Source organism: Hippichthys cyanospilos, chromosome 3, assembly GCF_059441005.1.
Source record: "Hippichthys cyanospilos isolate Australia breed blue-spotted pipefish chromosome 3, RoL_Hcya_1.0, whole genome shotgun sequence".
Classification (NCBI taxonomy): Eukaryota; Metazoa; Chordata; class Actinopteri; order Syngnathiformes; family Syngnathidae; genus Hippichthys; species Hippichthys cyanospilos.
This window is the reverse complement of record NC_142371.1, coordinates 28,057,371-28,177,085: the sequence shown is the minus strand read 5'-3', so window position 1 is coordinate 28,177,085 and position 119,715 is coordinate 28,057,371. Positions and strand designations below refer to the sequence as shown.

The 119,715-nt window shown below is 39.6% G+C and overlaps 4 protein-coding genes across 14 annotated transcripts; all 4 read left to right on the top strand.

Annotated features, from left to right (window-relative positions):
• The first annotated feature begins 4,043 nt into the window (after window positions 1-4,043).
• LOC148426679 (transcription factor HIVEP3-like) lies at window positions 4,044-63,952 on the top strand. 2 transcript variants are annotated; one of them, XM_088410382.1, is made up of 10 exons: window positions 4,044-4,291; window positions 40,558-40,603; window positions 45,834-48,177; window positions 48,484-48,773; window positions 48,852-50,765; window positions 51,512-51,654; window positions 58,670-58,845; window positions 59,036-59,137; window positions 61,110-61,768; window positions 62,374-63,952. In XM_088410382.1, the coding sequence occupies exons 3-10, from the start codon at window positions 46,182-46,184 to the stop codon at window positions 63,004-63,006; spliced, it is 5,913 nt and encodes a 1,970-aa protein (XP_088266508.1). In that variant the 5' UTR covers window positions 4,044-4,291; window positions 40,558-40,603; window positions 45,834-46,181; the 3' UTR covers window positions 63,007-63,952. The 2 variants fall into 2 exon arrangements, with proteins under 2 accessions (XP_088266508.1, XP_088266509.1); XM_088410383.1 differs by having other exon boundaries at window positions 4,045-4,291; window positions 61,110-61,750.
• A 3,189-nt stretch (window positions 63,953-67,141) lies between these two features.
• LOC148426678 (endothelin-1-like) lies at window positions 67,142-71,066 on the top strand. Its single transcript, XM_088411007.1, has 4 exons — window positions 67,142-67,219; window positions 68,467-68,623; window positions 68,742-68,855; window positions 69,783-71,066. Exons 1-4 carry the CDS (start codon window positions 67,162-67,164, stop codon window positions 69,793-69,795), a joined length of 342 nt encoding a protein of 113 aa, XP_088267133.1. The 5' UTR covers window positions 67,142-67,161; the 3' UTR covers window positions 69,796-71,066.
• A 3,108-nt stretch (window positions 71,067-74,174) lies between these two features.
• LOC148426677 (phosphatase and actin regulator 4B-like) lies at window positions 74,175-100,807 on the top strand. Of its 10 annotated transcripts, none has more exons than XM_088411276.1 (16): window positions 74,175-74,278; window positions 79,395-79,504; window positions 79,712-79,756; window positions 89,163-89,333; window positions 89,556-89,636; window positions 90,896-91,387; window positions 92,450-92,794; window positions 94,603-94,734; window positions 95,719-96,241; window positions 97,099-97,385; window positions 97,814-98,012; window positions 98,190-98,245; window positions 98,621-98,682; window positions 98,773-98,910; window positions 99,031-99,107; window positions 99,315-100,807. In XM_088411276.1, the coding sequence occupies exons 3-16, from the start codon at window positions 79,744-79,746 to the stop codon at window positions 99,328-99,330; spliced, it is 2,592 nt and encodes an 863-aa protein (XP_088267402.1). In that variant the 5' UTR covers window positions 74,175-74,278; window positions 79,395-79,504; window positions 79,712-79,743; the 3' UTR covers window positions 99,331-100,807. The 10 variants fall into 10 exon arrangements, with proteins under 10 accessions (XP_088267402.1, XP_088267406.1, XP_088267403.1 ...); XM_088411277.1 differs by lacking the exon at window positions 74,175-74,278 and adding an exon at window positions 75,094-75,234; XM_088411280.1 differs by lacking the exon at window positions 94,603-94,734.
• Window positions 100,808-102,217: 1,410 nt separating this feature from the next.
• LOC148426676 (regulator of chromosome condensation-like) lies at window positions 102,218-110,100 on the top strand. The gene is made up of 10 exons (XM_088409388.1): window positions 102,218-102,298; window positions 103,618-103,709; window positions 104,797-104,984; window positions 105,089-105,268; window positions 107,423-107,519; window positions 107,597-107,719; window positions 107,802-107,942; window positions 109,018-109,134; window positions 109,208-109,360; window positions 109,441-110,100. The coding sequence occupies exons 2-10, from the start codon at window positions 103,649-103,651 to the stop codon at window positions 109,614-109,616; spliced, it is 1,236 nt and encodes a 411-aa protein (XP_088265514.1). The 5' UTR covers window positions 102,218-102,298; window positions 103,618-103,648; the 3' UTR covers window positions 109,617-110,100.
• Window positions 110,101-119,715: the final 9,615 nt, after the last annotated feature.

The following is a 119,715-nucleotide window of genomic DNA, read 5'->3' as shown; positions in this document are numbered from 1 at the left end:
CTCACCGAGGCAAGTCAAACACGTGTGCAGTCTTCTACATTAAGTCATTTTGAGTTAGTAGTGCTACCATAGTTTAAACAAGAACATGTGGCGAATTTATTTTGTAACTCAATATCAACACATTTTCACTACCAGACATTTTTTCAATACTAATAATTAAAGGGGAGGTAAATCCCCAAATATTTGTTAAAACATGTTCCTTATACCCCCTCCAGCCCAAACATTTGGATTAAGGGAAGATAAACATTCATTTTGATAGTTATAGTCATAGTTAAAGCGTTATTATTATTTTTTTGTCTAATTAATCTAATTTTTAATCTCCTAGTTTTATGCTTTTTTGTATGCTGATTAGATCAGATGCATCAGGCTTTGTGTGCTTTAGTTGTTGGCTTTGGGAAAAAAAAGGTCAGTCACACCATAAAGTGGACACTGATTGGCTGTCATCTATGTTTGGCATAACAAGTTAGGCTCCTGGTGTGGGTGGGAGGACAAGTTCAGGGGCAGAAGAAAGACAGTGGAAGACTGCTTATTATGGTCATCTCACAGTTCAAGGTCCAGAGTTCAATTCCAGCTCGCTCTGGCCTCCTTGTGTGGAGTTTGCATGTTCTGCCCGTGCCCACGTGGGTTCACTCCGGCTTCCTCCCACATTCCAAAAAAATGCATGGTAGGTATATTGGACACACTAAATTGTCCTTATGTGTGACTGGGTGTGTGAACGGTTGTTCGTTCTTGTGTGCCTTGCATTTGGCTGGCAACCAGTTGAGGGTTTTCACCACCTACTGCCTGAAGTCAGCTGGGATAGACTCCAAAAAGACCGTAGGATAAGTGGCTATAGAAAATGGATTGATGTATTGTGATATGCAAGAACTTGCTTACCACAGAAACTGCTGTGACCTATTGCATAAATGTGAAGCACCCATTCGCAATTGCACGCACAGCTAATGATAGCAACAAAGTATGCTTGTGATATTTTGATGTTTCACAATAACAAAATGTATCTAATTGAAAAAAAAATATATATTTTTTTTATTTTTTTTTAGGTGACATTAAAAAGGTTAATTACATTCATAATTACATCTTTTAATTGTTTAATCTCTCTATCTTTTATCTCTGTTGGCCAAGTCATTATAATATGGACAAAATCATGTTGGAGTGTATGGGCGGCATTTGCATTGGAAGCTTTTGTCAACAATAATTTTGACTCTAACAAATGTTGATAGAAGTTGAACCCCCACTGATGGGTTTCCCTTGGTTGAGTGAGCAGTGAATAACCTAAAGAACTTCCTCTCAACTTTGAGTGGCGTTTTCCTTCTACTTGGCGTTCCCTGACTGGTGGAAGCACTCTGTGTGCGCTTGTAGAATTCTCCAGTATGCATGCTAACCCTCTCTCTGTGAAGACCCCCCCCCTCCACAGTTCAGAGGCGCAGCTGATGCAGTTATATAAGTCAGTGCAGTCGGCGTCTGCTGTGAGCCAAATGCCAGGCCAGTCTGGTTACATAAGCCTGTCAGAGTCATATTGTAGCATGCAGTAGGGAACGCTCATAACGCTGCGTCTTCCTGCACGCCTCCCATCGCCTCCTCTTGTCTCTCACTTCCTCCCACACATCTTTCCTTTCTGCTCTCCTATTTTTCAAAAAAAAAAAAAAAAAAAACAATCCTCCCCAGCCCTCCCACTTTTCCTTTCCTTCTCGCCATGGTTCTTAACACTGGGGAAGAAAGAGACTGCAGATGCACAGGAATTACTGACAATATGAGATCTTTGTCAAGTTTAATATTTACATTGAGTAAACTATAAGCTCATGGCATTGTGGTGAACAATCTTTGGTACATTTGGACATTTAAGTGGTCATGAAGACAAAACGGACCTTCAGCGTGAGGCAGTGGAACTGTGAGGCTTGCAATCTAATGAAACCAATTATTAGCATGAACGTTGGGGAGTGCAATCACATGCTATTTTGGAAAGAAACATAAACAACGCCGTATACTCAAGTCATGCAGGTTTGAATTTCTAAGCATTTCAAGGGTCGCCTGAGGTAAACTAAAACTAGATGCAGTTCTCTGAAATCGGAAAGGGAGCTCAGCACAGATAAAAGCGGTGTTTGAAAAACACATAATGCACAACAGCTTTATCTCACCCTCAATATATCAGGAAACAATACACAGTATAAATTAGGGATCTTGTGAGACACTCAGTGGATGTCATACATAGGGTATTTGTTTTGCGTGATTTTTGAGATAGGGAGGCAATTGTATGGGGCGACAGACACACCTAATTTTGTGTTTTCCACTAAATAGTCTCACAATGTACAGTGTGCCTGCATTCACGCAAATAAAATTATCCCGAGCTTATTTTGAGTAGTGTAAGAACAATGCAGGGAATGTTTTTTGGTTTCAGTTTTTCGTCACATGCAGGGCTCCTGACAGAATGGAACATGAGCATCCTACTTTAGATGAAGCAGCCACTGGTCATGATTATGATTCTTATACTTTCTAATGATATCACAAGGGAGAAAAAAAAAAGCAAAATTGCAATGTGATTTGCGATTTCTTTCAACTTCCATCACAGATTTCCAGGCCTGACCTTATGTGTCTTTCCTCAAGGAATGTTTGCATACTTTTTGCTTTATGGCAAGCTGCATTGTCATCCTGAAAATTGATGTCATCATCCCCAGCAGCGTTTTCAATTGATGGGATGAGAAAACGTAAGCTTGTGCATTTATTGAAGATGTGATGACAGCCATCTGCCCAGTGCTATTACCTGATATGCATCCCTCAACGACTGTGGAAATGTGCATGTTTTCTTCAGGCGATCTTCATAAATCTCATTGAAACAGCACCAAACTGAAGTTTCATAATCATCACCTTGGCCAGTGCAGGTTTGCGATTCATCACTGAATATGACTTTCATCCAGTCATTCACAGTCCATGATTGCTTTCCCTTAACCCATTGCAACCTTTTTTTGCAACCTTAATGATGGCTTTTGTTTAGCTTTCCTGTAAGTAAAACCCATTTCCTCTGGGCGGTTTCTTAAAGTTTCGATCACAGACGTTGACTCCAGTTTCATTTCATGCGCATTTTCTGTTTTTAAGACATTGCTTTGATTTTTATGTCTTGACACTTTGAAGTTTTCTTTGGACCACCAGTATACTTGCCCTTAAAGGGACAGTGTGTAGGAGTGAGACCGTTTTTCATTAAAAAGGAATAAATTAAATGATTGTACATTTCGAGAACTTGCAAATGAATGTGTTCTTAATGACCAACAGTATGTTTTAATATAATCATAGGTCTAGTCATCATTAAATTATATTACATGGGGGGTGGCACTTCTCCGGAGGCGGCCATGTTTGTTATAGCTATGGACAACGGTCAATACAGCACCTGCAGCACCTCCTGCTGTTTGTAATGAAGAACGGTATAATCCTTTTAATAACCTTTCTATGTTGTTTGTACTTGGTCCAGAATTTCACAACTCTACGTGAAGATTTACCTTCTTTAAGCGGATTATCTGGGAAATTTGTCATACATGTGGATGGGTGGTATAAAAGTGGGGAAACAGACAGACGAGTTTTCATCTTTGTGCCTCGTTAGTGGCATACCATAGAAATTTCATTGGTGAGGGATATAAATGCCCCTCCAACGTCACTGACTAGGGGGATTCTCCCATTGTCAACCCTCCACCTGCATACCCCTGGATGCTATAGCTAGCTAAGATATAGATAGACAGACAGACAGACAGACAGACAGGCAGACAGATAGATAGATAGATAGATAGATAGATAGATAGATAGATAGATAGATAGATAGATAGATAGATAGATAGATAGATAGATGGTCATTTATGTGACGTGATTCACGCTTCACATACACCTCCCAGGAATTTACAGTACGTACAGTTAAGTGGCGTCTTACCGGGAAGTGCTCCTCCCGCCAGTGGTTGCTCAGTCCCGATGATGAATATTCATGAGGTAGGCGGGAGCGGGCAAGCCCACTGGAGGAGACCGAGAGGGGGGCGGTGCCCACCGGACCTGCCGTGCGGGGTGGTGCGGAGCCGCGGAGTGTGCTCTTCGTGATGTTGTTTTGTTGTGGCCGTCAGCTGAATGTGGACCCGCTGTCCGCTCTGACACCGCGGCGGGAAGCCCCCTGACCCCCCTCGACCCTCCCTCCCTCCCTCACCAGGACCCGCGGGCTCGGAGAGCGGCTTCATCCGGCGCATCTCAATCCAGGAAATGCGGACCGCCGGCCCGTTCGCCACCGGACAAATGGCTGCAGCCCTCGTACAGTAGCAAACTGGTAAATATAAACCCCGCTAACACGGCGCGTGTGTGGCTTTTGTTGTGATTATGGCAGCTGCCTGTCACGGTGGGTGCGAAGTTAGTGGCAGAATGAAGCTGACGCTTCCAAATGCGGCCAGTGACATAAAGTTGGCTTGCGAGACGCGATGTAAAAAAAAAAAAAAAAAAAGAAAATATTGTTTCTGTTTCTAACGAGATCACGCAAGGTGGGCACTGCAGAGCAGTCATTTGAGGATTTTGATGAAACGATTCAAATTGCTTCCACCCTTATATTTGCACGATTCTGCAATTGAATTATCCCAAATTGACCGGGGAGCAACAGTGCATGCAAGATAGATCTAAAATGTAAACCGGCGAACTTATTTTTTGTGGACTACACCTACACATGGCACATTTTTACTGGATGACATCATACTTTTGCTTCCCAAACGATTGTGTGCCAGGCTTTACTCAATGCTACAGGCTTATTCTCGCTGGATTATGTTAATAGACCTGAATGAGATGTGTAGCATGTGAGGAACATCTGCCCAGATAACAGGTGGATTACTGATGGGGTCTCCTCATTGCAGGTCAACTTTTACTGTTTGATACAACTACTAACTCCAGTACAACATTTGTACTGTTACTGGTTAATTAGAAAACATTTTTTGTGGTAAACAAATCATTTTCAGATCAAATGAAGTCAAGTTTGATCATTTTCCTGTACCTTACCTTGAAAACCTCACAACAGTGTTCACTCAAAATATTCTCCATTAAATGGGGGGTTTGCTGAAACCACCGCTCCAGAGATAGAACTACTATCAGAGACAGAAAGCGTGAGCCGAAACATTGCCTAAACATTTATAGCAGGTCTCTAGCAGCCCCTCGTAGCATCACGAAAGCCTCTTAGCTCCAATTTATATAGCATTGTTGAAGTTGTTTTTGGAGTATCCATTTCTGAATAATCAAATAAATAATGCTTATCCACATGTCTGCAAACTACTAGGCTTAAGAGCAGCAAACAGAAACAGTGTGAAGGGATCTCAGGCAACTGATTTTTCAGAAGCGACACAAAATTGGCAACATTTCTGTATAACATTGATGTTTATAACATCTGAGTTTCAATATACTCTACATCACAGTTAATAAAACTTCATACCAAATCCACTTAGTGGTATAGTACTACAAATCATGCTTAGCACCGTATTTGCCGTGACTTACATTTGTCAGTGTACAATGTTACTGCTGGCTTTGTATTGCTGTTGCTGCTGTTTTGTTGAAGCTGGACAGCGTTCCTTATGATTAACTCATTTTTAGACCAACCTTTATAGTTAAAAAATAAATAAATAAATAACGATTCTGTACATATGTACCTAAGGTCTGGACTCTTAAAAGACATTTAATTATGTCCTTTGAATTGAATGAGGTAATTATCACAGCAAGGCAGTTTTATATGTAATTGCATGCTATTGAGGTCCATAGATGGAGGTGGGGGACAATTAATAAAGTCAGGCATAATTCCAATCTTTGCTAACGGTTTTATATTGCAAACTCTTTTATTTATTTAGTTATGTATTTATTTTGAAACCAGGTCCACTAAAAGGTATAGAAGCCTCCAATCGACCACTTAAAAATAGGACCCCCCTTTAAAATGACATCAATTGTACATTCCATACCTATTGCAAAAAATACTCATTGCCCATCAGCAGAAACCAAAAGTCATTTGGGTGTTTGGCTTGTGATAAAGATCTTGCTCTTATTTGCCATAGTAACCATCTTTAGTGATGAACAATATTGGTGGACTAACCTAGACAGCTCGTCTTCAACATGTTGTTAAATTTGGCAGCACACTAAAATTGTGAATTCATGATGAAAGAGCTGCTAACTCACTGCAATGGGTATGGCCGGTGGGGAGGTTGTGAGAGTTGTGTGTGTGTGTGTGTGCGTGTGTGTGTTGGTGGGGGCATATGACCTAACTGGTCATATGCTATCTGTACACATGCATCCATGTGCTTGTAGCTTCATAATAAACTATGCTGACAAATGTATAGTATTTCTCCCTCATAATTTTTTGAGTAGTCTAAGCACAGTTTAAAAAGGAGCCGCTTATCCTCACAAGGGTCGCAGGCTTGCTGGTGCCTATCCCAGCTGACTTCGGACAGTAGGCGGGGGACACCCTGAACTGGTTGCCAGCCAATTGCAGGGCACACAGAAACAAACAATCATACATGCACCCAATCACACAATTTAGTGTGTCCAATTCACCTGCCACGTAGCGAGGTGGATTTGAACTGGGGTCCCTGAACTATGAGGCTGAACTATGTGCTAACCACTGCCCCACTGAGCCACCCTTACTGTCATTTTAATTGTTTTAATTGTGTTGTTTCTTTTGTTTTTGCTAACATTTCAGACATTAGACATTTCATATTAGCTTCCAAATCTAATGTTAGATGTTCACGTTGTCCAAAACCTATAGTTTAATGCCCAACGAGAAGGGGAACAAATCAAGCAAAAACTTTGGAGGATGAATTATCCAATTATCTTTATGTTATTTTAAATAGTTCATAATTAACTGAGTAATCAATTGCAGCGTTACACAATATATATATTCGCCAATATGTGCCCAGGTTTTTTTTTTTTTATGGAAAAATGAAAAATGAAAAAAAGGCCTCTAAAAACCATGACCAAAAGTCTCGATTTGCCAAATTTTCTGGATCATCATTTGCATGTAGCAATGATAAACTGAAGTTTAGTCATTGCTCTATTCTACTTCCCACTATAGATCCCAATGCTGGTGCTGTTATGAGACAGAAGTTCTTTCTGATTGGAAAGAATTTGGCTAAACTACTGCCACCTAGCCACTCAGCATGCTTGTAAATGAATAAACTCGCACTATGCGAATTTGTGTTGCAGAAATCATTTTTAAATAAACAAAGCTATATGGATGGAATTTTTTTTAGAGGGGAGAATTATCCGTGTTTAAATAGCCCTGGTTGCCTGTAAACAAGGCCTTAGTGACTGTAACCAGACAAATTTAGTGCATTTGAGGTGGCTTCCAATCTCTGACTGATATTGATCTGATATAAGTGACGTAAATGCTTACCAATGTCTCGTCAATAATTATTGCTAAAGGCCCAAAGCAAACTGCTCCCAACAGCCACCAATGTCAAAGAACAAAATGGTCTATTAAAGAAAAGTCCTCATCTGAATCCTATTGATCAGCTATGGAAGGAACTGAAAGATGCATTCAGCAGAGGGCACCCATCAAACCTTCGACCATCATAACTGTTCATAGGCACATTAGTTTCATTGAGCATATTTGGGGTCGCCCAAAAGGTTGTGCAACTAAATATTAGGTTAAGGACATAGACATTGTTACCCTTCATAGTTTGCTTTAAATCCTTCTGGCCTGATTTTCATGAGTTAATTTTCATTACATATTTATTCATGAATACATCTCGGTCACTTTCAGGTTATTTCAGTGACCAGTGCAAGGTGTTTTCTTTATTGGAAGGACAACATAAAATTTAGTCCGTGTGTGTCTAAGCACCTACATATGCAGTCTCAAGCATTTTTGTGTAAAACCTGGTCCTCAGGGCACTGCTGCGGCATACCTCCTCAGCTCTGTTCTGAAAATGACTGCACAGAAATACCGTACAGTATCAGGCCACAGCGGTGAAGGGGGATGAGTGGAGAAAGGCCAATATGCAATTATTTCTTATTGAATCAGCACAAAGAGGCAGGCTCACGGTGCGTCGCTCTTGTCTAGATGGAGACCACTTGTGGTGCCGGCTGAAGAAAGGCGCTAACTCAGCAGGCGCCCAAGGAGCGCGCTGCTCTGTGTGTCCCTTTTTTTCACAGAAAAATTGACATCATAATGCAGTAGATCCTTAAAATATCCAGGAGCCATTATTGCCATTTATGGCTTCAACATTGTCCACAAGAACATGGGTATTTTTGAAAACAGATTTTTATGACAAGCGTTGGCCTTTTGCTCATGCACAAATTGGTGTACTACAGTTGTTAAGTAAGGACAAAAGGACTGAAAAGCACAACACAGTCCCTTCAAGGGATGTTGGTTGACTTCTTTTGTTCATACACTATTTGGAAACACAAATTAGTTTACTGGAAAAAATGACAAAAGAAATAGTTTTGTATGACCTATTTGTGGGCAACAATCCAAGTAACACATTTTTTTCTACAATACATTATTGAAAAGCATTCCTTCCTCCATTTATTTATTTCAAGGCTCAAATAAGTGCTTTGACATCGCTGTTTACTGTATATATTTAGGACCTTTTGCCTTGTGTAAACACATGGACTCGCTAAACTAAGAATCAAGTTACTAAAAAAAAAAATATATATATATATATATATATATATATATATATATATATATATATATATATATATATATATATATATATATATATATATATATATATATATACACACACACACATATATATCTTGTCAATATTCAATAAGTAAGAGACCAAATTGCGGACTAATACGCACCATGGGATACATTGTCTGTAAAAAAAATGTTCATATTGGGCACCATATGTCCTGATTACTGTTTTGCACATCTTGGTATCAGTTTTGCGATGAGCATGATGTTCACGACCTAGAATAACTTTCACTTTACAGTTGTGTATTTTCAAGAGTTCATAATTTCAATTTATTGTCCTTCTAATGTGTTTGAATTTGCAGGGCTTGAAGAATCTGAATTTTTCATGGCATCTAGATGTGTTTACACAGGACAGAGAATCTGTTTTTTCAAGCCACCCACTTATCTATTATAAAAAGTGTTGGAGTATGTGACTGGCTGGTGTTTGTTGTTTGCAGGTGCTTTTTAGATTGATTGCCGAAACTTGAGATAATTTCTGATATGGCGTATATTGTTTTTATCTGTGAAATACATTTACTCTTGAGCAAAATGAAGATCAAAGAACCGTCTATGGGAGAAAAGTCCACCATTTTTAAGCTAAGAGAAGAGGAAAAACAATCTATCTGAGCTATTGTGTAAATATTGGGCATAGCCAATGCAACATTTTGGAATGTCCCGAAAGAGAAAAACTACTGGTGTACTAAGCAACAGACATTAAGCAGGTCGGCCAAGGGTATCGACAGCAGTTGATGACAGAAACATTGTGCAAACCACTCACCAGCAAAAAGAATCGGAAGGCCAGATTGGATTTTGCAATAAAGACCAGAGATGAGCCACAAATATTTTTGCACCGAGTTTTATGGACCGACGAGACCAGGATTAACCTCTAGTAAAGTGATGGAAAGGCCAAAATATGAAGAAAGATAAATGTCTTTCTCTTGTTTAAACACAAAAGCTCTTTTGTTAAGCGTGCTAAAGGTAATATCATGGCTTGGGCTTGCATGGCTGCTGTCCCATTTCAACTTGCCATTGGCAATGTGGCAAACGGGAAGCGTGTACCTGGCAATTATGCTGTTAGGTAAACAATATCTGTCTATGCTTTTTATTGTCTTCTCTTAGCGCTCTTTATTGAAGAAGGCTGTGTCTTCTTTTGGAATACTGCTTCGAGTAGAGTAGATCCTGTGATTCTTGCAGCAACGAGTTCACGTGAGGTAACCTGAGGTGTTGCGCAATATGCTGACATCTCAGAGGAGTTTGACTTGTGGAGACTGCAAATGGTTGCTATTTTCTAGTCTCTTTACTAAGCACTGTGTGGCATCAAATCCCCCAAATCACTTAATGGGCTGGACGAGCTTGAGCTAAATTAACTAATGTTTGCAACTGAAAAATACACTTCTTGTGTGTGCGTGTATTCGGACCAGATGTATAATTTGTGTATTCAGACCAGATGTATAATTTTGAAATTGGTACAAGAATAAACAGCATCACCAAAGGTTGTCCTTGGAGCCGACCACATCAAACAATTGAGCAAAATCAGGGGTGCTCAATGCGGTCGACTGCCGAGGTAGTGTCGGTCGGCTGCATGGATGTCAACATGGTGAGGGAGTCAGACGTAAAAAAGAAATGCAAATTTGAAAAAAACGGAGCTTACGTCTATTCTATCCTGAGGACGCCCTGTTTTTGGAAGCTTAACCGGGTCAGGCCTGCTGGATGGGAGACAACCTGGGAATACCAGGTGCTGTAAGCTTCTAAGTGGCACCCACCTCAGGTCTCTCTAGACTTCGGTCTGTGGGGATCAAGCCTTGGATGCATTGGGCCAACCACCCAATCGCCTTGAACCCCAAATGGTTACGGAAACAGAGATAGAGGCAACGGCAAATATCTCTGTCTTATGCCTCACCCAAGGCGAAGAGGAAGTAACTAATCGGAATAACAAACCACCCTATTGTTTACATTCGTTAGCTTCTCACACTCTGAGAAGCAAAGGTCATCAAGTTGACCATTGTCATGACCATGCATCCAGGAGGAACTTCAAAATAAAAGCATTCTAAGGTCGCTTGTGTCATACATTTACTTTTAGCAGTACAAATTATTTTGAACTAATTACTGGCCTCACAACGTTTGGCTATTTTACTATAATGGAGGATATTGACATACAGCGCTTCCTCCTTGTGTATTTCACTGTACTTCTGGCCCAAAAGACAAAAAAAAAAACCAATGTTAAACAATGGCTCTAAATGATTTCTCAATTATGAAAACAGTTGTACATTAATCAATGAATTTTGACAGCCCTAATCAAAATATCGTATGTAGACTTGTTGGAGCTGCAGAGAACATATTATTGTACAGAACCTTTTTGGATTGTTTTCCTCTTTAAGTACAATAACAGTGTTTAACTTTGTTACGTTCCTCCACTGACAATTCATCACACTGCATTTAGCCTGCTGAAAATGTCCTTTAATGGAAACGTAGTGTCCCGTTACACCCCCCCCGTCCCCTTTTTTATTTCTTTTTACTCCAGAAACACAGAAACACTTCGGGTAATATGTCCATGGCATTGATGGTAGCAGTTTTCAGCAGTTTGAGTGTTTTTAGCATATTGTGTATGCACAGCATACATGCGCCTCCTACCGCATTGAAGAAGCAGCCTGCGATAGTCCAAAATAGCACTTCAACCTATAAGTGTGTTTACATGCGGTCCAGACGTTTGTTTAAATTGCCATTGGTGTGGAAAGATTTTATCTAACCCTGGAGTGGACAAAATATATGTTCTTTAAAATACCCAAATGCATGTGAACTTATAAATAAAAGCTGTGGGTCAGACATGCCTAGCAGAAATATCTTTTAAGGAAGGAGGACTAGATCTTAAAGCTGGATCAGATTGTTGTGGAACCTGTTAACCACTTAAAAGAGAACTTGCCAGCCAATGTAGAGCCATTTGACTGAAGATAATTGATGTTGTTTTTAAAAAAAAATATTTTCCGAGTTACATGATTAAACCAATTGTAGCCAAAAAAAAAAACATAAACAACAACACCCTATTGGAGGCAATCGATGTCATTCGTAAGGTTCCTGTTGACGTCTTTTCACGTCAACGACTCTCAATGATTTAAGTATCTAGTAAACTTGCCCAATGAGTTTATTCTGACGCAATTAAGTTGAGATGCACCTCGCTCTGAACACAGGACTTGAGTCAATGTGTGCGGCCAGCCTGCGTGTGTTCTTGCATGCCTCCCACTGGCGCAACACTTAAGATGGAAAAGGGCACTTTTCTGCCAATTAACACAGCAACACTCTGTGCACTCAATTCCTTCTTTCACCTGGCACCCGCTCACTAATCCAGCACGCTGACTCAGCCTCGCAGGTGGCAACGTGTTGATATAAGCACACCCGGTGCCAGCGGTAGAGAGGTCATGCGGAGTTGCTGCCACCTCATACCTAACCTTCTCGGCCAGATCTCATGCTGTGATAACCACTGATGGAAAGATCGTGGGCTAATGTGCTGCTTTTTTTTCCCTTTTAGACATGTAGACGGTTTTGATGACATTTTTTTTTCCAGGGGTGTTAAACAGATGGCGTCTTGTCTGTGATACTGAATAAAAATTGAGCATGAGTGTTCAGTAATGGTCTGGCCTGCTTGACTGATTACTCAAAGCACTGAATGTGCTTGCGTGTGTGAGCATGCTAGACGTTGTTGTTTTCTTTTTGTCAGCATGCGACAACTATGTCACCGGTCTGCTGCAAGAAAAATAGAAGTCGGGTCATGAAGTGATAATCAACTGACCAATCGATGTTTTATTTTAATTTACAGCGTGTATGTGGTGTGTTACTTCTTAATTATAGAGATTTTTTTTTTTTTTCAAAACCGCTAAAGTCAGACTGGGCAAAATTTAATCCTGTTTAGAATTTGGATTTTGAAAATCATTCAAAATAATTAACGTTCCAAACATTGTGCTGTGTGTATTCAAGTTCCCATGCTGTGAAAGCACCCCAAATGCACCATAAATGTTGCTTAGAGCAAGTGTGTCATATTACTTTGGGCCAATAGAGTCAGTTGGGAACACTTGGTGAAAATTTAGATTTTCGTTTTTCGCCCTTCTTTTTTGTTTTTTATTTTGTACAATCTACAAACTATCTGCCGAAAACCTGAGGTCGGAATCATCAGTGTAGTGTAGTGTTTAGTTGTTTTTCTGTATTTCATAGTTCAAAACACTGAATTTTGTACAAAATCATGAAAAATTAACCAACACTGCTTCTCTGTCTTTGACATCGCTTTTTGGTTTTCTTGCTTAAAATTAATGTTTTTTGTTTGTTTGTTTGTTTGTTTTTGTTTCATCAAGTGGTCCCTTCCTTTTGGATGGTTCCATATGTTCTACTGTCTTTTCTTAGTGTGCGCCAAGATATTTTTTGACACACTAGTTAGAGGTTGTTTTAATACTAAACACACACAGGCACACAAAGAAACAAATTACACACATAATATTTTTATATAGGCTACATGTTTTTTTTCCCCCTGGCACATTTCCAGCTTAATGCTAGCACTCAATTGAAAATCAAATTGACTGCAGCATTAGCATTGTGCAGTACATCATGGAAGAGATTTATATTCAAATAGCAAAATTTGACACACAAACGCTGTAGGAAAACATACCAACAAGTAATGCAACAATACTCATTGGCATATATTCTTCCTAATCTGTGATTTCAAAAAAAATGTACACAAAAGTTTACATATACATTTATTTTTATATGTGCACCACAGAGCTCATAAGAGCCTGAAATGTGCACAGCAGGAACGTATTTTTATTAGGAGTGTCAAAATTAAAGCATTACCTGCAGATAAATTCAAATTTTTATAAAGCATTAAAATGATGATAACAATAATAACTCAGTTCTATTTACTTCCTGTGGCAAGTGAACTCTGTTAACTTTGTAGCCAAACATAAAAAGTAACATTTAAAATCAATAATCATGTTTATTAATCATGATTTGAATATCAATCAAAATAGTTACAATTTTCCAGCCCTAAGGTAAAATATTTGCGTATAAATAAATTATGTGTGATGCCATATTTTACTTTCATCCTGAAACAACAGCCGTGTATCCTCAATTTTGCCTCAAACCTCCTACACAAAAGTTGACTTAAAAAGTTTAGGTCAACCTGTTCCATGTTCAATTTTGAGCAACAAAATAGATTTATGTAATCAAGGTGATGTGTATTTCTAGGTTTCTTTCAAAAAGTACAATAATGATTTAGTTGGAAGCATTTGTCACGTATGCTAACAATTTAAAATCATTCTGTTAATTTAACCCACATATATACAATATTAGGCCTACATTTGCACAATTTGGGTTAGTATGTACTTCTCCTGACCTCATGACAACCTCTCACAATTGAAACGGGGACAAGAATATTCAGTGCAGTATGTGTCCTAGTGTGGCTGCCGGGCCCTTCCTCATATGCGCCAACCACAATTATGTAATGTTGCGTGGATAAGCAGACAGGCAGTGCGGGTTCTGCTGAGAGCGGGACGGCAGCAGTGACTCATTGAAAACGTCCCCGCCTGAGGGTTAATCATTACCTGCATCTGTGCTGTTGCAAACTTCAAAGTTTACTTTTGTCCAATGCTCCCAATAAGTTGATCAGACGGTGAAATGTTGTTATGGCTCAGAGTCTTCTGGTATTTTCACCAGCGCACAATGTGTTTGGTTTCTCCTCTTTTATACACTTTACTGTATGTTATGATCTCCCCTGTGTATCAACGCTGGGCTTATTTTGTGCATGTGTTGACTTTCCACAGTGGTGAGTGTTGTGTAATAGTGTGATTGTAAGCTTTTGTGCTTGTACACCGCAGGTATGTAAGAGAAGGGCTTGGTCAGAATGTCATTGTTGTCAGTCGGGACGGAGGCCGTGATCATGTACGACACCGCACATTATGTGGACAAAAAATATTTGGACACATGGCCAGTATACATAACCAAAGAAAGTGAAAAACTGAAAAAAAAAATGTTTGTTTCATATTAGAGGTGCAAGAACTCACCGATTTCCAAACCTGAATTTGTCCAAATGCTCAGAAACTCTGCCTCTGGACTGTGAATGCTTCTTTTGTCCTGTATAAAAGCAGGCTCATTGTGTTGAATCAAAATAAGACATTTGCATACGTCCTTTACTCTGGAAAGTGATGATTAACATTCTTGCAGATTTTCTGACCCGTTCCATATCAAACCAGCAACTAAATCATAAAGAAAACCTATACAAACCTGTTTTTCATACGGCCGGAAATGAAATATGTATATATACATACATACATATATATACATATATATATACATATATATATATATATATATATATATATATATATATATATATATATATATATATATATATATATATATATATATATATATAGATATATATATATATATATATATATATGTATATATATATATATATATATATATATATATATATATGTATATATATATATATATATATATATATATATATGTATACACACACACACACACACATTTGAGCCATATGGCCAAGCCCTTTATATTAAGTTTTGTAGATTCTATTTTATTTTATTCATCCTTTTTTATTCATTCATTTATTTATTTTACATTTTTCTTAACAAGACATGGATATTAAAGCATTTAAATCCGTTTCATTGATTATTTCACAAAATAACTGGCAGATTAATCAATTTTTAAAATATTCACTATTTATAGTCCTTTTTCATATCACTATCATAAAATACTGCATAAGTTCATTCAGTAAGTCAGTTTTATTTTGCTTTTGTGTCATCCCTCAATCTAACAATTAAAAGAATCAATAACAGAATAATTAACCTATTACTCCTAGTTTAACGTAACTGAAGTGAACGACTGAAGTTATTTTTCTCAAGCTGCTGTATCTCTCACAAAGTTCTCATCTTCAAGTTCGCATCTAGAAACACAGGTCCAGGCTAGCCGTTGATTAATTGTGCTCAACAGTGATGAAATTCCGAAGTGAAAAGAGGAAAACATTCTGGAGATTGTCTCCCATGAAGAGTCTGTGATGAAAAATGATTATGCGCGCAAGGGTATGTGTGTTTATTTGTGTGTGTATTGATCAGTGATGCAGCGGCGGGATTGCATTTCGCCACTAGCTTGATGGATCGCTTCCAGATACTCACTCTTTTCTCTGCTTTGTTACATCAGTTTTGCAGGCACAATTTTACCAATTTCTGCTGCTCACAGGCGTGTAGACGCATGCAATCATATGGCAACCTAGGACTATACATATGGATGAGTGAGCGTGGGAGACCTGGCACCTGCTCTCACCTCTTTCTTTGTCTCAGCGTATGCTTTAAGGCGTCCCCGCAGGAACAAAACCTGAGGATTGCGGGGGGATTTCTTCTTTGCGGGAGTCTAAGAGGAGGCTTTTGGGAAAGTCCTTCCAGGCCTGCTGTGCTCCTGATGAGCACATCTCGCTCATGTCGCCCAAAAATCCCCTCTCGGTTTGTGACTGAAGCATGCTGTTTGAACATTTGGTCTTTAGCTCGGGGATATCAGAACAGGATTCAATAGTAGTTATTTTGTCTTTCCTGAATCCATCTGGGATGGGAATTTTCTTGTTCAACTATGGTAAAAATGATTTTTGCTTTTAAATATTACTTACACCATGTGATACTGAATATCTTTCTCCATGCTAGTACTTTATCATGTAGGAATAATAGCTAATTTTGTGTTTTGTGTTTTGTGTTAATGGAGCTCACCTTCCCATAGGTGATGTAATGCTTATCTGTTTGAGTCTACAGATCTCTTCTGACAGTTGCATCTTAGTTTCTTCAAGACACAATTCTTCAAGACTAAGTGGATATGCAAAAGACATTTTAATTTCTGTTCCTTCATTTTAAAATTTTTTTCATATTTGACAGTGCAGAACATGCCCTCGCATATTTTCCATTAGTATTTAGTTGCTGGTTTCGTCAATAATATTTCAGAATGTTGATCATGGTTTACGAAGGCAAAAGTACATGTTTGAAAAAGTTGTTTTTCTTAATGAGCAAAAGTATGTTTTAAATATAATCATAGGTCTAGTTATTATTAAATTACACAGGGGGTTGGCACTTCTCCGGAGGCGGCCATGTTTGTTATTGCTACAGGCAATGGTAAATACAGCACCTGCAGCACCTCCTTCTGTCCGTAATGAAAAACGGTCTAAAACTTACACACCATCCCTTTAAAATTCAACAATTTAAAAATGAGTAAAGTTGTGCAATCAAGGTTTTGCACAAGTAGCAGAATTCTGGAAGGGTCGCTCACAAGACGTCTTTACAATAGTTGTAAATTACTTCATTATGACATATAAGCAAGTTATATACTATATGTTATATGTATGTGTGAGGGGGTGTATGTGTATAAAATACTGTATTTTAATTTTGTGCCATATCAGTCTATCCTTATCTAACTATAAATTCTACAAAAAAAAATCTTAACCATTTCCTTTCTTGGTCTCTCCCTTTTTTCTGTCAATGGGACTGCTATAAAAGAAAAGAACATAGCTCAGATTGATTTATGTAATCCAATAGAAAAAGATAGATATACAGTAACTTTTACAAGGCATTATGAAATCCATAAGGAGGCCAGCACGGGAGGTGCGAGTGTTGGTGGCACGCATGTATTTGTTACGTACCGCGGTGTCTTCTGTTGGCAGGCTGCACTTTGCTTACTTTGTCAGGTAAGGTCATTTAAAGAACGCCTCACTTCAGAAGTTGTTAATTATGCACAAGCGTGGTTGACCGTCACTTGGGGAGGTTGTCTAATATTCATCCTATTAAAGGTCAAAGCACAGCAGATTTCTGTCAGTTTTTTTTTTTTTCTTGTGGTCTTGTGATTCTTGTGACACCGATCTGATTTTCGTGGCTATACAGTAAAATCGCTTAAAGAGACATAATGTTCTGTTCCATTTGATGCAACTTCACACCATGAGGTCTATTTACTGTACTACGTGTGTTTATGTACACTGCACAGGTATGCCCCAACATGTTTATATACATTAAATGCATATGTTTTTGCTGATGCATCCATATTGCCGCCCCAAGGCGAGGGCGGCTGTTTCAAGTAATTGAAGGTCAATATTTGCCCGAGTGTTCCCTCAGACAGCTTTCCTGGCTTGGTCTAGACAGAACACAGACTCCCTCTGTGCTTCGGTTAAATCAGAGGGTCTGTCATATTCTTAGTCCCGCTTTGACAGACTGATCTGACTTCCCTAAGTTTACACCATGAAAAAGCAGTGGTTATTCCGGGAGATATGGAAATTCCCTTTATTTGTCAGCTTCACCAAAGGGATTATAATTTGCAACACCCATCAGATCCCTCGCTTAACCTGTGCTTTTGGATAATTAAATTCAAATGGCGTAGCGATTTTTACTTTACCTTGAGGATATTCTTTATTACTTACCCCTTGACGAAAAGGCGTATTTTGTGTCATTTTGTGTCATCAGTCGAACTTTGCAAATCTGAGCATGTGCTTGTGCTAAATCAAATTGAAATAATGACCAGAATCAGGCCAGTCAGTTTCAATTATGATTATGATTTTCTTTTATTTTTTCCACAAACTGATAGTTTAGGTTGTAAGGAGCCATTTTTTTTTTTTAATGCGAAATCTTGCAATACTTTTTGCGAGATCCCACAAGAGTTTTGCGAGATATCACAAAACTTTTTGCGGGATCTCGCAATCTTATTTCTTACGTCAGTGAACCGGAAGTTAAACAAACACAGCGATGGAGCAGCCTCAGCCTACACATCATCCTTGGAAGAAGTTTATTGATTTTTATTTTAGTATTGGCTTAACATATAAAGAAATCAAATCTGTCACATAAATAGGGCTTTGACATAAATGAGAGACATTTGAAAATAGGGTGAGGGAGTTTTCTCATCATAATGGGTATTTAAGTGAAGTTGGCAAGACTGGCAGATTTGGACTTCAAAACTTCTTACATTGTCTGAACACCAATTATGGCTTCATCCCTCGTGATCAACACAGCCTACTGTACTTACTATAATAATGTAACGTCACTTCCGGTACCTCTAGCAGTGGACAAAGTAGCTATACATGCAGTGCCACATGCTTTGTTGGATTCGGAAACACTTGGATTGCATAATCATAATTGCTTTTAACTGAACTATGGTTGACAACATCCTAAACATGTGGCCAACTTTCAAACATGTTCTGTTTTGCTCAACATTTTTCATTTACCAAATAATTCCATAAATACAGTATTTCTTAATTATGTCTGTCAGGTTAAGAGGATAGAAAGATGGATGAATGGATGGGTCAAAAACATGAGATGGGTGAATTAATTAAAAACACTGAAGTAGATCTAATCTCTGTAAAATATTTTTTTCAGCCAAAAAAAACCACTAAATTATATTTGCTTATAATTCAGAAACTCTGTTAAAATTGCAAGTACCCTTTGACATGCCTTTCTGTACCCCCATTTGAGAACCACTGCTCTCGTTATATCAAAGGTTACCTTACACTTCCTTTAATTGTAAGCTTGAAACCAAATATAATCAATAAATATGTGACACTTAAAGATTTGTCAAGAATTAGTGTGAAAAAATATTCTGATATGTTAAAGGCGTGTAGTCGTCATTTTTGGGGGTCTTGGCGCTGTTTCATATAGGATTTGCGAGATTTCATACCTGTTGTCTTGCAAAGCCTGCTAATTGCTAGGTCAACAGTGGGACAAAAGATCCTTCCTATGCTAAAATCACAAGTTTGTACTCGTTGTCAGAGTTCAACAACAGCACGCAGCAGTGAATCACTGCAACATCACTGAGTAATCCTCTGTCACACTGGTCACACTCTTCTCGTGGAATAACCGCTGAAGATGAATCAGGTGCAGGCCCCGAGCATGCGAGTCAGCTAGTCGGCCATACAGTACCCCATCTACCACGATGATTACAGAAGTGTTTTTCAGTGTCATGGAGACACAATTTTGTCCCTCCTATCTTCCGCCTCTTTTTTTTACCAGCGCAAACCCCAGGGTAGCTGACGTACAGTAGACTCAGCCATTGTTTAATTGAAAAAATAAACAGATGCGGACCGTGTGTTTATCCTTGGCTTTGGGACATCTAAGTCAGTTTTTATCACCATTTGAAGAGCGAGGATAAATGAGGTTGGAGAGATTATATGTGAGTGTCTGGCTGGAATATCCAAATGAACAAATAATTGAAGCCAACTTTTTCATATCTATTACTGTGTGTATATTTTTGAAACGGACTTTGTTTAGGCTAGATGTTTTAAATCGGGGGGCTTAAAATGTGCAAAGATGTATGCAAATTACATTAAGTCAATCATAAAACTGAATTACAAAAGCTATTAATTTCAAGGGAAATACCTGGCACAACGAATTAGCGAACAAGCTAGTATTAGCTAGCAAGTTATCCAGTCACAAGTTGTTGGATCAACAAACAAACTTATTTTTGGCATGTTATCATACGTCAACATTCTTACAAAAAAGTACAATTAAGGACAGCCGTGGGGCAGATTTCACAGAGACAAAACAATGTGTGCATCACCAACTGACTGCTCTCAAAACCACACCATCTTTCTCACTACAAAATGTAAACCAACAATCAACAGCTGCCAGAGGCGGCGCCAAAAAACAAAGATCAAGCCAAACAAAGCACAAATTAATGAACTGTTATGCCAAATCAGTTCTAAAACATTATTTTGGGTGCGGCCCACGCAGCCCGGTACCAGTTGATTCAAGGACTGGTACCGGGCCGCAAACCGGTGGTTGAGGACCACCACTTTAAATTACATATTATGATGTGGCATTTGATCAAACGTTCGTTTTAAGTCGTCGTTTAATTGCTATCTCCTAAAGCAATTGGTACGAGTTAACTTGGTTTTAACTACGCATTCTAAGTGTTTCCGAACCTACCGACGCTTGAGGCATTGCAGGTATACCACAAGGACTACCGGAAATGTCTTTATAATAGCTAGAAGCCAGTTTGGAGCATGAAGATATTGCTCAATTTCCCATGCGCTTCAAATAATACTCAATGACAAGCAATGTTTTTTTTAATTTAAGAAGGAGAGAAGCCAGAAACATTCAATTACATTGTGCATGTGGGGTTTTTGCCTTTTACATTTCTGGTAAAAAGACAATGAAGGAAAGGAAACTGTACTTCGATCTTAGGTGTTTTTCAATTATGTAAGCCGCTGTCCTCAACAACCAGTAGTCAGCAGTCCTGCTGTTTGCATCCAGGTAGTCCCAGAGTTTTGTAGTGTCAGCAAGGAGAAGGAACAACCCCAGCTAGGTCACCGCAGAGTTTGAATATTCATCAGTTGTGCCTGTGCCATGTTTGTGCTCTTGAGAAAATGGTTTCCCTGGCCGTTTGCCATAGATGAGAATTAAAGGTGTTTTGGTTTTATCTTTAGATAAATTTGACACGGGCAAAAGTATACTCAGTGAAATTAAGATCTGCTTGACTGTTAACTTTGGACCAGCAGTGAAGGGTTCAACTTCCATGACCGTTCTTTTCGGTGTGCCTCTCTGAGTCTGTTTCTACCTAACAGCCTCTTAACTGTGTTCTATCTGTGTAGGTAAAAGGCATTCTTGGAAAATATACCAGCTGAAGCAGCAGGGCTTGTTTCCCACTCACTGCCACTGAGTTGGTGTCCATTACTGTGGGAGTGCCTGAATTACACAGAAGAGGGATATGAAGAGGAATAGGCCTACAAGCAAAAGCTATTTGGATGAGGGGTGTTGGGAGGTTTCCGGGTTTCCAAATCAATTTTCTTTGTGAGCGTGTGAGAGTGTTACCCAGTTTGCTTAGAATTTGAAAGTGATTCTTCAGGGGTCAGTAGAGAGTGAAAAGAAACCAAGGGGAGCTGTTGGTCCAGTGTTTAGATCTGTTGCCTCACAACAAGGAGATCTCGAGTTTGAGTCTTTGTCACCTCAAGCCTTTTTATGTTGTCTTTGCTTGTTTTTCCTCTGCTTGCGTGTTAGGCTTTTACTGCTTTCCTGGTGCAAAAACATGTATGGTAGCTTCACTGAATGAAATAGTTGTCTGTTTCAGCTCTACTCATCTTGGTTTGGGGAGGTTGGTGTTTCACTTCCTCTGTAGCCGCGGGATAGGTAGTGCAGAAAGCATGCAACATTGAATGTATCAGTTGAAAAGTTGAAACAAGGCACACTAACAAACAACAACACAAGATTCTCCTCTATTTTCTTCTTGGCATGTGACTGCTGGAAAAGAGAAAAACTTTATCAAGAGAAGGCAGACAGCAAGAAAAAGGATATATATATATATATATATATATATATATATATATATATATATATATATATATATATATATATATATATATATATATATATATATATATATATATAGAGAGAGAGAGAGAGAGAGAGAGAGAGAGAGAGAGAGAAAGAGAGAGAGAGAGAGAGAGAGAGGTTTAAAACCGGTTCAATTTCAGCTCACTCCTGCCTTCCTGTGTGGGGTTTGCATGTTCTCCCCAAGCCCCGGTGGGTTCTTTCCGGGCTGTAATTACCTAAAATTACCTAAAATGCCTGCAGAAGGAGACGAAACAACACAAATACAGTCAAGCCCCTAGGATCATAAGTTGTTTTGGGCGCAACATGAAAATAATGCAAGTCAGGGATGCTGTAACGCGGGGGCCCACTGTCGTTCGAAAATTGATCTATATCGATCATGAATCATCTTTTGCACCTGTAAAAATGGCTAGTTGAAGATGCGGTATAAGTAGCCACATGTGAGATACACCCGCATTTGACTTCTTGGCCAGTGTTCATGATAAAGGGGTTCTGTTTGATTCCATAGGTGCTGTTACCTTGTTGCCTTTTGTTCCCTAGTTGTAGACGTTGCTGCCATTCTGGGTTGGAATTTATGAGACAAGTATGAGGGCAAGTTTTTCCTGAACATTGTGTTCTGTTTGTTTCACAAGTGCAGACACATTTTTTTGAAGCTGTACTTTTCAATGCCAAAAATATCTCGCGCTAATGTTCCCTCCCGCCAACCTTTCTAATTCACACTTTATTGCTTTTCTGTGCAACAACACTGTGATCAGATTATATTCCGAGTGTGTTTGTTTTTCACTGCCTGCATTGTGTTGCATTGCTTTCCACGCTGAATCTCAAGTGGAGATGGTGTTTTCAAACATGCCTTTATGACTATTCACAAATGTGCCTTTCCTCAGAAGCAACGTTGCAAATCAAGTAGGAGGACAGTTATTTATGTATCCAAAACCAGTGATCTTTTAAGTAGTCCCACTTCGACTGTCAGTCAGTTTTGGCTTTGGCTGCCTCCAAATTACTTCAGTGTGTTTTGTTAGGCTTCTGGTGACGTACTCTAGGAAATATTTAGCAATTATTCAATGAGGTTTTCCTTGAAGAGCGAAAGAGATTTAGTTTGACGGTTGTCACACATTAGTATATCATGAAGTATATTAAGGCAGAACTTTGCATTCAAGCATTCAGTGACACAATCCCCTCTTCTCAAAATGTCATTTCTAATTCAAACCCCAATTTCATGATTATGTAGGATGATGTAGGGCTCCACAAATATAATAATCACATCGTGTTTGGTCAAATATGTCTATTTCTTGCCCCTTTTGTATATAAGCAGTGTAAAAGCAAGTCTTTAAGGTTTGATACTTAAAAATAGTAATAAATAAAGTAAATAATAATCAAGACAAATTCACTCTGGACATGGCAAAAAAATTTGACACACAGGGCAACACAGCTAATTTTCTTGAGCGCAAACCAATGAAAAAAAATTAAGTCTATGGAAATGTCTTAAATGCAACTTGTGTGATGTGCACATTGCGAATTTCGTCTGGCGGAAAGTGTGGACCTGCAATTAACACATATAATTAATGTGCCACCTGAAAAATTGTTGCCCACCCCAATGCCCCCCTCAAAATGAATTAAATGTTTTACTTCCTTTAAACCATTTCTCCTAAAGCCATATAAACGCTCTCATGCTGGGAATTTTTTGTTTAAAAAAAGAAGACAATATGGATGTACCTTTTTTTTTTCTTAACTTCATTAAACTTCTTTTTGCTCAGCAAAAGCAAAGTCAAACACCTGAGTTATTTTGACCTCTGCATGATTGAAGTGAATGCATTTATTATGCCCATCTCAAGTGGAGACTACCTAGGTTTTCTCTTTTTTTTTTCTAAAATGATTTTTGTCTTGACACATACCAAAAATGCTACTAACATATCATTTTTCCAACTGAAAACAAGCTGCCTTAATTCCACAACACAGGGGTCTCAGATTGGAATGGTTTTTTTTTTAAAGCTTTTTTTTCCATACAAGTACTGAAATTGCATTTGCAGTATGCAAAGTGTTTTGTTTTGGCACGCATGATTGAGGAACCCAAAACAACAATGGTGGACCACAATGCTTTCCCAGTTTGAAAAACATTGAAAAAACAAATCAAAACAAGCCCCAAAACTCCAGCAAAGTATATGTTTATGATACCATTACTATGTATAGCGTAAACACATTTTTAACATCATAGGATTCTCCAGTGGTACAGTACTGTTAAAACTTTGTTTTAAACATAATGTTTCAAGCAGATGATTTACAGTAAATGTTTTGTTTGAAATGCATGATATAAGTAGGTTGAAACTCAGCAGCTAAAATGATTTTTTTTTCTTTATTTTAAGGTCAAATAGCAATGCAAAACTCCCTTTTACATCATGCGCTTTGTGGAAGCATGTTTTACGATACTGCCTGTTATTACAAAATGATACAATTACAAAACAGCTTGTTGTATGTTGAGATAAAAAAAAAATGTCTTGGTTAGACAAAGACATTCCAAACAAGATCACTTCAACATTTAAAGACATTAAACATTAAACAACATGCAATTATGGTTTTGTTGAGTTTATTTTTATGAAATATTTGGCTGTATAGCAGTTTTTTTTTATTGTTCTTAAAAAAAAACCCCAACTAAATATGTAATCAGACAAAATCAAAATGGTGTACCCAAGAGGACAAGTGGTAGGTGCCCGCCAACCTCTGGCCTGGCATGCATAGCGTCAGTCCATAAGAAGGGATATCTTTTCGACTGTATAGTTTCTGTACATTCAATTTTTCCATTTTTACTAGGGCATCTGAACATACTCATAGGTCTTCCTCAGGAAATATATTTGCTTGCACTGTTCGTTCTAGATTTAGTGCTTTATTGACACATCTCTTTCCATAAACAACAAAAAGCTTGATGTGATTTAATGGCAACCTGTTGACATTTGCCACCCCACAACGAGCCAAGTTAAAACTGCTGGCAGGAAAAAGTGGGTTTATTTGCTTGTACTGTATATTGAATTGTTTGTGTTTCTGCTTGGTATCAGGAAAAAGTGTTCCTTTAATAATATATAAGACCTAGAGTAAATGTAATATCCAGATAGTGTGTGTGTGTCTTGGCAAACTTCTGGTCTGCATGTATTTGCAAGCTTGCGCTTTACTGTAGCTTGGTCACGTTGCTGGGGTTATTTCTACTTGTCTGCATTTTCCCCTCTTATAGAATACATAAAGACTCAAAGTAAGCCGTTTCATGTAGAAGTTTGAAGGTCAAAATGAGCACATTTTGTCTCAAAACATGTTGAGTGACAAATGGTTTTAAGTGGCGTATAAAGATAGTACATGTTTTTGCATTAACAAAAAGTAAACTTCATGAAAATGAGGAAGTTACAACTTAATTGTAACGCATTGCCATTGAAAGGAATTTTCATCACGGCAACACGGCCGCCGCTTGGGCACGGCCGTTAGCCGGGCTGATAGTTCACGCTGCGTATATCTCCGCATAACCTGAAAGAGAAGCAATAAACCAATCACAGGTTAGTATTTTGGGTCTGTTGCAATGATAGAGTAAAGGAGATTGTGTATGGTAAAATTCTGTGCTTGCTACATTAGTATTTATGTTACTATCAGTTGTGGCTGCAGTCACAGCTGCCTTCTTTCCATTTATGTGATAGGCTAAACTTGAACTGCTCTCACATCCTCTTTCATTTTCATATCTGCCTTCTGCCCGGAACTTGCCCACCCACCCAAAACAGCAGGCTATGGCAAACGCAATGACAGTCCACTTCAGGGTGCGACTGATCCTTCTTTTCAAACTCCCAACAACTCAAACACATGAAGCCTGATGCATGAAAAGAGATTGGATCACCATAAAGCATAAAGTTACAAGTTAAAAATTAGATTAATGTGATTAAAAAAAAACACTTTAACTATGACTGTGATAAACTGATCGCGATTAATCTGTTAATGTGACTCCCTTAACACAAAAATAATCATTCATTTTTATGGTGGACAACAGAAATCATTTACTATCAAAAATAAAAATTGATTGGATAATTGATTTTTTTTTTTTTTTGCAACGCATAATCTAATGACTATACAGTATTTCATATTGTTGCTTTAGTTTTCGAGAGCAATGTCTTGAGTGGGCGGGCACAAGCATCTTGGTGGGCAGGCATAATCAAGTGCGACCCGCCCCTGGTAACAATTTGGCTGTTTACCTGAAAGAGATGTGGTCATATTACCTCATTGGAAATGACCAGGTAGTGTTAAATAAGACGATGCGTTTGTTTGCTGTTGATTATTTGGGCTCTCTGCTATAAGAAGGTCAATTTGCCTCCTCTTAGAGTGCGTGTGGGAGCAAATTGCTTCCCAGGGTGAACAATGCAACTGCTGGAATATCAAATAACCGATTGCTCAGATGCAATGATCGTGTGTGTGCGCGCGCACGTGTGTGTTGTCTGTCCTTACAGTAATGCCAGTGATGGTGCAAAAAGGCATGCATAGCCGCACAAGGTGTATCAGGAAATCAATGACCCTTGCTACTTCAGCTACATCAATGCACCGTCTCGCATTCTCTATTGTCCTCACCCTCACTTGTCTTCTCACCGCATTCCTGCACTTTCCTTCTATGGGCGCAAACCCTATTTTAAGGAGATCTTTGCCTAGAAATAATTCAGTGGCGTTGAGACGCTGATGCTGCTGTTCAGAGGAGGTGTACCCGCAGGGAGGAGCGGTAGCGGGTCGGGAGAAGAGTCGGGTTTCTCCTCACTGTGGTTTTATGTTGTGACGACAGCTGCAGGAATGCAACGTTAATTCCCTTACCCGGGGTCATGTGGCCCTCGAGGCCTTCTGGCTCGATAATCATCCCGGGAGGTTCCGACAATGTCTGATTATTGTGTCATTCATGTTTATGCACAATAGGATTGTGGCAGTGCCTGTTTCCAAGACGGCGCCGTCTTCCCAAGCGGCGAGGCTGAACGCTGTATTTCTGCTTATCTGTATAATAACCCAAAAGTGGATCCGTTTTTTTTGTTTTTTTTGTTTTTGAAGCAGTGATGGTCCGTTTCAAACGAAATCAAAAGTCATGAATCTGTATTGTTTTTTTATGTAAGAGTGGGAAAAAAGTGACGCCTACTCAACTTGTTTGTTTTGTTTACCCATGTTACCAGGCAGCAGATACCGATCACGATCGTAATCTAGCCTCACCTTGTTTTTACGGTATAATTTGTTTGGTATTCTGTGGTTACTGTTGATTTTTGTTGGATGCTTGTACATGTTGGTTCCCATCCAGCTTCCAGTGGATTTATCATTAATCTGAGTGCATGATGCATTTTGGAATGCAATCTTAGACGTCAAACTCATCTTTGTCACAGGCATGTTATAGTTACAGTTTGAGAGCTGCTGTAAACACTATAAAGGCATAATCATGTGGGCATATTGTTACATGGACACAATAAATTGATAAATACATTTGAAACTGCAGCAAGTAGAGTAGATTACTTTATATTTATTTAAGTTTTAGAAGTGCAACAATTGATTCATGGCTAATCGATTGCAAGTCATTTTAATGATTAATTATGTGGACATGCTGCTATTTTTGTAAAAAAAAAAAAAAAAAATGTTTGTCTTGTGCTTGTAAATGTCTGTTGCTCCCAAAAAAGTAATTCTTCAGGTAATTCATATATATATATATATATATATATATATATATATATATATATATATATATATATATATATATATATATATATATATATATATATATATATATATATATATATATATATATATATATATAATTTGAACAGAAAATTTATTTTATTTTATTTTTTTGCGATACGCTTTCAAGCCACAATACTACTGTGCAATGCCCTGTGAGTGTCTGGTGCTTCGTGGCATGGAGCAAAAAGGCCTGTGGGGGCCCACGTGGGCGGCGTGAGAGTAAACTGTAAACTGCCATTTAGGCTGAATGGAGCGGTTTGTCACATAGGGTGTGCCATCACTCGGGTCGACTCGGCCTTGAGGAACTCAGGGGGGCAACCCCTCCTCCTCCGGCCATGTTGAGGGAGGTGCGGAGAGGAGTGGGTCGTGTTGATACATTCTGCGGCCTGGCCCGCCGTTTGAACGTAGCTCGGCCAAGCATCCACCTGTTGACTCTTTTCTGTGTCTGTTTGTGTGGCCGCACCTAAAAGCACAAGGAGCCCTGACTTGACAGGTCTAATTAATGTGGTCACGGGTTACTAAGATGTGTAGAATAAGGTAAGGAACCGGGTCATGCAAAGTGCTGCCGTGCACGTGTTTCCTCCTGTAACTTGGCACAGCTGCGCAAAAGAGGAAGCTCTGAGCTCTGAGGAAAAAGTCATTTATTTCAAATCAGTTGTTTTCATTGTTGAACTACAATGGTAATTAGTAGAACACATACCTCTGCCAAGACTAAGCAATAATGTCTGATAGTGGTACATTCCTCCCTCTAATAAGCAGCTAGTCTAATATTGGGACAAGTTTCTGACGAAATGTAATAGTGCGGCAAACTGAAGATGTCACTGATTTTCAACGTTTTTTGTATCCCTGTGAATTCATTTTTCAATCAAGCAGCCCCTAACCAGCACAAATAATGTTTTTATTAATGAGAAATAAAAAAAAGACCTAAAGGTACACTGTGTAAGATGAGACAGTTTTTCATTACATGGCAGCCTCCGGAGAAGTGCCACCCCCCCCACGTAATATTATTTAATGATGACCAGACTTATAATTATATTTAAAGCATACTGTTGGTTGATAAGAACACATGTATTTGTAAATTTTTGAAATTTATATCATTTAATTTTATCCTTTAAATAAAAAATGGTCTAAATCTGACACTGTGGCCCTTTAAAGGGGTAGTTCTCACATGGGAGTACCTAAAGGCACTTATGTGAGATTTTAACTGAGATTCTGCCAGTATTGACTAATCTAACAGGTCACTTATTTATTTATTTATTTATTTTAACTCTTTCAGTGCCAAGCGTTTTTGGAAAAGAAAACCTCTCGAGTGCATTAGCATTTTCACTCTCTTTCAAGGCCGACAGAATATTGTGTGCTATGTCTATGTACATCTGGGTAGTATTATATGAAAGATGAATTTCCATTGCTTACTTTGAATTGCATGTACAGTAGTTAATATTTATGTTGTATGTGTGGAAACAATGCCATCCAATTGTCAGTTATCACTACAGCGCTCATTTGTCTTATATTAGGTAAGCATTAGTCAAGGGCAGGGGTGGGCAACTCCAGCCTTCGAGGGCCGGTGTCCTGCATGTTTTCCAGTTTTCTCTCCCTAACACACCTGATTTAAACCATGAGCTCATCAACAAGCTCTGCTGGAGCTTGAGAATAATCTTAATCATTTGATTCAGGTGTGTTTGAGAGAGAAAACAGGAAAACATGCAGCACACCGGCCCCCGAGGCCTGGAGTTGCCCACCCTTGACTCAAGGGTGTCTGCTACCCTCCGTACAAAAAATATTTGACAAGAACTGTGTTATTTATTCTCATCCATGGCACTGAAAGAGTTAATGCTCTGACAGAAACAGGAAGTGTTTCTTTTAAAATTAAAAGCAAATTGATTGGAACATGAAGTAGCTTATTGCTAAATTGTGTTCTCGTGGCTCCTTTGCTAACATTGTGTGCCTTCATTTTGTGTATTGTAGCTAGAGACATGAATGTCCAAAAATGTTGTATGTAGGGTACACTTTGCTGAAAAAATATTCTATACATTGTTGAAAAAAAGTTGAAACCCAAAGTTGAAACCCACTGACTTAAAGTACTGTGCCACCCATGTCTGATTTTTTAAATTTTCTGAACTACATTTGTGGTGGTATTTTGAGATTTTTTTATTCAGCTATTCCAGACGATAGATAGTACAACATGAGCTGCGTTATTTCTGTCTTATGTCCTGTGAAGTTGCAGCTCTGATGATAATGCTCAGCCTTATAAAACTTTGTTGGTTTACAGAAGAATCACTATAGCATAATCTTGCAATAAGTCGCTTCCTGTTCCATTTAATTTGCTCTTAACTTGAAAAGATTTGCTGATACCTGTAGAAACCCTATTCAATTCTCTCATTCCTATTTAAGTGAACCGATGGTGTACTGTAGTGGTTAATTTGCTTGACTGCTATGCTAGCAATCTTGGTTCAGTCCCCACATATGGACAGTGTGAATTGTTCTCCGTCTTTAGTTTTGCCTTCTGACTGACTAGCGATCACTTCAGGGTGTAGTCTTTTACATCTTGACTAGTTGTATAGAAATGCAAGAATTGATGAAAATCCTCATGATCAGTTAATTAATTACCTAATGTCCCCAATATTAAGTTCCGCTTGTTGCTTTCACTTGTATTGCTTGCGCATAATGATTTAGCAAGTTAAGGCCTCGCACATTCAGTCACAGCCACAAATAGAACATGAGGGTAGTGGCCCTAAGTGGATAAAAATAATACTTGCACCTCACATGCCTATATTACCAGTATTATGCATAAAGTTTTAAAATCAATAAAATGAGTTAGTTGAATATGTAGGTCACTTATTGCAGTGTTTTATGTATCGTGGGGGTAGTCTGGCATTGCAGTAATGACATAAAAGTTTAGTTTTGCCTTTTTTGACTTGGGGTCAACCCCAAACCTCAGCTATTATGAGTATTCCATTTAGGAGAACATTTAAAATGGTTCCTGCCAAGACAAATATGGGCTTGAACATATTAATTATAGTTTCCAGATATAGATTTTTGTATTTACCATTTTTATTTGGTGAGGTTATCCCCCCCCCAGCCGTAAGAGGGTAGCTATATATTATTTCTATTGGGGAAGGGAGAATCTCTTATTGCGACCATTCCATGTTTTTTGTTGCGCACAATAATGCTGCCCAGAGGAGTTGCTATCGGAATCGTAAGCCTGCAGTGCTGTAACTCAACATTTAATGGCTGAAGTCATTTTCCTCCTTTGCATTAGACAGAAAGGTTAGCTGAGATCGAATCAACGGCACCTGTGTTGGTAGCAGCTAAATATTGCATTCCATTTTGCCTACATTTTGCACAGACTTGACCATATGCTTAAAAAAAATCTACCATTGATGACTACAGATGTCAAAGATCATTTTTTACTGGACAGGAAATGAATTATTTATTTTTAAAAAAAATCAAAGTGAAAGAAAGCAAGAATAAACTGCTCTTGAAGATAGTGTTGTTCTTAAGTTAATAGTGTTGTTCTGATACAGACACTGGTGTCCGGTAGGGTCCCATAGATACCAATGTACTAAAACTCTCAGGTCTTAGAAGAGGTTGATTACTTTTATTGTCACCCACACCAGGAGGCAATAAAAAGGTTCTACTGGACTCACTGTGTATTATTTTAATCACGTACAGTGTTTATTATTGCAGTGCCTGACCATATCTGAGTGAGTGTGCATAGTTTTAGTTTTAAAGAAGAAAAAATACAAAAACAAATGGGGTGGCATCCGTACAGTATCGTCATCGGCCTATAATCCACAGCCAGGCATCCGAGTCGGAATCAGGGGGCCAAAAAATGATATTCAAAGAACACTATCAACTGGTAAAACTTGGTGGCACAGAGTACAAACTGTTTGCCCGCTGACAAACAAAACAGGAGAAAGTATCTTAGTTTTCTTCCGCGGAATTGCAGTTTCCTTATTTGTAATGGAAGCAATGATACGATTCCTGTCAGTCAAATTAAGTTTCATGTTTTCACAATCCTGACAACCAAACCAATCAACAACTTCCATCAGAGGTAATGTGCAAGACCCCAACCTTTCACCTAATAGGTGTTAGAGGATTTGATCTCTTGCGTTATATGAAGGCACACCATCATTATCGCCGCCACCGTGCCCGGGAGAATGATTTTGAAACTGTCGACTGTCGGCCACAGCTAACTGTGTGGGTGACGCTGCTCTATAAAGCTTCACATTCACATCCATCTGTGAGACTTGTGGGCGCAGGCAGGATGGACACTTTGTGAAAATATCTCTGTTTAAAAGGTCTCATTTAGGTTTTTGCTCATCACTGCGTGATTTGTCTTGATATCCTTATGAAACACTTTAATAAAGTCTTCTTTGTATTAGGTCTGAAAAAAGGGCTGGGCGATAAAAAATCTCAATCGTCTTCCATCATTCAGGATGATTATGATTAAAATCGAAGAAAAAAAACCAACAAACATCCAGCCATCCATTTTCCAAAAAATGGTTACCAAAAAATTGCTAACCAATAGACTAGTGCTCTCTGCGGTGGACACCCTGGCCTTTCCGATGATTCTTGTGTTCGAGTGTGAAGCAATTAACTTAGCCGCAACTACGCCAACTTCACGCTTACGAAGGATCGCTCAAAGCTGTTTTTGTGCAACCGCAAGGTGTCGTGTTTGACAAAATGAGGGGTTAGTGCATTTTTAGGCGGTCCCAATGATGGTATATTTTGGGACATTTGTGCCCTGAATTGCGGACACAGGCAGTAAAATGTGCAAATAAGGGAGGACTCATAGAGGGGTCCCTCTGTTAGGCTCTGCGGCGAGATTATTTCAGATGTGCGGTATTCTCGTAAATTGATGTGCTGTGTCCATATGAGTGTGGTGTTGTGACAGAAACACGATCTATTTAAAGAGGGAGCCCACCTAGTGTACAAAAGCCACTGTGGCCAGCTATTACTCAAACTCTGCATGCATTTGGAAAATAACAGGAAGAAGAAGCCATTTGTATATCAAGCAAGCTGAGTGCTCGCCTGACGTCAACGTTCTTCTTTTAATATATTGACTTCATTCTGGCACCACTGGGACTTTATTCATGTACAAATACTTTAGGGCTTATTTTCATTTTGGTTTTGCAGCAACTGTGCCATTTTTTCAGGGAATAAGAACAAGCTCATGTGGACACATTGTTAGATTTAGAACTAAAATCGTTTACTACTCTTGGTAATTAATTACTGAAGGTTTTAGTTTGGTACCTAACCGATTTGTGATCCATTATAATTGTGTGCCAAAGTAACTGATGAGTTTGGGTAACACACTGCCAAAATTCAGTGCTAATCAGCTATGGCGTTATATTTGTGCCACAATTACGCACGCGCGGGAAAAAAAATTGAGCGGAGAAAATCAAACTGAGCGAGCGAAAACAGATTTTGAGAGCAAGAAAAAAACTATTGAGCGCGTAATGATAAGCGTTTGAGCGCGCGCCGATGGAGTTTGAACACGGAAAAAGAAATTGCTCGCTCAAAATTCCTCTTTGCTCGCTCGGGATAGCCCTCCCTCGCTCAACATCGCGTTTGCTCAACATTGAGCTCTCGCTCGCTCGAGTCGTCCTCTGCGCTCGCTCAGTTCTGCTCACGCGTTACGTTTGTGCCACAAAACCAGCCAATCAGAGCTTGTAAAAGCACATTGATTGACAGCTTGATATCCAATGAGATTGCTTGTTGTGTTCACCCGGAAGGAGCAAACGAGAGTGCGTCACATCGACATGGGCGGGAGTTGTTGGCTTATATTATTAAAGTACAAAAACTAACAAGGTATTTCTGTCAAATGATACAATACAGTAATAATAATGATATAAAAGTAATTCTCCAGCCCAAGTCCGTGTTGACGCACTCTCGTTTGCCCTTTTCTGGTGAACACAGGGCAAACGAGAGTGCGTCAACGGATAGCGTACAAGCAATCTCATTGGATACTGAGCTGTGTCAATCAAAGTGCTTTTACAAGCTCTGATTGGCTGGTTTTGTGGCACAAACGTAACGCGTGAGCAGAACTGAGCGAGCGCAGAGGACGACTCGAGCGAGCGAGAGCTCAATGTTGATGTTGAGCGAGGGAGAGAGGAGTATCGCGAGCGAGAGCGAGATGTTGAGCGAGAGAGGGCTATCCCGAGCGAGCAAAAAGGAATTTTGAGCGAGCAATTTCTTTTTCTGTGGTCAAACTCCATCGGCGCGCGCTCAAACTCTTATCATTACGCGCTCAATAGTTTTTTTCTTGCTCTCAAAATCTGTTTTCGCTCGCTCAGTTTGATTTTCTCCGCTCAATTTTTTTTTCCGCGCGTGCGTAATTGTGGCACAAATATAACGCCATAATCAGCTACTTTAGTTTCTTATGTACTAAAGTAATTACTTTTTACTTTAGTTTTCAAGTACAAAATTCATGTTTTGCATCAGATACTAAAGTACTAAAGTAAGTAATTACTTTTTAGTCATGAATTCATTACTGATAACTGATTACTACAAAATTTATTTGGTATAAGCCATTTTTAGACCCTCCTTTTGCCAGGCACTTATAAAAAAAATAAAAATAAAACTACTGTATATAAGACCATGGGATAGAACGTGTGGACCTTTGAAAAAAAAGAAAAAAAAAACTATGTCTTTTGAAATGAAATATGTCTTTGGAATTAAAGGACTAAATACTAAAGTAATCAATAACTACACACAGTCAATTTGTAGCAAGTCAGTGGATTACTTTAGATTCGAATTGATTACTTCAAATGATCAATTACGTTAATAAAAAAAAAAATCGTAAGGAGTTCAAATCAATTCAATATTGAAATACAATATGTCAAAATCCATTGTGCAGTAGAGTTTTGTTTGGTTCACCATTGAGCAGTTTAAATTCGAACAATCCAAATCTGAATAAAGCAGATTGGTATCGATTGGCACGCCAGAACAAAGTGTGTTCTGAGAACATCAACCCTAAAATGACATACTGTACGAGAATATAGTGCTTGGTGGGATTTGAGAGCAACAAGGTCTTACACAATGCAACCAAGCTGCCAGCTAATGGAGTGGAGCCGGCTCCTCTTTTGTTAATGCGGATCGATTTGTGTCCTCAGCAGATGTGTTATCTGATATAGCGAAACACTGAGAGAGCAACCACCCTCTGGCTAGGTTCACACAGCGGGGCTTAACGCTCAGTTCCAATTTTTTGGGTGAAATACGATTTTTTGGGGTGATCCCATTTACATTTCCAAACAAAGATGACCTTTATGTGACCTCTGTGTGAACGCGAAACAGCCCAATAGCATCACCGTGACATCACGACAGCGGGGTGTGCTTCACGTTACGTTCAGATGGCTCTGAACGAAAGCGAGAGAAAGAGAAACAAAGAGACCAAATACACCTTTCTCTTCCTCAATCGAGTTGTCTCGGCCTCGTCGGCTATTGTTGTTTTGTGTTTTTCCAACCTGCTTTAGCCTTTTTGAGCGCAGAATTGTGATGTTTGTCGTTTATATGTTACATGCGAATCGGATGAATGCGACCTGCATACCCAAGTGGCCTGGGTCACATTTGAAAAAACCTGTCTCGTTCACACTGCCATTAAAAGATCAGACACAGTTTACAGGGGAGCAAAAAAATCGATAATGGGTTACTTCAGACTCGCCTTTGTTTCGCCTGCCATCTTTTTATTTAACCCAACTCCCTTTTACTACTCAGCCTGTTCTACTAAGATTACAGCTCATAACTATTTTAGACTCGGTCACATGGCATTGTCAGAAATGATGCGCTACAAGAAAAGCAGTTTTTCATTTACATGCAAATAAGGCCAATTCAATTTATTTAGGTTGCTGATTTAGATTAATTTAGATACCGTAATTCCACAAATACAAGAGGAAATTTTTTCCCAAAAATGAAGGCCAAAAATATAGGTGCGTCCAATAAACAGTGATTTATTATTATTTTAATTTGACATAATTTGGAGAAGATTGAGCTGTAGATCTCGGCCATATTCTTACTTAAAATAATTACCGTAATGGGACAAGCTAGTGGAGGGGGACGTCAGCTAGCATCAAGTGCCTGTTAGCAGCTAACAACAGGCTCACTATAGTCTTAGTATAGTTGTGATTCTCAAATGGTGGAAAGTATTTTAATGTTTTGTTTGTTGTTTTTTTTCTTTCATAAATTCACTTCATTTCTTTACATTGTTTCTTTTATTATGCTTTTACAGTGTACAGTGCTGCTTTTCATACCACAAATCTCCCCAAAGTTTTTTTGTGGAGGTTTGGAACAGGTTAATGGCATGTTGATGAACTACTGCATTTTGTAGTCTATTTTTCTTTTCTGCATGAGAACTAAACCCTAAATTTAAAATCTTTTAGGCGCCAGAGGTTTTTTTTTTTTAATATTCAATTTTTGTATCAGTATTTGAAATGGTTATAGCTTGAAAATGGCTTGCAATAAAGGGGTACTGTAAAAGTTGCTTGGTGCAATTTTGCTACTTAAAGGGTTAACACAAAAGTACATGCCGAGCTGGTTTATTAAACGTTTATGCGGTTCCCCTATTATTACGGGCATTCCTGAGGGTAACCATAACTCTGATGTAGCCCGCAATGAAGTCGAGTTTGATACCCCTGGTCTAACACAAAAGGACAATGTGAGGACAGATGGGTGAAGGTCCCTCACTGGGAGGTACCGTATTGAAGGTGTGGTGCTGCAAAGGATGACAATGAGCACATTCACTCCAATACAATACGAAGCCTCGTCCGGCAAAGTATCGCATCAGGGCGGCATGACGGCTGAAACAACGCTCCCATTCAGTCGACCCGGAACAAATGAGAGAAACAAAAAGGGTCAAATTTTAACGTTTCACAATTAGAAGCGATATTAGCATAGGAGTTAGGGCGGAATGATTTTTTCCATCAAGGTCCTCTTCTCTTGTGCAATACTAATCAAAAGTTTGGGAACACCTTCAAATCCGAATGTTCTCGAATACTGGACAACAAATTCAAGTTATAAACTCTTGCTAATGCTCATCTGTGAACTGAAAGTCATTCCAAGCATCATGATGGAGCGGCGGTGTGTGTGCGCGTGTGTGTCTGTGTGTGTGTGAACACTTGACATTACAAATTACATGAGTAATTTCTTATCTGTATATAATCACTGCCATGTTGATTGCCGTTATGTTTGTTTTTAAAGTTTTTGTTGATTCCCAAGGAATAATATTTGCTAGATAAATGTAAGCATATTTATTATAAGAAAACAACTGTGTGGGGGGGTGTAAACATAAGTTTGGTGTAAACATAAGTCAATACATCAGATTACAATAATAATGCAAACAAATATGTGGCAGTAACTCATTCAATCCCAAAGACATATTTTTCCTTTTTTGAAGAGTCAATCAATCAGTCCAACACAGGAACTTATTCATGTTTTTTTTCCTAATTGTTTGGCTAAACGAGTGTGTAAAATGGCCGGCAAGTAATAAATTTATGGATTACTTCATGTTATTAAGGACGAAAGTAATCAATTTTTTTAGTACTTCGAGTAATTGATTACTTTACTTACTTTACTTTTCATAACTGCCTCAAGAAATCACATCTTCGCCCTCTGGTTATTTTAAGTCATTAAGTACTAATTACTTCATTACCTAACTACCTAAAGTAATCATTTACCCGTATTCTTAATTACATCAAGAAATTGATTACTTTAGTACTTAACTTATTTCATACCAGCCTTTTTCAATTCTTCCTTTAGCCGAACGCTTGAAATTTTTTTAAATCAATGTAGATAAATACCTGGGATTGAATGTCTGGACTAGTCAAAAACATAAAAACATGTCCTTCAGATTAAATCAGTTAATATTCATATTTCATGAAACAATCAACTGTAACCATGGAGAACACACTCGAGCATTGAACTTATCTCGAAATAAAGCCTGCCAACTGACTGCAGTGAGGCATTCTTTTCCCCAAATTGCAGCCATCGCAAATTGAAAACCATCCTAATAAATTGCCGTTTGGAGTTGAATTTGATGAATTGTTCACGTATTTTAATGAAGAAAGCGGGCAAAAGAACTGTCGTTAAACATCTCCTCCCCGTGACTCATCCCGTCATCCCACCAGGCGGCCATGTGTTGCTGGCCTGTGCATTGCGCCTCTGTGTTCCCTCCCGCCTCCTTTCTGATAAGCCTGTTCGATGTGGCGGCTCGTCGCTCCGCGAGCGTGTTTATTTTAGAGCCTGTGAGTCACACTTCCTGTACTCTGCCAGTGAGGCAACGCTCTATGGAACAGCAGGGGCTGCGTTCATTCTCAATTCTCGCTTTCTTTATCCGCGTCTCTCCCTCTCGCTCTCTCTCGTGTTGCACAGTCGATAGGCCGGGCCTCGCTGCTGCGTAATGCGGGGGCTCGCTTGAATGGATGACACTGGAATTCATTTACAGATGCACTGCACCGGCAGGAACTGGAAGATATACGTAAATGACATATGTAGGCACGGGGTTCATCACTCACGCGGACGTTTTTTTTTTTCCTCCGACCTCTACGATGAGAGAGTTGCCACGGTTCCAGCGCCGTTCAGAATCGGAAACCCAAAACGGACTTTTGTGTAGGTGGGAAAGTAGATGGATGTAACGGCTACGTAAATAGTGTGACATCAGTATATACGTACACAAGTGCGTCTAACTCCCTGCTTACTAAATAAAGATCTTTCCACTTTAATCCGTTTATAGATTTCCCACACTACATTTTTCGTGGGGATCGTAGAAACACGATCCCCGATGCGTACGATAAAACACAAAAGCACACTCGCGGAGGAGCTGTTGCCGGCTGTATGTAATACCCAGAAACTCACATGCAGGCTTGGCATTGATTAAACCACAGGTGTCAAACTCAAGGCCGGGGGACCAGATCCGGCCCGCCACATCATTTTATGTGGCCCGCACCACATACTGATCTGACTTCATGTTTCTTGCTAAAATACTAAACTTGCAAATTTTAGAAATTTGGGAGAAACAAAAAGCAACCGTTTTTTTTGTTCCCAATCTCTCTTTTGAACAGTTTTTTACCAGCCTCTGATCTCACAACTTAGTCAGTGTGTGATAAACACACTTAAATTTTATTTGAGTTTATTCATTCAGGCTCTCTGACAGAAACCATTTCTTCTACGATGTGGCCCACGAAAAAAATTAGTTTGACACCCCTGGATTAAACCAACTGGTCGACCTTTGACTTCACACTCCATTCCATCCTAATTCTTTAACACACAAATACTAAAATAGCAATGAGATATTTGAGTTTTATGCATTATTTTTTTGACCCAGTATGTTTCGGTGTTTTCATTAGGCAAATTTCCTGTGTTCACTACTACTACGGTGCAAACGCATCACTTTGACAGCATGCGTCCCCGAAAACACCAAATTTAATCCAGCCAACCCATTTGGATATTTAAAACACACAGTATGCCAGACGTGTGTAATAAATATGCTGTAGCGCCTCGTATTGATTAACTTTTCACCATTTCAGTTGGACTTTGGATGTGTGGCTAACTCTCTAACTAATTGACTAATTGGGATCCATCATGGTTTGTCCAAAATCACAATTGTTTTTAAAACCTTCTCAAGATTCTGAAAGTTTGTTTGGTTTTTTTTTGTGTCCCAAGGAAATTTTGAGCAATTTCCCTGCAACAACAAAAAAACAAAAACAAAACACCAGCATTTCAAGGGCTTGAGCGCTGATTATTGGCCACTCAATGCCCCTTCCCCACTGAGATGGAAACATTTGCCAATGTTGACGAAGTTAGCGACCTCGCCTTCGTCAGGGTTAATTTGTTGTTTTTCTTAAGATGTTGTAAAGACAATCTGACACCATCTTAATTGTTTTTCATGTTGCATTTTGAACATGTTGGAAAAAAAGTTTCATTACAATTACCACTGTTTCAGAAAATCTCAAGAGTGTCTTAGGAATAATTGCAACATTGAACAAAATCCGACTAAATCAAAAGAGCGCCACCTTCGCTGAGACACGCCAACGTTTGCCTTTCAGTGTGATGGGGCTTAACTTAATTACATAACTAATATTTAATCCTCAATAAATTACAACTGAAACATTGTTATGAGAAATCATTGATTGAGCAAGAAAAGTTCTTGCAAAAACTGATGAAAAAGTTTTTGGTTCCATTTTTTGTAGTGCACCTTTCTTTTTCTTCTTTTGTTGCAATAAATGTTATGGTCAAGCACAGAGACAGCAGCACACCAAGAAAATCGTCAAAAGTAGCCAACTTTTAAGACGTTAAACAATGTCAGATAAATGTTGCATTAAAGTTTATATTTCTTATTCCAAATTTTGTACTGATTGAGTCTTGGTATATTTTCCACAGTGAACGCTAGTATTTGTCAACGGGCCAAATTGCGTATTTTGGAACCATTTACAATGGATATACGAACAGACGTGTCCTGTGCAGTTTGTGTTTGTTTGTGTTTGTGCAAGTTAAAGAAAGAACGACGGACATTCATCTTGTTGCCGCGTGTGCTTTTTGTTTCACTTTCCTGGTATGCCACCCAAAAATCTGTTTTGAAGCGATAATGTCGATTAGGAGGATTTTTACCCATCCGACTGTAGGAATATCAATTGCTCTCGATTTCCTACCGCGCCTTTCCCCCTCCTCTCCTAACGTTTATACAGTACAGTGGAAACATTCATTTGGTGTCTCCCCCCCTCTCTCCATCACTCTGTTTTTACCTCACCCCCACCCTCTCTGCCTCTCTCGGCAACACACCCACTCAAGCAGTCATATCCGCTCTCACTCTGACTCGCCATGCTTGTCTCACAGAGCCTGTGAAGCGTCTCTGAGGGGGAAGACCAGACTGCTCTGTCAGGTAATCTCAACTCTTGTCTGTCTGTCTGTCTCAGGGACACCCTCCCCTTTCGCCCCGTCTCATTTAACTCCATCTTTGTCTCCCTCAGAGAGCGTGGACCTGCGGCACTTTTGTTTTCTTTTTGCTTGGTCACTACCTGTCAGATAAGTTAAATGACTAATTTCGTAAGCGCGTTGCAACTGTTGGTGACTGTGTCAACATTTCATGGGATTTTTTTGTAATCCTTAGATAAAGAATGGTTTTGCGCATGCGTGTTTCTATTTAGATGAGCGCATGTGTGTGTGAATGTTTGAGCACACAAAAACTAAACTAGATTTCATCAAACTTTGCGGAGGGGTGTGATATTGACCGAGGGAGAACCAATAAAATTTTGATGCACATGCAACATTTTTCATTACGATTCATTTATCAAAGTTGGCATTCCCATCTTTTTCCATCTTTATTTATTTGTCAGTTAGCAAACCCATGTGGAATGTATATTTCTGCCACCGACAGGACCGGAGGGGAAGAACCTTAACGAAAAATGAACACTTGCCGTTTTTTGCTCACTTTCTCTAACTTACAATATTACAGTATAACACTAGGCCAGTGATTCGCAACAAGTGTCCTGTGGCACCTTAGAGTTCTGTGAAAGGTCATCGGAAATGCAGCAGGGAATTACTAACTTGTACTGACAATTATTATATATTTACAAACAATGTATCTTTGTTCATCTAACTATTCCATTGCTGTATAGTGACAGACAGAAAATTAAAGGCTCTTCCTTTATATGACAAAATGCACATGCACTATCTATGCATTTTGGGTGACTTTTGTTTTGGAGTGTAGATTTTTCAATGCCAAATATGTGAGTTGGCTAGAGGTAAGGAAACATATCACTAAGTTATTAGAATGAGCTTGCACTCATTTGGTGTTTTCGGCATGCATCAAAGTGAATTAAACCTTTTCCCCTTCCTGTCATACGTTTTTGTCGCGACAGATAATGAGTCATAATCATTGTGTAGGTTGAGGTTGATATTTCATTGATTGAAGATGTTTTACTCAAAATACAAAAATTCTTGTCATCCTTCTGTCTCTTGTCTCCAGTCTACCATTGACAGGAAAAAAAAAATATGTAGAAAAAAAAATTGGAACATTAATAATATTTGTCTAATAATAGTATTTATTTATTTAATCTCCATCCATCCATTTCCCTCAGTCACTTATCCTTCTTGGGCAGTAGGCAGGGGACTTTATTTATAAATGTTTTAAATTTTATTATTATTATTGTTTAACTTTTTTATGATGTCACCAAAGTAGCATTTTTGTCTTCTTGTCTTGAGGAATATCGCAAAATCTCAAACACGGTGACCAGTGTTCTAAAGGTGAACTTCCTCCCTTATCAAAGCCGAGGGAAATCCTTCTTTTAAGCTTCTGTGATACCAAAGCGTCTTGCGCTGAGCACGTAGAGACTGACTGAGGACTCCGGTATGTTGTGATTCCTCAGCTGGTATCCGCCGAGACCTGCTGACTTACGTGGCATCCTCGAGCGAGCTGAAGTTTCTACGCTCACGTCTGACATCTGCTTTAGCTTTTTAAGATTCTCTCTTCAACCCAACCATGTTTTTTTTTTTCTTAAGATACTGTAAAACATGTGAGGCTTGCCTTTGATTGAAAGCTTCACTCACATCTTATGTATGTGTCCGGACAGTACTGTACTACTTGTATACATATTCTCCTTCATTGATATCATCTAGCTGTCTCTTAAAGAAGTGGTTGATGTCAAAGGTCATGCCAGCTTGTCAGTCCAAGCAGAGGGCAAGCACCCCCCCTCCTTCACTTCCTGCTGCCAGTGTGTGTTTGTAGTCAGAGAGGATGCTGGGAGATAAATTTAGACCTCCAGCTCCCTCTCCATCTGCCGTTGCTCAGAGTAGGTTTGTTTCCATGGGAACCAGCACCAGGCTACCACCAGTAAGAGAGAACAGGGAGAACGATGCATGTGTGTATGTGTGTGCGTGAACATGCGTGTGTTTGGGGAGGTGAAGGGGGTGACAACAGCTTTTTAAAAAGCACTTAAGAGAGTTTATCTGTCCTCTGGGTGCAGCGCAATTTATTGTTTAGCCCATATTGGTATCCATCATTACCAGCTGTGTGAATACATGTGGGTATTGATGAGGATATGAACATGCACTGAGCTAAGTGTTTTATTTTATTGAATGCGCAGCTCTGGAAGTTGAAAGCCTGGACTTGACGTCAAGTCATTTTAGTGTGTTTATGTGTGTGCCAGGACTCCCTGAAATACATGAATCCCACATAAAGTAAATTGCCCGCTTTTTGGCTCTCCTCCTCCCACTGGGACCAAGTATTATTCACAAGAGGTGGGCATTTGACTATATTTCCTTGATCAAGTAGTGATTAATGTTATTATTAATTGAGAGTAACTGAGTGCCGTGAATTCTTACTTTCATGCCGCTATCACTGAGATGAGTAATAATCCTCAAAAGAGGTTTTTTTTTTTTTTTTCTTTTTTTTTTTCCATGGCAGAGTCTCACATGGCTGAAGAGCAATTCATGGCGCTGACGTCATGAGTCATCAGCACTCACTTATACGCCAACTACCAAATACTTAACAATGAATTGATAGAACAATTAGTTCAGAATTGAAAAATTATTCTATGAGTTTTAAACAGTCATTCTAAAAGTGAGATTGAAAAAAAAATATAGGCCATAACATTTGTCCTCTGCAAATCATTTAGGGCAAAGGCTACAATGTGTCTATAGACTTAATAGCTAAAAGGGGTAATATTTAATCTTAGGAGCAAACTGTAAGAGGATTTCTTCTAGCACAGCGTGATCTGAGATACATTACAGACATGTCATCAATGTCTGAAAATGTGTAAATGTGATTTTCTTAGTCAGTGTTTTCTTATATGTAGACTGATTCAAATCAGATAGCCCATAGGGGAAATGCAGTAAAGTTGTTTGAATGAATTGAAAGGATGTACTGTATGAATGAAATGCATTTTGATGTAATATTGATTCGATTTAGAGGTTTGTGATTTCGTTTTCTGAACATAAACACATATTTACAGTATAATTGAATTGGCAGAAAATATGATTATATATTAAAAAGCTATTGGGTGTGTCATTACATCATTTTTGTGATGTAATATTATTATTATTGTTAGTTGGATTCATTCTCGCCAAGATTGAACAGGAGCATCCTTAAAAGAATGCCCAATCATATTAAGAGATCATCAAATATTTCATCAAAACAAACAGTCACGCCAGTAAAAATGTACCATCTGAACATGACTTCCCACATAGCATTACAATATTGAACATAACGCACACTGAAAGATATCCACACCTCGAGCTCTAACAGTAAGACAAACTAACATATGCAATAATAAAATAAGTAATAATTTTCCTACTGTAACAAGTGGTATTTGTGCCCATACACGCATTAAAAAAAGTTTCAATTTGCCACACAAGCCTGCCAGATAATTCAACAACTGGACAACAGCACTGATGAGGCAAGTTTATGTATCTGCCTTTACAGTAATAGCTAGTGTGAGTTGTCAAAGTCATCCTGACTGCAATGGCAGAGCTAGCTGCTAGCCCGCTCTGTCACAAATCACTCGCAGATTTACCATTTAAACTTTGTTTATTAATCTAAACTATATGATTGCAAGGGTGTCTGATTTTTTAAGTCCTCATAAGCAAATTTGGTCTTGTGGGAATCCAAAAGTAACTCAAAGTAATGATGTATTTATATTAGGATTTTTGGGTTACAGCGCTAACTGCATTAACAGGAACCTAGTAACTGTATCGGAATGCATTTTTAAACCAACCCTCCCAGTCCTGCCCAAAGTTAAATTCGTCACTCACTGTACCTTTTTTTACCCTTGTTGCCACAGTGTAAACCATCCTTTAGGGAGAATAAACATGCAATTTAATGTGTGCTGTTTGGGACGTTAGTAAATGATCGCAGTACTAGTAGATAATGTGCACATATCTACCGACTGTATGAAGACTTAGTATAACTCAAGACATGTGCAATATAGGAACCATCGATAAAGGGTGATTTATGTTTTATAAATATGATGACAAAGTACACCTCCCTATATTAAACAGCGATCAGGGGTCAGCTAAGGACACTGCAACTGATTGGTTGTCACAGTCAATTTAGGGGCTGCAGTCTGGGCATAGGAACTGGTCTTGTGGGGCTTTTACAGACAGGCTGTGGCATATGTGTGTGCATGCAAGTGTATGTTTTGGCATCATGTGGAAGCTCCACTCAGGCATTCTTTCCCCTCATCTCTCTGGCAAAGCCGTCACTGTGTTTCCCCCCTGCTCGGAGCCGGCAGACCAGACTTTCATGAATAATAGAAGCAACCCGCTCCCTAACCTTTAAAACCTTTACCAAGCATTCTTTTTAAACTTCTGCATTAACAGATTGATCATTACATTTAAACTATGCTCCCCTCCTCTCTGGACAAATATTCTCATTACAGGAGATGTGCTACTATTTTTGTGCTCGCCCTCTTTTTCTCTTCCGTTCAATATGTTCATTATTAACAATATGTTCATGTCATAACATTATATTCGCCTACTATCTTTCGACTTCTTTTTTGTATTGTTTTAATGGAATGACAACTCAAATTGTGGTGTGCCAAAGAGTTGAGAATCAATTTGTATTGGCTGAAATATCTAATAACTCTTTCTAAAACCGATAACAACATACAGCTTTTCTTTCAAAAACACCCTTGTACACTGATCACTCCAGCAAGTCATCAGCCCAATTTATTCCACATTTTTTAAACTTTAGCTGCTAAGCCTCATGTTGTGTTTGTGTTATACATTACCTGCTACGTTCACTAGTCCAAATGAAAACACCCACGTCCATAATATATTTCAATGGTAGGGCCAAATCAGATAAGTGTAATCTGCAATTCCAACATTTGTTTTGACTATGTGCCCTAAAGCTGTGGTCTCAACTATTTGGTACCTTTGTTGTGGATGTTTCCTGTGTGGACTCGAGCTGCTCTGCTATGCCACTCATTGGTCAGGTAATTGTGAAATACATAAAGATACAGTGCACATACATAGTGACAGATTCAAGTGTTGACACACATAAACGTCTAGAAAAATGTTCCAACTCATTGTCAAGAGTTGACTGTAACTGAGTTAATAGTGTATTTTACAAAATCATTCATGTTTTGTTTTGTTTTTTTTTTGTTTCTGCCTAGAGCTGTTCAGAGCTTTACCCATCAATGCGGGAACCAGCAAAGGAGATGCAGAAAAGATATCGAATGGGCTGTTAGAATGGCTACATCTGAACAAAACAGTTGTACCAGAATACCAAGAGATGGTCTATGTTTACCTACTACATCAGTGCTGCTCCAGGGCACATTTTAACAATGCCTCACTTGTCACTTTTGAATAACTTCAGGCCCACGCTGACAGAGGCGCTTTGGTGTGATTTACAATCACCGTCCACAACCCCTTGCCTCTGACCTCCCCTGCTGCCATGTGGTTAGCCCCATGAGGCTCGAAGAGCCCCTGCACGTGTGTCTTTGAGGCTCCCTCCTCACTCTATGGAGGCTGAGCCCAACCATCCGGGTGATGGGGATCGCTCTGGAAGACAAGAGCAGCAGCATGTGACATCTGAATCCTCTTTTGAGTCTTGTCCGCAGCCCCAGCAGCCATCTAATCCTCGTCCAGTACACAGAGCTTTGGGTCGACTGCAAAACCGCCAACCCAAACGTGCTGATCTTCTTCGGTTGCAACAGCAAGCAGTAGCATGGCAGCATACGGAAAACCCAGGTCCTTCAGGAGGCAGCTTTTTCTCTCCAGGTTCGGCATCAGTGTCATCTCATCACACTTCAACTTCCACCCAGGTTGAACATGGCCAAAAGGTCTCATATCAGTCAAGCCAAGAGACTAAAGAAGGGGTTAGCTCTCCCAGGAAAGGAGAGAAGAAACCCCCAAAACCAGGGAAATATGTGTGCACTTACTGCGGTCGTCCATGTGCCAAGCCGAGTGTTCTTCAAAAACACATTCGCTCTCATACCGGTGAAAGACCTTATCCTTGTGCCCCCTGTGGTTTTTCTTTCAAGACTAAGAGTAACTTGTACAAGCACCGAAAGTCCCATACCCACCGCATTAAAGCAGGCCTTGCAACCAGTCGGGATGAGCCCAGTTTAAGTGGGCCCGACTGCAGTGGTATTGGTGAAGATGTTGAGGAACATTCAGAGGGCGAAAGCACAGAATCTGAAGACGAGACGGGCCAGCACAAAAAAGCCCCTAAGGAAATTTTGGCCAGACAGAAGAAAGTTGGTAAGGAGCTACAAGCAGGTTCAGAGGACAGCCAGAGATCTGAAGATACTCAGGCTGTCAAGCAAAGGCTTGCACTGAGGCTCAGTGAAAGAAAACGTGGCCCAGTGGCTTCACCTGATGATCCTCCTTCATCCCTCTCAGCATCCTCATCTTCTCTTGGCCCTGGCAGTAAAGGCAGCACCGAGTCTGGTTACTTTTCTGGATCAGGCAGTACTGACCTCTCCCATGTTAGCCCTCCAAGTGCAAGTGCCAAATCCTACGCAGAAATCATTCTTGGGAAATATGGAAGGTTGGGAGGACAACAGCGTAGTCCGCATCAACAACATTCTCAATCTCCCCTTACCTCACTGTCTGGAACAGAAGAAAAGAGTATTCCCTTTGCTGTACCCAAAACCCAAGTGATAGAACACATTACAAAGCTTATAACCATCAATGAAGCCGTCGTGGACACAAGTGAGATTGACAGCGTAAAGCCCAGGCGCTCTTCTCTCTCAAGGAAAAGTAGCCTGGAGTCACCCAAATTGACTACTCCCAAAGATCCTTACGTGTTTGATCCCAAAGGAGAAGCCCCTGGTCCCAGCGGCTTGAGGCACCTCCAGAATCCAGAGACAGAGCCACCAGTCACTCTTGCAATGTCAACGGCGCCCCTTCTCAGAAGCCGCTCAATGCCCTCATCAAGCAGCCAATTCGAGTCGTCAGCATCTGGAATTAGGTCCAAAAGAGGCTACCGTCTCTGCCAGTCATTTGATGAGCAGCAGGCCATGACAACAGAGATTAATATTGGACATGCTCACCGTATGTTGAGGCGACAGCCTGCTATAGAGGTTCCCTTGGGAGCTGAACTTATGCTGGAGGGGATTCCCCCCGACGCCTCTTCAGCCACTGGCACTGACACAGCCAGTCATCCGGAGCAACAAGCACCGCATATTACTTCGAACCCATTTGAATGCAAGATATGTGGAACATGCTTCCAGAATGCTGACATTTATAGGGCCCACAAAAGTGTGTGCACAGGGCAGCAAACACTGGAACAGGACAGCGGGGATTCAAGTAAAACCTGCAGAGAGGATCGCCCTCAAATGATGCACTATAAGTTCAGAGCACTGGCTATGGCTGTGAGGAAGAGGAGGAAAGAGGAGAGTATAGAAGAGGATCTTCCAAGTTCTGGCTCTGGAACCGTGTCAGGGACTTCTGCAGGCATCATTCCATTGGCAGGTCCACCAGGACACAGCCAAACACTCTCTACACTCTCAGGTTTGCTTGCATGTTGTTGTGCTCATAAAAACCTTTTTTTTTTTTGTGGAAGTAACTACTGACATCCTTGTAACCAGTTTTCTCTATCGAAAAGCATATTGATACAAAGTTAAAAAAAAATACATATAATGTATATAATATACTTAAAAGTTTTTTTTTCAAATCCTTGTCTCCTAATTTATGTTGATGTACACTACACTACTTAGAATTGAGCGAAATGCATAAAGACCTTACCCTTCAAATGCAATATATCAATCATGTCATTTAAAGATGTCTTTCTCATGTCTCTTTTCATGTTACATGTAGGTAGTACTGTACAGACAGAAGTGGGACAACAACAACATCGAGAAAGGAAGGGTGTGTCTGTGATCCAGCACACAAGCTCCTTTGAAAAGCAGGAGACTCTCTCCATGGAAAGTGAGGGCTCAGATGTGAAAGAGGTTCACCAAGCACAACAAGCTCATCCAAAACCATCACCTTCTGCATCTCGCCTCATCCGCCAGCCCAACATTCAAGTGCCAGAGATTCTTGTTACAGTGGAGCCTGATGCTGACATGTCATCCATGTCACCACCAGTAACTGCGTCTTCATCTAAGGTATAATAATAATGATATCTAATGTGATTGAAATTGTATATATTTTGTGTAATGGTCTCATTTGTTTGTCTGTCCTAGGAGGCAGACAGAGTGGAGGAATTTCAATGGCCGCAACGTAGCCAGACTCTTGCCCAACTCCCTGCAGAGAAATTGCCCCCCAAGAAGAAAAGACTCCGCTTAGCTGAAGCAGCGCAATCCTCCGGGGAGTCGAGCTTTGAGTCGGTGTCCCTTCCTCGCAGTCCCAGTCAAGAAAGCAGCATGTCCCACACTTCGAGTCTTTCTGCTTCATTTGAGGATCCAACAAGGTCGGAACCTGCAGCCTGGGGTACCAGTAGCCAAAGCACCCAAATGTTGACTGTGCCATCAACTTCCCAACAACACAAACAAAGCCACAAAGAAATGAGGCGCTCAGCTTCAGAACAAGCGCCTCAGAAAGCAGAGCAGGTCTCAGATACCAGAAGCAAATCTTTTGACTTGGGATCCTTGTCCTCTCAGCAGTCAGCATCCTCCTGGAAAGAACGGCGAAAGTGTCTCCTTGTGAAGCACGCGACCTTAGGGGAACCTGAGCAAGATGAGGGGGCCGGCATGGGTCAGTTATCCAGAGCAGAGAGTCCAAAGCCCGGGCCTTCCCACTCAAGCCACCCTCTTAACTATTTAAGTTCCCACTTCAGTCGGGAGGAAGCAGGGAATGTCTTACAGTTGTTACAGCCACAGAGCCTCCCTCGAGATATTCTTCCTTCGCATGAAAGCGTCCAACAGATATTACCTCCAGGACCTTTATCCCAGCTCCTACCAGTCACCACGGTCTCCCAGTTCATGAACAGAACCTTTTTACGCTCACAAACTGTTCAACCTCTACAGGTACACCCAATGCAGATCCACACGGCTGAACAGATGGGTATACCTCTACACCAACTTCCGGCTTTAGTTCCTGTCCGGTTTCCCTTCAGTGTGAGTCAGTCTTTGTACTTGCCTGCCGCACCATTACACTCCACACAGATTATTTCGACTCATTCCACAGATGGGAGCACTTCTTACCCCTACCCATGTCCCCTTATTGCCACATGCGTGGCACAGCTTACACCATCTGTGTCTCTAGTGGTGCCAGTCCGCCTCCAGACTCACATACCTACCTATACACGTGCCATGTACACCACCCTGTCCCAGATCCTGACCTCCGCTTGTCCACAAGATCCCATTTTTTGTACAACCATGACAATCATGGGCAAAGTGGAAAGGCGCAAGTTACAGAGATCTTATTTGAAGGTCCCCACACCAGACATCAAGATTCACCTTCCTGTGGAACTGCAGTCTCCCTGTGTCGAAGAATATAGTCCTCTTGGAGCTGGTGGGAGTAAACGTATGCTCTCACCTGCAGCCAGTCTTGAACTCAGTACCGAGGCGCAACGTCACCAGAAAAGGGTAAAAGAGGAAGCAGAAGGGGAGCAACAGAAGCCTGAGGTAGAGGAGGAAGTCGTAGACAACAAGGAACAGAAGGAGGGAGAAATTAAAACTGGTGGGGAGCAACTGGAAGAGGTTGAGAAAAAAAAAGAGATGCTAGCGGTGACACCTGTAAAAGAAGAGGTGGAATTGAATCCAAGGCAAAAGGAACTCAACAAGGAAAAACAGGTGGAAGAGACAATTGTGAGAAGTCAAAAGGAGGAGGAGCCTCAAGTTAAGGAGCTGGGGATCGAGAGTGTAAATGCCCCTTCATACCCAAGCCTCCACACGTCAACCTCTGTCAACTGGTGCTACCTGAACTATGTCAAACCCAACCCAAGTGCACAGAGGGACCCTCACAACTCCGTTTATTCTACCTGGAGTGTCAGTGGACACAACCCAAACTTGCCAGGTGTTAGTACTAAGGTGGCCTTGTCTCTGCTGTGCTCCAAACAGAAGTATAGCTCAGAGACATACACCGTCGCCACGGCTCCCAACCCAGCCAAAATTGAAAATCCCCATGCAAGCAGCAGCACCCCACGAATGTCAGAGGTAAACCTTAAAAAATATACGTATGTTATGAAATATTGTTTTTCATCCTGTCTATGTCTTGTCACTGTCTAGGGAAACCCCATTTAAAATTATGAAATTAGGGCATGGGCTATGCATAACTCATGCATATTTGTGATCGTGGCTTGGCATGGCAAAATGTCATTCACCAGTTTTTTACTGTTTCGCTTGTGTGCGCTTGTGTGTTTATGTACGTGTGATGTGTTTTCACAAATTCAGGCGTAAGTCACGGAGATTAGTTTGGAGTTATTGATACAAATATATATCTATATACATATATATATATATATATATATATATATATATATATGTCCATTTTGGGATTTCTACAAAAACAACCTAAAGGTCTCGACTTTTATTTCCCAGTAGCCAAAAGGTTGAAATTGTAAAATAAATTTATGAAAATAAGGGTTTAGGAGATGTAGTTGAATGAAATTCCTGCATGGTGGCACTTTTATGCGATAGGGCCGCACTTGGCTTTTTCTTATCTCATAACAGATCATGTCATCTGAACATCTGCGAATAATTCAAATGTAATTGTCAGTTCCGTTTTATGTTTATCAACATGTTGTCAGTGCTTTTTAGCTGTTTAAAGACTAGAGATCATAGTTAATCTAATAGATGTATGCCGTGACCTTCTGGAAATGAGGCTATGACATCAATATAGCTTGACATCAATATAGCTATCAATGTACTTTGTCTTTCTCTTTACTGTTTCTTGAATGAAGGTACATCCGATCGCAGCCCGTTCCTCCACTGATGTAACAGATCACCAGCATGAAAAGGAGGAGAAAAAAGAGACGAGCGGAGAGGAGGGACCTTCCACCTCAAAACAGTGTGTAACATCTCGGGTTCGCATCTTTGAAGGCGGGTAAGAGCTAGTGCTTCTCATTCAACGGTCGCAGTGATACATTCAGTGTCACAGACCATAATAAAAAAAGTCTACTGAAAAATTAGCGCACAGGGAAGGATATGGACTGGGAATAGATGTCATTGTAGCTGCGGCCAAGTTTTCCTCCTCGCTTTCTGCTTGCACGAGCTGCCGAGGTTTAGAGGGGGTTTCATTTGGCGAGAAGATGGCATGCTATATAATATGCACAATTGTCATGTTGGGGTTACGTATGTGTGTGTGTGTGTGTGTGTGTGTGTGTGTGTGTGTGTGCGTGTATTTTCCTTTAAACCTGTAAATGTTTGCTCAGCTCACTGTACTATGTTCACATACTGTGTGTCCACTTTCTATAAATGTCCAAGTGATCTTTTTCCAGTTGAGCTTGTCTTCTTTCCCAGCATTTGCTCTGGTTTAGGCTCAAAGGTGTGCTCATGGGGTGTAGCTCTATTAACAACAAAGCAGCTCTCGAAATAGACAAAATGCAAAAGGAAGAAGAACAGATGGAAAGGGTCAAGTCATAAGAGTAGATTTTTTTTTTTTCTTTACCAGAACTTACGTTAGTTAACTGTTTAAATAAGACAACATGACATCAGCTAGCTAGGATGTTAAAATGTAGCCGGCTCTGGGCACCAATAACTTCAGTACATTGAAAGGAACTTTGCATCACTTCATAAATAATATGAAAAATCCAATTTATAGATTAATGTAGTTTTGCATTATAGTTCATTCGTGAAATGTATTAAATTTCCCATTATTATCCAATTTTCTGTTATGTTATTCCAAAAATATTTGTTAGATAAATAGTTAACTCTTGTTACATTCTGTTCTGTTTTATTTTTTCAGTTTTATTAGAAAAACTCTACAACCTTCATAAGATTGAAATTAAAGATCCGCTGTTTGATGGTTTTATGTGATTACTATTTTATGGCTAAGTTTAGCGTGACTGTTTTTAGCATTGTGATTAGTGTCAAAATTTACATTTACATATTTACATTGAATACATTTTATTATTTTGGCAGATCAAAAGACTGATTTACAGTAACAAAAAGTGGCTTCAGTCATTTATTTTTTTTAACTTATTTTTTTTTATTTTTTTTTTCACAGATTCAGTTGTAACCACTTAGCTTCTCCTATATTTGAGACTAATTCCAAGTGCTGACTGCAACCTTTAGTTTCAATAATCACTGGAGACATGGCTTTATTTAACAAAATAAATGCAATAAAGTTTGAGATTAAACATTAATGCAATTGAAAAAAAAAAAAAAACCTCTTTAAACCTGACTGTAATTATTGGAGGACGGCATAAATGGAAGAGTGATTAGCAAGTCAGCCTCACAGTTGTGTGGTCTGCGGTTCCCTTACAGCTCTGGCCTTCCTGTGTGGAGTTTGTATGTTCTCCCCATACCTGCTGGGGTTTTCTCCAGTTGCTCCGGTTTCCTCCCACATTCCCCCAAAATCATGTACAGAAGGTATATTGGGCACTCCAAATTGACCTTTGGTGCGTTCGTGAGTGTGAAAGGTTGAGTGTCTCTGTGTGGCCTGCATTTGGCTTGCAACCATTTCAGGGTGTACCCCGCCAACTGCCCAAGGACAGCTGGGTTCCAGCATGGCCATGACCCCAGTGAGAATGAGTGGCTAAGAAAACGGATGCATGGATTGATGTAAGGCGGCTCGATGACGCAGCGGTGGACACATCCACCTTTCAAATCCACCTCGCTCCGGCCTTCCTGTGTGGAGTTTGCATGTTCTTCCCGAGCCTGCGTGGGTTCTCTCCACGCACTCCAGCTTCCTCCCACATTCCATAAACATGCTTTAGCAGGTATTTTGGACATTGGACGTATGTACTAAATTGTCCTTAGGTGTGATTGGGTGTCTGAATGGTTGTTCATTTTTGTGTGCCCTGCATTTGGCTGGCAACCAGTTCAGGGTGTCTCTTGTCTACTGCCTGAAATCAAATGGGATAGGCACCAGCAAACCTGTGACCCTTGTGAGGATAAGCAGCTCTAGAAAATTAATGGATGGATGTTTGCTTCCTGTTTGCCGTGGTATGATTCTCTCCTCACAAAATGATTCTGGTGGTCGTGCAGCTTCTGTCGTGTTTTTCTGGAGATATAGGTGGATATTTTTAGCTGTGGTTAGAAAATACATGCCAGTGAACAGTAACCAGCCCCTGAATCACAAAAACACAATGGCACTGTTGAGACTACCCCGCTGCTTTTTTTTTATATAATTTGCTGTTGCTGCTTCTGGTAGACAACAGAGCACATTGACAGCCTGGCTTCTTGCATATGTGGTTCATGGACCTTTAATTAAACACAGTCAGCACACATTGACTATTTACAAAATCAGAATGGATTTTAAGCGTCTGAGCGTTTTTAATAGAGGACAATTTATTCACATGACCGCAAATAACCTTTTGGTAAACATCTGGATTCTGTATACATACTTAATATAGAGTAGACCCTAATGTGTTGCTTGATTTGTGCTTAGTGTCTATTTTAGGTTGAGGGCCGTAAGTAGGCTTCCCTTCCCTCTCTTTAGTGGTCGGCAGGGCCACCCGAGCAGACGAACAGCTAATAATGTGCCTGTGTGTATGTGTGTGTATGTGTGTGTTCTTGTTTGTATGTGTGGTTGTGCGTGTGTGTGCGCTAAGGGAGTAGAGGAGGGAGCAGCATGAGACTGAGTGCTGCGAGGGATATGGTGGGCATCCCCAATCCACCTCTACAAAGACGGGCTTGTTTCCCGACAACTCTCATGCGTGCGTGTACGTGCCATTTTCCTGAAAGTTTGTGCAATATGTCACATCCGCTTTCACACACAGCGTAGCCACGAGCACGTTTTTGTTGTCCCTCATTAGCATAAAGTGTTTGGGGTGGTAAGAAACAGCACTGTGATCAGCTCTAGCAGCTGTTCCCGCAGCTGTTCCATATACCGGTCTTATTTACTCTTTTAACCCTCAACCTGAGGTCTTGTTAATTGCTTTTTAAATGTGTGTGTTTTTACCTTCACATAGTTTTTTTTGTTTTTTCTAAACAGTGTATTGTGCAATAAAGCTCCGCAAGCCACAGCATTAAGTACACCTGCACCATTCAATGTCTTCCCAAACACTAGATAATTAGCTGTGTCTAATATCTTCCCTCTTTAATTTTATGCAATATGGTATTTAAAATATTAGAAACACTTCCAAAATAATTGCTAATCTAACAGGGTATCATTTCCAGTCAAGTAATCAGGTTAAAGTTACTTTTTGGAGATTACAATTTATTACTTTGATATGTGTATAAGCTTGAAAAAACAGGTACCAGTAACTTGACAATTCAGGAAGACAGTAACACTTATCACTTACCAGAGGCAGCAGTGACAAATACAACGATCCCAATGAAGTTGAGACGTTGTGTAAAATGGAAATAAAAACAAAGTACAATGATTTGCAAATTATCTTTAACCTATATTCAACAAAGGTGAATACAAATGTAAGCTATTTTAATGTTTAAAATGATCATCTTTTGTTGTTTTTGTGCAAATATTTGTAAATTTGAAATGATGACATGTTTCGAAAAAGCTGGGACAAGGGCAATAATAGACAAGGAAAGTTGATGGATGCTGAATGATCACCTCTTAAGAACATTCCAATGGTGAAGAGGTGAATGTCATGATAGTAGTGTATAATAGGAGTAGTATCCATGAAAGGCTCCGTCTTTCGCAAGCAAAGATAGGGTGAGGATTATCGCTTTGTGACCAAACGACGTATAAAATATGTCAAACAGTTTAAGAACAATGTTTCTCAACGTTGCTGCAAGCTTCACAGTAAAAGAGTGCGGGTACTAGATTGGCCTGCCCACAGTCCAGACCTGTCTCCCATTGAGAATGCGTGGCACATTATGAAACGTAAAATCCGCCAGGAAAGACCCCAGACTGTTGAACAGCTGAAATTGTACAGTACAGAATCAATCAGGAATGGGAAAGGATTCCACCTGCAAAGCTTCAACAATTGCTCCTCAGTTCCCTAACGCTTATTGAGTGTTGTCAGAAGGAAAAGTGATGTGAAGTTTATCAGTTTAAACATTATCTTGCATTTGTGAAAATTTGCAAATCATTGCACAGGCAGTCCTTGGGTCAAGCGTTACTCGAGCTACGCTATTTCGACTTTACGACGCCAGGGTCTTGTTCGCCTTTTTGTCTCCACAAGCCTACCAGTGTAGTTTGTCTGTGCGCCGTAATGTTCTCCATATCACTGCCGTTTTTTTACATCATGGCCACAAAAAAGAAAGTAGAATCTTCTAGCAATGCATGAAGAGCAATAGGAAACCCATTATGATGGAAATAAAGCTGAATACTGTATCATCAAAAGGTGTCAGAAAGGTGAGGTGCTGACGTGTATTCGGATAGGTATTTAGATATTTAGGGTGCATTTAAGGGGTTTAAAGGGTTAATGCCGACTGCACAGAAATGGAATGCATTTGCAACCTGAGGACTACCTGTACTGTTTTTTTTTCCATTTTACACAATGGCCCAACTTCATTGGAGTTGGGGTTGTATTTGACAAGAGTTAAATGAAAGGCTCACGCTCACTCGCTCACGGGGAAAATTTAGTCAAGAATAATACCCCCCCCCCCCCCCCAAAAAAAAAAAAAAAAAATCCCAATTCCTAATGTTATAATACTTTATAAAATCTTTAGAGAAATTACTACACATTAAAACACAGAATAAGGATATTTCTGGGATTGAACAGTAAAATACAATATGGGAGTACAGTATTCAAATTAAAATTCACATTTGAGTGCCATAATGTAACTAAATTTGGTAACCAAAATATTGGAAAACCCTTCTTTTGATGGAGTGCGCTACTAAGACACCGCCATTACATTATTATACAGCCACAGTGTGTGTGTGTCTTCTGCCAGCACCGTGACCCTAGGTCGATTTCATTTACATGGCAATAGAAATTTCACAGAAATTGAAATCTGAATGGCCAATAAGGGTGCCAAAAAATAATACATTTAAATATTTAAAACTTATTCTAATTTGATTATATTAGATTCCATTGATTATATCATCATTCAATGAAATAATCACCCTTCATTTTTACTTATCTAAAAAGGAGGAACGTGGGTGGATTTATTCATCCAGTTATCCATTTTCCGTAGCCGCTTATCCTCACTAGGGTTGCCGGCTTGCTGGTGCCTATCCCAACCGTCTTCAGGCAGTAGGCAGGGGACACCCTGGACTTGAATGCTAGCCAATTGCATGGCACATGAGACAAACGACCATTCACACTTACAATCATATTTATTTAGTTATTATAATCTACTGAGGTTTAACGTGAATTGAAGTGAGCGCATCTAACTACTCATTAAGTATTATCTTCTATGAATTTTTAGACACAAACAAAAGTTGCCCGTGCTAACCAGTTAGCAATTGCGGTTAGCATTAGCATGTTAGCAATTATCATTAGAGATCAACAAATACTAATTGGTAGTAAGTTCACGCGTACCTATCATTATACGATACACATGTAAGAGTGTCCTTAAAGTCACCGATAATGCTTCAACAATGTTACATGAGTAACCTCATAGTAAAGCGGCCCATTAGCTACTATAAGGTCAATAAGTTACTGTTCTTTGTCTTCTTCTTGATGAGCTGACTGGGCATGTTTCGTGCTTGACTGGCCCCCTACTGGTTAATATTCAACACCCAAAACCAAGCTCTAATACATAGGTGTCGGAACTCCAGTCCTCCCGCATATTTTGCGGATTTCTCTCCCCAGCACACCTGATTCAAATGATTAGCTTATTTGCAAGCTCCACGTGAGCTTAAAAATGATCCTAATCATTTGAATCAAGTGTGTTTGAGAGAGAAAAACGGAAAGCATGCAGAACACCGGCCCTCGGGGACTGGAGTTTGACACCTGTGCTCTAAAAGATACGTTTGTAGTTACATTTTTATATTATTTCAAATACAAGCCTAGTGCTTGATGTGAAGTTCTTTCCTTTTCTTTTTTCTTTAAAAAGAGCCCACTACTAATTCATTAAGTGTTTTTGAGCACACAAATAGCGTCAGCTATTTGGCCACTAAATGGTGGTCTCTGCTTAAGTGTTTTATTTCTCTTAAGTTCTGCTGTGGTTTGCCTTTTCCACTTTGCAATAATTGAACTTTACTTTATTTCGGTTAGCCTTTTTTTCAATTGGAAATGATACGAAACTTCTGATACCTCTTGTTTTTGGGGGGAATCTTTTCCCCCCCGGTGCCATTGCAACATTTTGTACGTCTGCAAGAAAACTCCATATAGAAAACGTAGGCGCAAACGTGGTTTCAGTGGCATTTTGAAGCGGATGTTTTTTTATTTTGTTGACCTATTTTTAAAGTCGACTTCGCCGACTTGGTTGACTTTTTCACAGTCCTGTTGTTCATTTAAAAAAATAAATAAATAGTGGAGGTCATGCAGCCATGACACAAGATAATTTAAAATCTAATTGAAGTTGTTGGTCAGTGCTTCTGATATCATTTGGATTGGCAGATGGCCTTGAAGGTCATGACTTAAAATAACTGAAATTCTAATTGTAATTTGTTTGATAGTTATTGTAATGTGCAGGTGAACCTAATGTTGTCTGGTGAAGTTTACATCTTATGTTGATTTTGTTTTGTTTTTTTTGGTCTTGATTTATGCTTCTTGATTTCCTGCATTGATGAACACTACCGATGCGCTCTGTCTGCTTGGCGTCTAGTAAAATGTGCCAATTAGTGTCAAACTTGACTAGTGCAATAGGTTAAAATGTTTTCTAACCTGTTAAATCGCCACTCATAATGTTGTGGTTGAAATAACAATGAGCAAGTGGTGGTCATTGAATCTATTTTCAATCCAGTGATGAAAAATGACCAGGCAGCAAGATGAGTGATTTGCATAAAAGTCAAAGTGACATTAATTTGTGATTTTGTGACTTTATGTTGTTTCTTTTTTCTGTACCAATAACGCATGCCCATCCCGTCTGTCTGTCAGGTATAAGTCTAACGAAGAGTATATTTACGTTCGAGGGCGTGGCAGAGGAAAGTACATATGCGGGGAGTGCGGCATCCGCTGTAAGAAGCCCAGCATGCTGAAGAAGCACATCCGAACACACACTGATGTCCGTCCGTACATTTGCAAACACTGCAACTTTGCCTTCAAAACCAAAGGTTAGGGGACGGATAAAGAGATATTTAAGTTCTGTTATGTTTGTCCATTTATTCTGTGTGTTTAATGAAACCCATCAACTCTAAGTCTGCTGTTTGCATTTCTATCTCTGTTGTCGAAATATGTCCTAGTTTTCCTTGCCCGCTGGAAATTGGCGGAGGTTTTAATGTGCTTTTCGTGTTCCCTTCGCAGGGAACCTTACCAAACACATGAAGTCAAAAGCTCATGGGAAAAAGTGCCAGGCAATGGGAGTGTCTGAACCATCAGCGGATGAGCCTGAGAGTGAGGAAACAGGTATAGTGTGTGTGTGTGTGTGTCTGTGTGCGTGTGTGTGTGTGTGTGCGTGTGTGTGTGTGTGTGTGGGGGGGGGTAATAGCTGTTCACTACTGACAGCTTACGCAACCACAATGTACTATTCCCCAACCTTTCGCCCTTGCATAAGGAAAGAGCACAAGATAAATAATGAAGAATGAGGAGCCTTCTGTTTTTTTTGTTTTTTTTGCACAGTGGCATCTACTTTACCAGCAAAGCCTCATTATCTTCCTTTGCGCTCCCTCTCGCCGTCACCGTCTTCGTTGCTGTCAGTCTGCAACGCATCACATACAAGGACACAGCGTTTTTACTGTGATTTCATTCATTCTCTCCTGACATAGTTTGTGAATAGATGTGTGATACTTTTCAACCGTAGTCTATTTATAGCATGGCTGTTGTGGATCGTCAGCAAGATGAAGCTCGCTTTTGTGTTCCTTCCGTTCTTTCTCACAAATTATACGGCGCTTTGCATGTGTTGTCAAAAGCCAAAGGTAAAAGTCTTTTCTTACATTTGGTAATTATCAAAGAACATTTTAAATAAAAAAATTTTAAATAAAAAAAGCTCAGTGACGCAGTGGTCAGCAGTCCAGAGACCCGGGTTCAAATCCACCTTGCTCAGTCCATTCTGTGTGGAGTTTAGGATGTCCCCCGCCCCGAGACAGCTGGGATAGGCACCAGCAAGCCAGTGACCCTAGTGAGAATAATCAGCTATAGATAAGTGATGGACGAAATGAATTAAAATGAATCAAGGCATTTTTCTCAGTGTTGACAAGATGACAGTCCTCATCTGCTAGCTAGAACCAGACCAAGGTTAGAAGGTGCTCTCTGTATAGTGTACTGTTTGTGCTTTTTGCATAATCTTCCCATCCCGAAGCAATAAAATTTGAACTGAGTTTACTTCAATAAAAACATGGTTATGGGGGAAAACAAAATAATAATGGGCCCTATTTTTGTTGTCTGTGAAGTGTTTTGTTTTTGTAAGTTAATGGTGACGATATAATGCAGAAGTAAATGTCTGAAATACAAATGGATATCATTTGCTACATTTCCATTAAAAAATACAAGTTTCCATCTACACATTTATGTTGAGATTGACACAATTATTTTGTTAGGTTATTAAAAAAACACCTGCTCATTTACTAACAGGCCACTAACGCGCAAACAAGTGTACATTTTTGCTGTTACTTAGTCATGCTATTGAGGTTAAAAGCAACTTTCCTAATACACTTGGTAGACAGTATATTAGTTACTAATATTTCAAACAATATTTCTTCAGAATGTAAATGACTTATGCACCTTTCTTTTGGGACTTTCTATAGTAAAATTACATACAGTATTTTCAACCCCACTGGTGCTCAACAATGGCTTGATATGTACAAAGAGGCCTGACAGTCACAGCAACACAGCAATTCGGCACCAATAGTCCAAACTTGAGGTTGCAGACTCAAATGTTATGTTTGAGTGAGGTGGGATGTCGGATTTAACCCATTGGGAACTCGTATTGTCCCAATTCTGCCTTTCAAGTGTTCGAGACTAATGTAAATAACAATGGTGAGTTTCTTTTTTTTAAGTCTGGTCCTTTTTTTTTCCAACTTAGCAACTTGGACCTCCCAGTTGCCTGAGGATGTCATTGTTTAGCAATAAACTTCTGTATTGCACCTTTAAGTAGTATTTTACGAATCAAGAAAAAAAAAAACACTAAATTAGAGGGTGTTTACAAATGTTTGACCCTGGTGCTGCATTGACGTCTTAAGCTTGATATTGAGGATATGGGATAAATGCTCAAATGGCTTTGCATACAGTACCTCTCACCATAATAGTTTCATGCTTGGCGGAGGTAATAAATAAGCCCATGGCAAAAACGATCTCACTGAGCTTTTATGTTTGGCATAGATAATGAAACCGGATGGATACGAAAAGAAGTGATGTAACTAAGTTTGTTTTTTGCTTTCAGCCGAAAGCGATGAACGCGCGTGCTACTCCGAGGAACAGGAAGAGCACCAGTTTTCCAACGCGGAGGAGTCAGAGGACAACGACGACGACGACGATGACGACGACGACGATGAGGAAGAGTCTCACGATGACCCTCCTTCCTCCTGTTCGTCGGACACCCTCCCATCAACTGGGGGTCATTCCAAATGCAGCACTCGCTCTCGGCAGTGCACTCCGGAGCCCGAGCCCGCTGGCCTCAGTCCTAGTCGGGGTCTGGACGCCGCCCAAAGAGGGGCTTGGCACAGTCGACGAGCCGCCTCGCCGGGCAGCAGGAGAGCTCTGTTCTCCCGACGGAGCTGGAAGGCATCACCGAGAGCCTTCTCCCCCAGCAGTGAGAGCTGCTCCCCCAGTCACAGCCTCTCCCCCCGCCTGGAGCTTTCCTCACCCATGCGCAGTCTGTCCCCGAAAACAGAGCTTCCCTCACCCAGCCGGCAAGTGTCAACCTCCCCCGAAAGAAGACCGTCTCCCATCAGGTCCCTCTCGCCGATTTGCCCCAGCTTGCCGGGCTGCTACAGGTTATCACAAGCCAGGACTCTGCCCTTGCCGATCGGAGTGCAGCAAAGGACCCTGGGACGCCTTCCTTGGGAGCACCGTGGCACAAAGGCTAGTCATATGAAAGCAGTATGTGATAAAGTCATATGTCTACTTTGCACCTACACAGAAGCAGTCACAAGTTTGATACCACTTTCAATCTGTCCCAAACACATTAAGAGCTCTTGTCAAGAAAAATCAATTCTATTGGACAGCTGTGAACTGAAAGTCTTTTCAGGTCATAAAGCACCATCCACATCATAAAGCTGACTGCAAAAGTACTAAGATGTGCAAAGCTAGTCAAAAGATGACCTCTTTGAAGAATCTCACTTAATGGAGTATTTTTTTCAATGGAACACAATACATCATATTAATATGGAACAGTTCCATATATAATAATAATAGTATGTATTTGTGTAAAGTAGTGATTTATTTAAGATATGTATGTATGTATGTGATGCATTTTTTTTTAAATCAGGCTTATATCTCAACAAGTTACCCATTGCTATGTTTCCAGTTTTTAGAAAAATCCATTTAAAGTTCTGTAACAGTCCTCTTTCAGTGGAGCCCTTCATCTACCAAGCCCTTATTTTATTACACTGTGATTACAATTGGAATCTTTTCAAGACCTTAAGGGGGATGTTTTCTGTAGGAATCCCAAAATGGACATCTTATTTGTGTGCTTCTCCCTGCAGGACAAAGGTGGTACTGCAGCAGATGGGCACTCATTGGCAGACGCATTCTTGTTCCCACCCGCTTTTCGTCCATCCACGTGCGAGGGTTATCCCGGCCACCGGGCAGCGGACAACATCTTCAGCCATCTCCCCTTGCACTCCCAACAAGCCAAGGTCCCCTATCTCATGATTCCCATCGGGGGGATTCAAATGGTACAAGCCAGACCAAGGTCCAATCCTTCCACCCCCTTGTCCCCGATGTCTCCCTCCACGGAGGGGCCGTCGCCGGGCAGGTTTGACGCATTCTGGGGCGGGACCCCAGGACCGCAAGGGAGTAGGACTCCTGGAAGTGACTGGTCGGGAGACTTCCAGGCAGCAGGAGGCAGCCAATCAGGACAGTGCAGTGTCAGTGCACAAGTCATGTGTTCCAAACTGGAGTTGGAGACCACGGACTCAAAGCAATATGGCAGCTTACAAAGCTCCGCCCACACATGCAGGCGTGCTACTGAGTCGAGCCACCGTCCCATCGAAGACGGGCGCTCGGAGGCTTCCTTCAGTCTAGCGAGCCCTGTATCCTTGCGCCTGATTGGACAGCAGCCGGAGAGTGAGGGCAGAGCTACAGCGGACGCAGCTAGACAAGACCAGAGCACCTAATTTGATGCATCTCCAACTTGCTTTTTCACTCGCTACATTCGTCTTGTTTTTTCCAATTGTGTTCTTTTTTATACACTTTTCAATACAATTGATAACTTCAATGTCTGTTCTTTGGCAATATTCAGGTTTGTCATAAAAAATGCACTTTTTGTTTCTTTGTGAATATAATGGTTCTGTAAATGTATATACAAGAATTATATATGATTATACCCTTCCTGTATCTCCATTGATACTGGTAATGCTACTGTCTGTTTGAATATGTCGTTAGAGTAATACAAAACATGTGTAAATGACCAAAATCTTTAATCAAAATGGATTACTTTTTTCCCCCAGTATTACTCCAATTATAGTTACTTGTGCCTTTTCTGTCCAGGTTTGTGTTTTGAGGTGTGTAGAGCAGATAGAAATTGAGAAGGCTGTGAAATTTTATATTGGACTTTTGTGTCATTAAGGAAGATTTATATTCGGTGTTCTGTTTTGTTCTTAATACTGTTGCTTTAATTCCAGGGTAACCAAGAGTCACATCGATGATATATTGAAGGAGCAGCAGAAACCCGTCAAAAGAAATGCACTGAAGTTCTATTTTTTATTGTGAGTGACATTGGATGAGATATCTCTTTACAGGGAAGAGCGCTCCGTATTTATTGCTATATGATGACAATGATCATTGTTTCAGAGTTGTTGTTGTTTTATTTTATACTCTTTGTTGAACTGAAAAAAAATATTCTTTTTCTTACTTTTTTTTTCATGCAATTTGAATGGGGGACAAAGATGAGGGATAGAGTTTGACTGGTACCGGCAGATTAAGTGCCCTGCAAATTTCACACAACAAAATTTGCAGTCATTGAAAACAAAATTAAAAAAAAAAAAAGATATTGCACCAAAGATCCTGTAGATTTTGCCTTCTTTTTTTTTTTAACCACTTGGCATTGAGAGATGAAGTGTGTTCACCCTAACACACACACACATATATATATATATATATATATATATATATATATATATATATATATATATATATATATATATATATATATATATATATATATATATATATATATATATATATGTGTGTATATGAATTCACTATTTGTAGTTTTTATGATACGCACGGACCCAAGTAACGTTATAAAGCATTATGCTGTTACCATGAGGCACAGATGCCAAACTCCAGTCCTCAAGAGCCGGTATCCTGCATGTTTTTGAACCTTGTCTCTCAAACACACCTGATTCAAATGATTAAGATAAATTCAAGCTCATGCATAGCTTACTATTAAGCTAATCATTCAGGACACTGACACAGGAGTTCGACACCTATGCCATAAGGAATGCTTTAAATTTGCAGCCGTCGAACACTTTATTACCCAAAAGTGATTTTACCAAACTGAAACACGTTTCCTCATCTCTTTTGGGTAATAATAATGTTTTGCAACTACCAATTGTCTGTTTATCGTTTTCTTCAGTAGCCTATTCACTGAAAGAATATTTTGGATCTTTGGCAAAGTAACGCCTTCCCTAGGCTCCCGAGTTGTTATCCTTCCACATTTTATGTGACCAAACAAATTTCACCACCAGAGGTCATTGTTTAATCATGAACCTTTATGCCATACATTTTTAAAGCGATTTTCAGGGAAACAATTTTCGGGAAAAAACAAACAAAACAAAAAAACCCACATGTGAACCGATAAATGGTTTAATATATTCGCAATTCTGAATATTTATTACACCATCCGTGTCACTTTAAAATTCGGAGTGAAAATATACTCCTTTAAACTTCCTAGTGATGTAAAACTATTTACAATTCTCCCGCAAGCACCCCTAAAATTACTTTTCTTTTTGGTTCTTAATGCCCAATTTACACTTTTTTTGTTTGATCACAGGGGTATTTTAAATAGTAGCAATTATGCATGAAGTTATGTCTCATTTAACATGTATGAAAACCTGTTACTAAGTAAATTTCGTTAGACCATCTCAACAAAGAGAAAATGTGACCCAGGACTGAATGGAAAGGGCATTATCAAGTCCATACCCATATCATAGGCAGGAATAATGTAACTTCTCTCCAAGCTCTAATTTTCATATAGTTCAATGTTTCTGCCAAAGGGAAGCATACGTCTAAATAGCATAGATGCTAACAGCTAGCAATAATAGCTCTTGCACACTCCCCCAAAATGGCTTCTATTTCCTTTTCGAACCCTCTTGATGCCCAACTCACTTTTTCCTTTTTACTTGTTTTCACACCTTGTTTTATCACAGGCTTATTTTAAATTATTGCAATTATGCCACACATGCCAGGCATTTTTACTTGCGTCTCACTGACCATATGTGCAACCATGTTCCTAAAATCTTTCTATTCATGTCGACGAAGAGAAAATGTGACCTTCAGGACTCAGATGACAGAACGTTAATGCCCATGTGCTTGCATAAGTTAAGCAAGGAGGATTCTAGCTAAGTTCTATTTTTCAATGTTTTCTGCAAAAGAAAGGCTATCACCCATGTAACCCTTTTACTTATATTGTAAGCAAAGGACACATTCTCAATGATTTTCTTTGATTTTGTAGCTAGGTTTGTTCTTGACTAATTAGCATGAAAGCTAACAGGTAGCCGCTAGCCTTTACCCGTGAGCAAAACATAAACATTTGCAAACCTATTACTATGTATGATACAGAGTATGTCCACTCATAAAACATCTCATATTGATGTTTCTCGTTTCAGTGTTATGTAAAACGAATCACCAGCATGTGCTTGGCCCAATTGTGGGGCTCGTGCTGTGACATAACATTCCATGAAGAAGTTTATAGACAACATGCTTAAGCAAGAACAGTAACACTGAGCACCTGTTTCTTTTTTTCTTTCTTTCTTTTTTTGGTATCTATACTGTTGCTTGCTATCCGGAGGGTGGCCTTAATGTGATGGGATGCCCGTGGAGAGCAGCACATCTGCGCTCCTGAGGGAACTGAACTTGTAACCTCCAGAGCAAGAATGTGTTGCCAAACCTGTGCAGTCATGATGCTGTGTGGCCTTGTCACACATTCCACACATCCTTATGTGAAGGACAATGTGTGCTCTATTTACATCAGGGATTCTATATACAGTAAAGATGAAGAGTAGATGTAGGAAGTCGCCTTAGACGGTGCATTTAACTGAAGATCATGTATTATTTTAAAGTATATCTTATTGAAAAACAAAGCAGGGAAATGACTCAATTGCCAGGTAAAGTTCACGGTAAGTCTAGACTAATAAAAAGGTGAATCACAGTGTTACAGACAGTTCAGCATTGATCTTTTTTCTTTTTTTATTTAAACCATAAGTGCATAGTGTCTGACTGATGACACTAGTCAATTGTGTACACTCCATTTATTTATGATAAAGTACAAGAAAGACTTCTGTCGCAAGGTCAAATAAAGCTGTTAAGCATCTTTTGAACGGTAATCTATGACCATGCCACAACTTTATATTGGGGAAAAAAAGACTCTTTAAAGAGGTAGTGTGTAAGATTTAGACCGTTTTTCATTACGGACAGCAGGAGCAGCTGCAGGTGCTGCATTTACCATTGTCCGTAGCTATAAACAGCATGGCCACCTCCGGAGAAGTGCCACCCCTCATGTAATATAATTTAATGATACCTAGACCTATAATTATACTTAAAACATACAGTTGGTCATTAAGAACACATTCATTTGCAAGTTTAAAAAGAAATTTACAATCATTTAATGTATTCCTTTTGAATGAAAAATGGTCTAAATCTTACACGAAGTGCTTTTAACATACAAATGCAAAATAGTTGAAGATCTAAATATTTGCAATTGACTATAGATCCAATTGTAACTTGGTTAAACAAAGCTTGCTTTTGCTAGAAAGTAAAAAGGAGAGAAGTTTCTAAAATTATACCCATCTTTATTTAGTCAGATGAGAAAATAAAAATATGTAACACTTTTTGGTAACATGATACAACTTCAAAAACTAAGTTCTATATCAGTGTCAGAAATAAAAAAAAATGTAAACATACTTTTAAATTAATACAAGGCACACGTAGGTGGAGCTGCTGTCATGACATCATTAAAGAGGGAGAGGAGTGTTATAAGAGTGCCACAAATGCAACAGCAGCACAGTGACAACACAATGACTACACAGCTGAGTGCACCTGCGACCAACATGTCCTCTCACGTCAGCATTTTACTTCTCGTCACACTTTGGGTCTCTCTGCAGCATGGTGAGTGCACTTTTATCATCTTTACATTTTTTCCAATAACTATCCTGCAATATATGTCATTCTCGCCATGGATTGAAAGGTATCACCTACCCCGCATCAACTTTGCAAGTGTCTTAGCTATGATGGCCAAAGTTCAGAAATGAACTTAGATTATGAGTTTTAGACAGAAGAGAGATCGTGCACTGCAGACTCACTTGGTCTGCCTGTTTGTATTGGTCCACAAAGAAATAATCAACCTTTGGATGATGGAAGAAATCGGTTATCAGAAAGAAACAACTTAGTTATTAATAAATATTTGTCCACAAAAAAAATTAATATAAGGTGTCAGGCCTGGTCTCAAATGGGCTAACAGCCATGTTGACGGATGCAAAGATTTTAACTTTTAATTTAAAATCACAAACCTCGAGGACCTCCTTAAAGGGGCAATGTGTAAGATTTAAACAATTTTTCATTATGGACAGCAGGAGGTGCTGCAGGTGCTGCATTAACATTGTCCATCGCTATAATAAACATAGAACAACCGCTTCCAGAGAAATGCCTCCCCCCATGTAATATAATTTAATATGAAATAGACTTACCATTATATTTAAAACATACTGTTGGTAGTTAAGAACATACTCATTTGCAAGTTTTTGAAATGTACAATCATTTAATTTATTCCTTTTTAATGAAAAACAGTCTAAATTTTACACACTGTCCCTTTAACGCACACCTACAGTAGAGTTTTTCACTTTTAGTAAATTTAAATTGGCTAATCTAAAAAAAAGACGGTTTCTCCACTCCAGCATCCAGCTTTATAAACGTTTTTCATGCTAGCACAAAAAAGAGACCCACACCAAAGTTTGGATTAAGGCATTGATTCACTGCCTGGATGAACTTCATTTACCGATTCATCCATCCATCCATCTATCCATTTTCTAGATCCACTTATCCTCACAATGGTCGTTGGGTTGCTGGTGCCTATCCCAGCCGTCTAGGGGCAGTAGGCGGGGGGGACACCCTAAACTGGTTGCCAGCCAATTACAGGACACACAGGGACAAACAATCACGCACCCAATCACACCTAAGGACTATTTAGTATGTCCAATACACCTCTTTACTGATTGTTCACCAGTTTAATACAATGTTAATTACAGCAATTTTTTGCCCTTATCTGCCTTATCTGCCACTCATGGCTATGCAAACTGTCATTTTTGCTAAACTGATACTATAGTGCAGATAATCACATGTGTTTTTGTCACTAACAGGCTCTGGTCGCCCACTGATGAAGACCCAAGATGCAAATACCCATGACGATGAGAGAGCAGCGAAGCTAAGGAGCAAACGTTGCGCATGTAGCAGTGCACATGACTCCGAGTGCTATTATTTCTGTCACCTGGACATTATATGGGTTAATACGCCCAGGTGTGTATGAGGAAGTCAATGAGTGACCCAAGTGATTTCAAACTAAATCTACATTATTCATTTATGATTCAGGAGGTTGGGTGTGCAAAGTTTTATCAATATGACTTTGTTTGTGCAGTAAGACAACACTTTATGGCCTCGGTGGCGCTCGAGCACGACAACGAAGGTCTGCCGGCAGGTGCACTTGCACTTACCTCAACGACCCAATCTGCACTAGTTTCTGCTATCAAAGGTAAGTGCAGCACATTTTAATAAAGGCCTTTATCAGACTTGGAAGCCTTATTGTGCGGATTTTCTCCCAAGGTGTAATTATTTTCCTATAGGAATGACACAGGGTGGTGCAATGTATCATCATTCTTTGTTTGTATATTCATAGCCATTTTCCTTACATTACTCTTTGTTCACATGCACATACGGTCATGATCTTCAAAATAAAGGCCACACAGGGAAGAAATGTTTTATAAGGTTTACTCAGCAATTTTGCAATGTTGGAAGCAAATAAAACAGCCTATTTCATATGTACTGCACAGAGAAATTCTGCTGAGTTGTGGGCTTTTAGGGGGTTAATTTTAAACATTTTACTGAGCCTGTAAAGATAAGGTGTTAAAGGTTATTGTAAAACAAGTACATAAAGTAAGAATACAATGTGTGCTGTTTAAAAATCTGGATTATATCCAGGGCGCTGCATGATTGGTTAAAATATATCCATTTTTTTCCCTCCTTCGCAAATAATGGAAACTGAATTATTGGTTGAAATGTATCCATTTTTTTTACCTCCTTCGCAAATAATGGAAATTGAATTATTTGGTTCCAAAGTAAAAAATTATCATCACAAATCATGTTTTAAATTTGTGGTTCTCAACATTTTACCCATGTACCCGCTACAAAATATTTTTCCAGTTATTTTATCTCTGTCTAAACTGCTGGACTAATGACAAGGCACATCTGTATAGGACTTAAAAAATAAAGGTGTGGAACATAACAATGGAGTCGCTGGAACACAATTTAGCAAAAACTTGCTTCATGTTTCTATTAATATGCTCTTAGTTTGAAAAGAAAACAACACTGTACCTGGTCCGACATTCAAAAGCATTGAATCAGATTTGCTTATATCTGCTGAAACCCTGCTAACCACCATCCCCCCCCTTGTTGTTGGTAGCAACTTTTTTTGACAGAATCATTTTGTATTCCCACGGAGGTGTGACTAGCAGCTCCGAGAAAGTCCACAGTGCATCAGACTGAGAAGGAAAAAAATCGTCTCTGAGGCAAAACATCCTTCAGGCAGCATCTCAACAAATGCTGCTTTTATATGGCAATGTGGGAAATCAGCTGACAGATGGGTGCGATGAGAAAAGGGGGAAACACCCCGAGGATGTCCGTCCAAGGAATGTGCGGAAGGTGTAAAAGTGACAGATGTCTGCAAACACACCACCCAAAGCCGATACGGAAGATTAAAACTGTCAGATCCAGAGCGCTTTGCCTCCAGGTGTCAAAAAGTCGACTCAACAGCCTGAGATGACCAGCACACCGAGAGAGAATGCAATAGTCCGTGAGAAGGCTATCGTGCACACACGCTATGTGCTGTGTGCTAGTTGGTGTTTCACAAGTGAAAAACAAATTCAACGGAAACATGAACAGGGATTGATCTCGATCGAGATTGTAGAAATATCCCTTTTATTCTGCAAACAACCCTAATGGAAACGCAGCTCATCTCAGGGGGCGGCCATTTTGCCACTTACTGTACACTGAAAATCAAAGTTGCTCATGACCCATTTAACAACCAATCACAGCTGAGTTTGCAAATATCTGATGTGAATGTCACATTACCAAGCTCAGAAAACAGCTGAGCAGTGATTGATTGTTCCCGAGCCTTGAAAAATGGCAATGCCATTTTTAGTTGACAGTGAGTGGCAAAATAGCCACCTCCTGAAATAGATGAAAACAGGTGGATTTTGCTCCTTGGTTCATTTTCCACAAACACCATATTCTTTCAATCCCAATAAAGTGACTACTACTACTTAATAAGTGCTTAATTCATTTATTACCAGCAGTTTTCAGCCTTTTTTTAGCCAAACACTTTTTTTAAGTACTGTACACCTGGGACTGAATGTCTGGACACCCTTAACAAAACATAAAAATATGTCTTTGGGATTGAATTAGTTAATATGTTTTTGTTAGGACAGTTTTTGACTTCCCCTTTAATAATCTTCAACTCAGGAGCTCTCCCCAAAACATACGTGTCAAACTCCAGTCCTCGAGAGCCGGTAACCTGCATATTTTCGAACCTTCGCTCTCAAACACACCTGATTCAAATGATTAGGTTCATTTTCAATATCTTGTAGATTAGCTACTCGTTAGAATCAGTTGTTTTGGGGAAAGAAACCTGTAAAACGTGCAGGAAACTGACCCTCAATGACCTGAGATTGGCACCTGTGCCCTAAAATCTCTGTACTCCATCCTACTAAGCAATTAGAGTAAAATTGTACAAGGTCAAACATATTGTCATCAAGCTATGGTATTTTTTCATTAAGAATAAACTGACACCCTGATTAAGCGCTTGCTTTGGTTTGCTTTTGAACTTTAACCTTTTATTTACGCTTAAACAAATGTACTGCATCAAAGAGAAATATCACTCAAAAATGTTTCTGCCATGGATGAAAAGCATTTTGGGAAGCATACGGGACTGGCAAAGACATCTGTGACTTCAAAAGGAGGCCCGTGACGGATGAATGATCTCGGAATTTTCCACTAAATCAATAATAAACGCACTTGCTATTCAGATTCGGTGCAGGCGTTGTTATGACAAGGATCCAAGCAAAGAATGCAGTGTTATGTACCTTTGCTCAAGGGGATGATGAACGGTAGGTACATAATGGCCAGTCGCCCTGTGTTTCTCTGCGATTGCTTGTATTGCGCATACCATGCGTGCACACGTGAACACGCTAGGCCGCAGGTGCGAGAAAAACAATCACAACAGATAATTCATCCACCACCATGAGTAAGAAAGACGAGCGCTAACCTGCTTTTGCTGATTGACCAACTGACTTCAAATAACGAAGCAAGCATTCGACGTTGACTCATATAGTTGTTTATCCTGCTTTTTGACATTCCTTCGACTGACCTGCCTTTAACTTTTATTTTAAATGGCCAGCCTGTTGGAACATGATCAAATGAATAGTAAGGGATACAGTAGTTGTGAAACGGCGCAAAACAATATTTAAAAAAAATACACAGCTATTATACTTTCAGTTGTTGTTTTTGTTGTCATGGTCTTGTTATTAATGAATATTAGTATCCCAATCATGTTTTTAGGACACAATGATGTACAGTGCTGTGAAAAAATGTTTGCCCCCTTCCTTCTTCTGATGATACAAGAGACTGCATCATTTATATATCATTGGGTTGAACTGTTTGATGAAATGCAACCCACTGTAGTAATAAATATTAAAAAAATAGTAATAAATATTTTTTAAAAATCACAGAAATCAGGGTGGCAAATATATATATATATATATATATATATATATATATATATATATATATATATATATATATATATATATATATATATATATATATATATATATATATATATATATATATATATATATATATATGTTATACCTAGGACACAGAAGGACAATTTAGTATGCCTTAGGTATATACACAAACATATACATACACACACACACACACACACACACACACACACACACACACACACGCACAGACTGGTTAGCACATCTGCCTCACAGTTCAGAGGTCCCGGGTTCAATTCCAGCTTGCCCTGGCCTTCCTGTGTGGAGTTTGCATGTTCTCCCCATGCTTTGCATGGGTCTTCCAAGCACGCCGGTCTCCTTCCACATTCCAAAAACATGTATGGTAAGTACGTGTATTAGACACTCCAAATTGCCTTGCGATTGGCTGGAAATCAGTCCAGGGTGTCCCCCTGCCTCCGTGCCCGACGACAGCTAGGCACCAGCTAGCCAGCAACCCGAGCGAGGATAAGCGGCTCAGGAAAATGGATGGATGCATATGTGTGTGCATGTGTGTATAACACCATCACACACAGTTTGTGTCAAAAATTGGAACATTCTAACAAGGCGACAAGTAAACAATGACAAACCTTATTCAGAACTCTGTCCATGGTGCTGGCAGAGAAAAACCTGTATGGAGGTTAAATACTGCACAAGTCGATGACATTCAATTATATGCCTAATGTGTGGATGTAACACATCCACTTACATTTCTGAAATTGTGGTTATTGTATATTGTTGAATGAAATAAGCATTTCTTGTCATTTGGGTGCAATCTAGTCGTTTATGTAACTATGACTAACCATCTGGAAGCACTCAAACTTAGAATGTTATATCCATGAGACTTAAGGAATTACTTTTTTGGTAGGTAAAGGACATTTATGAGACAACATTGCTCACTACTTTGTGTCACTTGATACTAAATCTAGGCAAAACTGTATAGATTAACGTTTTTAACCATTTGGTGTTCTACTACTATAAAGAAAAACATTAAATATCACAATGAGCTCAGTTACTGTATAAACTTGTGATTTGTGACTACTGGCTGTGACAAGGTGTATGAACCATTATTGTCCTCACATGCTCACATGTACAATTATTTTAAAACGTCCATTGACAAACATTTCCCAAATACATTATAGGGCCTGAAACTGTCTGCCAGTGAATGAGTTAAATTGATCACATTTAATTTTACTTTACTGATTATAATCCCCAAATGGAAATTCAAACTCCTTCTAATAGTGTCATTGGAAAAACCCCATTAAACTCTTATTTACATTTGTTTAAAAAAATAAAATAAAAGTGACAATGGCCTTTCTGAATGTACTGTACACGCTAATGTTTAATCGTAATTGACGTGTGTGGACACCCGTCCGCGTGGAAGGGCTGTTTCGTTCGCAAACCACACAGTCCCATGACGGCATTTGTCCAGTAGAGGGCAACCTTGTGCCAAAAGAGCTTTGACATTTACATAGGCGCTTTAACCTCGATTAAATAACTGTAATTTTACTACACTTGGCAAATTATCCATTGAAAAACATTGGCGTGCCAATATACATAAATGTAGATTTAACCGATCTTCGCCATGCGTTTAAATATATACATATATATTAAAAAAAAAAAAAGGTAATTAATGTCCTCACGATAACACAATGTCTTAGCTGCTGTTTGTAGGCCTGAAAGATTTCCAAATAGACTTAAATCAAGTTAAGATATGTTGGATGACATTGGCGCTACAGCATTCCTTCAATTGAGAAAGGTGCAGACGAAGAAAAGATCTCGACAGTCGGGTGAATACCCAAGCTAGGAAGTTGGCTAACAACCTCCACCCTCTTCCCAGCTTGGATCGCTGGCATCCCGCAACGCACTGTGGGAAATGTAGTGATTACGCCATCGAGCGCAAGCATTTCACAGCACCCGTTGAACTGCAGCCTCCTTCGAGGACTACTGGTACCAAAATGCCCAGCTCGGGATGGCTTCCGGTAAGTGCAAAGTGTTTGGACTTTGGGGTTTGGGAGAATTTGAAGTGGGTGAAAGTGTCGGCTGGTGAAATACTCCGCTTGATATTTTAACTTTGGCTGGAAATTTGGGGGGAAAGAACAGGAGGCGGAGAAAGAAGGTGAGTCACCAGCGAGGAATGCAAGTGCTTTGTGTACACGGTGGTTTTGGAGGCAATAACCTAAGTTGGCCGATCGTTTACGAAACAACCCCGTTTCATGATTAAACATTCACAGGGCGACGTTGCCTGTGTGTGTTTACTTATGCTTTTTTTTTTCTTTTAGGAACCGTTGTAAAACGAACGCAGTTCTTGTTTTTATGGGTTGATTGTTGCTACTCGCCTTTAAATAGGATGCATTTCGCACCTATTGCCTGCACAGGGCGTCCACACACAACAAAGGGTACACGGTTATCTGGGTATGTAGATGACATAGGGTGCTTCATTTGTCCGAATAATAGTTACGACGAGATTCGTTTGAATGTAGAGGCTTATTCGAATGATCGAAATGCATATTGAAGACATGGTTCTCGCGGCAAGGCCTCGGATCACTGCTACCTGTTTTCTTGCCGCACACTTGCTTCAACGTCAGACGTGTTCGTTTATTTATTTAGACAGCACCGACCTAACTGCATTTTGCATGAGTTGGGCGTCAAATTGCAGTTTTTTCAAATAATAACTGTCTTAAATTCCTGCGGTAGTATGTGTACTGTGTACATAATCCCAATATGTGTAAGTGCCTTAAGGCATTCCTGTCAAAAAAAATTCTATTGAATTACATCCACGGGTCTTAAAACAGACATGTTGGGTCAAGTCATGGCCGTTCCAAGCGCGTTCTTTGAATAATTAGCAGCTTTGCGTTTTACTCTGAAAATAAAAACCGGATGTTGATTTTTTACACTTCCGCAGACTTTACTGTCATTGCCTTTCACACAAACCGTATCCCCGAGTCGACTTGGCGCGCGTACTACTCCGGCTGAGAGGTGCAGTTCGATACCGGAAGCTTTTCACCTCGGCACACCTTCGCTTTTAAAGGGTTTTTCAGTATCAGATCACTTGAAATCCCGTCATCAAACCAGGTAATTGTATACTTTGTAGCAGAAATAAAGCGCTTAACTGTTACACAATGAGCCGTTTCCTCGTGTTTGTAAAGTAGCACGTCATTAATAGCTAATCAGGTGTTAGGACCCGTCTTTCAAAAATGTCCACGCTGTCATATTGTTTATATGTAAGGGTATTGATCGATTCCAGTGTTGTATTTTAAGGTCACGGCTCTATATAGAATACCATAAGTAGTCATTTGGTTCAAATTAGAATTAACGTGCTAGACGTTATCAGTTAATAGTGTATGTGTCGTAAGTTACGCATGTTTTTGAACCCGTGCATCACCCGCTGTGAAAGCAGTTCTGGTTTACTGCTTCTCTGGTCTAACAGCTCCTTGAAGTCAATTTGCCCTTCAGAGCAAATGCCTGTTGGAACTGAATCTTTTCTCATCCACTTCCAATTGGACGTTCCTCAGTAATGGGCCATTAAAAGGCAGCTATGATGGGGTGAGCTGTCAACCGAGCTTGATTGATTGATTCGCACAGATAAGATTTAACCGAGGTCTCTAATTAAAAAAGGAATAGGACTCTTTTCAATCCCTCCTCTCGGCTCCAGGGAGCTGGTCGAACATAGCTGGCGATAGCTTATGTAAGCTTCAGTTGATCTTCAAAAATTGTGATTAGTTTGTTCAAAAAATTCAGACCAAAATGCATGAAAACAAACATTTTTTTTCCCCCCCGAATTACCCCGAATTTGAACTAGAATAGTATAAACATACTTTAAGTGTAGGCAAGTCAAACATGGTCTTTAAAATCATATGTTCTACGGAGTTCACCCATGGTATAATGATTACTACTGTGTTTGTGGAATTTGAATCAAGCAGCAATATCCACCAATTTTTATGCATCTTTGAGGCGACCATTTTGATACTTGCTGTCATCTAAAAATGACATTGTAGTAATCTAGAAATACTGACAAAATATCAACTGTTCAAGTCATGGAACAATGGTACTAGATTGTGAGTATACAGTGCTATGGTGCGTGATGATGGGCTGGAGCTTATTGCAGGTAGAGAAACACTAATGAAGAAAAGTTGAACAAAGCACAGAGAAGTGTTTTTTTGGACTCCTGGTGAAAGTGGGCCACAGGTCCCTGCGCACATTTCTTTTCTGGGACGGACTGGGCGATGACGCTCACCTGACCCTGATACAAACAACATCCTCATACATTCTTTTCTATCAGGGCAGTTGACTTGAGACTGTTGGACTTTCTCAGGACCAAAATCAGCTGTTTACCTCTTCTGTATTTGTATTTGTTCAGAGGCTAAAGGGCATTTGGTAGAGCTCTCTGAGTGAATGTAATGATTTTTTCTTCACTCAGTTTGGTGGCCATTGTGCCCAAATCCTGATCCTGGGAGTGTGAAGCAAACTGCTATTTTAGGATGGCATAGCCTACCCAGCTGCTGCCATTTCCTCTCTCGTCGTAATTGAATTAACGCAAGTAAAGCGTAGTGGTGAGGGTGTGTGTGCACTTCCACAGATGGCTGGTTATACTGCCACTGCTTCAGGGATTGGTTTGTCATGTATGCTTTTGCACGCTGATCAGGTTTTATCTGCTCGATGACTGTGTTTGTGGATCAGGAGCCGAACAAGAGAAAATTCCTGATGACACCCCAGAGTAGTGGTGATCAAAAGATGTTTTTTAACTCAAAGACATTTTAAAGTGTTAATAATCTAAACATTTAATCCCAGTTGGTCTTTTACGTATTTTTCTTTTTTTTAAGTGATTTGTTAAAGGAAGGTCTAAAAATGGCTGGTACAAACAGAGGTAATTAACTCATTCACCGTCAGCCCAGTAAAAACAGATCTTTGACATACAGCCGTAAATGGCAGTGAGTGAGTTAAATGTTCTTGTGTGAAATGACAGATGAAGTCATGGCTGCAAATGATTCCCATTTTGTGCTTCACTATGTGCTTCAGATGTATTATAACAAGTAGAATACTTAAGTTATTCTCTTCCATTCCAGTAAAAATGGATTGTTGACATCTATTCATCAGTGGTAGTGAATGAGTTCATTTCAACATAATGGCTACCTGGACAGAAGAGCATGAGGAGATCCAAACGAAAGGGAATGTGAAAATGAAAGCAGTCTGTTTATTAACGTATAAATAAAGCTATGGCAGGCCTTCCACAATGCATTGCATGAAATGTACACCACACAATAGGAACAGTGACAATCAGTGTTCACTACCAATAGCACGAAGCATTCGCAGAAGGTACAAAGTAGTTGCTGTCGCTGCAGTGTGTTCATAGTGATTTTTCTGCGTTCAATCTGCCTAAGTAATAGGCCGATGCTGTAGGGGTCCACGACGGCCCATTGTCTGGTTCGTGTGTAGATCCATATTCTGTCAACCCTCCCAGAGGGAGTTAGGCTAAGTAAGTTAACTAAAACTGGACACACATAACCTAGTGACAATAATTATTGTTCTGGAAAGTGCTCAAGTGCTTTAATACAAGAATATCCATCGATTTTAATATTGCGTATTCTTTTCACGGTACCAACAAGCCGGAGCCTATCCCAGCTGACCGGGTGTAAGGCGTTCGACATCCTGACCCTGATCCCAGCCAGTCACATGTACAACTATTCACACTCTCATTCTCACTTATTGACCATTTACTTGTGATTTTTGAATGTGAGAGGAAGCCGGTGGATGTACTGGGAAAATCTGCAAACTCACATACTTCTATGCTAATGTGTGAGTTTGATAGAGAAGCGTTTTCATAGGATCATATTACAAACTTGAACAAGGGAAGTAGGCCACCAACATCCTATTTTCATGGACGTGGTTTGAAGCTGGTTGTGCGTGCGACAGAAACAGCATAGTGAGGCAGTGTTGTGATTGCACATGTAACATTTACACAAACTACACTGGCGTTGGCATCTCATGCAATCATAGCATATGCATCCAAAGTGGCGGACAACGGTTATGAATATGAACACAATCTTTTCAGATTTGCTCTTTTAAACAGCACGATTAAATTAATGCTCAGGGAAAGTTCAAATTTTATCTTGCCAGTCAGGTGTTTTCCATAACGAGAACTGACAAAGAGGGCATTGACAGACTACAAGTAAACCAAAAGAGAGAATTTGGATTGCGTAGAGTCCTTTGATGACTCTATCCTTTGATGAATTTAAAAATAAACCAAAGTACTGCAGCTTGATGCGTTTGAGAGTTGAGCCATTGACAGATGTATTCCTGATGCATAGAGATTGAGAGACCAACTAACAGTGTGTTCTCTTTTTAAGATGGTATTTGCTCATACACATTTTCTCACTTTATATAGTAATGCAATGCTTGTGTTTACAGGTGGTGTGAATAGTATTAGAAAGTGATCAATAAATCGCTATCGTTTTTTTTTTTTTTTTCAGAGCTTTTTTTTTTTTTTAAATGCCAGGCAGGTGTCAGGGAGTATTAGTTTTAAATTATTGGAAAAAAAAATACATATATTCTGTGGACATGCCCATTTTTTTTTATTTATACACAAACAACCTCCTTAGGGTCTCGACTTTAATTTCTCAGAGCCAAAAAAGTTCAAACTGTAAATGAAGTGTATTATAAAAAGAGTTTAGTAGATAATGCGCTCATCTCGAATGTCATTTCACCAGTGAGTTATAATGGTGGACAAAGCAAAGAATAAAAGTTGCAAAAGTATCAACACGGCTGTACGTATAACATACTGTACGAAACATTTACATTAACTTATTCACATGTGTTTCCTTATCTTGAAGCAGATCACCATGTCATCCAAACATCGGCGACTAATCCAAATGTAATTTGTCCGGTCTCTTTGTTTGACAAGTTTATTTCTATTTTTAATTTATTGCTTTTATTTGTGCATTAAAGAAAAATGTATCACACCGATGTTTTGCCTAGGTCTTATGCAATTTCCAGCTTGTTTTGTAAATAAATGAATCATTTAATAATACATATTTCCATTTCCTGACAATTAACATTGCCCTTTACCTCACAGACAGTAAATGTCAGTAACTGTGACGACCCTGCTTCCTTTTCTACCTTTATTCAGTTTGGGACATTAACATACAGATCGCATTCTTTTTATTATGTTGATTCTTTCTGGTGAAGATCTCCCATTATTTTGGCATGTTTTTAATGTCTTCTGCTTCTCTTTCAAGGGGGATGAAATGGGCGGAGCTGCAATTGTCTCTATGCTGGCAAGCTGAGAGGGGGGAATCAACATTGCTGCTGAGGAAATCTGCCACTACCACTCATGACTTTCTGCTGTGTATGTTTACATTTTTTTGTACATGTTTTCACAGTCAATCAATCTTTCAATATTTGCTATAGATCAACAGTAATTCTGTGAATGTTTACATTTTTTTGACGTGCTTACAATCAAACCTTCATTATTTGTTATAGAGCAACAAAATTCCTGCATCAAGCTTGACTTTAACTGAAGGTGTTTTAGTTTTGTTCTTTTTTTTCTCCTCAGGAATATTTGATGGGTGCGCCTCAAAATCTGTGATGGAAAATCGCGGTGAGTACCGAGATGGACATTGCGGTTTTGGTTAAGTGCAGTGTTAATGCTCCAGAAAAAAAAGCTGTAGAACTGTATATCCACAGTGTTTATGAGGTCTGTCTAGCTTGTGGACACTTTATGAGGCACTCAGGGACACAGCCACACATCTTCGGGGCCTTGGTCTGTGGGTCCATTTGTTCTCTTGCTCTACATTAGTCTAGTGTCAAGGATGTGGGCTGCATAGCTGGAGGCCTGTGGTGTTTGAAGTTCAGTAGTATGTTAGTTTGTTGTCTTTGGATAGAAACTCACATAGCTGGACAAAAGAGTGGTCTTCAACTGATTTTTTTTTAACTCCTTAAATTAGTGAAAACATGGCATAGTAGGTAGACCAGCAACTGGGCTCAAAGGTGCAATACGGTTCTTGGCTCAAAATAACTTATTAGGAGAGTTTTTTTCTAATCAATTCATTTTATAGGGCAACTTTTCATTTTGAGGTGCAATTTATTCTTGCAAATTAACCTCAGTGTTCAGTCAGGATTCTATTGCGAAAACAAATAATGTAATTGACTACAATAACATGCAGTTGTAATTAGGTTAAGGTTGGGTTAATTGCAAAATTTGGGCTCTTGAAACATTCAGAATCTCTCTGTTTACCTGATATGGCGGTAAGGTGTTTTGTTAATTTTGTTTCCTCGTTTAAAACCGTAATGTTCGGATAATGTCATGACACAAATAGACTTAATTTTCATTTCTTTTTTTCTTGACAGACGCACTTAATTCTGGTGCTTCACAGTTACAATACGTGTCCTACTATCTTTGTGATTAGCGTGGTTTATCCGTGTTGTGTTAAATTACTCCGTCATTTGTTCATGAAAACGATATTTCTAAGAAGTGTTGCTTATTCACCAGCATAGTGCTTACTGACTCATGAGTAACTGCAAAATGTTTGGGCTACTCTTGTCTTAACTAGCCTGGCACAGAGCTTGCCTTGATTTTTAGCTGAACAATAGAAAGCAGCATGCATGGGTACTCAATGGCAATGTTTGCAAATATCTTATTTTGACTCAACACCAAGATAATCAGTCTGCTTTCATAGGGCACTAGACAAATCTGTGAATACAAACTGTTAAAACATTATTGACACCTGTAAAAGTAGTTTCGGCACAGCAATTTATTTTATAAGTTCACTCTCTTCAATTGAGATGCTTGTTTCCAAGTAATAATTGCCTTAAAATCGGGTTACCAAACTTTAGCTAGTTTCATTCAAGCCTTCCCCAGTGACAATGATAAGCAACTTCCGGCTACCACTTCAAAGTAAAATCTTTTCAATCCTTCATGTGCAAATACATTTGAAACAAATAAATGCATGCCAATGACTGTGTAAGCTCAACATGCTTTACAACATAAACCTGACTGTGTTTATGTATGCCCTATGTACTTTACTACATAAACCCTCTTCATTCAGTATGCTTGTTTGCTGAAGTCTGGCCCAGTCTGTTATCCAGGTCAGGCCAACAGGTTCTGGGCTCATGCGGATTGGCTCAGCTCGTTTTGGAAGCGGGCCCGGCATGGAGGCTGTATGTGGGGCACAGAGAGAGAAAAGGAACAGTGTTGAACACACACACTATCTCACCATCTTTTAGAAACAGCTGAGATGCAGCCAAACACTAAGAAGAAAACTCCATCCAGGCATAATGACACAGCTCAGTGCTTAGGAATCCTGTGAGGCAAACTTGGACAAGGTTTTCAGAAGACACTCAAACCTAAGAGGGAATCAAACCACATCTTTGGGGTCTACTGCTGCCTTGTCTTTAAGCAGCTCCTTTGGTAAACATTTCAAGTAAGTTAAGCTAATTTTCGGAATAGTCATGAGACAGTTGAAGATGAGTGATAAACTGGTCCTAATTAGAGGGCTGAGCAGCGCGGTAAAGACACTCTGCGGTTTCAAAATTAAAAAAATACTGGATACATTCAAAGTAAACATGATAGTGCTCCATTACACTATCTTTTGAATGCAAATTAGCAGTAGGGTTGCACCTATTGAGTCATTTTGGTATTTGCTTCGTGGAAAATACAAGCACACAAGGTTTGACCTTAATTATTAATTACCAGATTTTATACATTTTTGATCATTGTTTTTCTTAAGCATGTATTTAAACTACAGCTGCTTTTCTTCTAAATCCCTCCCCATAAATTTTGGTCTACAAAACAAATGTAGCAAAAACACCTGAAAAATCACATATCTGTAATATGGTTTATTAAAATTTGAAGGAATTTGAAGCAGGAACAGCAACTGTGTCAGGCTGTGAGCATCAAAGTGTGCAGTCTTAATGGAGCACTCGAGCGTTGCTAGTTAGTGGCTAATTTATGCTAGATGCAGCCATACTGGAGTCCGAGCCACCGGTAAACACTGGTAACAGGTGGCATAAGTCGTTGTCAATGTCAGCGTAACTACGTCGTCTTTTTTTTAGCACCTTGAAATTGTCCTTCAATTTAACGTGATTTCAGAACAAGATAGTTTGTTCAAATTGGGAGTTGCGACTAGGAGTAGCAGTGGAAAGACAAGTCATGCCAATGCATGTGTATCCATATATTACTTGATCAAGTAAGGTCTATTTTGACGTTGGCCTTCTTAGCACATTTCTGGCATTTTTGTTGTCATGCAGAACACCAACAATTGTTGCTGTAATTGGCGTGACATTTTTTTTTCTGATGTGGAAATTGACAAAGAAGATTATTTTGAACCAAGGTGCTTTAAGTACTCCAGAACTCCTTTCACCCCTAATTAAATTACAAATTCACTGGCAAGTAAATGAGAAGGTCCTTTATTTCAACAACAGCATCTTGTCTTATTTTGTTTTGCTTGGTTGTCCTTACCAATTTAGCCCGACTGCAAAAAGCATTGACTGAATTGTCTTTTATTGGAGGATTAATCTGTTGTGCTTTGTTGTCTGTTGCATATATTCACATATTGTCACATGCACTCCCATTTTAAAACATAACTCCGCTTTCCCAGGAATGGTTGGCATCTTTCACTGAATACTGACCTGCGCTATGAGCCAATGAGGGAGGGTCACTCTTGGAGAGGGAGTCCAGCGCCTGCAGGGAGGGGAGGACTTAAGGAGATTGAAAGAGGGAGGGGGTGAGGGAAAGGAATTGAGGAAGGGTAGACAACAGGAACAGTGAGAAGAAGAAAGAACTTGAGCTTGCAGAGACTTGAGGACATTTCTTAAAGGGCCAGGAAAGAAGGCGCAGCCTTACATTTTGTCCAGGTTGCACACTTTTGAGCTCAGGACGGATAGAGGCCCCGCAGGGGGCTCCCATCATGGGACAAAGTCTCAGTGTGGAGACCCCAGCTCAGCAACCACTACGACATAACAATGGCGGTGAGTTTCTGCACTTATTTCTGAACTCTTAGTGTCTGTTCTTCATTTCAGGACACAAATACATGACTTACCTTAAAAGCATTTTTGCTGTATATAGAGAACTCAAGGTTAGCTATTAGTTTTTCAATAAGTACTGCACAGTGTCTCTCTTTCTCGCTCGCCCACTCGCTCGCTCACTCACTCACTCACTCACTCACTCACTCACTCACTCACTCACTCACTCACTCACTCACTCACTCACTCGTTCGCCCGCTCACTGTCATTCTCGGTTTCCCCTTCATGTTAGCACCACAAGGAATGTTAAATCACTGGGATCACGTGGAGGAATGTCAGCTGTGTTTTCTTGTAGTTGTGTGGTGTACTGCACACTTATTTTTGTCTGTGAAAAAGGTTAATTGTGACATTTATTGAGTGCAATGAAGTCATTAAAAATCAATTTTAGTTTCCAAAACTATTAAAATATTGGGACTGTTTCAAATTGATAGAGCAGAAAAGAAATTATGATTACGTTATTGTTAGTCGGAAAATCTACAAAATCTTGATCATTCTTTTTCAAAATAGAAGTAAGTGTTATCTGATTCAAGACATTGAGAAATTGTCTACTTTCATGGAAAATAACAGATTGGAATGTAGCTTGTTGGCAACCCGAATGTTTGAGAATTTGGACAATTTTATATTACAATTTTGCATTGCGGCTGCATGGCTCTGTGGTAGTGTGGTTGCCTCTCAACGGAGAGGCTGTGGATTTCGTCCTTGACTATCGTGACCTCGTCGAAGTGCCCTTGTGCAAGTCACTGAACCTCCAGATGCTGTTGGTGGTGTGTCATCAGTGACAAATAGGTCGTCAGTACCTGAAGCACCAAGGTTTAAAACCTTATATATGTGAAAGACCATTTATCATTTAAAAAAGGTATTTAAACAATTAGTCACTTATCCAAAATTATCAATTTAATATTTCCATCCATTTTCTAGAGACTCTTATCCTCACAAGGGTCATGGGCTCGCTGGTCCCTAGCCCAGCTGACTTCGGGCAGTAGGCAGGGGACACCCTGAACTGGTTGCCAGGCAATTGCACTGCACACAAAGACCAACAAACATTCACCCACCGAATCACACCAAAGGACAATTTAGTATGTCAAATACATCTGTAATGAATGTGAACATGCTGGGAGAATATGCAAACTCCACACAGGTAGGCCGGAGAAAGGTGTATTTGAACTCTGGTCCCTGAGCTGTGGGGCGAATGTGCTCACCGAATCCCACTGAGCCGCCCCAATGTAATCATCTATTAGTTTTTGATTAATCGTTGCACCGCTAATTCAAACGCTACATTGCAGTTTTCAAACTATCGAAAGTAGAAACGTCCAATACCACTACTCCCCCCCACCACCACTGACACCAGAATGAATACTTCACTTGAATAGTCATCTATACCACTACTACTTTTGATACCCAAAATATACCATTTTCCTTTACATTTCATGAAATGAAATTTGTTGTTATTGTAATTAGTTGTTCTGATTGTAATAACACTCCAAGAGAGCAGACAATATTAACTAGTATTGGCTGCCATCATCAGTACCACTGCCGTTGAATAAGGCCAGGTACCCCCTGATAACTAAACATGGTATCAGTACTCGTCCATACCTAATTGAAAGCACTCCGTACCCGTGGTATGATTGGTTTAATAATTAATTTTTTGATGACTTGAATCATTTCATTTTCATAACCTACTCTTACAGTATTTGTCCACTTTGGGATCATAGTCCCTTTAAGCTTTAGGCTGTCAAGATAATTAAGTAAAGTTTCATAGTAATCTTTGCCAAAGGTTTGGTTGTTATGTAAGAAATCCGGAAGGATTGGAGAGCAGAATGGCGAAAACCTGAGGGCTTTTTTTTTTTTTCCCCTCAAGCTACAGTCTAATGTAATCACATGTTCACCTGACCAAGGCGATCATGACTCATGGAACCATGAGGTCAGAGGGAAATGGAAGCTCCCCTGCGCATGTTTATGAGTTCAGTAGGTGTGGCTTTCTTTGGTCTCACGCCCCCATGTTTCCTGACTCCTGCACCTTATCTTGGCAGCTTCTGATTACACAGCACCACAGCCAGAACTCCTGTCTAGTTTTGCACAGACATGTTATACACGGGCAGGACGTTGTTAATGTGTTAACAGGCAGTAGTAATGAGCTTGACTGTCACTGTGGACCTTGCAGAGTGGTATGACTGAGCTGTAAAATGGCCCGTGTTGTGGCTTTCGAGGGGAAGAGGTTGTCTTTGTTCTGTCACAGAATCAGGGTGGAGTGCTGTTTCCTCCCTGTGTTTCCCGGCTGCCCCCTTCACTATTCTACTTTTTGTGCCTTTTTCCCCCTTTACGCCCACTTCCACTCCCTCACTCGCTCAAGATAGCCCTGTTTGATCTGTGAGGAATAATTGAGCTATTTTGCCACACTTTTGAGTAGAAGATCAAAGTTAGATGCTTTCTATTTCCTTTTTTGTGTTTTAGTGGGATAATTTAATCAACAACAATCAGGCTAAAGTGCTTGTCTTCAAAGGATTTAGTCATCTTTCTCTAATGGATGCCTACTACATGGGCTGAGCAATCGTCACCTCTGCAGTGACGTGTTGTGTGTTGGCCTGCAGAGTCTGCTTTTATCCTGCTTGACTGGCTTCAGCTGAGCCACTGTGACTGCAGTCGGCCGTGTCACAAACGTTTGGACCGCAGGACGACTGCAGCGATTTTTTTTTTTTTTTTTGGTCGGTGTATTATCGCAACTGGTCGGAATCCTCTCCGCTGTTCGCTGCAAATCTAACCTGGCGTTCCTCTGTCGCTACATCGCTTGAACTTAGACCATCTCCTTTTCAATTATTTTTTTCGTCAAGACCCTCTGGCTGTTTCTTCTTGCGTGGCTCAACTGTTGGGATATACCTGTATCAGTTCATTTGACTTTAGGATCTCTTCTTTCCCATGGCATGCTGTTTTAAAACCTGCCACCACGGAAGCTGGACACTTAACCGCCACTTTCCAGGTAGACCTCTCTTACCATTTCAGTGCACTCTTTTGGGATCTGTAAACAGTTGTTGAATCTTATTTGTATTTTATGTGTCCTTGTACTTGTTCTCTTTTGCCTAATTTTTACTGTATGGCGCCTGTAAGTCACTGCTCTACTTTCCGTTGGCTCTATTCACTTTAAGTCAAATACTAACCTTGCCATGGTACTATCTAATACCTGTTCACCAAGGCTGGCAATTGTTAAATGGGAATTTGAGTACGTTGAGGATTTGTGAAGGCACTTTGCCAGATTTCAACAGGGTTTCTGCAGGTATTTTCTAATCTAATTAATTGCTTTTAATGTTGTGATAGCAACGTTATAGTTCTTCTTTTCAAATTAAGAGCAAATTAACTGGACATGAGGCAAATTATTGTTCAACTGTTATAGTAACTCCTTTCAAAACTTTGTGTTTTATTTTGTTTGTTGAACATGCACATTCTCATTAGTGACAATTTCTTGCAGATAAGCTAGACTGAAATAGATGTTAAATCATCTATCTTCTGAAGATGCTGAATAACCTACACCTGTACATACCACTACAAACTTCAGACATGGCTGGGATATTTGGTTGGGAACAAAAAATCAAAAAGGGGGTTACTGAAAAAAGTTTGTCAAACAGCAGCCTAGTGTTCCGAGCGTTCTGAAATGTGTGATGCCGAAATGACTTGAATACATTTCTGCTGGTCATTCATTCCTCAAGAGCATCATCATGACTGCTACATTGTATCGTGTGACAACAGTTATATTCCTGTTATCAGGCACAAACCTCAGAAGTCACAGCTTAATGAATTTCATATTTTTCTTCTGAAATACATAGCTTTGGTTAGTTCGCACGCGTTTTTTAATGCTTCAACACCCTATCTTTTTTGGGTCTCCTAAAAACTGATGATTTTAGAGATGATTATTCCACCAGTGATTATTATCTCATTCAATCCCAAAGATTTATTTATACAGTCCATCTTTACATACTCCAGCCCATGTACTTAGTTACAGTATTTAATGATTGATTTTTTTTTTCTTTTTCAAATATCTGGGTAAAGAAGGGTCTCAAAATAGCTGGCGACTGGCCCTGAATCTCAAATCCCAAAGACTCAATCCCAGAGGCATATCTTTACGTCTTTATATAGTCCAGACTTTCAATCCCAAGTATTCAATCGCTGTATTTGTTTATTGATTTTCAAACAATAGGATGAAGAAGGGTCTGAAAATAGCTGACACCGAATGAGTTCAAAGCAAGAAAGAAAATCTGTCATTTGTGTGGCATCTTACTTTGCTTTTGCTCTGAATCCTGCAATATTATTGTATTGTCTTCATTTATCTGCAACTGACTGTGGCCATTATATGCCGAGAATTAAAAACAGGAAACTCTCATTCTACTCCGTAGTCATTGTTTCGTAGCTTGTGTCATACCAACTCATACCTTCATGGCAGTGTGTTTTTCATACTATCCAGTGAAACTATTTTGAAATGGAGAAAGGTGGAACTGAGCCTCTAGCCTGCTGTGGAAATTGGTCGTTTGGGTACTGAGTGCTATAATCCATGTCAGCATTTCAAGATTTACATTGTTCAAATAAGACTGTATGGCATTAGTGCTGCCCAGATGTCCCGTATGTGTAAGTTGAACTGGAAGTTTTGGAACACACAGTGGAGCTACACACTGCCTGCTTAATTCAGCAGCTGCTTGCTTTATTGAGACCGCCAACATTTAACCTCTCACAGCATCCTGTCGTTTTATCTGCTTTCAGTATACCTGTCACTCATCTATTCAAAATGAATAATCATGATTGTTAATTTCAAGTGCTTCTTCCTAAATGTTGCCGTGTGCAACATGACATTTGCCATGATACAATCCATGTGTGCTTTATTTCTCGATTGGGGCAGCGAGGGCTGAAACGCTGATAAGGTGCTAGTCTCCGCCACGCCAAGGAATGTTTGTGAACTCTCGCTGAACGTCAGAGTCAGGCCTCTCTTGTTAACTGTGGATATGTGGCGTGTTACTGAGCTCTCAGCATCACCCTGCCAAAGCACACTCAGTCCACAAGACCACTGAGCTCAAGATAATAACTGTCTTTTTACTGTTTGTACTCTTTGTAGAGGCACCAGATGACCTCTATTGTCCTCCAGTTGCATATTTTGTGTGTTCAAGCCTTGTGAATGTTTATTACGCCAGTCTGATAGCCGTCAACTTGTGGCAAGTCTCAATCAAACACCAATTATAGGTTAATGAACAGCACTGGCAATTTAACTGTTTTTTTATTTTCTTTCTATATTTTAGTTCAGTAGGTTCAGTTCCCCTTGCAATTCTGATTCCTATTTCTTGTTCACTTAAACTATCAAGAATCTGGATGGAAATCTTTTCTTTTTAAGTTTCAATTATTTAGCATTTTTACTTCAGTAACAGGAGCTTTGATTTTGCAAAATGTAATGAAAAATAATTTCTGCGGATGGTCAAATTTGTGGATTTCAAAAACATAATTTTTGCCTGGAGTCTGTGTTGCGAGAGAATATGGCGCGACCTCTAAGATAGTGCACAAATCGACCTTTGATGAAATTTGTTAATCTTTTAAAAAGTATTTCCCCAAAAGAATAATAAGAAATATAATGGAAATAAGAACTATAACCAGTTCCCCTCCAAAAACCTTTGATAACTGCACATTTGAGAAAAAAAAACATGCTTAGCTACTCATATGTAAACAATCTATTAATAGTAATAGACATACATTAAAAACAAGCGTACAAAGAAGTTAACCTTTCTAAAATAGAAAGTGGCACATTGTTCAACTAGGAAACTTCGACCTCAGAGGTTTAATTTAAGTTTTACCTTTTTTTTTTTTTTTTTAAACATCATCATGTTGGATTTTTAATTGCCAAATTACACACATCCTATTTTCAACCTCCCTTTTTCAGCAAGGCAAAATTTGGTGCCCAATTGTTGAGTTGTGCCCTATGACTTCTAATTTGTATCACATTATTGCTTTTATTTCAGATGATGAAAGTGATCAGCACCACAGCACGATGGTGGGAGAGGCGGGCAGCACGGGAGATGGCACCCCTCCCCCAAAGCGCAAGGGCAAGTTCTCTAGTCTTGGCAAGATCTTCAAGCCGTGGAAGTGGCGTAAGAAGAAAAGCAGCGAGAAATTCAAGGAAGCGTCAGAAGGTCTGTGGTTTTAATTGTGTTTGGAGAGACCTTCTCTTCTCCAACTTTCCTTCTCCTGAGTTTAATGATTCTACTTAACTGTGATTGCAGTCCATTTTAAATAGCAATAGTTGCGAGTGTGATACTGTTTTGAAAAATTGGCATTATTGATCATACAAATGATAAATGAGCACTATCACAATGTGTGTAATGCACCACCATATCTCTTTGTGGATATGGCAGAACTGGAGAGAAGGATGTCGACAAGGCGTACCCGGCAAGAGCTTATAGATCAGGGAGTGCTGAAAGAAGTTCCAGACAACGGTACAAGTTCTCTGATTCATCTGTTCTTTGTACAACAGTGACTATCGACTATCTAGTGCAGCTCTGTCGAGGCTGTCACGCCCACGCACTCGGCAAAGTGAAGTCATGAGTACATAATGGCAGGAACACTGTACTCCCATCCAGCAGGTGTCTGAGACATATTTAGAAAATGTTAAATGTCCTTTCACCTTGCTCGCTGCCTTGTTTTTAAAAGAAGTGTCATAACTGTTGTAATGTGGCTCTCGAGAGCTGAGAAAGCGGAACAAATGGTGCCCTGCAGCAAAGTGGCTTTAAAAGGGGCATGTGCAATCATAATGCAAGGCCCCGCTGTTCTGCAGAAGCCCATTTATTAAACTACAGCTGCTCCTTCATCACACTGACACACACTCACAGACCCTTATGTCTACATGACTAGGCTTTTAAGACTGGGTGAAAGAATTGGAACCGTTGATTATTTTGTATCTGGTATTCCCCAGTACCTTGAAACTTTTCAGATCTTCTCACCACTTTCCATAGCTACCAGTAATAAATACAATGAAGCGTCTAATAATCTAAATTACATAGAGCATTTGGGCCAGAGGTTCACCAATGTGGGTCCCTGCTAGTGCTACGTGAAAACACGTCAAGTGGTACAGGTACGTGGGATTTTAACAAGGTTTCTGCTGTTATCACTGAACACTAAATTTTCAAACTGTCCCTTTAATGTTGCAGTATGTTTTTCTTCTCAAATTAAGAGTGAATTAATTAGAACATTAGAAATGTTGTATATCTTTATTTTGTTCAGCTTTACACAGATGAGCATGGTCATTAGTAACACAATTTTCTGGTGAGCCAGAAATAGTTACTTGATCTATCTTCTGGAGTTGGTGATTTACATCTGCCCATAGATACTTTTACAAGCTTAGTTTCAAAATCTGTTAAATCAGACATGGCTGGCACAGCATGCTAAGTCTTTTTTTTCTCATCCAAAAATGCTTTGCGCTAGTAAGGAGTACTCATTTGGCTCAAAATATATGAAAAATGAAAAATGTTTGAGGACCACTAATGTAGGCTATGAGTGGGTTTTTGACTAAATTTACTTGATCCCTTAGTTTCATTTGTTAATTTTGTGGTGTTCAACACGTTTTTAAAGACTTCAGCCAATCAATTTGACACTATTAACCTTATGAGTGACAAATTATTCAGTTGCTATGCCTATGCGTGTTATATTTTTTCTGACAATCAAATGAAGCAAACATTGACATTTTGTCCTTGTCTAGATGCAGATGGAGCGGCACAAAGCCTGAAGCAGTCCTTTGTGAAAAATGGCCACACACTGCCTGTGAGTGGAGGAGCTGGGAGGAGCAACCAAGGCCGATTGTCCTCCGATTCAGACTTTAGGATAAACCCTACTTGGCTAGCCCATTCAGAAGACCACAGGGGCCGATCTCCCCCAGATGGAGAACGCCGAAGAGTCTCCAGCTCCAGGGGTTCCGGACCCCCGGATGAAGGGCAGAGAGGAAGCGGGGTGGTAGGCCCCCGTGGACATGGGGAGACAGAGTGGAAGCCTAATACAACATGGCATGGACAGATTCACAATCAGATGGATGAGGGCAGAAGTGGAGGTCAGTTTCACCCAGAAGATGGACAGAGAAGGCCTGGGCTGCAGAAAGCCCCTTCTGAGGATGGCAGGAGGAGTCGACCGGCTGATATCGACTGGAAGCCTACACTCCCCCGACATGCGTCGGCTGAAGAGGGAAGGGCCCATAGAGGTGAGTCACTACCTCCTTACACCCCCGATTATGTCATTGTTCCTGGAAAGGAATGTAGAGGTTTGACCCTCGACATCATGCGTATATTTTAAACGTTCGTAGCATGCTTTGCTGGTGCTGTCCTCTCAGACATAGATAGGTTCCCACCGACTCCCAGGAGTCCTGCTCCATCTTCTTATTCAGGAACTTTGGGGAATAGCTGCTTCTCTCATCTCCTCTCCTAATTAATGTGGCACAATCGCTATACTCTTCGTTGCCCTTTAATGCTAACGCCGTAAAGACGTTTAACACTAATAAGTGGTGAAGGCACTCCGTTGATTGATTTTTAAGTAACATTACACATTTTGAAACAATTATGTTGAGTGTTCTTTAAGAGAAGGTGGCCACTTTTTATTCTGTCATGCTGTTTGGATGCCTGAGTTACATTCAAGAAGATCCACGTGTGAAATTCAATTATTATTAGAGATAGACCGATAGATGTTTTTTTTTTTTTCCTCAAGGCTGATACAAATCACTATTAGATTAACGCTGTTAACGCGCCAGTTAACGCTGACTCGAACTAATCTTCACTTAAAGATGTTTAAAAACAACAGCAGAGGCTAGTCTATAAATAAATACTGTACGTAAATAAATACAGTATGACGGAGGAGTTGCAAAAGAATGTAGGATGACTTTGATGCTTCCAGAGTTGGCTGAGAGCTGCATGGTAATTGCACCCACCTATGCTGTTCATCCTTGCTGCTGATCCCAAGATAAATCGCCATTCTAAATCACGTGTCTCACAGTGCATGCGTGAAGTGGTCAAACAGCAGTAAAGGGCTCACTGCAGTCATTCAACATTTATGTTCATGTTAAGCTTTTAAAACGACTTCAAAATGAGATGTAAGAATGGACTGATTGTTTTTGTTTCATTTGGCATGAAAATATAGATTACACAATATTTGTTTTTATAAATACATTAATGCAAGTGGCAGACTGCATCTAGTAAATGTGGTAAAGTGCTGTGCATTAGAATTTGGAGGGTAATATTGATCCATCTAAGATGATGTCTTGTTTTTATAGAATCAGACAGCCATTTCGTCCCTGACCCTGAAGCACTGAAGGACACCCTTCGCGAACCTCTGCCGCCTAAACAGTCTGTCATGCCTCCAAAATGGTTGATAAGCTCTACGCCTGAACCGGGCAGCGAGGGGCCACCTCGCATCCCGTCGAATCACACCTCGGCCCAGTACCCTTCCCACTCTGCCTCCTCGAGTAGTGCGCCGAAGCCCGCAAGGAGCAGTTCCTCTACAGGTGCAACCACACAGCCGTCTTCATCTACAGCCTCATCGTCCTCCACTCAGGGCACCAAGCAGCCACCTCTGCCTCCGCCCAAGCCGGTCAACAGGGGCAACCCCGGCATGCTGGGTAAGCAACGCTAGGTTGTGCTTTCACTAAATTCCTGACGATTAGGGTTTGATTCGAAATTTACATATATACACAAGTGTGGAGCTGCCATTGTGGAGTTAAAACTTTTGACTGGCGTTTGCAAGTACTTGTAATTGCATTTGAATGTACTTGCAAATATATTCAAACATAGATAATGCATTAGGTACTTGGAAACGAACTTGGCGGCTAAATGCTCAAAACATAGCCTATATTCCCATAATGCAAAAAGGTGCTAAAGTGTGAAAAAACTTTTGTTTTTTAACCATTTGGCGTTTATTATACTAATAAGCCAGTGGTTATTGCTTAAATATATATTTGCTTAAAAATAGGGGTTTATTTATTTAGTAAAGGACCTACATAGATCACAGGTGTCAAACTCAAGGCTCGTGAAATGCGGATTTGACTTCAGGCTTCTGGTTAAAATCCCAAATTTACAAGTTGTCTTCAACTTAAAAGAAAATAAAATCCATTTGCAATCTCTCTTTTCAACAGTTCTTGCCTCTGATTTCACATACCGGCCCTCTGAGAGAAACTATAACTACAATGTGGCCCATGATAAAAATGAGTTTGACACCCCTGACCTAGATCATGGTATTTTTTCCACTCTCCACAGTTAAATATATATAAATTACATTTGACACATTGGTGATTTAATTTCTTATTATATATGAATTTCATTCATTGATGTAATGCATTCCCTAGCTTCTAACCTTAACCATCAGAAATGATTTCCCAACCCTCGTCCTTACCTTAATCTCAACCCTAATGCAATTCAAACTATACTCTTACAGCAAGTCTTGACCTTCAGAAAGAGGTCTGAATAAGTGAGGACCGGCCTAAATGTCCTCACTTCTCCAAAATGTCCTCAACTTGTTGTTAGAAAACTCAAAATGGTTCTAACAAGTATAGCCGTACAGGACACACACACACACACACACATGCACAGTGGTCCCTTGCGTCTTTGTGGTTCAGTTATTGCATAACGCTTTGCATTACCGGTTGTAATTTTTACCTTTTCATTTTGCAGGTATTCTTATTTTTTTCTTCTTAAGTTGGACTTGTCAAATAAAATATTTGAACTTTTTGGGTGAAATTTAGGGAAAACTTGTTTTTGACTTACTGCACCAGGGCTGTTGTTGCCGCAACGGTTTCTCAGCATTTTACACTGAACAAAACACTTTTGACTGTGAGCTTCAGCTTACAAGGCTGCCTTTCAGTGGTTGCTGTTTTTCTGTAAGTTTGTTTCTTATGGCATTGCTCCCTGATTGCCACCGAAAAGAGGCTGTCCACTTTGATTCATTGTTGTAACTTTTGATGATGAGTTTTGGCACTTTGTGTGCGTGGGCAACTTCTCTGGCATGAGGTGCCATGAGAGGTTTTTCAGAACAGTATTCATTTGGTGATTTGGACATAGAAAACAAGCTGTCTGACGTTCTAACCATGTTGAGAGACCATTAACAATAAGACAAATGTTTAGAAGATGTATTTCAAGTGCCGACAGTATCACTGAGATTTTTCCTGCCATTTTACATTTTGCTGACAGTGTCAGTGTTTGCTGTCAGTGTCGGTACATAAACCCCGCAGCCATGCACTCGCAGTCATTAACTCATTCACTACTATTCACGGCTATAAACGTCAAAAGATCCATAGTGACAGGGCAGGCGGTGAGTAAGTTAACTCATTCACTGTCAACCCAGTCACAAATAATTCATTACTTATGCAGCTATCAATCAAAATGAATGAGTCAAACCACTCGAGCTGAAGGCCCCCCATCTCCTCCTTGTTAGTCTCCGCCCTACAGGGTGGAGAGCATGCACAGCTTCCGCTCTACTGGTCCTGCTGGAAGCGAGAGTGCGAGTATGATGTCTATCTGTCCCTGCCCGTCTACTTGTGCCGGCGGGCTGGAGGCCTGCGCTCAGGTAAAAGGATGCGAGTTGGTATCTGTAAGCAGGGTGCCCGTGTCTGCCCCCCACCCCACCCCCAACCACTTCGCCTCCCCTTCAGAGTCTGCATTCTTCATCGTATGGCCTCTTTTCTAGCTGTCCGCGTATTTTCTTCCTAATGTCGTTTTTGCCCTAATGGACCTTGTTTGCGTCACTTTCAATGTGATAAACGCAATTTGCATGCACATTATGAGCAGACAATCTGTGTGCTGTTTGCTTCACGTGGAGGCAAATGCTGTAATAGTTGAGCGTATTCAGTTTTGTACTCTTTTGACATGCGAATGAGAGAGAGAGAGCCTTTAGCGACTCTGCGGCCTGCCTACAATGCATCAACAGAATTTCAAGGACGTAATCCGCTCAACTCTGCTGCTCGAATGGGATGGAGATGAATGAATGAATGAACAATAAAGACTGTACTGTAGAACCATGGTTGACTCAAGATCTTAACTGGCTTTCGCATGCTTATGGTCTGTCAGCACTCACCACAGCTCTGACTTACATAAACATGACTTTAAGGCCTTTATATATATTTTTAGAAATAATTTACTGAAGTTGTGCATGTCACTTCAAGCGTGCATCTGAGCTGCTTTTCCACAAGATTTTTGTCACTTACAAAACACTCGAGTTTGGCTGAATTGTGCATGCAGGCTGTTTTTTGTCTCCTCCGTCTCTGACCTGGGGCACATGTTGCACACTAGCGTGTTAGACCAATGTGTGCATCCATGTTGACACAGTTATGTGATGTCATTCTCTATATGCATTCATGCTCAGTCAGACATGTAATTCCAGTTGTTAATTTGTATTCTGTCAAACTGGATGTCACCAATGCTGAAGGAACATGTGCTTTCATTCCACATAAGCAGAAGCATAAAGCAAAGGCTGGGACGCTAACTTCCTGGCCGAAGATGTTTTATATTTCCTTGTATAATGCAATGTGGTTAACTGTGCTCCTGTCTTCAGCAGAGCTCGCCCAAGCCGCTGGGGGTCCCAGTCTTGCCCCGTCGAAGCCCTCCCCGCCAATGCCTCCAAAGAGAACCACCCCCGTCACCAAACGCAACACGGACGACTCCGCCGCTTCAAGCCATCCCCTCACGCCCTCGCCACTTTCTCTTGAGGACCACAGCTCCGTGAGCTTTCAGCTGCCTCCTCCTCCCCCGTCCCCTCCACTTCCGTCGCACATACCCCCTTCTCCACCCAGACAGCAAATGCACCACCACCTTCATCATCAGCACTCTTACCCGCACCCACTACCCCAGCCTATACCAATCTTGTTTGATCCCCCGAGTCCTGTCAGTGAGTCACCCCAGCGCCCGGCTCCTGTCCCACTGCACATCATGATCCAGCGAGCTCTGTCCAGTCCTGGCCCTATCCAACCCAACCCAGATGGGTCGCAACGTGCTCACTCATTGCTCTTTGACACACCTCCAGACTATCAAGCGGATCGAGGGCGCCCCCTTCCTGTCAGCATCCAGCCACTAAAACTGTGAGTTCTGTTGGGTCGTAACAAAAGTAGGGCTGCCGCAATCGAATCTCTTTAAAATCTGTTATCCAAGGGCGAAATTGTCCAACCATTTGATGGAATAACCAAGTTATTTGCCCCTGTGCTCTCCAATTGTTTTTTTTAACAATATATTAAGTTTGAATGTGACTTGATTTATTTTTTTCCCCCTTTAACTCATTTAGTGTCAGCCATTTTCTGACCCACTTTTACTCTAACACTCCAATAAATACAAACAAGCAAATAGAATGTACCTGGGATTGAAAGTCTAGACTCTGGAAAGATGCATAAAAATATGTCTTTGGGATAGAACAAGGTAATAAATCACTATGGTTGACTGTAAGTTGAACGGAAGCGATATAAGTACTGATTTGATATTAGTACTCAATTATTATTATCTTCTATACGTATTCTATATGAATTTTTAGCCACCCACAAAATTTGCCAATGGTAACTGCCTAGCAACCTGATTAGCAATAGTGCACTTATGATTACCATTTGGTGTCTCCTAACACTACCATTTAGTTCTCACATACATCATGTTATGTACTCATAACAGATGTAATACTGGTGTTCTTATAATAACTTATAGACAATGCTTCAATAATATTCCTTAAGTAAACTTGAGTGGTGCTGCCTGGTAGCTCTCATGAGGTCTATAACTTCCTGTTGTTCTTCTTGACGAGCAGATTGGGCACATTCCGTACCGTTAAATTTTAACACCTAAAACTAACCCACTATACAGTAGATTGTCTGTAGTGACAGGTTATATTCTCAAATAATACGGCCCTAGTGGTTTTGGGGAAAATCTTCTTCTTCTAAAGTATTTTCTTTACTGCTAGATCTGAAGATGATTACTCCGAAGAGGAGGAAGAAGAGGACGATGACGAAGAAGAAGAGGAGTACGACGGGGAGATACCCCAGCCTAAGCTAGAGCCACGGAGCCGCCGCGGATTGGTTGTTGATACTGGAGTTTGTGTCATTCCCGGTGAAGAGACCAGCGAGGAGGAGGAAGAGGAGGAGCATGTCGACGAGGATGAAGAGCATGACATTCACAGAGAAGATAGTGACTCAGATGGTCCTGTGCCTTTTAAAGAGGAAGAATCAGATGAGGAGGATGAGCCACTGAGTAAGCATTGTTATTTCATGACTAAACAAGTTTTTGTGTTTGTTACCTCTGTGACCAAAAATTGAGGTAGTCGAATTAGCGGATTTAACAAAACATGACAACAAATATCTGACGGCTTTTAGAAATCCTCATTTCATGAACAAAAGTTGAGATTTTCCATTTCACCTCATACAGATACTCAAAGTAAATGTGATATGTATTGTTCAAGCCTACAAGTTCATTTTTTTTACTGCACAGAGAAAATACGCATGCAGACCTCGAAATATATTTATCTTGCTCTCAGAGCACCTCCAAAAAATGTATACATGGGCTGCATTTTTTCCCCTTGCCTAACAGATGATTGACTTACATACGACTGATTTACATACCAGTCAACCGTCTTGAATTCATTAATGTCTTGTAATCATTAATGTGATCCTGTTTTTCAGGTGCCCTGGCCAGCAAAGTGAAGAGGAAAGACACCTTGGCTCTGAAGCTGAGCAATCGTCCCTCTGCACCGGACAGGGACAGATTTGCTCCGGAGAGGAACACCCGAGATGATCAGCTGCCGGGACAGGCCGGCCTCACCTGGCAGAGCAGAGAGCAGTGGGAAGCCATCCGCACGCAGATCGGCACTGCGCTTACAAGGTCAAAAGCAACAATGTAGCACGTCACTGCTTTTGTGTCATTCGAAATGACAAGCATGTTTGAAGTTTGTTGTCAAATGTGTGGACGCGTTCTAAAATCTTCTGTTGTATTTATGACATGAATTACGAAGCAGTGAAATGGTTTAAAAATAGACCTCCCCGCTTTTCTTCCCATTAGACGTCTTAGCCAGAGACCCACTGCCGAAGAGCTCGAGCAAAGAAACATCCTTCAACGTTAGTGTCAACATCTATTTTCTTTTTGTATCTGTGACTTAAGCTAACCATTCTACAACTCGACAGTACGTGGTAAAACTCAGATATGATTGAGTTTTAGTGAAATTCTGTGCAATCAATCACAACTATGTCAGTCATTGTTTTAGTTGACATTTGTTAAAATGTTTGCATACTCCTAAACGTTGCATCTCAATGACTTAACACATGTTTTTATGTTCTGTATTAGTAAGTGAAAAGGCCTTTTGAATTCTCTGTAACTGAATGTAGTCTAATTTGCGTGCTGCTTTTCATCTCCTTTGTCTGTACATCAATCCAGACTTCAAGACAGTGTTTGAATAAAGCCCTTTTGACGTTTTATTCCCTGTCTCGGTACAGCCAAAAATCAAGCTGACAGACAAGCAGAGGTTCGAGAGATCAAGCGACGACTGACCAGAAAGGTGAGCGTCTGATTTATTATACTGACATCTGTCCAACTTTGTATTTGCTGTATATTGAACTTGACGTGTCCTAAATCATCCTTCTCATAGCTGAGTCAAAGACCCACAGTTGCAGAACTTCAGGCCAGAAAAATTTTACGATTCCACGAGTATGTGGAAGTCACGGATGCACAAGACTACGATCGCAGGGCTGACAAGCCGTGGACCAAGCTGACACCTGCTGATAAGGTATTCACTCGGTTTATCAACCAAAGAAAATTCACCGAATGCATGAATCTCTTCTGTCTTTTGTCTCTTAATACTGCGGGTTGTGATCCAAGTGTGTATCGTCCATGCTATTTCCTTTAGGCAGCCATCCGGAAAGAGCTTAATGATTATAAAAGCACTGAAATGGAGGTTCACGAAGAGAGCAGAATCTACACAAGGTATACTTTAACTCTTGAGTGGCTGATAAGTTAAAAAGTCTTCTAAATTTGACTCGCTATAATCGTGACATTGCAGAAAAACAATTGATTGTTGGTTAGGGGGAAAAAGTTATTTAAGTTGGGCAAAAGTGGGTAAACTAAAAACGTCTTTGACCTCTATAGCAGCCAATGGCACTGAATGACATGACTATGTCTGTTTGTTTTTAGGTATCACCGGCCTTAGCATCCCCCCTATTCAGTTGGTGAAAGAAGCACTTAAGAGTGTTTGTGGCAAGCAGCTGCAGACGGATCGTCCCTTTCTCATTTCCTGAATGTACTGTACAATTTATCAGGGACAGGCTGGAACTGACAAACAAGAAAGCTTCTCGCGTCCCCTACGTCACCATCGCCCAATTGTTTTCAGTGAACGGGTGGTGGGAGAAGCTGCAGTATTTATCCCAGAAAACAGGGGGAACCACGTGCCAACCAAATGGAGACATTTGCAAAGGACCGAAGGTGCAGGGCTTCAATGGCTCTCTACTATAATGTGGTGTCCTCAGGGACCTGGATCTCGTTAATACCTTTAATGCGGCCTCATTCTGTGTTGCCTTTTTCTTTACTGTATATTAAAACGCTAACTCATTCATCTTGTTAATGTGAGAACGTAAAAGTAATAATAGCTAACAAAAATGGTAATTTCGAGTACTCCAGACAATAATAATAATGGCAACACATGCTTATAGGCTGTGTGCACTGGAGGATGAAGACTGGGATATTATGTTTTCAGATTGGACATCTCTGGGATACTGTGTGTTTTTATATTAACTGTACAGATTGCTATTATATCTTAGAATGAAACACATAAAGATCTAATTACAAAATGTGTAATGCACAAGATATTTTGTATCATAATTTTGATCACGAGTAGTGACAATATTTTGTTTTGGACTTTTTTTTTTTTTGGCTTGCCTGTATTTAAAGTTGTGTTGTGAGGTGGCCATTTAAGCATAACTAGATAAAATAGAAAAGAAGGTGCAGGTCAGGATGCTGTAGGCGAATTTTTGTGCCAATGTACCCAATGCCTAGAAAAAAATAGGATATTGGTATTCATATCAACTATCTCTGAAATCTACTGCATGAGCCAACAGGGATTCCTATGTCAATGGATCTGGAAAATCTTTCATTTATACTTTTCTATGAGTTTTGTACTACCCTTTAATCACACATGCAATTTCTGTAGCTGTTTTGTATAAGGTCATGCTGGTGGTGTCGACCAAAAGTACAATGCTTGTTGCTGTGATAGATCAGGGGATAAGCAAAATGAACATTTGAAAATGTATGAACGGTCAACAGGGGATCATCTTTGGCTGGAACTTCTTAACCGCAACTGTTTTATTTTGTAGTATCTTCTGGCCAGTAGCTTACAGGGTTCTCTATTCCGTGTACAGGTGGATTGTAGGTTTCACTGATGCTTGTGTATATCTTGTCTTCCTTTCATTTGAAAAGAAATTTTAAATAAAGTATTATAGGTTGCTATTTTTTAAGCACAGAATCTTAGGTTATAATTAAGTGCTACAAGAATGGGAATGAATACATATGTACGCTGTCTGTAAAACTAAGTTCATTTTTAATTGAATGTGAAGATGTACGGACTGATAATAGTTATTGTTTTAATTGTACATAGTGACGTCTGGATCTAATTAAAAATCTTACAGCTTGAACCTTTTGTGCAATGCTTTTGCACCTGCCCAGTAATTAAATCTTTTTGTTAATGTTCGTCGAGCCATTCAAACGTCAAATAATGCTGCCAAACAGGAAGCGGGGCTCCGGTGACACCTGCTGTCATTGTTAATGCAGGGATGCAGAGAACCTGCAAAATAAACCTGTAAAAAGGGTCCTTGGGGATATTTCCAGGACTGGCGTTGCACTATGGCCGGTGTGTATAAAGAGTTATTGCAGCGTTCATCCATTTTTCTATAGCCGGGTTGCTGTCTTGCTGGTGCCTGTCCGAGCTGTCTGCGGGCAGTCGGCGGGGGACACCCTCACCGGTTTGTACCTCAACAACCAACCCCACAAATTGTCCAATATATCATGCATGTTTTTTTTTTTTTTAACTGTGGGAGGAAGAAGGAGTACCCGGAGAGAACCCACACAGGCATGATTAGAACATGCAAACTCCACACAGGAAGGCCAGAGCGAACTGAAATCGAACTCGGGACTCAACTGTGAGGTGGATGCGCGAACCACTCTTCCACTATGCTACCAGCATGAACTAAAATATACTGTATAGGCAAGTGTAAAATACAGTAAGTCACAAGTTGTAAACATAAATTATTATCATTATTATTTTAACCTGATCATACTCTATACACATAATTTGTCCCAACATCTTTAATGAAATTTGGCCTCTAAGTATTCCGATATATTGGGCAGTTAATTGATAACAACAAAAAACGATAACTATTGTTTGTTTTTTTTTTTATGCTGAAACGTGGCTTCCAACTTGAATTGCTGCAATATGGAGAAAAAAAAACACTTGTGACAGGGTTGACTTTACCTATGACCAAACGAATTGGTCGATTTTTGAATGCTACTGCCACTTTAAAGAAGCAGTGTATCAAAATAACGATCGACGTTATCGCGAGAACTGTCATCCAATTCGCGAGACCAGAAATCACGGACGTACATTGACATGGACAACTACTCGGCTCCCGCGGCGGAAGGCTAGAGGACAACCATCTTTCGTTGCCATTTTGGTCTTTCACTACACAACACTGCAATTTTTTTGTTTGTTTTGTTTTTAACGTCAGGAATACAGAACTGTAACTACATTCATCATTCAGAGTATAATACCCCAGTGTTGAAAACTGTAATTTGGTGATATTAGGTTTTGATTTCATAGCGATTGATTTTTTTTTGTCTTCCTTTGCTTTCATTTCATTGTTCTAACATCATGAGTATAAGCGATAGAAATACACATTATGAGAGGAAAAATAATTCAACGTTACTGATGAAAACGTGTTATTTTCACCGCAGAAACAAGTTTTTAGAACGTTGTGATTAGCAACGTAATATGGCTGCTGGTAGCTTCATTTGTTGCAAACGCTCGTAACGTGACATCGACACTCGGGTTTTCATACGCCTCCTGTGGGTACCGGCTGCGTGTTTGCACATGCTAGCTCCTAGCCAGACCACGCTTGACCTCGTCTCAGGTTGGTACAACTGTCACACACAATGTGTGTATTGTAGAATTTGGCCTAGTTGCAACCCGCAACGTGTCTGTGGCGAAGTTACGTCTCAACCTTTTCAGAATATAGAGCTAAAACGCAAACTAATGCTGCAGTGGTTGGATCGCACCATGTGAAGATGTGCTGTAAAGACGTTTTGGCGGCAAATTGGTTAAATTGTTCTCTACCGTTTCACTTACCACATTAGGACTTCATCATGTTTTGGATTGTTTTTTTCTTTACAACGTGATAAGTCACTGAATGCCAACTTTCGGCTACATTAGCTTCAATCGGCATGCGGAAGTTGCCAACGCGGTGCAATTTTGGTCACGTCAGAACCTTGCTGTATGTTGAAGTAGGCATTCCCTCGCTCTCTTCGTCTACAACTACATGCATTAACGGAGAAGTGAGTTCTGATTGCATCACAACCGCATTACTAATTGAACAGGACTTCCTCTTTTTCCATTCCAACGAGGAACCCAGCAGGCGCTGGCTTGAGTTTTGGGTAGGGCAAAAGATTGGCATTGGACCAATCAACTGTTAACTACACTTCACGACAGTGCCTCTCGTTCTTCAGCATGTACTGTAGAGTAGGGATGGAACGAGATACAAATACCACGAGGAGATATCTCACGAGATTGAGTCCATGAGAACGAGATATGCAACATTTTTACTGTTAAATAAATTCCTCATTTAAACTTCAATTTCAAAATGATATATTTTTATTGAGCAGGCAGCAATAAACACAAAGTTTTTTTTTCCATATGTTGCTGCAATAACAAATTATTCAGATGATCTCATGGACAAAAATACTGTGCTGCCAATAAGTTTGTTGTGCTGCTGCCTTTTGTTGGAACGGCTTGAAGCAAATGTTGCAGCGTGGTGTTACTTGTTCCACAGCTGTTGCTGTTAGACATGTGCTGACAATTGATAACCTTAAGCAAAAACATAACAGTATTCAAAATTACAGCTCTATGTTTTTCCATTGAACAAAATCTATTTTATTTTAATACAAAATGTTGAATATTTGTTACTTTAAGAAATGTGTATCATGTTAAGTACAAAAACATAAACAAATACAATAACATTCTTCTTGCAAGTCACAATGCCCTGTCACTGATAAGATATTTTTAAGACAAAGATCTCCTATCCTCCATCCAATAAGGTAAAACAACAAAAACTGTGATTGTCATCTAATTATTTTTCAGAGGCGGCTTGTTGAGTCAACGCTACAAACACGAGTGATACCATATCACCAAACTATATAGCGCTTTAATAGGTTACTTGTTGTTTCTTCCCCATAGGAGAAGTGCTGCTGTCTTGGCCACTAAAAAGATGGCCCCGAAGAGGAAGTCAGAGTCAATCGTCGAGGTGAACGACGCTAAGAAAGTCAAAGGTAATGGTCTTTTTACACCACCAGATTAACTTTATTTGCATCAAAGGGTAGTTGACTCAAACATTTTCTTTGCGACCCCCCAAAATCGCAAGATAACATTCTGATTAATGATGTGTTTTTGGAATATGAATGAAGCAGAAACCACAACACGTTTTTATCCATCTTAGGAGGCGGTCCTTTTGGCACTCGCTGTCGACTTAAAATGACATCACAGTTGCTCGGGGATCAGGGAAATGACTCACTGCTCATATGTTTTCTTGCTTTTATCATGCAATGTTGCAAACTGACCCTTTTGCACTGTGATGTCATTTTCAGTCAGCAGCGAGTGGCAAAATTGTGATGCAGAGATGGATTAAAAATTGTTGTATTTTGCTGCTTTGTGCAGTACAAACAAACCTAGCATGGTACAAAAGCAGCTTGCTGTGGCATTTGCAATGCCTTTCCGGGGTATTTTCTGTTTTTATTGCATTGTGTTGATCCAGAAAGAGATAGACACTCACCAGGAATCTGTACCTAAAGAGAGGGGAAAGAATACGAAAGGTAGTGCAGCTGTCCTTCAACAGCCTCTGCAATAGCAAACCAATCTAAACTATACAGTCATGCTTATTTTCTTTATAGAGTGCTCTAAGGTACTATACAATACAATACAATATATATCTATTCAGAGGCTTTATTTAAACATTACATTATTTGATAGTTTTTAACTTTATTGTACAAGTTTGCTGCAACAGTTAAGAATCTAATATATCATGGTATTTTAAGCTTTCTGCAGTTAAATATATTCCTATAAGTCTGCTTCTCAATTATATTTTGCAAAGCCCCCCCATAGGAAAGAGTAAACATTTCGCACCCCGCTTGCCACACTGACCATAAATAAGATTATTATCTATATAGTATAAGTACCTAAAACTGCATCCTTTTTAACATTGACAAAAGGAAAGCCAACTTTTAACACCTGCTAACTACTTTAAATAAGTCACAAAGAATGGGGTTAAATAAATGAACCAAGAGTATTGCTTTTTAGAACTATTTTTTGTGCAAATTTGATTTCATGTTTTGTCAACTCTAATCAATGAATGTGTCTCAGTTTACCACAGGAGTCATAGTAAGGAGGCAGGACACGTTCTTGTTCTTGGCCAAGGTGACGTTGGGCAGCTAGGTTTAGGAGAGGACATCATTCAGAGAAAGAAGCCCGCTCTGGTGCCCCTACCTGAGAAAATAGTGCAGGTGATAGCTGGGGGCATGCACACTGTGTGCCTCAGTGACACTGGTGTGGTAAGTAATACATTGCCAGGATGCACGGCCTGTCAGGGCATCCAGAATGACATTTCAGGGGTTCAAATTTCAATTTCAAACTTGAGCAAAACATTTTTCCTCAGGTTTACACTTTTGGCTGCAATGACGAAAGGGCCCTTGGTCGAGACACAAAAGAAGTGGGATCCGAGATGATTCCCGGGAAGGTCCCTCTGGAGGAGAAAGTGGTCCAGGTTTCTGCGGGAGACAGCCACACAGCTGCACTAACAGAGGAAGGAACTGTGTACGTGTGGGGCACTTTCAGGGTCAGTCTTGCTTTTTCTTATTAAGCATCCAGGACTGGCTATAAGTTTTTACATATTGCGTGAAAACAACTAAGCTGATGTTAGTTTGTATGACACCTGAGACTATAAAACAAAAGACTGAGAGAAGGCTTTGATGGCAAAGAAAACATATTTGAATTTCCATTAAGGCTGTCACTATCAAATCTACTGAGATTGAATGTGAATTTAAGAAACATATTTGAATTTCCATTAAGGCTCTCACTATCAAATCTACTGAGATTGAATGTGAATTTAAGTGAGTTTATATAATTAGTCCAAATTATCTTCTATACATAGGGATTTTTTTTTTGACACCAAAAAACTTTGTCTATGCTAACCTGTGTCCGGAAAGTAGTGTCCTGAAAGTCACGTCCAACACTCCAACAATGCTCCATGAATAAACAGAGCTACCTGTTGGCTACCATTAGGTCAATAACTTGCTCTTCTTCTTTCTGTCATTGTTCTTGGCAAGCAGACCGGGGACGTTTTATGCTTGACTGCATTTTACTATTGATCGTTTGTAACGACAGTACTTACAGTCATGGCCAAATGTTTTGAGTGACACAATTATTCATTTTCACAAAGTCTGCAGTTTCACTTTTTATAATGGCAATTTGCATATATTCCAGCACGTTATGAGACGTGATCAGCTCAACTGCAAACAGTTAATTGAAAATTAACTTTATCACCAAAAGCACATTTCTGCAGCATTTCAGCCCTGAAACGAAAGGACCAGTTAATGTCATTTCAAAGACACACAGGTCTCACACACATTAACACAGTTGTGGGTGTTGATGAGGTCAATGCTGCAGATCAATCTGTCATGATCGAGTGACAGGACACTTTAAAAGGAAGATGGTGAATGACACACTGTTCCTCATCTGTTAGTCAAGGTTACCGGCAAGGAAACAGGTGCAGCCATCTTTGCATTGCACAAAAAGGGCCTAACAGGGAAGTCTATACAGCAGCGAGTAAGATTGCACCTCAGTCAACCATCTGTCGACTGTGTGCAACTTCTCCCAACCGTTCAAGGGCAGTTTGGTGATGAAGAATGCATTTTCCAGCATGATGGAGCACCTTGCCATAAAGCAAAGGTCATAACAAAATGGCTCAGGGAACAAAACATTAAGATTTTGGGTCCTTGGCCAGGAAACTGATTTTTGCGGGAGTCTTTCTCCCTTGCTGCTATTGCAGTTCTATGCAACAAGAAAAGTTTGTGTAGAAAACGACGACGCAAACATGATTCGGGTGATTCTGGATATGCGGCTATAGAAAATGTAGGAATGGATTGATAAATTAATCAGGCGCTGTCGTTTGAGGCCTCTGTATATGATACTAAATGACCTGCATGTGCACAGCTTGACCTATGTTGACTGGTATTGTTATTTTGAATGCATCTTACAATATATATATGTTTTTTAAATAATAATCATTTTAAAGATTCGTTCTTTCCCAGTCCCTCCACCTCAACTTGTTGAGACAAGTTTTGTGTTGTCTTGAATCTCCTAAGTCAAGTCTCGCCAATATCGTGCCGCAATAGCTCATTCGCTGCGGGCTAATTTAACACATTAAAGCATTTGAAGATTAGGAGATAAAAACTCATCATGTTAAAGGCCAGTTTTAACCCTAGTTTAATCGCACTTAGTTGTTTTCCTCCCTCTGGTCCTAACATTTGTCGCTGTTTTTCTTGTGTTGTCATTGCAGTTGTGTGTTTTTAGTCATTGCATTTTCATTAATACGGTACTCAGTGGCACACTGGTAATTACATCTCTATTATCTCTGCCTACCTCCAGCATTCCGACTCCCTTTATTAAGACTGAAACAGATTTCCCTGAAGAATCCTCACTTAACTGCTTTGAAGTACACACCATAGCAACTGTTTAATCAGTGTTAGAATAGCCAATCCAATTGGTTGATACAAATGTATACAAATATAAACACAGCACAGGTTCGATCCATGTTACCAGATTTTTTTCTTTCCGGTTTAGAGACTCGGTTTATTGATTTTGTACAACATATTATGATGCCTGTTCTGTCACCATAAAAGCCCAAATTTGTCACGCTGTCTTTTATGTATCTTTCTGTGAAGTGTGTATGAGTGATTTCAGCTCAGTAATAGTGCTCTTTTCCCCACAGGATAGTAATGGCGTTATAGGTCTTCTGGATCCTTTGAAAACAACCGATTTTCCAACTAAAATTCCCTTGACAGAAACCGTCGTGAAAGTTGTATCAGGTAGCAAAGGATTATGTGACCATCATAACTGGGGGGAAAAGGCTTCTCTTCTTAAAGTTGATTTCATGTTTGAACAGGTAACGACCATCTCGTAATGTTGACCATGGGGGGAAATCTTTACACGTCGGGCACTGCTGAACAGGGCCAGCTGGGAAGGGTGCCTGAGCAATTCTCAAACAGGGGAGGCAGGAAAGGCCTTGGTGAGTAGAGCAACGCTGCAGCTGGTTCATATCACGTATGGCTTTTGTGCTATTGGTTTCGTTCCCCTTCCTGTGATTGTAGATCGTCTGTTGGTTCCTCAGATGGTCAAAGCCAGGGGCAAAGTCAGCTTCATGGACGCCTTCTGCGGGGCCTACTTCACATTCGCTGTGTCCAAAGACGGGCACGTGTATGGATTCGGCCTCTCTAACTATCACCAGTTGGGTAAGTGGCACAATCTTTTACTCGGACAAATAAAAACTCCAGTTGTTTTGTGAAAGCGTCCTAATGTCTATTCCTTGAAGTTACACTATTGATTTGCTAACTTAAGGCTGTGGGCGATTACGGATGATTTAAAGGCACGGTTGTCAAACGTTTTTAAATACATTTATTGGAAAAACAAAACTCTACTCTCGGGACTTTTCCCGTGCTGGAAATGTGCGCATGATTGTACACTATCGTACTTAGTTTTATGGAATGACTGCTCGGCCTTGCCAGTCAGGGATGACGTTAAGTGCTGTGCTTGCGTCGATCGCTTCACACATTAAGAATCATTTAAAACCTAAAAAAAAACAAAAACATACAATGTAGTGGAACCATGGTAACCATATGACTGAGCAGCAACAAGTATTGGGACAAAGTGGCACCTTTGCTGCTACAGATTAAAAAAAAAAAGGAAACAGAAAGGAGTTACTGGCAAGTATTGTCAACAATATAACTATGTTTAGTTTAGTAGGCGATGTTCACCTTCCTTCATCCCCTTTAAATAGCATTTTTAATTATAGATAATTTTTTTTTTTTAGTTATAGACATGGACCGTGAGTCCGAACTGGTTATGTACAGATTAATGTTCAGTTAAATAGTTAATTATGTAAATTGTTAGCAAAACTTAATTGCATACTATCTTATCCCTTATTCCATGTTGTTTGTGTGTGGGTTTTTTTTTTCCCCAATATGAAATGTTTGCTTTTGCATCATCAACTAAATTATCAGCAATTATCCTGTTACAGTAAATGGTCTGTAGGTATTCTGAAATGAGAACATACACTCTGTGTTAAAGTAGTATTCTTCAGAAGGTTTTAGAGCACTGTTTTGCAAGTCTTCATCCCCAATCTTAATGGTGGTCGTGGAACTCAGCAAGGGCTCACTATTTGGTCATGGTTTTCTGGCAAGCCTTTCAATGTTTGCTGCAAGTAGCCAAGTTCTACATTCTTACCACCATGTGTGGGGGATGAACAAAAACTAGAGCTCAGTGATGTGACTCATGGAAATGCCTTCATTATAATATTCATGAATCCAGGTACCAAAAACACAAAGATGTATTTCGTTCCTGTGAAACTGACCTCCTTCAAAAAATCAACATCCTGGGTTGATTTCTCTGGAGGACAACATCACACGGTCTGCATGGACTCTGAAGGTAAATTGAAGGATTTTTTTTTTTTTTTTTGTGCTTCTGTATCTGAATCTTGTGCCCTCCTCCATTTCAATAGGGCACGTGTACAGCCTGGGCAGAGCAGAGTATGGGCGCCTTGGCCTTGGTGAAGAGGCCGAAGAGAAAAGTGAGCCCACGCTCGTCAATGGGATTGAACCAGCCTGCGGAGTGACATGTGGCGCATCCGTCAGCTACGCCGTCACTAAAGAAGGTGAGAAATTCAAGTCTGTCTGCCTTGGCTGTTCTAGTGTTTTACTTTGAATCGTCTAAGATCGGCCACTCCCAATTTAGGATCTGCCTACGCCTGGGGAATGGGCACCAATCTGCAACTCGGCACGGGGCAGGAGGACGACGAGTGGAGCCCAGTGAAAATGACTGGCAGGCAACTGGAAAACTGCACAGTACTGATGGTGTCCAGTGGAGGGCAGCACACCGTACTTTTGGTTAAAGACAAACAGGAAAGCTGATGAGCCTCAGGCATGTTCACTGTGCCTGAAGTCGGTGGTGGTGGTGGAGCATGATTGGCTGTCTTTCTTTCTTTTCTTTTTTTTTTTTTTTTTTTAATTGTGGCTCCGTCATGGCTGAGTAGAAGAGGTGAGACCCACTAAATGGCCCTCTGGAGATGTGACTACATTATAGTAGACATGTTCAGATGACATGATTTAAAAGGTATTTTTCACACCCTATTCTTAGATTCCATTTGATGTATAATGAATAGAATGACTGTGAGCTTACATGTGAGATTTGACTAAATGTGTACATAAGAGCCTTTTTAATTAGTTTTGTCAGACAGGACTTTTTAAGAACACTTTTCTTTAAAGCAATAATTGCATGGTTTTGGTTCAGATGGGACATTTCTGCCTATTGAGTCTGTCAAGCTTTTCACTGGTTTTTGGTCACTGTTCCGTGTTTTGCTACTGCTCCGGTCTAAGAATAAATGTACTCATTTTACTTTCTGGTTTGTAATCCTCTCACTGCTACATTGCGCTTCCTAGCATCAATCTCTGTAATGTGTGTATGATATAAGTACAATGATTAATCTCGTTAGGGAATGCGAGCTACAGCATCTGTTTTACTAACCATATTCCAATAAAATTGAACTGAAGTGTAAGTTTTAGATCGAAACAGAATACAATGATTTGCAAATGATTTTTCTTCTTATCTAATCTTTCAGCCAGCTTTCTATCTTTGCAGTGTAGTGTGTTAAATAAAAGTAGAACAAATCATTGTATTCTGTTTATGTTCAACCCAATGACCCAATTTCATTGGAATTTTGTTTGTATTACAAACTGCTTGTCATCTTCACTTCGTGTCTAAGACCAGGGCAGTTTTTGGACTAAGTTCTATTTCCATTTCAAATTATTTGGCTCAATGTGCAGGAGAACGGCGAATTTCAAAGTGGGTGTCTTAATTACTCTCTGGCAAGCTTCCTGAGTGCCAGATGGTGTGTTGACTTCTCACACGTGTACCAGACGATTACTAAAAAAATCTCATGATGTATCCTCAAAGTCAGCCACTTTTGTCAACATGAACGTTAACTGCGTGAAGCTGCTGTGCAAAAATTCGGGGAAATAGTCTGTGGCGTTTGTGCTTCTTTTGTGGCATAACAAGTTTTTTTCCGTCTGCATTTTGCAGTTAATGTTTTTTTTTTCTTTTAAGTCATCGAGATTTCAAGCAGACCCCCTCCCCCATCTTCTCTAAATATACCATAAATTTAAATATACCGTACCATAAATTGTACCGTTCATTTGTTCTTTTTTTTTTTTTTTTTTTTTACTATCCAATTTTGTTTTTTACAAAAAACACACCCAGCCCCTGCGAAACTGCGAAATAGACATGAATTGGTACTATTTGATGAGGTCACGTTTGTGCTTGTTTGTGCTGCAAAAACTTGTAGAGTTGCTGTTAAAAAAGCCTTATTATAAATGTTTTTATATGGCTTTGTGAGTGGGGGAAGTTGTATCAATATGCAGCAAGGCGCAAGAAGTTAAAAAACAGTCTCTCTCAGGGTTTTCAAATAAAGAGATTGGAGAAAGGGCAAACAACTAGAGTCAAAACAATCTTTTGCAAAAGATTATATTTATTTTTACAACAAAGAAGACGAATACATGCAGGTGCGTATGCGTGCGTGTCAATGGGTGTGCAAGCAGGACACAGAGTTTGGTACGCACCCGTTCGTCATCAAAAAAGCAGTCTTCTTCAATGTCCTTTTCGGTGTTGCCCCCACATTAGCGGCGCCCTCTCTGTGTGTGCATATAGCCTGGAAACGTTTTTGAAGTCCGTCAGTTAGGGTTTGCATGGGTTAAATAGTCCAAGGAAGTCGGAGGTAAATTCTCCAACTGTATAGCGATAACCTAAACGATCTCCTTCACGAGAATGATACGCATCTCTGACAGCCAGTCCACGTCGCTTCAGTAAACAAATATCCTCAATGGAAAGACATAAGAAGCACATGCTTACCTTTATGACAGGCAAAAAGTAAAGTATTCTAAGAAATGTGCGTTGTTCCCGCAGTTTGTCTCACCACCGAGCAAGAGGTCAATTAGCTAATGTTTCTCGGCTAGATTGTTAGCAATAAGTTGCGCTACATTCGCGTACTCTTTTCATATTTGTCAAATCATGGATGACTGGAAATTCCCGACCCTATATCAAACGCACCGGTTTTGTCTGCCGTGGCTTGCACCGGGTTTAAGTGTGCTTCAAGCCACAACACATCTTGGGGCCACTTTTCAGGAAGAAAAATGAAAGAATGTTCAGTTCAAGCTTGGTTGTTGTCATGGGTGAACGTTAGATAGGGTACACAAATGCTCAAAGTGAAGTTCAACGATACGAATCTGATTTCTGTCGTGCGTGCCTGCGTACCAGTTACAGTATGTACATCCCTGTATATGTGTTGATTGATCAACAGGAGGGAAATGATGGAATAATAATATATATAAATCGTTTTCTTACTGTTTATCAATAAAAAAAAATACTTCCCTCGTCATAACACTTTTCATGGCAGCAAATTTTCATGGCAGTAATAACATTTATCAATATAATGATATTGATGGATTAGATGTAACTTTAGTCTTCATCATTTTGTTTGCTCTGCAATAAGGTTTTATTTGTATTTTACTCAGTTATCAATCAGATATAATGTATTCATCATGGATCCAGTGACAGTTTACCATTTTAATGACCTTAGTACAAACACATTTTGCAATACATCCTGTGAATAAACAACAACAATACAAGAGGACTAATGGCTGCATTTGTCACTAACACAGCCATTCGATATGAACTAAAGAACCCCAACATTTTATGAACATAATTGTTATTAGCATTCTCTTTACATTTGTATTTGGCAATAGATAATATTATCTTTAGGGCGGTTTTGAGAGCTTGTATGAGCAATTCTGTTTTAGAGCCCATTTCTCAGTCGAGTGCATTATTCTTGCTGCGTTGCAGTTTCCGCAAAGAGGGAGCAAATTTCTGTGCTCTTTATCGGTTTTCCCAATCAGCACACGAGAAGAGAACATTGCTTATTTAGTTATGCGGCTAAACATGCACTGCCGATGGATTTCTGCATGCGAGTATGTCCTTTTAAAGCATTAGTACAATATATCCTGTTTTCCAATAATTGCTTTACATTCCTTCATGCAAATGACTCTATGAGCATGCCAATCAGAAACACTCAAAGATGCAAATGATGGTTGGAGCCAATTTAGTTTGGTTTAGCTTTTTTTCTGTCAGCTCTAAAGGAGGAATTGAGAGGTATGCTGCTTGTGAACATCTAATTATGCAAAAAGGGATAAAAGGCCCTTGCAGAAATCACAGAGATGTGTGATTTGTACTCTGTAAATTTGTGGTGATATTTCATTTGGTGAAATAAACCACTTTTGGGTTTGTGTTTTTAGACAGGTATTTATTTTGTGGCCAATTACATGTATACAAGCAATGTACATACTTTGTATGCATGAGACAAGTCTGCTTTATTTATGTCACACTGAAATTCTTCAGGTCATATGTTTCACGTTTTCATCTGCGCAGACATGTAGCTAATAGGCACCAATCAACCGGGTGCAATTCGAGTAAAAAAATGTTCTCCATAACTTAGTTTAAGACAGCTATATACTATTTACAGCACAAGTACTACCTATATGGGTGGAAAAAAAGCAATTTTTGGAAGGGATTTAGGGATGTCATTGTATTTTTTTGTTCATTAAAATATTAAATTCTATCAAAGTACAGAATCTTCACACATTTTTCCAACTTGTTTAATAATGAAATATATTAAAAATATTCATTAAACCTCTTCAATTTTAAGGGTCCTTGAGCACCCCAAAAATGATCTTGAAACGCCCATGTCACTCACAAGCTTAAAGAAAGATTATTGAAGACCAACAATTGAAAAAATCAAATAATGCAAAAAAAAAAAAAAAAAAAAGAATGTTAGTGAATGTTAGTTAACACTGCGCAAAAGTGAACCACAACATCACCTAATGATTAAGACCAAGGAGGATTATATTAAGGAGCAACGCTGTTTCCATAATGCTCTTTTTGTCTTGTAAAATTATTTAACAGAAATCGAGGAGGTGAACGTCATTTAACATTAGTACTTTGCTGTGATTTTTCAGTCTGATTTTTGGGTTGTGGCTGAATCAAAAATCTTTTGGAGTATGAACAGTAGGATACTGTACAATAATTGCGGCAGTCAAAAATCATCTGATCTAGTTTTGTTGGTAATTATTCTGTACGATTATACTGTATGGAAGTGTATGTTCGTATTGAAAATGATGCTTTCTGAATGAGAATTTTGAAGACGCTGACCTTTTGAGCAATTTTCTCCTTTCTCTCACGAGCCATAGCTAAATAAATTGATATCTAAAATTAATCAATAATTATTGGTTCATTGTTTTGAGACCAAAAATTGTCCACATCCTTTAGCCTATCAATAGTTGATATCAGATTTTTTTAGTTCACCATAAACCAGAACGATTATCATTTTGTTGAATTCAAACAAATCATTACAAAATTAATATGCATTTTCCCCCTTTTTCTGACATGCTGTGGACCAAACCAGGAAATGAATCAATCATGAAAAAAGTACTAATGCATTATAATGCTGTTTGAAAAGAAGTCCTCTTTTTGATTAAATTATTGGAAATTCAATGTTAAATGTATCGGCATCTTTGACCCCGAACCTCGCCAAAATCTGCCGCACAATAAAAGTTAATTCACACGAACGCTGTACACAGCTACGGGTAGTTTGAATCACCAGTGGAAGGTTTGCTAACACGTCGCCTTTCATGTAATTCATTCAATTAATCAAAGGGGAGTCACATGTACGCTAGCTGTACCAGCGCATTGTCAAAGGCATAATAAAGCCAAGCAAAAGTAATTACGGCAATTGGCTGCTTGACACAAAGCTGGAGCAAAGCCTATCACAGGCGTTCGCTTGCAACATTTTGACTCTTTGCTTTCCGCTGCTCATCATTAATGAGCTCGTCAGGCTGCGAGTTCTGATGCCGCCGCAAGCTTCGCCTCTAACGAGACGTTGAGCTGCGCCCTGCTGTGCTTTTAATTAACGTTTTTTATTTATTCATTTTTTTCATTTGTAATTTCGTCTTCTGTTTTAAAGATACGCGCCTGTCCATCAATACATTTAAAATTCATTGGCAATACTTCATCATGACAGGGAACCTATCAAATGTACTGCATTTTTTTTAACTATGCTGGGAAACCGCTTTTGAAATGATGTGTGCGTGGGAAAAAAAAGGTGAAAATCAAATGTAGCCTTCTGACCAGCTTACTTTTGCTCTACCACAATATAAGGCCATTCTGCCTTTGCTTAGATAAACTCCCTGAGAGGTACTGTATGCCTATTGATTTCACAACACATTTCCGAGGTAGGTTCAGGCTGCAGTATTTAACTAAAAAACAAAGGGGGGGTACAATTGGGTCCATAATTACGTGGACAATAATGCATTGCCACAATTTACTTCGATTCACATAATTGGCTCTTTTCACACAATCTCCTGTTTTGCTGGAATGCGGTCTTTTCTGCTTTTGAAAAGGATTTTTCCAAAACTAATCGTCACAGATCTTGTAGCACCATACAGCAAATTAGAAAAAGGTTTTAGACGTGAAGCAAAAAATAACTCAATAATCTTATTAACTTTCTGCTTAGTTAGTGCTGTCAAGTGATTAAAAATGTGAGATAGGGTTAGATAAATGAGAGATTAATTAATTCTGACCTGTAAGTAATTGATTAATCTCTTTTTAACATTACCTAAAAGAGAATAATTAATTCTGAGCTGTAAGTAATTGATTAATCTCTTTTTAACATCACCTAAAAAATTCAGAGAAAAACCCTGAACCGCAGATTATTTTTTATTTTTTTTAAAAGCATGATAGTAGATGCAGTTGTTTACGTCCTACTTTATTAGAGACTTGCATCAAGTGCTGTCTGCAGCCTTTAGTTTCGACCATCTGAAAATGGTGCTGTTTTCTTTCGTCGTTCGCTAAATAATTGCAAACTAGTATCAAAAAGAAAAATCATCCATTCTGCCCATTGCAGAAACGCAGAAACTCAAGTTTAGTTTGGCAAAGACCTTTACGCAGAAACTCAAGTTTAGTTTGGCAAAGAGCTTTGCTATAAATTGTTTCATTCACATCTTTGTTGCTATCGTTATCTGTGGCTACAGTTGCGGCTGGTTGCTTTGCAATCATGCGCTAGGCTAAACTTGCACTGCTTCTGTGGTAAGCAAGCGCCTCCTTAAAAAGAATTCTTATCTTTCTACCTTTCTCATTTGTATGTTTTTTAAAGTTAAATTTATCAGTCCTCAGACCGACAACTCTCACATGCTCTGCCATTTTCACATTTTCCTTCTCCTCCTCAACTTTCCCTCCCGCCCACAAGAAGCACCTATCAAGTTATTCCAAACACAATGACAGCCAATCATGGTCCACTGCGATTGACCCAGCACAAGAACATTGAAGAAATTAAAAATGATTAACTTGAGTCAAAAATAGAACGTTTACTATGATCGTAATTAATGAATTCAAATTAATCTGTTAATCCGACAGCGCTAATGCTAGATATGGGTTATTAATATGCTTATGATCAATTTTGATTATTAATAGCATAAGTAAAGTATTAGAGTTCGCGTGAAGCAGAAATATGTAACATAATGTTCTATGTGCATTTAAAGGGATACAAAACCTATTTAGCCATTTTAAGTGATAAAAAGTTATTTAGTCTGTGATTCTTTTGATAATCATAAACTAAATAACCTATTTTTTATCTGTAGGTACACCAATTAAAAACACATTTTGCCACTTGCATCCGGTCTAAACTCAGGTAACGAGCAATCACGGCTCAGTTTACAAACATCATGTGAGCAAATGCAGAAACATGATTGGTTGAGTCCAGAGCACACATCATGTCTATATGTAAAGTATCTCAGTTTTTGTTTTTTGTTTTTTTTAAGTCAGTGTTTTGCATGGTTGGTGTCAAAAAATATGAGACAGGCAGACAGCTCTGATCTGCTTCAGTTCCACGAGAAAAAAACAACAAAAAAAAACAACTCCCAATGTAAATGTAGTGCTGTCTAACATTAAAGATAGCCTTGTCCGGAACTAAATGTTGACTTTAGAACTGACAAAACTTTGTCATTTTAATTATGTTTTAGTATCCAATCTCATGCTTGAATGAGTCTATTTCACGTTTGAATTGAATGTTTTCATGCACTCCACTGTGCAGGAATACAAACAGGTTCTGGGACAGAGTAATACATTTAAACATGAGCCAGTTCAATGTCGTTGGGGAATCCCGGGTAGATAGAAATACTGTCAATTTCGGTTGATTATGTGCACATGGGAACATTTCTATGCTTTTATAGGCCTTATATTTAGCTGTTGTGACTGGAATGTGCAACACCAACAAAAAGGTGAAGTGTATTATACAAAATGTAAATGATTGCCTATTGCTTTACTGTAAAAGTGTAATTGACACGTGGAAAAGTAAAACAACTTGAAACTGACAAATGTAATAGTGAATTTAAAAAAACAAAAACAAATGGAATTTGTGATTAAGTAATCACTCTTTTTGTTTTTTTAAACATCTTTTGATCGCCCTAGTTTTGCCATAACCTCTTCACTGCAATCAGTAATTTTCAACAATTTTTTTGTATCCTGCTGATTTTTGCGCCTCACGCTTCAGGGATCCGGTTCAGGATCCGCCTGTGTGGAGTTTGCATGTTCTTCCCAAGCCTGTGTGGGTTCTTTCCAGGCACTCCGGCTTCCTCCCACACTCCACAAACATGCATGGCAGATGTATTGACCTGCGACCCTTGTGAGGATAAGCGCCTCAAGAAAATGGATGGATATTTTGTATGTTGTTCGTAAGCAAAGTTCTGCAACTTTGTAAGGTTTGAAAGGGCCCTTTTTGTTGATGTCTTGATGTCAAAGTATGAATGTCCAATATGGTGAAGATAGCGCTATATATGTATGTCCATTCCATTGATCTTTTTTACATATTTTTTTTAAATTTGGCATTTGATTGAGTCTTTATCTTTTTGTACAAGCCATGACCTATGAGCTAAGCTTTCTGACTTTTCACTTCAAGGTACCTTGATAATTTCGACATTTCTTTGTACACAGCATGGGTTGGAGACACACCGTGCCGGATTTAGCCGGAGCATAAATGCACCCGCTGTGTTTCACATTAGGTGCAGTGTTCACAGTAGGTTCCTTGTACATACGGCACAGACAAAACTGTTGGTACCGTTTTTCATCGTGCGTATCATCACCGATACTTTTTGTATTGTTCTTGTGTCATTGCAGTTGCTATGCAACTTGGGTGGTAATGTTTGAGATGAACTATGGCCTGTCAGAGCCCTCAAATATATGCAGCTATATTTATGAAGTCAGGCACGACTGCCACAATCTCCAAGGGAGTAATTATGATAAATGAAGTATATTTCTCAGCGCTGGGCTTCCTTATGTGATTAATATTATCATTGTTATTTTCATTATTATTACTGTATGTCAAATGTAACATTGCCTTCAGGAAAATGATCATTTATTATCCACTGACCAAGTGTTGAGGGTTAGGGTTGCAGAGAAACAATTGCAGAGAAAATATTAGGGCAGTCATTGTAGAATCGTTTTAGTTCTATCTATTAATTATTCTATTGAATATTCAAATGATCAAATAAGCTAATGAAACTGTATTTGTCATTAAAGTGCTAACAAAATGATTTTTTTTGATGGTTGAAGAAGTGATTGTTTATTTAGCATTGTTTCGTGATTACAAATAGTAAACACCAATTATGTTATGGTAAAATGCAAAATTGCTTGAGACAGATTCAAAAAACGTGAGCAAGGTTGAACCATCGATGCAACATTTTTTGTTTTCACTGTTAAGACCAATGAAAACCTGTTGCAGTGTTTATAAATGATAAACCATAGAAATTGAATGTAACAAGTAGGGCTGTCACAATCAAATATTTTCAGAAATAATTATTCTTCCGAATATTCTATCGATTAATCAAACAAACCAAAAAAATTATATCCATGTCGAAACATTTTTTTTCAGTTCATTTGCCAATTATTTGTGTTTCTTTGGACATGTTTAGTGATTAAAAACTAATCAAGTGAGACCACAGAAGAGGGATTCCAAAACCAAAAGGAAATAATTGTATAAAAACAAAAGACAATCAGCCTACTTTCACAAAGGACTACAGATATCCGAATATTTACGATTGAGAGGTCAAAATTGGAGGATTTGGGCAATTTGAAGTTAAATAATGGTTCTAAATTCAGCAGCTGATTATGAAATTAGTTAGTGATTAATGTGATAACCAATTAGTGGTCAATTCATCCATTAAATTGACAGTTCTAGAAAATATATAGCAGGGAGCAAGCAAAACAAAATATGTAAGACATACAGTGAATATGAAATACTGTTTGCTAGCCTGACCATGGGACCATGGAAAATTACAATGCATTAGATGCATCTGAAAAGTTTTGGAGACCTGTTTGTTTGCAAATCGTACACATTGTGTAATAAAGATTTTAAAATTCATCCTTCTGTTCTTCGCCTGCGTGCCTGGATCCATCTTTTTTTTTTATGCTTATATTTTTCTCCACCATCATGCCCACTTCAGCCCCTTGATTGCACTCCTTCCATTTTTGCCTTAGCCCTCAGCAGGGCCTTGTTTCATCAAGTAACTAAAAGAGGATTGTTCAAAAACTTTATTACACCCGGAAACAAGCAATTTCAAAAATGTCCATAAACATCTCTCACTACTCAGACTTCTGGTTAAAGGGGAATATGCATCGACAAAACTCTTGAGATGTTTCCTGTGATGTTGAGGACCTTACCTTGGTACGCATCCTGAACAAGTGTTCTACGGATTTTCAAAATAAAAATTCAATCACCGACTTTTGAGGCGCATCAAATATAAGGTTAAGATTCACGCTCCTATATTCAAGAAGATACATCACATATTGTAATTCCCAACACAGAAGAGTTGCGTGCCATCCTTCCCATCACTTTGATTACGCAATGTTCTGCCA

Excerpts from the sequence above, each read along its gene's own strand:
- LOC148426677 (XM_088411270.1), top strand. The coding sequence starts at position 83,064 with ATGGGACAAAGTCTCAGTGTGGAGACCCCAGCTCAGCAACCACTACGA. Across the intron at positions 96,242-97,098 it reads AGCATCCAGCCACTAAAACT|ATCTGAAGATGATTACTCCG; the intron begins GTGAGTTCTGTT and ends CTTTACTGCTAG. Across the intron at positions 98,246-98,620 it reads GCAAAGAAACATCCTTCAAC|CCAAAAATCAAGCTGACAGA; the intron begins GTTAGTGTCAAC and ends GTCTCGGTACAG.
- LOC148426676 (XM_088409388.1), top strand. The coding sequence starts at position 103,649 with ATGGCCCCGAAGAGGAAGTCAGAGTCAATCGTCGAGGTGAACGACGCT. Across the intron at positions 103,710-104,796 it reads CGACGCTAAGAAAGTCAAAG|TTTACCACAGGAGTCATAGT; the intron begins GTAATGGTCTTT and ends AATGTGTCTCAG. Across the intron at positions 104,985-105,088 it reads GCCTCAGTGACACTGGTGTG|GTTTACACTTTTGGCTGCAA; the intron begins GTAAGTAATACA and ends ATTTTTCCTCAG.
- LOC148426679 (XM_088410382.1), top strand. The coding sequence starts at position 46,182 with ATGGAGGCTGAGCCCAACCATCCGGGTGATGGGGATCGCTCTGGAAGA. Across the intron at positions 48,178-48,483 it reads AACACTCTCTACACTCTCAG|GTAGTACTGTACAGACAGAA; the intron begins GTTTGCTTGCAT and ends TGTTACATGTAG. Across the intron at positions 48,774-48,851 it reads TAACTGCGTCTTCATCTAAG|GAGGCAGACAGAGTGGAGGA; the intron begins GTATAATAATAA and ends TGTCTGTCCTAG.
- LOC148426678 (XM_088411007.1), top strand. The coding sequence starts at position 67,162 with ATGTCCTCTCACGTCAGCATTTTACTTCTCGTCACACTTTGGGTCTCT. Across the intron at positions 67,220-68,466 it reads TTGGGTCTCTCTGCAGCATG|GCTCTGGTCGCCCACTGATG; the intron begins GTGAGTGCACTT and ends TGTCACTAACAG. Across the intron at positions 68,624-68,741 it reads ATATGGGTTAATACGCCCAG|TAAGACAACACTTTATGGCC; the intron begins GTGTGTATGAGG and ends TTGTTTGTGCAG.